At 44.1% G+C, this 143,053-nt stretch overlaps 3 protein-coding genes and 1 long non-coding RNA gene across 5 annotated transcripts in view; 2 read left to right on the top strand and 2 right to left on the bottom strand.

Moving 5' to 3' along the window:
- The window catches only part of NHLH2 (nescient helix-loop-helix 2), a 1,484-nt gene extending 31 nt beyond the window's left edge, over positions 1–1,453 (bottom strand). The window contains exon 1 of the mRNA XM_041410961.1: positions 1–1,453. This exon is cut by the window's left edge and continues 31 nt beyond it. Within this exon, the coding sequence (XP_041266895.1) occupies positions 193–630 (438 nt within the window). The 5' untranslated portion in view covers positions 631–1,453 and the 3' untranslated portion in view covers positions 1–192.
- A 46,903-nt stretch (positions 1,454–48,356) lies between these two features.
- SLC22A15 (solute carrier family 22 member 15) lies at positions 48,357–80,357 on the top strand. The gene is made up of 12 exons (XM_041411051.1): positions 48,357–48,520; positions 61,324–61,536; positions 64,923–65,055; positions 66,042–66,206; positions 67,665–67,794; positions 69,537–69,752; positions 71,106–71,246; positions 71,946–72,031; positions 73,476–73,596; positions 74,461–74,533; positions 77,058–77,246; positions 80,265–80,357. The coding sequence occupies exons 1-12, from the start codon at positions 48,434–48,436 to the stop codon at positions 80,349–80,351; spliced, it is 1,641 nt and encodes a 546-aa protein (XP_041266985.1). The 5' UTR covers positions 48,357–48,433; the 3' UTR covers positions 80,352–80,357.
- An 18-nt stretch (positions 80,358–80,375) lies between these two features.
- MAB21L3 (mab-21 like 3) lies at positions 80,376–115,429 on the top strand. 2 transcript variants are annotated; one of them, XM_041411049.1, is made up of 7 exons: positions 80,376–80,593; positions 97,059–97,167; positions 101,499–101,639; positions 106,153–106,444; positions 108,769–108,950; positions 109,690–109,884; positions 112,612–115,429. In XM_041411049.1, exons 2-7 carry the CDS (start codon positions 97,120–97,122, stop codon positions 112,843–112,845), a joined length of 1,092 nt encoding a protein of 363 aa, XP_041266983.1. In that variant the 5' UTR covers positions 80,376–80,593; positions 97,059–97,119; the 3' UTR covers positions 112,846–115,429. The 2 variants fall into 2 exon arrangements, with proteins under 2 accessions (XP_041266983.1, XP_041266984.1); XM_041411050.1 differs by lacking the exons at positions 80,376–80,593; positions 97,059–97,167 and adding an exon at positions 98,997–100,540.
- Positions 115,430–137,292: 21,863 nt separating this feature from the next.
- Positions 137,293–142,158, bottom strand: LOC121339255. The gene is made up of 2 exons (XR_005953148.1): positions 141,690–142,158; positions 137,293–137,469 (listed from the first exon to the last, which is right to left on the bottom strand). It is a non-coding gene; the product is annotated as an uncharacterized LOC121339255 (long non-coding RNA).
- Positions 142,159–143,053: the final 895 nt, after the last annotated feature.

The following is a 143,053-nucleotide window of genomic DNA, read 5'->3' as shown; positions in this document are numbered from 1 at the left end:
ACTTGACAGCCTGAAGAGACAATCCTGTTTTACGCTTCTCTTCGAAAAGCGGGCTCTCGGCCGGGCGGGAGCCCTCCGGGAGGAGCACAAGCAGCGGGGACCCCCGCCCGCCCCGGGGAAGGCGCTGCCCGCCGCGGCCGGACCCGGGGCGACGGGACCGGGGGTCCCGGGGCTCCGGGCGTCCGCCGGGCGCTACACGTCCAGCACGTGGTTGAGATAGGAGATGTAGCAGATGGCGAGGCGCAGGATCTCGATCTTGGAGAGCTTCTTGTCGGGGGGCAGGGTGGGCAGCAGCTTGCGCAGCTCGGCGAAGGCCAGGTTGAAGGCCTCCACGCGGATCCGCTCACGCGTGGCGTGGGCCGAGCGGTACTTGGCCGTGGCGCGGCGCCGCCGGCGCTTCTCCTCCCGGCTCAGCGGCGGCGGGTGCAGCCCGGGCCGGCCCCCGCCGCGGCTCTCCCCGCCGCCGCCGCCGCCGCCGCCCCGGCCCTCGCCGCCGCCGCCCTCGGCGGGCTCCGGGTCGGAGACGCAGCAGCTGAGCGCCTGGGCGTCCGCGCCGCCCAGGGACTCCGGGTCGGAGGGCGCCGAGGAGGGGTGGTCGGAGTCGGCAGCTTGGTCCGGGCTAAGCATCATCTTGGAGGGGGCGGAGGAGCCTTCCCGAGACAGAGAAGCAGAGAGAGCGGGTCAGGGCCCCGGCCCCGGGATACAGGGGCAAGGCGGGGAGCAGGGACGCGGGCAGGGACACGAGGGACATGCCGGTCCCCGCGCCCTACCCCCGGCGCCGGTACCGCCCGACCGGGGCGGGGGGAGAGCCGGGTGGACGAGTTGCGGCTCCTTCAGGGAGTACTAATGAGAGCAATATCGGGGATAAACGATACCCCGTCATTTAACCATCCCTTCTCTAGCCTTTGACGGCAGCTTCAGTGGAATATCCTTCCTGCCGTTATTCCCTGCGCTTCCTTGGATGTTGAAACAGGCCCAGAGAGCAATAGAAGATTTTAATTTTTTTTAAGCAAGCTAATATCCAGTGTTTCAATAATATGGTGATTCCCCGCCCCCCTTCCCGTCCAGGCCCCCAATTTTAATATTGTCCTTTCTAGCCTGCCAGTTTCTGCTTAACAGTTTCTCTTTCGGAAACGCTCTGTGGGATCCAGGCTACAGACGTGATACTTTTAAATACACAGCTCAAGGCTCCATAAATATAACAAGGCCAGTGGGGAGATTTATTTCCCCAATCCCTACGGGATCCGATGTGTCTGCTAGGCTCTCCCCTCCGCTCTTTTCTCTGTGCTCCTTCTTTTTTTGTTTTTATTTCTTTCCTTTCCTGCTGCTAATCGTGCAGATAGCAATTTGCTAGCGATCAAATGGGAATGTTTGGAGAGTTTCCGTTTTCTAAGCGTCGGATTCAAAAAGAAACAAAACCTCAAAGCAGAGCCCGAACTTTTCCATCCCTTTAAATTTTCCCTCCTCTCCCCTCCCTGCGCGAAAAGAGGGGGAGGCTAAATAAATAAATAAATAAATGCGGACGTGCCTTTCAAAAGAAAATTGAATCGTATCTTCTTGCGGCCTCACAGAGCACCATCTGTCATGTAGACAGCAATACAAATCCGAGCGCGTCCGTGGACATGCCGGCATGTAATAAAACAATACATCAGGCAACTAGTGAATAACCCTGGACACAAATGTATGTGTGTGTGTGTGCGTGCGTGTGTGCAGCTGGGGTGTCGAGCGAGGTGGGGAGCGAGCCCGACGGAGGAGGGAACATCGCATCCTCCCTTCTCCCGAATTAAGATTGCAAAGTATTTCCACATAAAGTTTCCAGGGAAAGTCCCAGATGGGCCTCAGAGCCGGTTGGGAAAAATAAACGATTATTATTGCTGTTGTTAACAATAATAATGATAACAACCACATGAGCAGGAGGAATTCTCCCCAGGCAGGGATAGAACCAAGCCTGTCCCCAACGGGGCGAGACGCGGGGCACGCGTGGCGGGGCAGAGGGGCTCCGCCGGGGGCCGAGGCTCAGCGCTCCCCGGGGTGCGCAGGGAGCCAGGACTGGGCAGTGGGAGAGAAGAGCTCTTCCTTCTCTGGGAAAGGGCCGTCTCTTGCCAGGGCCGTCGGAAACGCTTCCTCTTCGATTTTTAATAAGGAGAGTTAATCAGGCCCACAAGGCAGGGGTAGGGAAAAAAACCCATTAGCGCGCAAGTCAGGTATCAGTGATCTCGTGGGGCAAAAAGATACAGAGGAAGGGTTTACAATCACCTTTCACCTGGCATCCAAGCGAGGGGGCTTATGCAAAAAGCACGTTAGAGAGGCAGGATTTGCAGGGCGATTGTACAAAAATGGGCAATTAAAGCGGTGGTTCCTGAAGAAAGTTGCTTAGAGGTTTCTCTACCGGTGTGTGTTGAATTTTTCGCTTTGATTTGGATTTATCTGTGCGGTGGGGTTTGGCGAGCTGATCTGTAAAGAGGCTCTTTCCCCCCTCCCCCCTCTCTATTAGAAAAAAAGTTATTATTATTATTATTATTATTACTATTACAGTAAACCCTGCCCCCTGCTACCTGCAGAAGGGAAATAGATTGTTAAGGATTGTTAAGGCTGCTTACCTCGGTGGAGTCGTTTGGATAGCCTCTCTCTCCAGGTCCCCTCGCCCCCTCGGCGATTCCTTTACAGTTCAAATGACCCTTCGGGAGCGGAGCATGGAAAAATTAAAAAAATCAAAATCAAATAAAATTAATTACGAGCGAAAAAGTGTCCTGCTCGAATGGGGAAAGGCAGATCTCATCCCTCGCCGCGGCCTCCAGCGCTCCAGAGATGGGAGATGTTATACTGTCGTGTTTGTTTGCGGAGTATAAATAACAACTTAAGTTACTTACGATGCATCAGGGGAGAAAAAGCGTTTCCCCATCAAAGTCCTCCTCCGCCCGCTTGTCCGGGGCAGCGGCTTCAGCGCACCGGCGGCTTCGGCCGGTCGGTTTTAGAGGAGGAAAGTGCCCTCTCGCCCGCTTTTCTTCCTCCTCTTCCCCGACCGCGATAAATAACAAAAGGGATGCGGCGACAGCACCGGCACCGTCCGGGATTATTCCCTCTCTCCCGCCCCCTCAGCCTCTCCTTCCCTGCGGCAGCCCCGCCGCTCCCGGGCCGGGCCGGTGGCGGGGCCCGGGGCGCGGAGCCCGGAGCCCGGGGCGCGGAGCCCGGCGCGGCGCTGCCGGCTTTGTTCCGCCGCGGCCCGGCGCACAGGCACGCCGCGGGTCGGGGTAACAATGCGTCGCTCCCTCCTTTCTTCTCTATGCTTTTTTTTTTTTTTTTTTTTTTTTTTTGGGGGTGGGGGTGGGGGTTGTAACGTGAGGTTTTGTTAATTCACCGGTCCGGCGGAGAGGGGCAGGAGCGGGGGAGACGCCGTCGGAAAATGAATGTTTGGTTTAGTTCTTCTTCTGGTCCTTCAAGAACTGGCGAGGGGAGAAAAAAAAGGATAAACGAAACCCCCATCCGTCCCTGAGCTTCCTAACTCCTCCTGCATCTTTCGAGTGAAAAATAAAGGAAAATATGCGAAGGCTGAAAAAGAAAAACAAAACGAAATAAACGAAAATCTCGGCGCGGGTTCGGAGCGGCTGTGAGAGATAACGGCGGTGCAGGACAAGGTACGCTCACATGCATAAAAAGAAAGTGCAGTTCCTCCTCCCACCCCTCCCGGAGTGGCAAAGAAGCCAAGGAGGGGTGCGGAAGGTGGCAGGGGCGAAACAGACAGACGGAGCGGAGATGCGTGTGGCTCCACTTCTGGTACCAAAGGGTTTCGCCTAGAGATGGTCGGAAGAGATAAAGGCTCGGAGAAAAGGGGGCGGCATTTTTTCCCTCTTAAATTGGTATTTAATGGGAAAGCCTATTGGACAGAAACCTGGACACGAGTCACTTAATTGGACTTGACATCTGTCACAGTGTGGGAGTTTTCACAGCCCAAATATTTTCAGCAGATCAGATTCTCGCTGAATCTGTGCCACAAATTATAACAGTCGAGAGCAGCCCATGATATAAACCCTAGCCTCTGGATATACAGTCTCTAGCCATGCTCGCTCCCACTGCCGTTGTCTCCCCCCGCCCAAATATTGGATACCCACTGATCTAGAAAAACACCGCTGGCATTTTGCATGTAAGCTAATAAATAAGCTTTAAACATCAATTTGCATCATGTATACCAAGCTTGTGGAGAATCATCAGACTGGTTTCTTAGTTCTTTTATTTTGGCAGTCCCCCTGCCCTGTCTCCTACCCACCCCCAATCCCAGTGCATGGCAGGCATGGACCTGTCAGAGCCAGGGGGACAGAAAGGCTCCCTCATTCCCTGTCTCCTGCCCTCCCTGCTCCAGTGCACAGACAATGAGGCGAGGGAGTCAGCCATGAGTCTGTGGCTTTCCTGCTCTCAAGAGACTGCATGGAGCCAGTCCCCTTCGTGCCTGAGTCAGGGGATGCCTGTGACCAAAGTGACTCCTCTTGCTGTCACCCTGCTCCAGCCCCTGCCAGATGGCAGTGCCTTCTCTGCTCTGATCCCCATTACCCTCCCTGCAGATCCCATCAAATGGGAGCCATAGCCACTTTTCTGGGTGTAACCATGTTCTTCCATGGGGACTTTTCTATGCCAGGAGAATAGGCTCCCTTTGGAGCCCCCAAAAAGGGACAGCAGGAGGGGTGGGTGAGACAGAGCAGAACTGATTCTGCTGCTCACCAGCAGCTCAGTAGGTGGTTCCGGGTCCCATCAGTAGGAAGCATGGGGGAGAGGTGGCAGGAAGACATTTGCAGGATCCCTGAGGGTCATCCATATGCAACAGACTGGAAGATCTCTGAAAGGGGAGAGGTTCTGCACTTGATGTGATTTACAGGACCTTAAGAAGAATGAGTAACATACCTGAGTAATTTTGGGTTTTGTCTATTTTTTTTTTGTAATGGTGGATACTGTTGCACAGAATATAACGCCCCTGCATGACACCTGACCCACTAGGGAAAGAAATGCCTGAAACTGGATCCTAATGAGCACTTCTCCCAGGGAAAACTGGGGACTTATCTCTCTTCTCCTACCCATAATAAGTCTCCAAGGCAGCAGGAGGCTATCACTTGCTCTGACCCCACATACTGGCACTGGTTGCATGGATATCCAACATGATCTCAGCAGGGCTTCTGGAGATTCTTGGCTAAGCTATCCTTGCCTGCAGTGGACATGCCAGGAAGATTCAGATGCAAGTCACTGAGGCTGTGGCACATCCCCAGTCAGCCCACCTTGCTGGTAACCTTCACAGGTGCTCTTTGGAAATCAGGATCTGAGCAGTTCAAGGTCACTGTGCTCCACATTCCAAGACCCAAGATCCCATTCCCAGACTTCAGTGAAAAAGCTGTGGAGGAGACCTTCTCCAGCTCTTTTCTGACTGTGGCTCAGTGCTGGGGGCTTTGGCTTGCAGTGCTCCCCAAGGTGTAAGTCTGAGGCCTCAGCCCACAGAAGCTGCAGGTGATGGAATAAGTAGCTGGCTAAGGCTGCCACAGATAACAGCCAGGAAGCTGCTAATTCATGCAAGCCACCCTGCTCTCTGCTACAGATGCTGTCATCATATGGCTTGCTTTTTAGTTTTAATTTTTAGGAAAAGACCACACAGTTGCTTCACAATTCTGTTCTGTTACGATGGACATTTTTGACACCTTGTAAAGCACCGGTTACTGCCCCTGGGATTCCATTACCCCACTGCTCCACTACCAGATGTGTTAAATCTCGAGGATTCCAGTTTGCCCTGGGCATGCCAGGCCTGGGGTGTCTTCCCAAACCTCTCTGCTGGGATACTGCAAATCTTCTCAGATCCACTGCAAGACACAGGGTGTAGTCTGTATCTATAGCCTTAAAAAAGCCAGTCAGAAATGCTGGAGCTGACAGCCTGGCTCTTCTTTGACCAAATAAAGCCCCAAAGCCCAGAAGCAGGGCCAAACTCTCCCAGCAGAGAGCTCTCCTGTCTCTCACCACTCACACCTAGAGCAAGAGGCTGGTTTTGAGAGCTCAACATGCTTGGGGCCAACTGGCCCAGGCATGGAAATCACCAGATACAATCAGAAATTCAGGGACAAAAGTGCATTTGATGGAAACTAAAAGTTTCACTTTGACAAAGGAAGGATGACTATAGCTCTCCTTCAAGCTCTTTTTGTCTTTTCTCTAGGAAATAGCTCACAGCAAGTGGAGACCTGCATGTTGGCAATCAGTATGGTCCCAAAGGAAGCTGCATGGATGCAAAGCCACCTTATGGTTTATATCCCCAAATACACACAGAGCCAGTCACAAGTCTATGCTTGGCCTCTTCACTAAGCAAGCACCTCATTGGCATCAAGGCAAGCTAAGATTCCCACATGGTTTCAAGGATGCCCTCAATGGCATGAACAGAATTGATTTGGCTTCTCCATAAAAGATGGAACTGCAGCCTACAAGCTGCACCTGCTGAAGAGAAAGTGAATAGGAAAAACAGTCTCACAACAAGGGTCTCCAGTCTGTACAATGGGCATCCAGAGGTATTGTATGGCTGTGGCCTTACTGCAGACTAAATCCAGAATAGTGAGCCTTGCAGTACAGGTGGACATTAATCTCCTGAAGGAGAATTCAGGATTTCATTTTGCCATGCTGGAGGTCTGTAAGGGAGTCATGAACATCTCTTCTTCTTTACCTGGCTTAAGATGTTGCCTGGCTGGAGGTACAGGAGAAGGGGAAGTGGTTTCCTGTAGGCAGCACTGCAGCTCACGCTGCTCCTTCCCAGGAACCTCTTAAGTTTAATGGGAATGAGAGGTTTCCAGAGAAAGCCTGAGTATGAACAAAGCCACACCCAGCCTTTGTTGGGGCCATCTCACTGAAAAGCAAGACGGGAATCATTCTATTTTGACTTCCAGGGCTTGCTGACAAGCCAGTAAAATCTTATGAACTAGACTGCTCCCTAGGTAAGTCCTAACACAGAACTAATATTAGTTAATTCATTAATGATAGCAAATAAAAGTTGCCCGCTCCTGTGAGACTAACAGTAAAGGGTCACAGGCCACCAAACAATATCAAGTTATAGGTAGTACTGAATTTGTGACAGAGACTCACAACTCACGGTTTTTCAGGCTTCAGTGGAATCAGACTTTGGAAAGGAAAGATTCAGAAGGGGATTGTCTTCAGGATGTAGTACAAAGAGACAAGACTGAAAACAGTGCTGCCATGTGATGGTATTTTATGAAAAGAGGGCACTTTCTTGTGTGAACATCTCATAATCACATCAGACAATGATTTGAAGGTGATGTCATTTGTGAGAATAGTCTAGGTTAGTGCATAGCCTCTAAAAGGGTGAAGCACTAATACTCCTTGGGCCATATGTCCCAAGGAGATGTCCTTCTGGCCCGGAAAAGTAGAACAATGAAAGAATCCAACTGCTCTCTCCAGCGCTGGGCCAGATATTAGGTAATAATTTTTCACTTTCAGTTTGAGCAAATCTCTCAGGTCTGCCGTGGGGAGACATCAAACATGAGAACCCAGGATGCTGCTTTTATGGTGTTGCTTGTCAGAGCAGAGCTGCGCTTCCATTACCTACATGTCCTCTGTCTGCCGAAAGGACAGCTTTCTAGGATGCTTGAGAACATCCATTCTGTTTTATAGCGTACGCCATTCACGTTGCTGGCATATGCTGCCCATTGAAATAAATGGAGCTTGTCACTCTTGGATGTGTTCCTTGGAAATAAACGGTCAAACAAATTAGAACACTGAGCCATGAAAATCCTTGTCCTTTTGAAAAATCTGTGCTGGATGTAGCTCATGGTTTCCTTAGACATTTGGGTGATATTTTTTGTTTTTCCATTGGTCATGTTTACTTTCTTCGAGGCTGTTTTAATAACAGGTCAGGAGCTTTGAGGCTGCTGGCAGGAAGAGCCTGCAACTGGGGAAGGGGAAAAAAATAGTGTCCCATGAACAAAGGTACTAGGGCCACCAGGTCTGGATGTGAGTTCACCCTGGCTGAGGTCTGCCAGTGTCTGTGGGACAAGCAGGACCCTCAGGTGCTCCATTGCAAACATGAGTGTGACTTCCCTGGGAGTGGCTGCTATGTTTAAATCAGTAGTGTCCAGTTGAGATGTATGGCTTTTGGACAAAATCCTATTCTTTTTTGTCTGATTGCAGCCTTTGGGTTATGTCTCTTGGTCTCCACTTCCAGCCTTTTCCTTTGCTTGTTGGACTAGAGGAGACATGGCATTAAGATCCAGCTGCCACTGTAAAGAGCCAGGTGTGCTCATGAGGGTGGTCATGCCCCTTCACTGCGACATTGTCTTGACCTCTTCAAAGATCATCCTTGTGATATCAGTGAGTATTCACAGCTCTCCTGAGAGAAGGGTATTTTGAGAAATGGAAGATGATGAGGAGTTTTTAAAGGCAGAAGGGACAAGTGTGAGCATCTCCCCGCAGGTTGAAGGCTACAGGACTTCCCTCTTTATTTCCTTCATGAGCATTTTTCAGAAATAATACCCATTCATGGTTTAAACATTGATGGTGGTGGAAGATTCCCAGTGATGCCTGGAAAGTTACTCCACCAGCTGTTTCTCCCCACTGTTGAAAACACTGATATGAAAAATGAGTATGCACACACCTTCAGCATCCAGCTATGGGATTTTATTATATCTTGGCCCCTGGATTAAGAGTTGTCTTTTATTATGTTATCAAGCTTAGGTGGGATTTTGTAAACAGGTACATGCATGTGTGCTGTACTGCTGATATGCCTGCATGCACCAGCTATTAGCGTGGACTTTCTGGTCATGCAGAGCATAGCTACATTTACTGCTGCTGTTCAGGTCAAATGTCTGGGAATTTTGGACAAATGGGAAAAATTCCACCTGGGCAAACATTTCAGACAGAAAGAGAAGACATGCCTGAGTAAACCCAGACATCTGTTGGTCCTTCCTAGGTCATTAGTAGTGGCTATATCAAATCTGCAGTCTTTTTTTTTTTTTTTTTTTTTGTTAAACTGAACAAGATTCAATGCCTTGTCATTATGCAGAAGAGACCAAGTCTGTTCTATTTCTAAGGTTGTTCTGATAATGGGATATTTTTCATTCTTCCTGTCCATCTTCCTGGACCAGAAATGTGATGCTTAGCATGCCGAGCTGTGAATGTAGAACAAGAAATACTTACTGTGCTCTACAGTGTGTCTGTAAGACCCCAATGCAGCCTGGATGCTCCTGGAACAGGTTTATTAGGAAATCATATCACACTAAAGTTACGGAAAACACATGTAAAAACCTAAGAATGTCCACAGTGGCTTAGACCAAAGGTATCTTGTTTTCAGCATTGCCAAAAGGGAAACCTGTAAGAATAACATAAAACTACAGTGATACTGCCCTCAAATAGTGCCCTGACATCCAGTTAATTAAAGTTTAATGCACTGGATGAATTTTCCTTTTCTGAATTTGTCAATATGTGGTTTGAATGCATGTGACTTTTCAGCATCCATAATTTCCCATGGAAAGGACTTCTCTGTGAGCCATGTGATTTAGGTAAATGAATAAAGAGATGCTTGTAAACATGTTTGCAAATAAAGTAGCCAAGTTTGCTGAATTACTGTGGCTTCTACTGCTGATGAGCACATGAAGAGCAGCATGGAGTATGTGGGCAGTAGTGCCTTATGTTTTCAATGAATGAATTTGGTTGGAAGCATAAACAGTGGGTGGATTAAAGCCAGTGAAGAAAAAGAGGAGGAATATCCTGCAGTCTGGGTAAGAGGAAGGAAGCAAGACCAAGACCTGTTCCTTGAAACTGATCATCTTTAATTGACCTGGGCCAGGGTCTGAAAGTGAGACCAGTCATGCACAAGCACACACAATCATTATAAAGGTTGAAGCCACGGAAAGTGTCCACGTGGATCAAGCGCTAAAGGAGTTAACAAAACAAGCCAGAAACAGAGATGTGTTAACCTTTGCAATGAACTCGATAGCAATCCCCACACATAAATGACTAGTGAGGAATTTGTGAATTAAGTAGGACAAATAGGAGGAACTTGGTGATTTTTATACATGCCTGATGCACTAAATGGGAAGTGTGGGTTTATGTGGCTCCCAGACAGACGGCTGGCAGGCAGCAGTCAGTGAATTGAGGGGGAGGCAGACACCGTGTGCTTTGCCACTGAGGACCTTACCTGTGCACATGTGTGCAACTGCTGGCTGCCAGGGTGAGGAAAGAAAAAGTAGATGTCAAGCCTAGCTGGCAGCCAATGCATCTGTCTTCTGTCTTTCACTCACCCACAGTCGAGGTGGAACTTGGCTATTTTTAAATCTGATGTCTGTGTGTGTAGCCATGGGGAATGCTCTTTCCTATGAAAAAGAAAAAAAAAATAGAAAAAGAAAAAAAATTAAGATTTTGCAGCCACCTGCATTCCATAAGCAGATGTTTCTCTCTCTATTGATGCCAAGCACCCCAGCCCACAGGCTTCCTTTCTTCACTTGGAAGCAGAACTTTTAAAACAAAACCCAGTGATCATTACTGGACTGCTTAGGCCAGTTGACCAGGGAAGAAAAGCTGCCATGCTTTTCTTACCTTACATGCAGGGTAAGAATGGCCTCTCAGGAGGTACAGGTATCCTGCCTAGTTCAGTGACTTTTCCCCAGCCATGGCCAGTATCAGCATCTCCTGGAATGAGCAGGAAGGCTTTCACCAGCATGTGGAGTGTTCAAGATCATTTAATTTCTACTTATATAGCTTAGACCAGCTGTAACTGGCTTTATGCTGGCTTCTGTGGGTTGTATGGTCATTCCTGGTAGAGGAGGAAAATTGATTTATTCCAAGAAGTCATTCAGGCCTAACAAATTGTTTTTCCTGTCAAAATGTTTCCAGGGAATACAATCAGGTGTCTGAAAAGCCATTCATTTCCCACAGAGGTGTACACCATATCCTAGGCTCCATCCCTGTGCATGCTTAATGTCCTCCAACAGCTGCTTCTCCCTCAACTTCCAGAGCTCTGGTTCCCTGGTCCTGAGCATGTGGAAGGTGGTGTTGGGTCTTCTGTGTCTTCAGTCATTTCCATCGACCACCTTCTCCATTTCACTGAGGCTGTGTAGCACTGGTGTCCTGATTTTTGAGATTCTCTCTGAACTTAAACCAGCTAGGTCACTAACTGCTGGATGTTCCTCTCCTTCTATTCCCATAATTTTGAATGCTGTCTTTTGGTGTGGGCTCTAGAATTGCTTTTGCATCCTCTTCTTGGACATGTTTCCACGTATCTTTCTCAGTACGAAATTTGTCCATTAGACACTGTTATCCTTCCTACCTGGATGCCCTATTTGCCCTTTTGTTTTCCCATGCTGTTATTTATAATTGTTCACCATAAACTATTCTCAAAACTACCTAGGTGGGTGGTCCCTCGTTTGAAGGGGAGAAGTCTTAACAAGAAGACTGGTTGGTGAGGACTCAGTCCAAGCAAAGAACACAGATCCCTGAAGGATAAAATAACCTTTGTTATCTTTTCAGGATTTCCTCATGAACTCAGACTATTTCTATTTGTATGCATGACTATGCTTGCTGCTTATAGGAGCTCTACTGAAACATCCTAGGGCAGTAACTTGTTATATATATGTATACATACGAATTCAGGTATGCACTTTTGTAAGGCAGCTTCTTTAGATTCTTCTCAGGTTCCAGATTTTCTGCTTGTCTTCTCAAGAAAAGTCCACTTTAGGGCTTCAATTAAAGCTAAAATAAATAAAGCAAAGCAATTGCATGTCTAGGAAATTTCATGTTTTAATTCACATTCTAATTTACTCCTTCTTCTGTGGCCTGTGTGTTCATGCCTGCAGGGTTATTATGAGACATATCTGGTTAGGGAGTCTGGATTTTTTCTGGAGTCATGATTATGTAAAATTACAGCATCCCCTTAGAAAAGTGCTTCTAGCCCTCATGGTGCTGAGATGAATTTGAAACTGTGCCTGGAGAGTGTTAGACACAGAGAAGTATGAATGTGTATGAAGAGTACTGAGGTCAAAATTCTATGAGATATGAACTATCTTGAATCATTTTGATGGAGCACAATTTCATCGTTCACAGTTACTGACAAGGTTTTTAATAAGACTAGAGTTGTAGTAGGATGCTGTAAAGCACTTGAAAGCCCATATGGCTTAGCAAGTGTATGAATTTCTAGGAGGTGAAGAGTGCCTGATGTTGAAGGCTGTGGGATGGAGGATGTTTCCATTTCTGCATGTTGTAGTTAAATGTTCAGCTCTCTGTAGCTCCACTTCAGCAGTCTTTCTTATCCCTGGCACGGCTGTGCCCGTTGCCCCAAGAAACTCTCACTGAATGACTGGAATGGGACTTTTTGCCAGGATGTGTAGTGACAGGACAAGGGGCTTCAAAATGAAAGAGGGTAAGTCTAGATTAGATATCAGGAAGCAATTATTTACTCTGAGAGTGGTGAGGCACTGGCATAGGTTGCCCAGAGATGTTGTGGATGCCTGTAAATGTTCAGGGTCAGGCTGGATGGGGCTTTGAACAGCCTGGTCCAGTGGAAGGTGTTCCTGTCCCTTGTGGGGGGCATTGGAACTAGGAGATCTTTAAGGTCCGTTTGAACCCAAACCATTCTATGATTCTATGAGCCAGTTCAAACCTTTCTTCACCAAGACTCAGATGTCAGGAGCTTTTATACAGAAGAACACTCCCCTGCCTACCTCCATGAAGTGGCTTAGGATAGAGCAGTAACTAATGGTGCTCTGCTATATCAAATAAGCTCACACTATCAGGTCTGCTGGTGCTGTTATTCTCTGATCCCAGTGTTTGGAGAACATTCTCAAGGGAATTATTGCACAGACTGGTGGTAGTTACAGTCTCCATAGGGTCATTTACAAAGCATGGCATCTCTGAGTCCTTGGTTCCAGAAAAAATTAAACCTCTGAGCTGGTTTTAGTGTGTAAACAACCTTGCTTGCTATTGACCATAGTTTGCTTGTATTCAGGGTCCAGGTTTAAAGAAATAAAGTTAAACTTTTGGCTGTCCTGAAGTCCTTTTCTGGTTTTCTCAGGTAAGGTCTCTCCAATTCACTTTCTCCAAGTCTCTTAAAATGAGAACTTAGTTGTGAGTTGTCCGCCTGTGTGTAGTGAGTATGAACTTCCTGACAACTGCTGCTCTGAAGTATTGAGCAGAAGATGATGCAGTTTGATTCACCACTCAGGGTTGACAGATGAACTGGCCACACTTTTTGTGGCAGTTTAGGCTACTTTCATATCCAGCTGTCTGCCTCCTCCACTAGCCACAAATTATTGCCCCTGTGACAGAAAGTCTCCAGTTCATCATCTAGTGTCAGTGCTTTTAAGCTAATGCACCAAACTTCACCATGGCAGAGCCACAGGAGGATGCACGTTCCCATCTGCCAATTCTGCAAAGGGAGTAATGGGAGGAGGGTCTCCAGGAAGTTCTTAAACTGCTACTGTGGGGCTCATCAAAGCTCATCTGTCAGAGCACTAGAGTGAATCAAGTTACTGGTAATTGAGATCAGTATCACTGCTCTGTGCCTGAGCAGACTGCAGCTGGCAGGGTATGGAGGCTCCAGCCCAGCCCTGGGTCCTTGGAGCCTTAGGTCCTAAAAGGAAAAGTCTTTGCTTTTTTTGATGGATTCAAGATTTCATGATCATATCCATATTTTATATGCTATAGCTGGAAAATGAGTATGCTGTTCATTCAGAGCTTGTCATCTCAAGGAAAATTACAAGAAGAGTCACAGAAGGAAGCGAATTATGGACTGCAGCTAATAAATAGCCATTTACTAGGGCTGCAAAGACTTGGGAGATGGAGGGTCTTCCAAGGCTGCAGTTTCATAAGCAAAATTAACATTGCTACATGGAGCTTGACAAGTACATTCAGGCTTTTTATGTAAATCCCTCAAGAGAAAAGAGATCTCCCTTTTTGTGAAATGGGGGAGCATGGGCAGGTAGCTGGGAAGGAGAGAAAGATTAAAAGCTACAGGTTGAGTTAGGCAAGGCTTGGTTTTGTCCCTGCTCAGAAAGTTTGGAGGAAGACTACTTTAAGGAATGTAGCCTGGCTCTGGAAGCATGCCTTCCCAAAAAGCTGGCTCACAGTCCATTTGTAGGAAAGCAGGAGGTGGGTCTGCACCCGCTGTAAGCATCAAGCAGGGCACCAGTGTGGCAGGTGGCTCCAGTCCCTCTTAGGGCTGCTTGGGCATTTCCCTGTGACATATCCCTGTAAAACCCAGAGGCATCCCAGAGCCTCAGCAGACTGAGACTTTGCCATGGTGCAGACATTGGTGCTCGGCTCCCCCTCACCAGCTGGACTGCTGCTCTTCCAGCAGCCAGGAAAAGCAATCATTGGCAAAGGTAATGAGATGGAGTCAGGCACACTATGTAAATACTGTTTGGGCTACATTCATAATCCCACACCATGAGACACATTTCCATGAGAGAGGCAGTCTGGCCCCCTTGGATAATTTTAATCATTTCTGACATGAAGACGACTTCTCCTATTTCATGACTTATTTCCCCAGTATCATTTAAATGTATTAAAACACTGTTAGTGTAGAAAGTAGGCATCATGTTAGCATAATATCTAATCAGAACTAGTCTGCCTGTCCCCGCAGGGTTTATTTATTTATTTATTTAGTGTCTGTTTGTGCTGTTTTCTTGTTAGATTGGAAAGCCCTTCCTTGACATACTCATTTGTTCTGCTGTGTAATAGAATAGGATCCTTCAGAGCTGCTGACATCTGCTTTATTTTTGAGATCTGCAACTCTCAGCCCACAAAGCAACAATGATAATAATAATAGCGATAATAACAATCCTAGTGCTAGGAAGCCTGAAAAGTGAAGTTAAGCATGAAGAGGAGAAGACAAAAAATGGATGAGGAAAAGAATGGTGTGGCAAAGAATGTTTCGATCACTGGGAGTGTATTTTTATCGGTCCTGATTCTCCACTGATTTGCTCATGCTTTATGATTGCACTGCCCTGTGGACTGCAATTAATTTCTTTGTGACTTGCAATATTGCAAGGGAGAGGGGATCAGGCACCGTGGTGTGTGTGATCAGGACACTTGTTCATGGGTATATTCAGCTCTGCTCTCACTCAAGTACATTGCTTTGATTTCTCAATGGCATTGCAGTATTGATTTTGAAGGGAATTAGTTTCTTCAGAGCTCCTGAAGATCTGGCCACTGTGATTTCTCAGGGACTTATTCAGCCTCCTCCCCCACAACTTTATCCTCACATGTCACAGCTGAAATAATTGGCATTGCACTATATCAAACTGGCAGGATGCAGTCCTGAGGCTGGGGGGAATCAAATCCAGAGCAAACCTTGACAAAAAGCTACATGAGAAAGAGAGTTGTTGGGCTACGTCCAAAATAGTGCCTGACTGCCCACTCCAGGTCATCTTGTCTGAATCCTACTCTGTACAAGGCTTTCTACTAAGGAGAGGAGACTGTATTGCAAGGAGGTAAATGGTAAGAAAAAGTACGAAAAGGAAGGAAAGAAGAAAGGAGTTGGAAAAGAGGAAGGAGAAATTACTAAAAAAAAAAAAGGAAAAAATGAAAAAAGAAAAAATATTCTTAGCAGTAAGATCAGGTCATGTTAAGCTTTGAGCATCCTTGAGGGTGGTGAACTTACTTGAGTGTGTTAATCTAAGTGGTTGCCACACCATCCCCTAATATAAATTATTCACAGTTAGGAATTCTGCATGATTCTTGACTTGAGGTGGGAATAAAACTTAGGATTTGTGGTATTGAAAAATTAGGTTCTAATGACAAGTTTCAAGGCTGATCTCAATAGTTGTGGCCAGTCAATAGGCAGACAAACCTCTTGCTTGAAATTGGTGAATTTACCTCATCCTGAGCAGCTGAGAGTGAGTGGCTCCCTTGCTCTTTAGCCTAAGGCCTTCTGTAGTAAAAACAGGGTGGCTGAGCAAGTACAGAGACTTAAAGAAGTCTAAATAGCGTCATTAGCAAAGGCACAAAACTACCTAGGCCCAGAAGAAAAACTCAGGCTTGAACATTTGCTGCCCTCCACCTTTCAGAACGACAGTCTGGGCTGAAGACTCTCACTAATAATGGTTTTACCAAATCCCACTTCTTCTGGCCCAGAGCTGGATTGTCCTCAGAGCCCCCAGTGCACACTATTACCAGCACTGGTGGCATTATTTTTTATACCAGATATAGGTGTGGCATCTTGCAAATATTGGTAGGGTCACCCTTCTGCAGAGTTCCTTATGAATATGACATGCAGGCATAGGGTAAAACAAAATAGGAAATGGGCTTATGAAACTAGAGATGGAAAATATTTATGAGGTCCTGTCTGCTCCCTTTTTCTCCTGTCATATGCTTATAAAGGATCATACTTCTCATACTGTTTTGCCTGGTTTTAAATACTCTACCCACAGGATTTCTCTGTCCCATGGGAGGCTTTTCCTTCTACCTGCAGCTCTCATATGTTCAAAAGGGGCTTCAGGAGACCTTCTCCAGCTCTTCACCCTGTGTCAGACCCACAGAGGGTATGCATGTTTTACAGCTTGTCTGATTTGCCACTATTTGAACTACATCAGTTTGTGGCATCCCTCAGACACTTAGAAGCATTTTAATACCATTCCATTCCATTCCATTCCATTCCATGTGACCATTTTCTTTCAGAAAGCACTAGCAGGAGTGCTTTTCCCAGGAAGCTAATGGACTCTTAACACTTCTCATGAGTGACACTGTGCCACCAAGCTGTATGGGCCAGCAGAGTCCTTCACTGGCATCGGACTGTGCTCACCACTCTTTCACACAGCGTGATTCAGGCCTGTGGGAGTGGCCACAGGCTCGCTGGCAGCCTCTGTCTTTATGGGTCCAGATCCCATTTTCCTTCTGCTGTGTCCTGTGTGCCTTCTTGTTTTGCTCCTTAATGCAGTACCACAATACTTTTCTTGCTCTTGTGAATAATCACTGTCTCTGCTCTCCACTGGTTGCCAAGAGCTGCTTGTCCCATACTCTTTCCTCAAAATAAAACTGTTCTTCCCAAATTCAGGGTTATTTCTATTGTTCTTCAGTTTCTCCTTGTAGTTTGTTCATGTGTTTCTGGAAATCAGGCATATACAATTAGTTCACTAGGCAAAAAGGCCATTTTGGAGATATTTAAATTGTATCTTGTACTCCTTAGTGGGGCAATGCTTTTGAGAGCCAGAGGATGAAGTAATAATACTTTTCTTGCCCTGTTGGTTAAATAAGACTTAGAAAATCTCTGAGAAATTTGAATATGCCAGTGGTTCTTGGCATAGGAGAGGCTGGAGTAGGCCACAGTCTCTTGAGGCAGGTGGGCTAAGTGTGCACACAGAAAATGAGCTGCAAGATCAGGATGAAAATTTATTGCAAATCATTGAGTTCAGCTGAAATGGAAAAAAAAAGAAAAAATAAATAAAAGTGGAAGGTATATTACCTCCACTGAAGGGAGGAGAAGCCTTATGGCTTACAGGCTGGCTCATAGGAGTCTTGGAAATGAGGGCAGGTGATAACGGGCTCTAGGAAAGTACTTTCTTGTGAGAGAAATCTACTACCTTTCCCAGTTTAACCAAATGGGAAAATATTATCTAAAGAGCAAGAACAGAGAGCTCTGTTTGATGAGGGCCATAATGGGTGTCATTTCAAGAACAATCCTCACAAGCACTGTTAATTACCTATCCAAGCACAGTGGCTCATATTTTTATACCTGAGTGAATAAAATTAATCTCAGATCTTAACATCTAAATAAAAGTGTCATTTATCTCCCACAGCAGCTAAGGCTAGAGAATTTATGGATGTACAGGAGCTCTGAAGATAAGGCCCTATTTGTTTCAGTGTGTCTTCATTTTTGGGAACTTAACTATAGTCACCCAAACCAAGATGTTCTGTGCTCTGTTCCTATGGATATGATCATGTAATCCACAGCAATTTAGCCAAAACAGAGAAATCAACTACTCAGAATTTCTCTCAGACACCAGACATGCCAGTTTTCTTGTACTCCTGTGTCACCTCATTATGGGATATTGATTTCCACTACCGTGTATTTCAGAAAATTCCCTGGGTAATGCTCTGGTGATTTGCTCCAAACAGAGCACCTCAGTAATATTTTGGCAGGCAGGAGAAACTGCCAAACAAAACCCTGTCAACCCAACAGACCAAATTCAGTTCACTGCCCAGTTCCTGTTCCTTCTGCAAAATCTCTGAGGTGGAATTGAACCGGTTTTCATATTTGTTCACAAATCAAGTGAGATTCAGGATCATTTGCTTAAAAATGCCATATCACATGTTGCCACCTCTCAGTGTGATAGCCCAGTGAGAAAACACTGCAGTAATAATGTTGCCCTCCAGCCCTGAGGATAACAAATACCCAGTTCTGCTGGGAGATAGATGCATTGGTAATTAGCAAATGTTTGAACATGCTGTGCCCTGCTAGCTTATACCCAACCTGGTGCTAGGCTTCCCATTTACGTTTTACATCTATCCTTGCTGCTGGTGAGGAGCCCTTAAGCATCTCTTACTGTATGATCAATGTCAGTAAAGCCCTGGTACTTCTCTCAAGCTACATCATTATGGGAAAGATAGTGGAGTGAAAGCTAGAAAGTTTGATACGCACTCCAGGTGGACTCTTAACAGAACCAGAACCATCAATTCTGCCACAGGTTTTGGACTTGTTATCCCAGAAAAAAAAATTAATGGGAGCTGGCCATGAGTACCAAACTTGTTTAAACACCAAACACTATTGAAACTCTTACAGGAGAACAGGAAGACTGAAAAGTAGACAGAAACACTGATGTTTAGGGGGGTTGTCATTCTGGTCATATAAGGTCATAGAACATTCTGCTTTTCATTGAGTAAATAGAACAAATTTTATCTACAATACTTGCCTTTAGACATGACACTGCTCTAACAGTCCTGGAACTCAGCTCTTTCTGCATGTGTGATCCAGTTTCTGTTCATTTCAACAATCCCACACATGATAGCTGGACTCTTAGCCTTCTTAGGGCAATTTTGTCCCTCAGCTAGTGACACTAATCCAGTGTCACTGCCTTACACTCAGAGAGATGCAGGATACTCCTGGTGAATGACAAGGTTTCAGAGGAATAACCAGTGTGCTCAGGGGGATTACATTAGACCTGATCAGACTGCCATGAGATGACATGTTTTGTTGCCTTTTCAGTTTCTTCATTGCAAATCAGAGCACCTTTATTGTTGCAGAAATATTCCGTGTGACTTTTTACAGGGGTGGCTGAGAATAGAAGATGACTTTGTGCCTTCATCTTCCTTGAAGGCATCTAGAAAAAAATACTTTCAGAGCTATAGTTCACCATCTCCAACATCTTCTTGGCTTTCTGATTTGCTTCCTTTCTATACTTCCTTGAGGATAGGTAATAAAATAAACCTTTTTTTTTTAAATGACTTATTCAGAGAAGAAACCAGGAAATCTGACATTTCTGAAAATAAGGATTTGGGCTGCAGGCCATCTTCAGGATTTGCAGAACTATTCTCTGAATTTGAAAATGCTCATGGCTATTTTTCTTTGCTGAAGTTTGGATTGTTGTGTCAGCTAGAGCAAAGGTTAATCTATGAAGTAACGTTAGATATCAGTGGGGTCAATATCCTTTTTCCAATGTTCCACAAAACTCCAGGAAAGAGAGATCATGCACATCTTTATGGAGCATGAATACAGATCTGGTCCTCTCTACCCACTCCTTAAAGTAGAGGCAGATTAAGACCTTCTTGAGAGCTGGTCTCAAAGAAGCCCCACTTCAGACAACCATCACTCCCCTGCTCTCTCCTGCCTCCTCTGACATCAGACAGGCACCATATTTAGGAAAGGATGATTGTCATTTTGGTATGTAAACTAGATATGGTTAATTTCAGGCGCTGGCAGTTACCAAATTTTCAAGTTGTCCACTGTTCCTGAGAGCAATTTGCAAGGTCACCTAAGTCCCCATGTTTTGAACATGAGCCATTTTCCTCACCTGACAATGTCCTCACAATGTAGGTATCATCCTCACTATTCTTGACAAGCATCCTGGGAAGGAATCCCTAGGGACCAACTCCCATTTGCTGAGATGTGAATTCATGTGTGTCTGTAAAAGAACAATGGAAGGGATAAAGATGAGCTATTTAGCAGGAGTCTTGGTGCCATTGACACACCTGGAGTGGGGTTTATCTCTGTTAACCTCTTATGTCCCCACTTCATCTGAGATAGTTCCTCCCAGCTCCCTTTACACTCACTGCAGAAAAGACACGATGAGGATGTGACACATTTTGCCTATTTTAGATGTTTAAGGTAGAAGGAGGTGAAATACCAGAAGGACCTGTTTCTCCCCAGTAAGAGTAGTTCAGACTGATCACTGGAGATGCTCAGCACTGATCACATAAATATTACCCCCAGCTTCCAAAAGAGACCCATGCAAGTCACATACATAGATCTGGCTTTCTCCCCAGCTGAGATTCTGACCTTGCACCATGCTAGGCCTATTCATTTTCAAATCAGTTCATACTGGAAAGGAATTTCCATTTCTTCTACAATTGACAGCAGCAGAAAAAAATGGATACCCTTGCTGTTAAGATTTCAGACAGGCTCTAATCTGTCTCATTTTGGTATCTCCCTACCAAAGTGTTGGCACAAACACCAATATTTTTTGAGATGCTGTTGGGATCTTAATCCAATCCTTTGTCCTACAATTCCAAGACCCCTTTGTGATTTCTTTGGTTATTTGGCATTTCCACTGGGGCCTTGGAGAGACCCAGTTTTTTAAGTGTTGTACAGACATAGGAGTTCCTGCTGTGAAGGATTTCAGCAGTTTTGCTTCTGCCAGTCACCTCCAGGCTAGTGAGAATGTCCAGACAATGCAGAGGTCCTCAGAGGTAAGCTGCAGGTGAGGCAGCTCCTCTGGCTCCATCTCACATCTCTCCATCCTCTCCCCATAGGATGTCCAGAGGGTAGCTGCAATGCTCTTGGTGGCATGGAGCTGGTGCTGGAGTTCTCAGATTGTACCCACTCTGGCCTAGGGAGGGCTGAGAAGCTCTGATTTCTGTTTAGAGCCCTTCTCATCTCCTTACAGAGTGACTTTGTTTGGTCTGACGGATTGCAAGGAGGGGTCAGCTGTCACAGGGGCAGAAGTGCACAGAGGCGCATTTACCACACTTCCGTGGGTTTTCCCTTGGATTTGACCTGGGATTTTTATACTTCTATTCCTTGATCTCTCTCAGCCTCATGCTCCATCCTCAGAACAAGACAGACTTGCAGGCAGTGTAAATGATTGCTGCTCCACCCAAGGCAGTCCCCCAGAAATCACAGCAGCTGTGGACCCTCTTCTCACCTCTCCCTCTTTCCTTTCTTTCTCCTGATCTCTTCACTTCTTTGTCTCCCTCCTCCCCACTTTTTCTGTCTTTGTTTTTTTTACCCTGTTCCCTCATGATCTCCCTCTGCCTGTGTCTCAGTCCCTCTCCCCAGCTCGCTCTCTCTGGAGACAGGTCTAGTGGCCTGGTTGCCATCTGCTGCCTGGGTTGTTTTTTGTGTGAGTGCGTGCGCGTATGCGCGCGCGCGGGTGCACGTGGGGCTTTTTTTATGAGGTTGAGATCAGATGGCATCTAATCGATCGTCATGGTCTCCATGGTTACCTGGGTGACAGAGTAGTTGGGAGAGACACATACTCCAGCCTGGGGCTGTCAGACCATTCCTGAGAGAAATAATAAAAATAAAAAATAAAAAAAAAAATTTAAATAAAAGAAAAGAAAAAAGAAAGGGGAAAAAAAAAGAAAAAAAGAAAGAATAAAAATCAAAGCCCTTCCATCACATTTTACGCATTTACATCTTCCTCAGATCCAGGAAAACATAGCCTGTGCTTCTGTTTTACATTGTCACCCTTTGACTTGGCTCGAGGAGGAACAAAGCAGACTTGTTTTTCTTTCTGCATGGCACAGGCACAAAAGTGAACCACATCTTTGGGAGAAGCTTCCCTTTCCCCTTCTGCTTCTCTGAAAGGTTTGATTTTTTACCTTTTTTTATCCCCCCCAGTCACTGTTGTAACCATAATGATTATTTTTATTCTTCTAAATTGGTTAGTCTCTTGAATTGACTAAAGGCAATTTCCCAGGTATTCTGGGAAAAGAATTACAGTTTATTAGTATGAGCAGTATCTGTTTTCTCCCTGGCCTCAGCCCCTAACACTAGACCATCTTCAGCACTTGTTGTAAAAGATCAATCAAACTGTATATTACTTTTTGTTTGGAAGCAAGTGAAGTGTGATCCTAAGGATGAATTATGGAATTAGGTGAGTTTCTTTTGTTTAAAAGCAGATTGAGTTGGGCATGGCACATCTCTGACCAGGGCAATTAGTGTGTCAGGAGCACTAAAACCACACAGTGCAGAATATGAACCTGCATGAATCAGAGGAGGAGAATACTGCTGCGGCATTTCATACAATCTCATTGTGGCAGACACCCCTCAATAATCCAAGAATTTCACCAAGTTTGCCTATAGTGCACCACCCAGGTACACCCTGCCTGGTTCCCTGCTAGCCATATCCTGCCTGGTTCAACAAAAATTTGTGCTTGATTTGACCTCAGTGTGGCCCCCAAAAGGCAATCAGGTTACATCTTCTGTTGTCTGGCTGCAGCCAAGGCATTAGTGCTCATCAAAGCTCACCCATTGCAGTGCTGGGGCAGCTGCTGCCTGGCCATGTTCCTGCTCATGGTAGCACAGGGCTTTGGAAATGGCAAATGTAAACACAGGCAAAGGGAGATAATGCAGCAGTGAGCACGGCTGTGATGGGCTGAGAGGCTGGTGACCCATCAGAGTTCTCCAGAGATCCAGAAGTGCTGACTTAATGCTGCTAACTATGAACTGGATCAGATCAGAGCACCTCTGGACAAACAAAGATTTGAGACCTGGATATGCCTTTACTTTTCTCTTCCCCAGTTTTGAATTAAACTGACTTTTTGTTGAAGCCTGTGGTCTTGCTTTGCTTTTTTGCCTTCCTGGTAGAAGCACAAGGTACCCAGGTTGGGTCGCTCAGTTCAGGCCGCAGATAGGCACTGAGGGTGGTATTAAGTTGTCTAAGGGGTGTCATTGCAGGTGACAAATTATCCAGTGTGCATGCACCACCCCTAAAAGGCACAGGTCTTAAACTGTGCTTATGTGTGATCTGCCAAACTCCTTTGTTTAAAAAAAAAAATCCTTGATCACGCCTATTTGAATTCTGATTCTGCTCCCTCCGAGCAGCATAACATCCCTGCTTATAACCAGCAGGGTGGGAAATCCTCTCCTCTTCAATATTCCCTAATGTTAAATAACACAGGCCTCCTAGATTTTCATACTGTACAAACACAAACTAATTAAAGTCATACAAATACATCCTAAGCAGAGAATGAGAATCTGCTCACTTGAGGGAAGACCGCTGGCTTCCACGTCCCAGGGAAAGCTCCCTCACAGTTTACATTGTTCTTTTTGCAAGGGATAATTTATGGTAAAGCCAGTTTCCACTGAAACGGCAGACGTGCACAGAGAGGGGAAAAAATGTAAACACAACAGCATCTTTGTGAATGCAGCAAGGTGCTGGTGCCTGCCTCTGCATGCTCCATAATATATTAATACACACTGGCTGGCCAATCCCACTGGAGCATTCAATCATGCCACATTATAATAGAATTTAATGGAGTTGACAGCTAAGACCTAGTTGCTGGAGACATGTGAAAGACCTTTGCAATGAGGATAACAATTAATAAAGGAAAGCGCCATAGATTTTTGGAGAACCTCATAAAAAAGTAAAATATCGACATTGATCACGGCATGCAAGGATATTAGACACGTAAATCGAGCTATTGCCTTTATTTATTTATTTGCACATCTTTAATATTATAGGCACAGGTTTCCCCAAGGCCAAAATGCAATTTCTCTCTCCATTTCTCAGCAGGAGCTTTTCATCTCCCTATTCACCAGGTTTTGAATTGCACATTTAATAAGCGATAAAGAATTCCTGTCTCTTTTCCTTGGGCTTTCAGCCCACGGTTTTTCCCTCCCTTCTGTCTTGTGATAGAAACAACAATCCCTTTTACCTGGCAGTAGGTTGCATGGGGATGTTGGGGCAGTGTAAAAGGGGACCTGGAGCCCACAGGGAGTGTCTGGACTTCAGTGTCTGCTGATGTTCTTTATATGCCAGGTTGCACTGGGTATGGTAAAGAGTACATGGGATCAACATAAAAGGAGGGAGAAAGAGTCTACAACACTGTAAACCAGCATTTCCCTGTCTGCCTCACCAGAAATTTTTGGTAGGAGGAACGGCTTATGTCTTCACTGCCTTCATTCCTGTCTGGGGAGAGACACTCTTGACTCTTATGGGATATTGTAGTAATTTTAAAGAATCAATCTTGTGGGTAAACTGCACCTAGCCCAATCCTCTCCCTGATGGAGGTGGCAAAAATTTCATCAGCCTGCAGCTGGGAGCATTGCTGGGCTCCCACAGGCTCAAATCTCACTGGATTTCCTTGGATGTGCTCAGTTAACACACTCCTGAATCAGGGCTGACTCCTTGCCTCAGAGAAGTCCTGAACAGCATTTCCAAGAGTATTTAAGTGTGAATTGGTACCTGGTGGGTTATTTACAAACACACAGGCTCCTCACTGCCCAGAGGTGCTGCCCAAGCCCCTGATGCTCACAGTCCCTGCATCTGTAAATGCCCGTGTAGCACTGGAGAGCTGCCCTCACAGAATGACAGGGTTCAGTTCCTTCTGCCTTCAACTTTACACCACTACAAGCCCGCTCATCTCATTGGGCTTCCTCTTAACCTCCTCTGATGTGCGCTGAGGACAGGATCAGCCCCAAATGAACCCAAGCTTCTGGTAATGTAAAGGTCCAGCTTTCTTAAGTTAGACTCAGTGGGATGCTTGTGGGATCCTTCCAACTCATGATTGCGTCATATGATTCTATGATTCTACGAGTCCAACTGTGCAACCTCAGCTGCTCTGCAGCTTGAGGCATTGAGCTCCATTTGGAGCACTCAGGAAAAAAACTGAGGGGTCAAATCCATCCCTGGTTTAGGACTGTAGAGGCTGATGGTGTTATAAAAGGGATAATTTAGCATCACCTTTAGAAATTAAAAACAACTGAATGGGTACTTGAATAGACATGGTGCAACTGTAAAAAAAGGACTAAATAATTAGATACTTCCATTTTACAACCAGCTGCAGTAGGTTAATTTCTTGTCAGGTAAGTCAACCTTGTTTTTCTTTCACTTACCTATGCACAGATGCATTTCCTCAGGACAGGTGACGTCTTGCTTGGAACAAAAGAGGCCATTTGTCCATATCACAGCAGCAGTGACTGCACCGTGTCATCTCGTGCTCTCCTCCAGCAAATTGAGTTTGTCAGTGCTCAGCCACGCAGCTGAGTGGAGTGCTGCATGATGCCTCACCTCTCCTGGGAGAGAGAAGTTGGCATAAGCCATATCGTAATGGGATCCAGAAACAAAGAAGCGTGAATGAAGTGCTAATTGCATTCATAAAGACATTAACAAAGGAATTAAAATGGCAGAAGCTTCCTTTCCCCCTCAAGGTTCATATAAACAGCCAAAAATATATTAATAATCACTGAGATTTACACTACTTTGAAGGGATTATATCCAGATAGAGCATCAGGGCTTGGAAAGACCATTTCAGTGGTCTTTTCTATGGGATTCTGTATCAGAGATGAGACACTCCACTGCTTCCGTTTATCCAAATTTGTTCTGTTCTTTCTGTCTTTTCTCTTATCATTATGCTCCCTTCAAAGAACAGGAAGACTGCTCATTTTACCCTGAAACTTTTATATGCTGTAAAAATAATGACATCATACTAAAAACTGTAAATTTTTCTAAAAACTCCCCAAAACAAAATGACCTCAGAAGTTTGGCCAATGGCACAATGGAAGTTTTATGTATAAAATGGCCTGAAACATCCTACCTGAGTTTTTAATCTCATTTAATTTTGCTTAATTTTCTATGGAAAACAGAAAAAAAGTCATGTTTTCTGCTTTTTCCTCTGTCAGTTTCTACATGATTTAATCCTTCCATTACCAAACTCTAGCACTCTGTTCTTATTTGCATTGCTACTACTGAGAAAAAAAAATTTCCTGTTAGAATTCTCTCCAATCATTGGGGTCTTTTTCCCCCCATGAGAATAGTACTATTAGCCTTAAACATGGAAAGAGCTCATTTCACAGATCCTAAATTCTGAGGCTACTTTAAATCGCTTGTATCAGCATTTTGATAGCCCTTGTTTTTTCAGCTACTTAGCTGTATTTATCACACCTCTCCAACTCCTCACTTACCTCCTTTCCACCTGCTGATGTGGGTGTTGTGCTAGTGACAGCTACAGCTAAAGTCAGCTAAACAGTTTGTTCTGCTCACTAATCTTCAGTCACTCATAACTTTCTAAAATGTTTGTTCTGGAGGCTGCAGTCTGCAAGTTTCTCATGACCACTCAAAGATGGATATCTCTAGGAAAGATGAGTCCAAGCCATTCAGCAGTTCTGTAGAAGGAAACACTTCTATCACCTCAGTACGGAGGCTGAGGTGCCTGCAGAGAGAGGCGCCATGCATGGAGAAGAGGATCCTGAACCAACACAGGGAGGTTGCCAGCCCTGTGTCTCTATGTTTATTCCATTCCCAGCTGAGCCTCAGGACTTGTGAGTACCAGGACTGGTGTTTCCAGCTCTGGAGGGCAGAAGGTAGAGAGAATTAGGGAGCACATCCAGGGAGATGAGATGGGATATGCCACAAACACCTGGAGGAATGAAGCTCCAACCTTCATGCATGTGGGAGGTGTGTGGGAGCATGGGGATGGGGTCCAGGATGGGGTTATGCACCTGGCTAATACCCCAGCCCCTTTAAAGGATCTGAACCATCCAGGGAAGTGTCCTTGTTTCAAAAGCATACCTCTTTCCATGGTGTGCACAGTTCTTTTCATGAAAGCCAGATTTGGGGTTGTTAGGACAATGAGTACTACTGGAGCTCAAGCACTCAGTGGTGGGGTAGTTGGTATTAAATCCTAATTCTGAGGTGGATTTAAAGCCTGTAGACCCTCCCACACTCACATGACATCTCCCACTCCTCACTTCCTCCTCTTTGCTTTCCTTCTTTACTCCCAGACACAACAAAATCCCTCAGAAATAGACTCATAGCCCATCCTTTCTCCTTTGACCCTATCCTGTCCCCTACAAGGTCCTGCCAACACCTCCATGGAACCTCCATTTGCAGTGCTCTCCTGGCACCTACTGCACTGCATCAAGAGCTCCTGAGGTCACGTGCTAAAAGCATAATGGAAGGAGTGAAAAAGAGTTGGTGCTAGGATGAAAATGAGCAATGCTCCCACATTAAATGCAAAAACTGAAATTAAAGCAATTTTCCGTGTTACAGACAGCTACAGGAAAACTGGTTACCAGTTAGTAGCAGCAGGAATTTTCAGGAGGTGCTGGGAGTCAGGATGGGGCTCAGCTATTCTTCTCATCTCAGTTCAGGAAGGAAACACACCCCTGGCTGTAACTTCAGTGCAGGTAAATGGAGTGAAGGGCAGCCTCAGCCCAAGTCTTGTTTCTGAATAAATGAAATGTGTATCTTCCACATTTTCAGCTGGGAGGGAGAAGCCTATCTCAGGAGTGACGGCAGGTGCTGCTGAGCTATTTCCATTTTCCAGCTCTGCAACCTCAGGAACCTCTTTAATCCAAACCACCCGCCAAGCTCCATTCACTGGCCCTGAAGATCAGCCAGTGGATTTGGATTCATTTTTAAGGCTGTCTTTAATTTTTTTGAAGTATCTTGCTGGCGGATTTTTGGTCTCACCTGTGACTCAAGAAGAGATTTGCAAATCTCATTCTCACATTTTCAGCCATTTAAAGGGGCATATCACACCAAGAATTTAGGTTCTGCTTTCAATAGAGGAAACACAGGGGTAAAGGTATATGAAAAGAAAACTGTGAGGTACAGAAGTGCTTTGACAGATTTGTTAGAGATGAAAATATTCTTTATTTGATTTCTGCATTCCCCAGGGCAGTGAGGGGAACCCATATGCAATTGCATTGAACTGAACTATGAAAATCAGAGAGCTCCACCAAACCCACCCAGAAGCTCAGTGAAGTGCAAAATGTAGAGCTAACAGAGGAAAGAGTGGTGTAGCTCAGGGGCAGGATTTTGGTTACCATGTTCTAAGGTGTAGGTAACAGGAACGGAGATAGGAAAATACACAGAAGGTACAACGCAGTGTGATATTACTTGCGGGTTGTGCTCCACAGTGTTGACAGCTGTTGAGAGATGTCAAAGGTAGACAGTAATTTCTTAGTCACTCATGCAATTTTTTAGTCAATCATGCAACTTTTTATCAATTCTCAGAAGGAAATATTGCACACATGGACATGTGTGTGCTGCTACTGTCCAAGCGCCTTTTGGTGTCTCGCTTGCTGAAATGCTTTCAATTAGGGTTTGGAAGCAGTTGACTCAGTCAGCCTATGTGACACTTGCCAAAGACAAAATTAGTTTCAGTCACTGATGTTTTCCTTCCAAAAAGCATCACTCTCCCCTTCTCTCTTTCCCCTTTATTGTGGGAGATTATTTCTCAGGTAGGTGTTTAGCTGATTTTTAATGTCATGGAAACTTCATCTGCAATTCGTTAGAAACTCTTCAGTAAAGGAGCCTAGTAAAACAGATGATTAATATTGGTAAGCTCCTCATTTGCATATTAATTAGTCTCTGTACTCAACTAATTAAAACAGGCCTGCCTGTTTGTAGACTTTCTGAATTCCAGATTGTTGCTATTGCTCCCATGTAAGTGCATTTAGTGCAGCTAAGGCAGGCCATTGATACTACAAACAAGGCACCCCAAGCAGCAGTAGCAATATTTTAAGGCATTTAAGTCTATAACGGAAGTACTTTCAGTGTTTTCTTTAAAAAATAAACCAAAAACAAGACTGATGCTTGAAATGGCAAGATATAATGACTAAGCAGTGCTTCTACTTCCCCATTATGCTCTCACAGAGCAGGACAATTCCAGAAACCAGACAAATCCAAGGCCAGAGGGAGAACAACACTGCAGGGCACAAAGAAGCCCAGGCTGAGCTGCCTTTAGGCTTTGCAATACTCACTTTTCTTCAGAGATGCAGCCTAAAATTAAGCTCAGGCTGATGACTCAAGACATGAAAATTCAAGGTTAATTCTGACCTGCGTTGCTCTGGCAGAATTCTGTTCAGTCCTCCAAGGCCGGGGGATGGGACTGGCGCTTGGAATCCTTGCATGTCAGCTGGATTTGCCCTTGCAAGCCTAGTTCATGGCCCCACGTGCTCTGCAGAGATGCAGAGGGGGCCAGGCACTGGTTGAACTTTTATAGGTAAAGAGCTGCATTTTCCCCATCCCACATTTTCCTGCTGGCTGTGTGGATGGAACAACAAAGAAATTCCTCTGTTGATTCCTTGCCTTCAAGCTTTAGCACACAAAATGCAGCCCTCCCGTCAGCCACAAAGTCCTCCTCCAACCCAGAGACAGACAGTGCTGCCCTCTCCAACAGGATCCTGCCTCCTCCTCCCTGTGCCTGCCTTGAGTACACACCATTTCCTCCTCTGCCATCCGGGCCAGCAGGCAGCCCCCTCGTGTTTCTCTGCCAACACACCTGCTGGTGGCCATGACACTCCTCTGTCTTCCTACTACCCCTTCTAACTCCTCCTGCTGTTCTTGCTTCTGGACCTTGGCTCTTTGTCTTCTTCACCTTCTTGTGCACCTGCTTTTTGTTCCTCCCAGCTGTTAGCATTCCCCATTTTGCTATCCCCACAGCTGTGCTGGACTCCTATAGAACTTCAGGGACTGAGGATAAAACACCCAGGGCTGAGAGGTGCTTTATGATGTATATTTACTGCCATAAAATATTTTGCATGGCAGTGACAAGTAGGTTTTCTCAAACTGTCTGTGCACTGAGACTTTTCCTCACCCTAGCTGCCAATAGCAGTTTGACAGGTTTTATTATACTCCATTATTCACAACAAGCCAGGTCGCTGTGCCATATGCTGTCCAGTCCTGCTAAAGCTAACCATGTGCCCATGTTGGCTGCAAACCAAGGCTGGTTAAAACCTGCTCCTTTTTTGCATGCTATTTGTTTTGAAAGAATTGGAGACGGGATTCATGTCAGATGTTCCAGTGTGTCTTATCACACACTTTGCTCGCCCTCAGCAGCCTAAACACCAAAACAATTGGAAAGTCAGGGATATTGGTATGGTTTGGACCTGGAGTTCTTCTAGACACATGCGCTATTCTGGAGCTGATGGAGTATAAGGCAGGAAAAGAGCCTTAAATGTCTCTGGGGGCACTGGCAATGTGTTCAGCTTGGACTGTAGCTTTAGTTATGACTTCATGCACTGCTTAGTAGGACCCACAGCAAAGAAAAGTGCAATGTCTCTAAGACTAAACCTGTGCTTCACCAACACCAGCTGTTTTAGAGGCATTGTAGCAACAGCAGTCATTGTGTCTGCATGTGGCTGGACAGACTTCCTAGTGCATTCTCCAAAGCCCAGCCTGCTCGAAGCCTGCACTCACAGCTCCATGGCCCACACAACTTGCTGTTTCTTGCTTTTTAGCTCTTTTGTTGGTCTGTTTGTTTGAATGTTTGCTGTCTTGCCAAACCCTGCAGTTACCAACACACAGACCCATCTAGAATAACATTTATTGCTGCCTTTCAAATCTGCCAGACTTTGGATCCCTCTCCCACTCATTGTTTGCACTGTTCCTGTTCTCAGATGGATGTTTCCTTCCTCTTGCTGCATCCATTTAGCTGATCCTTCTTGCTGTTCCCACGGCCTTTTCTTCCTAACTCCCCATCAAGTAAGCTGGTGGCAGACGCTACTTACAAGTGCATCCATTTCTAGACATGGCTCTTGTCTCTTTGGATGTGCTGTCTGCTGGTTCTCTTGCATTGCCTTTGATGGTGTTTCCTATTTTGGGATATGAGGAAAAAAGGAAAGTTTTTGCAAAGCGGTGCATTCCTTTCACCCTGCTCTATGTCCATCACCAGCCTCTGATTTCTCTGACCACAATTACCAGGGACCCTTGTGGTGTGTGGCACTGGGAGGACCAAACAGAGGTCTTTTCTTTCCAACACTGTTCATGGAGTGTCACTGTGATGGTACATGTGAATCATGGTGGCAGCCTCAGATTGGTAACTGTGTGTCTCCCATTGCCCTCAGTGAAGGCAGACTTAGGTCTGTACTGATGACATGAAGTATGTTTGATTTAGTTATATACCCAGATTTGCACATGAAACATAGTGTGAGGCCTGATTCTTGCATCTACTCATAAGGTTCTTGATTTCCATCTCGGCCTTAATGTATCTCAGTTTCTAAGAGTCCAGCCATTTGCAGAAATTATCACTTTAATGCTGTGTATGATCATGAATTTTAACAGACTGCACACTTCATTTTTGTTATACCGCCAGGGATCTTCTTGCCACTGTCTTTTTCTCTTCATGTTGTCATAAAACATCTATAGATGCTCTTCATTGTTTTCTGGCTTTATAGTCAAGGCCAGCAAAACTCTCAGCTTCATTAGTCTCATAGATGGCACAAAGGGGTTACTATCTAACTTTATCTTAGTCTTGAAGGTTTCACCTTCTTGAAGTATTTTGGTACAGAACTGGATAAGGTCTACAATAACCTCTTCATCCTCACATATGACAAGGATGTTCTGGCATTCACTATTATCCCATACAATAAACTGAGCATCAGCATCTCACACAGCCTTTGTTAGGCTGTCTACCACAGACCCAAGGTAAGCTCAGGACACAGATGCCCAGCTCTAGACTGAGTTGTACCTCTGCCTTATCCTGCCTTACTGGCTGGTTTTCCAGACCTGTGTTGTAGCCAGCTTTATCCTAGCTCTGACCCCATCTCCTACAGCTTCTGATTAAGCTCTCTGACCTCACTTCATCTGACTGTCTAGGACAGTCAGTGGACTGTCATTGCTGTACCCTGCTCCAGAACTGTGAGACCATGTGGGTAAAGGCGCTGTTCTGCCTATGCTGAGGTCACCCCCAGCTTCCTGCCTGCCCTCCTTAGCAGAGCAGCCCTCATCATGCTGCTCCTGGACAGGTATTGTGTTGGTGCTGTCAGGCACATCCTGTTTGGTCACCTCTATAGCAATAAAAAGCAGCCAGCTTTCCAGGAGAATGGAAGGAGCCAACTTATCAGGAGAAATGGCCCAATGTTGTTGTGGTAGATCTAGAGAGACAATTAAATCATCACGTCTATAACCTTCAGGGAAATGTTGGCACCCAGGTAACCTTGCTTTAGTACAGTGCACACATCAATACTGAAATTCTGCCTGCTGTTGTGGGTCTGCTCTTGACTCTTCTAAAGCATGTTGCTTTCTTTGAATCTTTCCTGAGATCAGGATATTTAGCTGTTTCAGGCACATAATAGGTTGCTGTTTCTTGCACAGAATAATGCATTTTCTACTACGAATTGCATTTACCTTCCACTGGCCAATGCATAATCAGCACATGGATTTATTTCTCCCAGCTCATTTTCCTGCTTATCATTTTTCTTAGCATTGCATGGCAGCTGGTCAGCAGAAATCACACTGGTCATTGATCTTGGAGCAGAGTTACTACAATGGTAGCTGAATGGCAGCTTTCAGAGATGTGCCTTGCATATGTGAATCTCCTTGGCTCTGTTGTCACACTACAGAAATCCTTTGCACTGGAAGTCTGTGTCATGTACCTTACCATCCATTATACAGCTGTGCTTTCCTTCTGCAGAAGAGATCCCAATGGGAAGTGAAATGGTGCTGTTTCTCTAGCCATCTTCCACACCTGCTCATGACCTGTATGTTATCCACCTTGTCTCTTGAATTGTTTCTGTGGGATGTGTCCTGGATTATGATTTAATATTTGGCTTTCCTGCTTAATGAAAACTATTAGCTCTGGAAAATACACATATTTTTCTACATCAGCCATTGTTTTGATGCTGCTTTTTGTTCAGTTCAGCAGCCCGTGCTATTCTTTTCCTGAGTTTTCTCTGGATTTGTGTCTTTGGGCAAGCTGGAGTTCTCTCAGTTCACAGGTAGGATCACTTGTAGGATCTTTAGTGAGGCTCACTGAGAGTTTTGTTGTTGACGTTTCTTCCCCTGCCTGTGTTTATTCTGCATGGTATGCTTATATAAGCACCAATAGATTGTAACTTCCCCAAAAGCAGCTCTCTCAGTTCTTATTGCACTGGGGCTACGGTACTCACCAAATATATTGCAGGCTTCCCTATATCATGGGGGTATGGGTGTGTTTAGCCACAACAAGTGTATCCCACTCATTACTTAACTTTTACTTTGGTGCGATGTGAAAGGGATAGCTTTGACTTTTGTGTCCATGTGCCCCATGTAAACGATGATAAAAATGATGATAAAAAAATCAAAGCAGGAACACTTTCTTGCAGGCTAGGGCGCATAATTTTGAGACTTGAAGCAGACTACCCCTGCACCATTTCTGCAAGCTGCTTTCTTTCCATGTAGTCTCATTCTTGCTGTAGATCTCACAGGACTGCAGGCAGTCATCCTCTTCTATATTGCCACATGCTCACTGGGTAAGAACCAGAAAGGTTCCAGCTAGAAAAGAGAAGTATCCTTAGGGATGAAGACGTCTTTTTACAAATAGCATTAAAATACATGTGCAAACTGACTTAGCAGTTCCTCCAATATTTCCTTCCCACTTCAACACAGACTGCAATATCAGAAAAGATGTCTTTTGCTGGATCCTCAAAATCACTCCAAATGCTGCCCAAGGAACTGTGAGCCCTCAGCCCCAAACAACAGATGGATAGGTTTCAAAGGCTGGAGTCTCCACTTTGTCTAGCAGCTATTTTATTAGTGCCAAACAGATGTGTGTGCAAATGCCTCCTGCTGGAAGCAATGCCTTTGATCCCTGATATCTAAACTACTTACTGGTGGAACGAGTCAACAACCCAGGTTTAATAATGAGTTATTGTTATCCATTTCTTTCTTATTCCCTGGATCCTCTCCAAGATGAACCGATGGCTTTGGTAGATCACTTGATAGACAGAAATAAGACATTGGCAGCTTCTACAAAATATCCCAGGCTACAGAAACTGAAATCTTCAACCCCTGCCCTTCATCCCCCAAGGAAGAATGATGCAACTATTGTAAAAGGACGTGAAGATGATCTTGCTTATTAACAGATCACAGAAATGTGCCCTAAAACCTATTGATTTCTGACCTTTATCTGACCATAAATGCTGCCCCTCTTGCCCAGCCCTGGAAAACACCTTGAGGAGCAGCATGATTGACCTTCCCTGCTTATCCACCTGACATGGAGCACTTGCATGAGCTTACAGAGGATTCTCTGCATGTGACATCACTTCCAGGCCAGAAAGAAATGTCTGTTGTGTATTGTGTGACTTCAGAGTGGCAATTCAGACTTGGTAACTCCTACCTCTGTCTTGCTTTGACAAGCAATATTACAGGGTGAACGATCCAAAGAGCTTGCTGAGTCTCACACACAGGTCAGTGCCTTTGTTTAAACATTCAACACACTTCTTCCAACTGCCTGGCAAAAGGAATGTGTTTGGAGGTGTAAATGATTTTGACAATTCAAGTGTTGTGTGTTAATACACTGATCAAAACGCTGAGAATTTTCGGGTCAGGGCACATCTGTTCATCTCGGCGATCTTGTTAAGGAGGTAAACCCTTACAGCCTGAGAGACACCGACGAAGCATTGCAGGGTTTCTCTGTCTGGCGGGATTCCTTTCCAGTATTAACTAGTGCTGGATCTCCACCACAGAAAGATTCCTGTCAGGGCCTTAAGCACTAAACAGAGACCTCAGCAGATCAGTGTTAAACCAAATGGGACCGAAAAGGCCAGAAGCGCCTCCATGCCGTTTCCCAGCCTCAGCACTGATGAATGGCGAAAGTCGACAACCATTCATCAACATGGCTAAATGAATGCAAGGAGTTTAGACAATGCTAAAAGAAGGAGCAGAGTCATGGGGCCAATCTGCAGAGCTATTCTTGCTCATGTGCGCTTTGGGTCAGTTCCCTGCCTGTGCTGCTGATTCATTAGATAAATCTGGGCACTTCTGAGGCTAACAGGAGGTTTCCTGTTGTCTGACAGGAGTTTGGCTTTACACTGTCATTTTCTTCCCTGCTTAGGAAATATGGATACTTCTGCTCACTAGGGAAGCTCCCTTTCTGCTTGCACTGCCTAGGGTGTAACAAAAAGCTAAATCTCCCCGCCTGGGTGCAATGCAGCTTGTCTCTAAAGAAATATCCCTGAGAATAAACACTTCTGTTGAGTTGCTGCACTTCATTCCTAACAAAGCAGAACAATTTGCATTACAACTCAGTTGTTTTAGAAGACAATGGGTGAAATCTGGAGCTTGACACTTGGCTTTCACTCAGTCTGTCTTCTGTGGGACTATTGCCAGCTAAAGAAGGGATGGAAGACAGTGTAAGATGCAGTGGTACCAACAGTGCATTTTTACAATGCTGTTTGTCCAAAGGCTTCAGAGTGAGTATATTTATAAACTAAGGTAAAGCTCAGGGAAATCAGTTGAAATCTTTGCATTGACCTTAAGCAGCTTTTGGATCAGGGACAAAATAAGGAAATATGTGGGCTCTGGAAAATCCTAGCATGTACGCAAGAAGAATACTCTGGTTCCTCTTGAAGGGTATGGGGAGGAATGGAGCCACAGAGGTGAAATAGCTTGTCTGGTGCTGCTTGGATAAACTGAGACTGACACTAGGTAAATGCATAGATCTTATAAGTACTGAGCATGGCATGAGGATGTTCAGTTGATGTGAAATGGTATAAACTTCAAAATGAAAATTCAAATTGCTTCAAGAAACTTTTCAATCTAAAAAATCCCAAAGTCTCATATGGATTTGGTATAGCATCAATTAAGGAAAAACTTTTTTAATTGAATCTAAAAAGCTCTCATGACTATTCTCTCTTCCATTTCTGCCTTTCCCCTCCTTTGGTGTCTTTGTAGCTGTTATGTTTTATTTACAGATAACTAGAAATGGAACATAAATTATCCTAACTGGAACTCTAAAGAAATCAGCAATTTATGAGTGTATTTAAAATAGTCTTGCTTAGAGGCATTAATGATGGATGGATGGATGAATGGATGGATGGATGGATGGATGGAGGGATGGATGGGGTGGCAAAAGGTACATTCTGACACATGGGGTGAAAATACCTTAGATTATCTAGATCTGGCCCCAGATTTTCTTGGTTTAGAGAAAAACTAAGTCGCCAGACCTAAAATCTAGGAACTGACTTCCTCAAGTGTTTTGTAGAAGATTGACCTGCCTCTGATCACAGCTCTCAATTGATTCAATTGACAAGTCTTTATGGACTTTCAAATGACTGAAAATATAGATCCTTGTCTGAATTATGGAGTGTGGTTCCTTCTTTTGGTATTAGAAATATAACTTAACTCATCATATATAATGTAACTGGTAATGTAATTTAAGTGGTCACGATGGGCCAGAAAATGTAAGAGGAAAACATAGGACTCTGGTCAGATGACTAAAGTTACAGCATGTTTTGAAGAAGGGGGTGTTGCATTTTACCTCAAGTGTTGCATTCCCTTTCCTGGGAGGTGTTTCATCTACGCTGGCTGATTGCTAGTTTTAATGTCCTCCCCATGGCAGATCTGTGGTTCTCACCTCTTGACTATTTGCTTGTAGGTTTAGCAGTGCATCGCTGCCAAAAAAACCCCCTCTCAATTTCCATTTTCGCTTTTTCTTTTTCAGTCTACATAGACATAGATGTAACTTTTCTCACTTAGCTTCTTTCTGTTGATTTCTTTATTAGCAAGTATTAAACTATAGAGAAGTTTGTATTGAAGTCCATATGGCACATATGATAAAGTTGTTTCAAGTGGCACTGTGGACTAATCACTTCCCAACTGTTTTCCACTCACGAAGAGCAAAAGCAGCTCTGCCTGTATTCTTAGCAAATCTCTCCTTGCTTTTATTGGCAATGCTTCTGTTTTGGCAGCAACCTGTCAAGTTTAGAGCTGGCAACCACAGTTTTTTCGCATTTTCAGATGGAACGTAGGCAACATGTTTTCTATGAAAACACCCTTCCTTCTCCTCATTAGTGCTTCGAACATTATTGTTCTTGGTACAGAAAGCAAACATTGGTAGCTTTCCCTCTCCCAGCACTGTAACTTGAATGGAACAGGGCTGAACTGACATGAAGTTTTTTACTGAGAAAAAAATGTTCAGTGAAGAAACAACAATCAAAGTCCCGCTTAGCAAGGCCAGAATGGCTGAGTCTGGTATGCAAGTGCATATCAAGTCTAAGAGTTGTAAGCTGGCTCTGAATGAGCTGCCAGGTCCACACTGTGCCATGCAGAGATACTCGATTCAGAGTACTGGAAATGTTACGGTGTGTTAGCTTCACTGGACCATGTTCCACTCATGTCCCGTGCATCTCTTTCAGCTCCACAAACTTATCCTTAGAAACACATCTCACAGGAAGCAAAGGAAGTCAAGTCCAAGAAGTCGGGTTTCTTTTTCTTTGGTATAAAAAATGTGGCACACATCCGAAGCATGAACAGGATCAGGATACTCTTTGATTGAGAAATGAGCTTGTCCCTACAATCTTTGTTTAAAACCCATCTAGCTCCCTGCGCATCTCACAAACAACTTGAACTCAAAATCATTGTAGGGACTTTATTTTATCCTCCTAGATACCTGCTGTCCTAATGTGTCTACCCTTACTGTGGGTTTTTTACCTTTGGTCCCCTTCTTGCAAAAAGATTGCCAGCCCAGTCTTTGCGAAAAGACTTGGGATAGTGGCAGTCCACTTCACAGCTATCTGGAAAAAGATCTCGTAACATCTTCCAGCACTGCTGCTGACTCCCTGTGCATCTCACAGAGCTTACAAAAATCAGCTTTGCTCATGGCCTCCATTTCCCTAAGACTCCTAAAACTGACTTTTGAATTCTTGCTTTACTCTAGCCCCTAGGACATCTGGTAATTTAGGGTGGGATTCAGTTCCCCATATTCACACATGAGGACTTGAAAAATAAACTGGAAGGCAGTGAGGAAGTTTATCTCTTCTGAGAAGCTCAGAGCTGTTTCCCTCGCCCACCCTGGGGTTAGGATGGATATCCCAGCCTCATTGAAGAGTAACGCAGCTGTTCACACTCGTGCTTCCTTTATCCCTCCAAATGGAGCCTTTGCCCCCTCAACACAATGCACTTCAGTGACTGCAATCATTAAAGGCGTTGGAAATAGGGTTTGAGACTTACACAAACTCCTGCCTCAGGTGTCATGACCAACGAACCGATCAAAAATGCCAGCTCCTCTTAGAATGCCATGCCTGAATTCATACCCCACGGCAGATCTGTCACACAGTAGCCAAACATGTTAATACAGCTGAAGCCTTTAGGTACACTTGTACCCTCAAAACTCAGTGGAGTTGCTGTCATTCTCCAACTGTTCAGTGGCCTAGATGAAATTAGTCAGAAGTCTAAATGCAGCAGCTAATAAAGACACTGTGTTTCCACCTCAGAAAAAGCACCACCTCCCTTTGCTACCAGATGTCCTCCTTGGCAGTTTGAGTCAATGAGGAGCTAAGTGATGGAGAATGAACCCAGTCTCCAAGAGGAGGCCTCAGGCCCTGAATGCCAGTAGTGGAAACTGAAGAAGGGAAGTTCTCTATTGCTGCTCCCTACTGGGGCTTGGAGTTGATGTCAGTTCCTACTGATGCTGTTTGTCACCAGAATCTAATATAGTTGCTTGTGTGAACTGTCCCCTGCTCAGGAAACTTCTTTCCTTGGCTCCACACAGGTCTCCTGGAGATCAGTCTGGGGGTGGATCAGCACAGCAATCACATCAAGAATTGCAGTGTCTGAGGCCAACTGATGAGTACAGTTTGTGGATAACCAGATTTTGTATCTGTATAACCAGATACAGAAATGTGTATCCTACCCTATCTGCCTGCTTGCTACTACCAGAAAGAATTAGACTGGGAGATCAAACTCAGCTGGATGGATTGTTCTCACAGTCCAGAGCTCCCACAGAAGGAGGAAATTGAGCAGGAACATTGTCTGCAACCTCCTCTGAGAAGTCTGTAGATACGAAAGCTCTGCATAGCTTGAATTCAGCACCACCACCACCTTCGACAGCAAAAGTGCTCTCCAGCTTTTACTTCATTTATGTCAACAGTCCTAAATCAGATTGTTCCAAATGGCCAGCTCTAGACTGAAAGAAGTACTTTGGGAGCTGGTTACAGAAAATCACATATCTGAGAACCTTTTATGCAATTTCTCCCTGCATTTCCAGCTGAGGAGCTTTTCCAGGTAATCCTTCCTCTGTGCACTGTCCCAGAAGAATAGCAGATGTAACAAAGTAGACAATATCAGAGAGTTGAGGCTGTTCAGCATGGAGAGGAAAACGCTTTGGGGAGACCTCAGAGCACCTACCAGTACCTAATGAAGGGGGCCTAAGAGAGAGCTGGAGAGGGACTTTTCACAAGAGCATGTAGTGAAAAGCCAAGGAAGAATGGCTTTAGACTGAAAGAAAAGAAATTTCGATTGGATATTAGGAAGAAAATCTTTACTCTCAGGATGGTGAGGCACAGGAACAGCTTGCCCAGAGAAGCTGTGGACGCCCCATCCCTGGAAGTTTTCAAGGTCGGGTTGAGTGAAGCTCTGAGCACCCTGGTCTAGTGGAAGACCATGGTGAGGGGTTTGGAACTAGGTGCTCTCCCTAAGAGAGAGCTGGAGAGGGACTTTTCACAAGAGCATGTAGTGAAAAGCCAAGGAAGAATGGCTTTAGACTGAAAGAAAAGAGATTTCGATTGGATATTAGGAAGAAATTCTTTACTCTCAGGATGGTGAGGCACAGGAACAGCTTGCCCAGAGAAGCTGTGGACGCCCCATCCCTGGAAGTTTTCAAGGTCGGGTTGAGTGAAGCTCTGAGCACCCTGGTCTAGTGGAAGACCATGGTGAGGGGTTTGGAACTAGGTGCTCTCTAAGGTCCTTTTCAACCCAAACCATTCTATGATTCTGTGAAAGTGGCATGGAAGATGCAAAATCTCCTCCAATTTCACCAAATGAAGAACAAGGCATTGGCAGGTGGTGGGTGTCAGAAAAACAACAAGAGGTCCTCTTTCAAAGAACATGCAGTTACACGGTGGAAATCTTTGCTACAAGACACAGTGAACAAAAGAGTGGGCAGGACTTTCAAAGGGGACTGGACAATGGAAGAGAACCTATCCAGACCTACTAGGCATGAAGGCATCAGCTGTGGCTGAACCAACCACACATTGCAAGAAGACTGGGAAAGGGGTGTGGGAAATCTTGGGATATACTTTCCACCTTCCCTTTCGTCTTCCCTTGATACCCGCAACTTGTCAGTGGTAGAGACAGGACTGATCTTTGTTGAGACACACTGCAGATACTTCTATATGAGGTGCATACTAATGACACTGGCAAGGGTGAATGGGATTAGTCAGATCTTAGAACAAGCTCATTTCCAAGTCAGACAGCCCACCTTGGCCAGACACTTCCCTGTGGCCATAAGCCACTTACAGGAACTGAAGTGCAGGCATTCATGGCCTCTGACTCGGGACTGAGGAAGGCATCCAAACCCACCCCCACAGAGCCGTGTAACAATGACTGAAATCCATCCAGAACAGCAACATGATGTTTTGGAGAGGCATCCACATTTCCAGCAGACCTACAAGTACAGAAACTGACCTGGAATGAATGCAGCAGAGTCACCAAGTTTGTCCAGGGAATCACCCACAATTTTACATGATAGAAATACTAGTAGAAATAAGATCTCCCTTTCCTTTATCATACATATCCAGAAAGACCAGAAATGTGGTTGCCTTTTGCTGAATGTATTTTGAATTCCTCTAGAACATGTTGATTCAGAAGATCATGTATTTTTAATGTGGAGAAATCCTTCTCTATTTGGAGTACAAGGATGACTCTCAGATTTTAGCATCATCCAGATTTTCTAAAAAGTCTTTAAGTTTGCTTCATAAGACTTGGATTCTACCATTTCAGTTTTCTAAAAGGATTTCTCCCATTCAGCCTACACTAACTCAAGACAAAATTGCTTCTGTGCAGTACCCCAGAGACTTAAAAAATGTATAAAATTGCCACATGAATTTATCTTCAGGAATTCAGCTGTGTCATTTAGACTTGGGAAGGGTCTCATTCTGCCCTTCTCCTAGGTTTTGCCAATATAAACAAATTTTGCAGCTACTCTGTACCTGTTATGGCAATTTAAAGCACCCCAGAAGTCTGGAAAACACGACCATCATGGCCAAGAGACAATATACCGGTAAGACTGGTACTTATCATTGCCATGTTGTGGAAGTCAACCCTTTGTAGAGCAGCTGCTGCTCCCACCTCTGGTAGAAAAATGTTCTTTGGCTTTTGTTGTATATCACAGCTCCATGCTCAAATAGTGTGATGTAGTGATGGGCACAGTGACTAATAGTCATAGCAATTAAAAACTAGATCTTTACAAGTCTGAATGGCAAAATTGCATATCTTTTGCCAGAAACATCCGACGAGACCGCTTTCATATTCTGTCAAAGATTAATCCAGGCTACAGCATCCAACCTCAGATTTCAGCCGTGCCTTATTTAAATAGCACATTTAAGCAGCAAGATGTGCAAGTTGCTGTCATGCCCTATGATTCAGGAGACACGCCAAGAGGGCTGATGCTCGAGTGCCGCCCTGCATAAGCGGCTTGCAGGGAACTCATTAGCAGCGATGCAGAGCCCCGCGCAGCGCACCGCGGCCCCTCCGCGCCCCTCCGCCGCCTCGCCCGGCGCGGCAGCGCTCGGCCGCCCCCTGCAGGCCCCCGCCGGCGCCGCAGCCGCTCTTTGTTCCCGGCGCGCAGGGAACCTCCGCCAGCTGGTCGTTTATTGATGGGTTTTGTCCCGTCCTGAAAAGAGATTTAGGCATCTTCCTCGGCTCCTGCCTTCTGTTGGGTGGAAGGGTTCCGCCCTCCTGTTTGTTCCACCCGCGTCGGGCCAGAGTTGGGGGGAGGGAGGGAGCCTCTGACCACAGAGGGGCTCGTTTTTGCCTCCTTCCCACCCTGCTCTTTTACCCTAAGTGCCAATTGCTGAGGGTGCCAAGAAGAAACATGAGAAACGTGGCACCAGGGTAGGTTTAGATTGGATATTAGGAAAAATTTCTTCACTGGAAGGATGGTCAGGCATTGCAACTGGCTGTGCAGGGACCTGGAAGTGTTCAAAACCATCTAGAAGTGGCACTTGGGGACATGGCCTTGGGGTGAAGGTGGTGCTGCTGGGTTAATGGCTGGACTCAATGATCTTAAAGGTCTTTTCCAACCGTAACAATTCTATGATGCTATGACAGTGTGCCCTGTGTGTATTTTTTTAACCCATAAATGAACTGCAATATCAGAACACATGGATGACTTGAAACCTTCTTTTTCCTTGGGTAGCAAGGGAAGCATCTGGGATTATCTTCTTCCACTGCCTAGCTACATAAGTTTCAAAAGAGTTCTTTGCTGCAAAACCCATATTGTGTTAGTGTCCCTTCCTGGTATTATTGAGTGAAGGTCTTCTCTTGCCGACATCTTTTGTAGATGCTCTACAAGATCACTTTGAGAACTACAGCTCTTTGGAGAAACAAAGTCCACAAGACCTTTGTGACTTTGGAACTCTCCCAGTGTGCAAATCTTTTTGCTGGAGAAATGTCCTACTACTACCTATAAGAAACCTCTTTGTGGATTTCTGTTTATTCACATGAGTATCCCCCACCTCCCACATCTAGAACTAAATATACAGACTCCCATCATCCATGGATGCTTCCTTTGTTTCATGCAGAAGCCCAAGGTACATCTACATGGTTCCTTAGATCATACTTTGGATAGCTCTGAGCTAGTGCCAGGCAGAGCCTGGCAGTCCATGTGACACACTCTGTGCCTGCCCATCAGGTCCAACAAGCAGGTCCTCATCAGACTTTCCATGGTGCTGCCACAATGCTCCTAGGTCTCAAAATTGTCTTTACACCTTCCTTTTTAAGGGGTGTTCCTAGATTATCACACTTTCGTAAGAGCAGGACAGCAACAAAAGCCTTATTTTTTCAGCTTGAAGTTGCTGTTGAAAGATAAGTTACTCCTGTGATAACTTGCAGCAGAGATGATTAAGAAATTTAATGGGGGGCTCAAACATACTGAGCAGAATACCAGTACTGCACTACATGGCACCCTGAGATAGAAATAGCTGCTGAAATCTATGAGGTTATCCTTACTTTTTGCATTTTGAGGGAATTGTGAAAAAGCAATCACTTGCTGAATGCCCTCTCTGCCTCCAAATCCAGAGTGCTGTTGCCTCTGCCAGACAAACCACCTGTAAGTGCTTCTTCTTACTTCTGTGGGATCTTCATCAGTCTCCAGAGCGAGGCATGGTTCAAACAAGACTTTTGCATGCTGGTGATATGGCAGAGAATGAATGGTGTAAATGTCAAGATTATGAGCAGCACTGCAGCCAAATGATGACTGCTTGGAAAGAAAAGAACCTACAGAGAACACATGGGTTCTCTCAAAGGCAGTGTGGCTCAACTGTTCAAGACAGCCATTTAGAGGTACAAGCATTCACCTTTATGTTCAACATTGTTATCTCTGTCCCAGTCAGTGCTGGGAGGCCACAGAGGCCAATCCTGCTTCTTAAGACTACCTGGTTATTTATTTTTTAAATTTTTTTAATGTCTAAGATTTTACTATGTTTAAGCACAGAGGTGTGCTTCATAAACTCCTTTGCTCAACCTGAAACCCCTGTCAAACCTGAAACCCCCTTTTGTGATGAAAGCAGAGCTCCCACCCCAGGATGGACACTGTGGGCAATGTCTAACTGATGGGAAACTGAGCAGGATTGAGAGGATTACAGAGGCTGCTGGCCAAGAAGGTGTTGGTCACACATGTGCACTTTGGGGTGTGACCAGGGGAGACATCCTGAGAACAACTATCCACTGCCAGAGATACATGATATGTGAACAAGCTCAGATTTATCAGGAACCTGAACTGGATCTGTTTTGCAACAGACAACTGTCCATCTAGGAAGGGACAGGGAATCTGCTTTTAACATCGTTCGCAGTTCAGACAGAAATTCAGTATCCCCAAGCTTCCTCTAAAATTGAATAGTGCCTCCAAAGGAATTGTTTGTTGCTTTGTTTGCAAAAAGTGCAAACAACACATCAGAGAAGCAAAAATGCCTTGGTGGATTGTTTGGCTGCACACTTAGTCAGGGTATATTGTAATGAGCCATATGCTAGCTTTGCATAGTATTATGGGGTAAGCCAGCTGCAACGAGCAGCTGATTAGTCTGGTTGGAAAAAAATCTTCATTTTCTGTAACAAGGGGCCAGCAAAGGCAAGCATTCTGGCAGATACTCTCAACCCTCTGACTGCTCCTGTCACTGTGCTGTGGACCAGATGAAGTTAAGAGATCAAGAGAACCTCTGCTTTATTTTCATCCTAAAGGAGGGACCCCTTCTTAGCCTTGGACTTGTTTAATAGTAACAGGTTTAATGAAGCACAACCCTTTTATATTATTGTGGAAGACATTTCCACCACTCCTCCCACAGCTGCCATTCTCACTGCCGCAGTCAGACCTCAGTCTTTTGCCATTCAGTGTCCACCATTCAGCACAGCTGATGTGGTGGAAACCTCCTGTGAGGTGGGGGTGGAGGCCATGAGGAGATGGGAACCTGATGAAGTGCAAGATCACAAAAGTGGCAACAGGACTGCAAATGTCCTTTCTGGCCCAAATGCCATCTCCTGCTGTGGGCAAAAGCTAATGCTACACAGGAGTATCACAAGAGAAGGTAAATATTTCCTTCAGATACCAGCTTTGAACAATTTGTCTCTTGGGGACTTTTCAGAGTCAGAGGCGTTTCCTTTTTTAGATAAACCTCAGTGGAATTTTGTACTGTTTAGTACTTGTTGATCCTTCACTTAAACCCACTTATCTTCATCTACAGCAGCTTGACTACAGAGTTTCATATCTAACTCACACTCTCCACTCATGGATGAGTGAAACTTCCTCCATCAGGAACAGAACTTCTTTAGATCCCATTTGTGCCAACTGCTGAATGAACAATTTGTGTGGACACCTTTGAATGGGTAAGCAATCCCCAGCCAGAAGGTGGGAACATCAAAAGTTCTTTTAAGGTCTTTTTAAAAACTACTATTCCTTGTGTTTCCAAAGAAAAATTACTGGCCATTATCATAATCTACTACAAATGAATATAGCAAATCTGGAAACACAACATCATTGAACCAGAATGAGGTTTTATCTCTTTGATATCTGAAAGATATCAAATTTCACTTTTTTCTTTTTTTTTTTTTTTTTTTGTTGTTGTTGTTGTTGTTTGTTTGTTTGTTTGTTTCCCAGAGGAGAACATTAGTTTAGGGTTATCCCTTTGCATTTGCATATATCTCGTACTTTGAATGCTCTGGGTTATCATTACATAGAGACAGAAAAGGGCAGAATGTATCTGGAACAATTATTTCAGAAAGGCTGAAAAAGAAGCCACGCAGCTGTCTCAGTTTTGGGTTGCCCAGGCGAATTTGATGTGTAAGCCTCTAATGGCAACAAACCTGTGAAGCAGTAGTAACAGAGAGAGGGTTGGGAGCAATGTGGAAAAACCTACAGGGCACCATATTTATGGTTGAGTAAGAAGCCTGATTTGCTCTCATTAAAAGAAAAATTCCCCTCAGACAGGATTATTAAGAGTATTCTTATTTGACATGGTTATTAATGAGGAGGAGGAGGGAGCAAATTGTACATTAATGAACTTCACAGACAGTAATTCTCTGGGAAGATCTGAGGGCTCCAGCAAGAACAGATCATTGGCTAAGTAGAGTGCAGTACTATTTTTGGCTGAAACCACTAAACATTTGGCTGAAACCTCTAAACATCCAATCCTCTCAAAACCACTGGACTCATGGGACATTGGCCTTTCATTGCAGTGAGTTCTTTTTTTTAACTTGTCCCCATTGCCTCTTGTCCTGCTGGAAGCCAGCACTGAGAAGAACCTGGGCTCCTCCTCTTCATTCCTTTCCATCAGGTTATTTACACACATTGTGAAGTTCTTCCCTGAGCCTTCTTGGCTTCAGGCTAGACAGTCCCAGCTCTTAGCTTTTCCTCTCATGACAGATACTCCAGTCCCTTAATCACCGTCATGGCTCTTTGCTGGACTCAGTTTGGGAAGCAGCAGCACAAGAGGAGACAGCTCCCTGACAGCTGTTTTCCCCAGGCACGGGGCATTGCTGCATGGTATTGATGCTGTAAGGCCAAGGCTGTAACTTCACTATGGTCAGGACTGGAAGCTGTGGGAGTCAGAGATGTTATCTCAGCAGAGGTGTGGTAGGAGCAGAGCAGAAGCATCATCTGGAAGGCAGCACGCCATGGAGGTGAATAGAGAAAGCTGACAGTTCTCAGCTGCTGCCCCTATAGCAGGCAGAGCCTGGAGCTGGGGTGGCTGTAAGCAAGCAGGAGCATAGGGAGGAAAACCCCCAGGCAGGAGTGCTGGAGGTCCCAAGTGAGGCAGAGATGAAAAGTGCCTGGGGAATGCAGGGTGCACAAAACAATTTGGGGCACAGTACAATCCTGACAGGGAGACACGTACCACCTCCTTCCCTAGGGTCTGTTCACCTTGGCTCAAGAGTCAGGGAGGAGCTGGGTGATGATGCTAAAGCTCTCTGTTACTGGGCAAGCTGGAAGAAAGCTGTGGTTGCCACAAAAGTGTGGCTGAGCTGGCGAGAGCGGGAAGGGTGCAGGGGACATGAGTGCAGAGCTCCCAAACACAAGGACATGTCCTCCACATCTTAGCTGAGCAATAAAATGAGACAAGTGCAGTTGGGTGAACAGCAGAAAGGTCCTGACATTTCAGAAATCCTTTGCTGTTTTGCCTTTAATCAATCTGTACTAAGCCTCAAATATGAAAAGAAGTGCTTAGGGCAAAGGTGAATTTCATTTTAAGAGTAAATTGCTTTGATGATTGTCGATTTGCCAAGATTTTTTCAGCACACAAACGGTATTATTTCCCAGACTCCTGGCATGGTCCTAAAGGTCACAGCTCATGACAACTCTCTTCCTTTCCATTGTTCATACAATAAAAGCTACAAGCATAAAGATGTTGCTGCTGCTTCTCAGTACCACTAGATAAAAAAACGTCTCAACAATGTAAGTTGTTTTGTGTTCCTGGAGCTTTATTGTAAAGGTGTAATGAAAATGGACCATGAAAAGATCATTGCCATTTTGCAAGATGCCGATTTCACTTGCATTTATCTCTCTTCCCTTCTCTATGCAGTGGAGTTCATGCTCCTTCCCAAACCAGTCCCTTTACTTCTAAATGAAAAGTTCTACCCCATGTTCACAATGAAGGCTCTCAAAACTATTTTCAGAAAATACATTGCAACTATAGTTTTGTGGAAAGTGGTGTAATGGAGAGAGGAATGTCTTTGCCAGGCATTACATCAAGAACAGTAAGACTTGTGTGGGTGCAGAACTGACCTCTAGTGGCACCTACACAATAGCCCTGTCAGATTCGTCTCTTTCTTTTTTTTTTTTTTTTTTTTTTTTTTTTTTTTTTTTTTTTTTCTCCACTATCGGCAGGTAGGCTATGAAGTACCATTACAGAATATTCCACAGCTGAGGTGTGGCAGCATTTTGGGGTCCGCTGTGAACTGACAGAACCGAAGCAGCTCTGTGGGTACTCTGTGGGTACAGCCTCCCACGGTGCAAACCCGCTGAGCGCACCCTGTGACTCCGCTGTGCTTTTCTGGATGAAACTGGACGGCGGCAGCCCAGCTGCTGCATGGACAATGCCACAAAACCGGGAACACCTCGCCAGCATGGACCCAGCGCAGCCTTCTCGCCCAGCCCACAGGACCAGCGTACTGCCCTGGTCTAACCAAGGGTGCAGAGGCTACACCTCTGTGCCCTTTCCCTTTCCCTTTCCCAAGAGCTGTGCCCAGGTGTGACTGCAGGAGGTACATCCCCCCAGTGCCGAGGTCACGGTGAGGGCCCCGGCCCCAGGCCCCTCGACGCTTCCCCCCTCACGGCGCTCCCGTCCAGCCGCTGCCCCCGCCCGCCCCCCTCACGCCCCGGCCCAAACCCAAACCCAAACCACGGAACCGCGGCCCGCGCGCCTGCGCTGAGCCCGCGCGCGTTTCCGCTTCCCCGCCGGGCGCCCGGGAAGGAGGGAGGCGGCCGCATCCCGGCTGCTCTCCCCGGAGCCTGCGCATGAGCACCGCATCGCGCCTCCCGCCCTTCCCTCCTTTCCCTCCTCCTCCCCGTTCTTCTGCTCCAGCTCCGCGAGGGCCCGGCCGCCGCTCCGCGCCCCGCCCCGCCCCGGGAATGCGCTGCTCGGCGGCCGCTCGTAGGAGCTGCGCGGCGGGCGGGGAGCGGGATGGAGGTGGAGGAGGCGTTCCCGCTGGTGGGGCAGATGGGCCCCTATCAGGTGTACCTCTGCGTCCTGCTGGCCGTGCTCCTCCAGGTGAGAGGCCGCCCTTCCCGCCCGCTCTTGTCCCGAGGGGGAAGCAGTGCCGGGAGGGGGATGCTCTGGCTGCGGTGGACAGCTGTTCCCAAAGTGTTGGGTGGATGTCCCTGCGGGGAGTGCTGCCCGGTGCGAAGGCTGGTGTGGGAGGGCTTCTGCTGAGGGCTGCTGGTGGCACTAACACGGCTTCCCCTCTGGGTCTGTCCCGCAGCAGCGTGCTGCGCTCCTGGGACACAGGTGACCTCTGCCCAAAGGCAGCGCTCAGTTCTGCAGAGTGAATTTGGGGCAGGCAGCTGATGCTCTCTGTGCCGCAGTTCCTGGGCGGTCACACCTTGTGCCGCTCGTGGAGCACATTAGGAGCTGGTCAGGTGAAGGGCTGGCTGAGGTTAAACGGAGGTTTCTGTGACCTGGACTGGAAGACGTGGACTTCTGTAAGAGGCTCTCCTGGGAATCCTGCACAACCTGGAGTTAATGGGCTAGATGGCAATTTCTAGGTTGTGTGTGGCTTGATTGTCACTGAGAAAGTGACAGGTGGCCACTGATACCTCTGTGTGCAGAAGCTCTCCTGTAAACAGTTGACAGGTGATGGTTGCTTATGGTGTTTTGATTTGCCCCGACTTAACTCTTAGAGTACAGGGGCAGTGTCTGTCCATTAGGTATTGGATGAGGCCCTGCATTTTGGGTAGTCAGGTTTGTGAGATACAAAGCTGGAACGCTCTTAAGTTTCGTGATAAAAGTGGAGTCCAAAATAACAGTAGAGTGCTAGAAGAGAACACTTTTCTAGTGCTCTAGAAGAGACAGGCTCTCTGGAGAGAGTTTCAGAGACTCCATGTACAAGTGATGTGTAGCCTTGTTTGTAGCCTTTCAATTTCGCTTCATCTTTGTGCATGTTCCTGTGAGGACGGAGATGGAAGACAAGAATCATAAGTGTACTGTCACAGTCAGGCGTAGGACTGAAGTATGGTTTGAATCTGACAGAAGTCTGGTTTAGCCCAGGTTAGCATCAAAAACTTCATTGTCATGAATTCAGCTAGGCTGACAAGTGCTGGGTTACTTCCACTGTAGAAATGTAATAGTTGCAGGAAGGAAGAAGGGAATGTAAATGTCCTCCCTCCTCTGCTGACCCATATTTTGTACTAATCAAGAACTTCGGTCATGAGCTGTGAGTCTGAAGATGTCTTTTCGTGGCAACCCCTACTTCTCCTAAACTGACCAAAATACTAAGAAGTTTTATGAGATGACCGAAGAAGATTAAGATGCCCAGTCCTGTTGGATGGGAGCTCTACACTTGGTTGCAAAGTTATGATGATAAACAGCAAAAGCTTTGTAGGTTTCTATTTCCTTCTACTGTTTTTTTTTCTTTCTTTCATTTATAGTGATTTAGCTGATTAATTCCTTAAAATTTGACATTGCTTATTCTGCTGGCCACCAAGCTAGAAAATGTATATGTTCACAGAAGATTAGGAATTAAGGAAGCAATAGTTACTGCTTCTTCCAGTGCTGGTCATGTTCTGGAATGAACTACAAACCATGACAAGTGCTCTGTGTTTCCAGAATTTTTAGTATGGGTCATCTGTTCCGTAATGTTTGTGTTTGTTTGTTTTCTTTTTAATGGATTAACTTGCATTTCTCATGGGAGAAGTAAACAGAAGAATCTTTGTAAATCCCGGAACTAATTCAGAATAAATAAAGAACGATAGCAGGTTTGCAGGTCTGCTTTTTTTCTCCTCGTGTTATCTTCAATTCTTGAACTGTACCAATGATTATCATCCCCTGACTTGCAGGCTTTCTTTACTTCAGATCGTGTAGGCACAGGAGTCTGTAAGGAGTTCAGATATGAAGCTTGTTGCCTTTCAGTTCATGAGTAGATTTGGACTTACTCATCTGGTTCCTGCTTGGGTGGTTGATTGCTCTTCGTGTTCCTTTATTGATGCCAAGTTACATAATGTGTCACTGGGAAGTGTGAGAGCAAGACTGAAGGCAGGTTCCACGACTGGTGTTAATCTTTTGTCTGGTCTATCATCAGCCTTTGGAGGATGGACCCAAAGGTAAGTAATGTATCTTGTGTGTGTGATGTAGAATGTAGATGTAGGTAATTGAGGACTCCTGTAGTGGATTAGGTGCAGCATATGGCAGCAGAATGAGAATTCCTGATAGTCTATATCACTGGCTGTGCCATGATTATTCCATTTTGTTGCTAGTTTCCCTGTCCCTTTCCATGTGCTCCCTCAGCTGGCCTATATTTTTATGTTGGCCTGTTGGTATAAAAAATATTTCTACATTCTTAAAGGTAAGAATACCCAACGTGTGAAAATGTTGTCTGCTGTGTCAAGTCCCGTCATCTTTGTAGCCAGTATCCAGAGCTTAGACTCTGTGCTTTCCCTTCCCAGCAAGATTCCAAGCAGGTGCCCTTGCTTTCCTTGTAGGCTTTTATGCTTTTTCATCTCTGCATGTTATTAATATATTTGAGTTTCATACTTTCTAAGTATATTCCTTCATTTTAGTGGTTCTTTTATAATACAAATTTCTATAGTAAGCTATTTCCACCAGGTAGCCTTAGTGATATATCAGTGTATCTGGTCTCTGAATTCTAATTACAGACATAGTTGAGTTCACAGAACTTCTTTGAGTCAAGCTCTACCAAACGCTTCTGTCTGTAGGGATGACACTTTCCATATGAGTCAATTTTCAGGTGAGCTTGAGTGAACTGGTACTTGATATGTGGAATGAGCTTTCTGACATTCTGGCAAAAACCTCCAGGTTGCTTCTAATTAGAAAAATGTTTTTCTATGTTATCAGTGAGTCTTGTGTGCTCCTTCTTTCATCTTCCCTGATTTCTATTATTCCTCTGCCACCTGCTGCTGTTGCTCATTAACCTGCTGAGCTTTTACTATATCAGGGTATGCCTGGCTTAATCACTACCAAGTTAATAGGAATTTGGAAGATTTTTAGGCGTATTCTGTAGCAATAGTTGCTAACTTTATAATGGACCGACAACAGCTGACTGACAATAGAGAAATGTTTTTCCAAATGACATGGAATTACAGAAAGACCAGACTTAGCTGAAGAATGTGGAGATTGACTAATGATGTGAATTAAGGCTGGATTAGTCTTGCATTTCTAGTATATCTTTAAGAAAGTGAGGAAGAAACAAAGGGAGCTGATAACTCTTAAAATACTTACGACTTTATTTTGAGCTTAAAGTAAGTACTTGATACCTGTTGATTACTGGAAAGGTTGTCACAACATTTAGAAGAAATTATACTGAAGTATTATTAAAGAATAGTCTTTTGGTGTTTGTTTAGTGTGTGTAGCAATGCGAGACAAAATCCCACACCATGATCAGATGCTTCAGAGCACACAAACATACTTAAAAAGTTTTTGTCTCTTGTGGTTCAACATATCTGGTTGAATGAGTCTGGCCTGTGCCAGTGGAGCTACAAGGATTGCCCAAGCCCAAACAGAATGGAAATGTGCTCTTACTGTATCTCTACTAAAAGGCTTTAAAAAACATGTTAAAATTCAGAAGGGAGTTCTTATTTGCACAGCTGAAAATGGCTTTGCCTTAAGTTGAGTAATGTGCTTAGCACAGTAATATGGATCATTACCAAGGGTGGTTTTTCCTATCCATCTCGGGAACTCCTTACTAACTGAAGGGAGGATGTAAAAACAGTTAAGATAAGTTACATCAAGTTGCTTGAATTATACCTTTGCCTTAAACTGTTCGTGGTGCAGTGCACCGGTAATGAGTGGTGTTGCTAACGTCACTTTACTGTTGACAACAATATCATGTATGACTTATGTCATTACAACATCCCAGTGCAGAAAGATGGTCTTTAATCATCCCATCTGCACAAATGTTTTGAGGGAAAGCGCGTTCTGGGGCATGTGGCTTAAGTACATTCCAAATCTCTGGAAATAATTCAGAAGAAATGGTGTCTGTCTTCAGACAGGATGCAGATGTGATCCCCTATGTAGCCTTGCTTAACTGTTCCTTGACATTTCTTATCTATGCCCTGTATGTACTCTACCTCTTTTAATGGCATGAGACATCACTCTGTAGTTGCAATGACAGTAATAAACTACTTGGTCAGGGAATCTTCTTTCAATACTTACATTTGCTTGAATCTTTTAAACTTTTCTTTGAACCAGCCAGAATTGATTGTTCATTGAACAATTTATTCCCAGTCCTTGATGATGTGTGCTCTTTTGACTTTATTTAAATAGGAAGAGCAAAACAAATTGGAAATGTAATGAACAATTTAAAATTAAGAAAGGAGAGGGATTTTACAAATTGCATTACAACTCTGGTATAGTGTGCTGCAGTTGTTCCAGGGGCATCATAACAGGTACAGTGTTTACCCAAACTTACTTGCATTGTAACTTAGACACAGTTCAGTACAAGTGTCTGTAGGGTAAGTGAGCAAGGTGGCAGATATAAAGAGGATTTTCAGAATTTCTGTGTAATCTTTTTTGATCTTGATTTCCTCAATGTTTGTTTTGTTTTCTGTATGTGGGAGAAGTATGAGTTTGAAGTCTCTCTGATTCTCAATGAAGCAGTTGCCAAATGCGTGTCAGACGTGTGCAGTCACTTCCGTGGAGGAAAGGTTTCAAATGTGGCATGAATACAAACATAAAATCTAGGGACACAAATGTTTTTTTCTTGAGAAAAGCTTTGTATTCCCACATCTTTTTGTGTATTGTATCCTACTCAGAACATGCTGAAGGATAGTGTTGCTTTCCATGTAAATATGAAGGCTTTTAGAGTACTTGCGTCACTGAATATAAATCCTTGTTCTGGTATAGCAGAAACTCCTCCTATTTGGGAGGACAAGTAAATGAGGTGGGTGTGAGTATGTAAGCTATTGATGTGTAAAGATGTGCTGCTACTCATTTAGCTAAGAATATTTCCATCTGAAAGCTGATGGAACTGCTAAGTGAAGACAAATCCTACCATTTACTTCTATTGGGTGGGGGAAGTCTTTCAAGAGAAAAAGGTAGTTCTTAGTTCACACGTGACATTTGATTTCTGTGGTGCTAACCAACAATCCTTGGTCTCTTTGTCCTTCTTTCAGATCCATAACTAACTTCCTTAAGAGAGACAATCACCTACCTTTAATGTTATTACATTTATAACCTTAAAAATATTAATGCAGCTGATGCAGACATTGTAGTATTTTCTGCAGAAAACCTGAAATAACAATGCTGGGCTGTGACATGCCTTATTAGCAGTGGGATCCCTAACTCTCAGAGTGCAGAAGTCTGAATGCTAACAGTTGCCTCCTTACTGATTAATTTCAAAAAGCTAACTTGCTTCTGTTTGTTTTTTTAAAAAAGAATCCCTAGTGGAGGGAACTTAGGAATATGTAATCAGCTGCCTACGCCTTCATCTTCCCTTAAAGTTATGTTGTGTCTTAATCAAACCAGTGCATCGTTCACATACATTTATCTGCAAGAGTATGGTCAGAGCAAGCTTGAGGCAGAGAAGAAATGTGAGGTATAACTTCAAGACCTTCCCATCTTTAGCTGAACCTGAACTGCAAAGCACATGCAATTGAGCTCGTATTTAGGTGTTTTTAAATGCCAGTTAATAAACACCTTTTAATGCCAGTTTTTAGTGCCAGTATAAACACCTCTACTCAGCTTCTGCAATTTAATTTACAAGGCTGACTTCAGCTTCTGTGCAGTTCAGTCCAAGAAAAGATGCCTGTTCAATGTGCTGCTGTAAAGACCTTAACAGAACTACTGCTGGTGGGCATAGCAAGAAGCATGAGTTTTGGGAGAGGCACAGAGCAGACATTCTGAAGGCTTACCAACAGAGGCAATATAGTAGAGTATTCTGCCTGCTAAAAAAAAAAAAGGCAACCCTAAAAGCAAACCAAAATCCAACTTTCTTTTTTTAAAAAAAGAAGAAAGGTGGCTACACGATGTGTAGAGTGAAGTTGTCAGAAGGAACTTGCACTAGAGCTGTGGCTGAATGCCTTGATTTTTGCAAAGTCTTTTTAACAACAGGGAATGGAAGGTGCCTGCAGGCACAGTGTCAGTAGTGATTGTCATCTTTCTATGGGCTATGGGTAAAATATTTGAGGAGATGTTTTCAGATTATTAATAATAAAGTTGTTATTACATAGAATGTTTGGTGCACTGGGAATGTGTTTGGACTCAGTGGGAGCTGAAGCAATCCCATCTTCTGCTATTTGTCTTTTAGTCTGGCAAGCTATAATCCATCCAGCCAGTCTGTCCTCTAAGCACCCTTGGAAGGGCAGCCTGGGAGTTAACAGGCATAATTCTACTGGGTAGCAAACACTATGAGTTAAAAGTATTTGTATTATGACACATTATCTCCCCTTCCTTCTTTTCTGCCCCTGCGTACACACAGTCTCTAACTTCCCATGTTTTGTAGGCAATAAATTACCTGTGTTTTTCCACTAGCAATATCAAGGCACTCCTCACTGACACGTCTCCATTTTAGAGGCTCTAAATTCCTTTCCTCTTGGATGAGTTAGTAGGTGTTAGTAGTAATTTAATTCAGAATAGTTGTTTCCCACTTGCATGAGATAGTTGCTCTTTATTTCTGATAAAGTTTTGTGTTCTCAGATGTCTTTGTTGTTTTAACTGAAGTAGTTAATAGAACTACTTCTTTAAGACATTGCTTCTTGTGTATTGTTTACATTAAGCAAAACCTGTTTGCTTTTTCCAAGTGTTAGCCCAGTGGGACTGGAGTCCCTCTGGAGCAATAACATCTGTTTTCTAGGTCTTGTCTGTTTACAATGTGATCTCTGACGAAGTTTGCAGTTTAACCTGGTTTAATGTTGTGTTCCCCTGGTCGTTTTCCCAGTCGTGGTGGGCTCAGGGTGAAGGGGTGTTAAGAATTTGCCTTGGAAGGCTGGATTAAGATTTTGAGATCCTCATATAAGGAAAGATGGAGCGAGTTGTGTGTATAGTTTATGAGACTTTGTGGTGTGATGTTTAGTTACTGGTGTCTTTAAAATAAATAAATAAATACCTTTCATTAAGTCCTGTAATATCTTTGAATTTGTAGACCCTTGACAGACTTCTTCCTGAAGAGGTTATGCCCTTTACAGTAAATGTAAGAGTGCTGAAACAGTTTTGTAATTCTTAATTTTTTTTTTTCTGAACACTTTTAAGAAGTAATTCAGGGAATTCTGAGGCCTGTAGGCTGTAAGCTGAAAATCAGTGGTTTAACAAGTTTCACAATAAAACTGGAAAAACATATTTTTTCAGTTCTGGAGCATCATACTGCTCTGAAATAGTAGTAAACAGAAGACATTTTTCAGTTTAAACCCGTAAACAAAACACAAGTAGATCTAATTGCTTATCCTCAGATAGGTCCTTAAAATGAATAAATAAATGAAAGTAGCTTACACAAATGTCAGCATTGTCTTTTAGTCTGGATACTTAAACAAAAACTTTGGAAGTAATCACTAAATTTCCAAGTTAAATGCTTTAGCCAATATTATGCTTCTCTTATAGTCTTAGCTGAACTGCCTCTCTGAGACCAGGATGCTCACCCAATATTCCTTGGCAGTGTCCCAAAATGTCATGAAAAGGTGAGGACTTTGATCTCTTAAAATACTGCCTGTGACTCAGATAAGTTTGTAGCCAACACAGGCTGGAAAGCACAGAGAGAAAGAGGGGCAAACATGAAATGCAGCCAAAAGAATAATCATTCATGTGGAAGCAGGACTAAACCCTGCCCGATACTTGTTAGCCCACAGTTCCTGCTTTTTTTTGCCAGCAGTTGCTGACTTTTTTTCATGTTACCCTGTAATAATACCATTGGGATGGTCCACTCCTGGGCTGCTTTGCATTATATTCATAAACTGGAATAGGAACTTAGAGCACTTCTTTGCTTTATTCTTTTCTAAGTCCTTTTCCTCATAAGAAGAGTGGAGTGACACTTTTGATGTGATATTGGTGAAACCATTTAACTGGTAATTAACTGAGGAGTTGTGGCACTTGATTGCACATTAATGTAGTTTGCCTGCCTTGAATATTCCTGTTGAAGCAGAGGTAGTATTGATAGTGCTTTCTGTAATTTTGGTTCATGTATATTGCCTTGGTTCTTTAACTTACCAGTCCATGAGATTTCTTTTTGCCTTGTGTTTCTAAAGGCAGAAAAATAGCACTTTGAACTTCATTATTCATGCTCAGAGATGTGTCAACCTGTGATGTGAGTGGGGTGCTGTGTTCCCGTGGCCCTGTCAGACAGAGGTGTGTACACAGGAAATGTTGCAGAAGGCTTGTACAATGAAGATATTTGCTCCTCAGACACCAATGATTGCCCTTGAAAAGTAAAGCAACCCTTGTCTGCGTATGGCAGCAGTCACCTGGCTCATGGGCATCCAGGCTGAGCAGGAGCAACAAACCCCTGCTGCTGCCACTGCCCACCCAAATAACACTGAGAATGAAACAGAGCTGAGAGGGCTTGGGCTGGGTATTTGGAACAGGAGGGGGAAGCTACAGGGGCATTTTCCACAAACCTGTAGGAGGTGAGGCTCTAAGAGTTGTGGTCTGCTGTGCAGCGTTTGTCTCCATTGCGGATGTTAAAGAATTTCTAGGATGAAGTTGTGTAAGGTTTTGGACAGACTTTGGACTTCTTGCTGTGGATTCTGGAGGCCAGCAGTTTCAGGCTTAAAAACTCTACACTGTGTAGGTTTTCTCTGTTTGTCTGCAGAAACCCTAAGTTCTTTCAAAATATGTGTCCACTCTGTCGTTGGTAAGTCGCAGGTAATAACCAACAATGGTTACATTCTGCATGGGAAGTATTTCCTGGCAGACTGGGTCTGGCCTTAGTGAGGAACTGAGATGTCACGTTCTTCTGCACATGGTGATTCTTCACTTTAACTACCAGAGCTTTTCCTTCTGTCTTACGGTGTTCTCCCTCTTACTGTGCCACCACGAAGGGAAGGATACTTTCATAGAGGAATGTGTTGCCAGCAGCAAAGAATAATTTTGCAGAAAGAAGATGCTGTAGGGCTTTTCTACATAGGAGTTGTTGAGGAGAAAAAAACCCGTGGATTTAAAGCCACATCACCCTTCGGAAATGACTTGGAGCAGATGAGATCATCAGATTTTCAAAAATTAGGTTGCCCTCCAGCTTTTCAGCTGCTTGTCATGGGTTCAGAAGAAATTACTCTAATCTTGAACTGTAACCATCTCTTTATCAAAAGCTTCTGCCAGAGCAAGGTCAGTCATTGTTCTTCCTTAATTTCTGTCTTTCCTCAGGGCACAGTTTTAATGTTTCTGTATTCAAAAGGTCAGAAATTACTGTCTTACTCATTATTTTGTTCAGCAATGAATGCTTCAGCTGATACTTGTCTAGAATGATCAGGCTAGTTGAGAATTGCTGATGAGCTGACTAAAAAACGTTGAAAGCTCCTCTTCCTAGAATTGAAGTCTTGCTTTTCTTTTTTCATTTGTGTTTCATAATGGGTAAATTATGAGGTCTAAAAGAGTTTCTTAAATTATTTTTGTGTTCATTTTCACTGTTCACAAATTTAACTTTAAATTCATCTCCCCCTTCCTTGCTAGTCTTACTAGAGATTCTCCATCTTGGATGTAATTTACTATGAAAACAAACATCTCAAAAACTGGTCAAGACATGGCAGACACTTCTGTTAATATTAACTTCAAGTTAATTTCAAAATCTTTTAGTGAAATAGCTTTAACTGGCTGACTCAAATCCCTTCTACTTAGCTAGGAACGTGAAAGTTTACAGGTTATTAGGGTATTGCCTTTTAATAAATTCCCTTATACCACAGTTTTCTCATTTCAGCAGACTATAAAATTTTTACTTAAAGAGAATATTAACAAATAGGAGAAACCTCAACTAACAAAACTCTGAGCATCTCATGACCAGTGACTGGGCACTGGTGCTTTGTCCCCCTGTACTTGGTATACATCTTGATTAATACAGATCAGTGCAGGGAATTTCATAGGGATCTGTTAATATCCATATAGAGCCAATTAAAATGTTTTATAAGCAGGAACTGTACACTAAATGACATGTATTTGACTTGATTTGGGTTATAGAACAAATGAAAAATGAAGGGTTTTGTTTGCCACAGTACATATAATGTAGTAATTTTATATTTTATACAGTTGTTATATAACATTTCTATTTGATTTGTTACTGTTTTGTGTTGTTCATCAGTCTGCACAAGTATGTTACTGTTAAGTGCAAGCATTTAGAATTCTTAAGGGAGAAATCTTCAGATTCATTAACACAATTCTTACTTAAATGAAAACTTAATTACAAAATAAAGTCTAGAGTTTCATTCACCATGTTTTTAAAATCGCTTCTAGAAAATGTTTCTGACCTTCAGAATTGTCAGTGAATTTTGGGGGGTGTTTTGTGGGCTTTGTTTTGTTTCTACAATGAAATTAATAGGGTTTACTGTACCTCTTACCCAGAATACAAGGCCGGTGCCCACTAGGAAGGAGAGTTTTGTGTCAGCAGTGACTCAGTGAACTTGAGTATAGAACAATACTATTTGATAATATCAAAACACATCTCCATCTTCGTAGGTTTGCTGATTGCGCAAATCAATTGAAAGTGTTTCTGTCTTTGTGATATCCTTAGTTGCAGCACCCACTAGGATGTCAAAGGCTGATTGTTGCGGGTTTTTTTATTGAAAAAACCCTGTAGTGTTTCTGCATGTGCCTGCAATCACTAATTTTTCTATTCAGTTTTCTGTAGCTGGTTTCACCTTGTGCAAAAATGAAAAGTGTTATGTTTTCCTTCTTGAAACCAAACGCCTTGAGGATTTCATTTCTTGATCTACTTCAAAAATATGCTTATTATTTCACAAGACAAAAGCAAGGATGTTATCACTTAGTCCTGGCACATAATTGTCTGAGTGAGTCTGTGTACGGGGATGCACCACACATCATGACCTGTAATTCTCATTTCTCAGTAATTTCAAGCTGTTCTTGAGAGTACTGTATCCACACATCCCTAGCAACGTGGTCACTCAGCTTTTTAAAACCTCTTTTCCATGTGATCTTAGTCATTGCCTTCTTTCCCAGATGAGTTATTTTGCTTTTCATTGTTGTTGATCTAGAAGTTGTTCTTAAACTTAAATATTAACAGTTAACTGGGTTTTTTTTTCCAAATTTCTTCTGATATGTAATAATTTTAATGGAAAATTGAAAGGCAATTATTTTAAAAAATATTTATCTACCTCCTGCCACTAAAGTAGCAGTTTGTCATGTAGAATACAAAGAAGAGCTGATGGGAAAAATTGCTTTCAGGGAATAACTTGGGGCTTTGTTTTAGTTGAGTAATAATTTTCACTTAGATCTGGGTGTGACTCCAGCTGCTCAGCTGTTGTACAGAGCAGAGCAGTATTATCTGATGGTGCTTGCATCAGAATTCAGAGGTCCCCAGGCTGCTTTTTTTGTACCGTTCTCCCAGTTCTGTGAGTTATTTGTGAAGCAGCCTTCTGAGAGAGCACACTTCCTGTGGGTACGTTGTTCCCAAGAACATGGGGAGGAGATGATGGGAGCAGAGTAAGGACTGTTCAGGAGGTACCTAAGTAGGATTTTGAGAATGGAGAGGCATGAATGATTTCTGTATGGTTCTCCCAGTTCTGTGAGTTATTTGTGAAGCAGCCTTCTGGGAGAGCACACTTCCTGTGGGTACGTTCTTCCCAAGAACATGGGGAGGAGATGCTAGGGGCAGAGCAAGGACTGTTCAGGAGGTTACCTAAGTAGGGTTTTAAGAATGGAGAGGCATGAATGAGGGGTTTTTTATGGAGGAAGGGGTTTGTTTGTTTTGTCAGGAACCACTGTGCCGAGTACAGTTCCTCAATGAAGGCTTGAGATGAAGCAGTTTTATTTGGAGAGCATGTGGGACTGTTACTGGCAATGCCTTTCGTCTCTCTGATGACTTTATGATCTGTTGCAGAATTTGTGCCTCTTCTATGTTCAAACAGGTCTCAAACCATGGGGGTTTAAGCTGTAGTTGTAATGTGACCTATGAATGTTCTCAGCAAGCAGCAGCAGCAGCATCCCAGCTCTAGACCAGGCTTGAAATGTCTGGGTTTCGAGCAGTTTTTTTTTATTCTTTCCATCAGGTTTTTTTTATTCTTTCCTAGTGACTGTTGATCACTATTTAGACTTTGTGTGTGTCTGTAAATATGTAGGTATATTAAAAATGCACGTGTGTTGTTTCTGTCTCTTCTAAAGGTAAAACAGGTCCACAGAAGGTAGAAAGCCAGCAAAGAATTAATCTTGTCGGAACTGGGAAGGATTAAATATGAAACCATGAGGATGAGATCTAGTCCAAATACCAAATAAGAGGAGTGAACAACACAGATGGAAGGAGAGGATACAAGAGTAATATATTTAAAGAATATATTACTCTTGAATAAAGAGTAAGAATAAAGAATAAAAAATATATAAATTTAAGAGTAATATATATTAAAGAATAGGAGTTTTCTCCTCCTCAGCACATCTAATAGCTTTTCCTCCATCCATGGTCTGTACCTGCTGTGGGTGGAAGTTTGGGGCCGTCTGACTGAGGGAAAGGTATCAGGAGGGAAACTTCTTTTCTCTCAAATGTCCCTCACATAAAAAGTGCGAGAACCACTTTGTTAAAGCTGTGGTTCTTCAGTGTGTGCTGTTTGGTAGACAGGGGCTATACACAACATCTCATAGTGGTAGAAGGCAAATTCAAAAATAGGAATATTTTTAATACTGATTCGATCTGGCTGCGGAGGAGACATTGCTTGGATTCAAGCTGAGCATCTCTGATGTTTTTTTGTCTTTCATGCCAGCTCTATGTGGCCACTGAGGCCATCCTCATCGCCTTGGTGGGTGCAACTCCTCCCTACCACTGGGATCTCCAGGGACTCTCAGCTAATCAGAGCCATGGCAACCATTCAGTGAGCGAGCAGGGAGCTTTTGGGGAATGGCTTCTGACTGCCAACAGCAGCGAGGTGCGTAAGCATGTGCACTTCGGCAGCAGCTTCACATCCATAGTCTCTGAGGTAAGTCTGAGGTGTGTTTTGCAGCCTCGTGTGTGAGTAGTAAATCTTACTGAGATGGTTTTGGGGGTCTCCTTGTACTGCTTCTTTCTTCCATACTTATGCATGTTTTGATTAGCAAATGAAATGTGCTACCTCCAGTTAGAGCCCAGGTAATGTGTTCATGTCTTTAGATCAGAGCCATGGCAACCATTCAGTGAGCGAGCAGGGAGCTTTTGGGGAATGGCTTCTGACTGCCAACAGCAGCGAGGTGCGTAAGCATGTGCACTTCGGCAGCAGCTTCACATCCATAGTCTCTGAGGTAAGTCTGAGGTGTGTTTTGCAGCCTCGTGTGTGAGTAGTAAATCTTACTGAGATGGTTTTGGGGGTCTCCTTGTACTGCTTCTTTCTTCCATACTTATGCATGTTTTGATTAGCAAATGAGACATGCTACCTCCCAGGTAATGTATTCATGTCTTTACTGGCAACAAAAGCTAGCTTTATATTGCTATGCAGCTATGTTCTGCTCTAAAACTTCCCACCTTTTCTGTGTGGAGGTTACATATTGCATCCTGCAGCCTGGTTCCACATTTGAGCTGGAATCATGACATTCATTTTACTAATTTGCCCAAAATCCTTTGTGGACTCTGAGCTCTTTCTGGCCATCCCCTTGCTGAGCTCCAGTGCATGTAGTGCATCCATCATGCAGTTAGCAAGCACTGGAGGAACTGGAGAGGAAGTGGCTCCTGCAGTTTTTGTGGCTCCACATGCAAGAACATGGGCAGTGGGGAGTCAGGTGGACAAAGCAGCTCCCTCACATTCTATTCCAAAATAAGCTTTGGCTTTGTTGGCACGTCTGTGTTTTTTAAGTGATTTCTTTCATGGTCTAGCCACAATCCCTACAGGAATGATTCCAGACTCTTCATTGATGTGCAACACCTGCCCTTCCTGGGTCTGTCAGTATCTGTTAATGTCAAATTTCTCTTTACAAGAGCCCTGAGTGCACTGGTTGCAAGGCTTGAATGTAGAGGTGAAATGTGGAGTCAAGTGTAGTACCATTTCATAGTTTGTGGCTATTGTCCTGAGGTATTAATGCTATCCAAATTACTCCTGTAAAACAGTTTATTGGTTAGGAACATATTAGTAAAAATGGCCAGCTTTGGAATAGTACCAAGCCTTTGTGTACAAACGGCATTGCTTCTTACTCTTGCAGTAAAGAGGATATGAGTACTTATGATACCATTTAAATTAAAATTTTAATGGATGGTGGATTTCTTAAGCATTATTTAAAACTCAGTAAAGCTTTTGAATTTTATCTGGGGTTTTTCTTTTTTATTTTTTTAACTTGCTCAAGAATCTTTTACTCTCTTAAACTTCACAAGTCAGACATGCTTGTAGATCATGACACAGGTGTTTTACAGATATTTATACATTTTGGTTGTATAAATTAGAAATGCAGGTAAAGAACAAAGCCCGCTTGAGCAATAAAAAATCCTAAAAAAACTCCCCAACCAAAAAACCCCAAAGCCAAGTCAGCTTCTGTAGTGTGCTTTCTAATTCTTTAACATATGTTTCAGCAGAGGCCCATTTGAATAAAATATTTGTACCTCTTCTCTTTCCCTCTATTAAAGTACAGTTTTTATGAATTTGTTAGCTGAATATTTGGTATATTTGGAAGTTATGTGCTAAGCACAAACATTTTGAGAGAGAACATACATATCTGGAAAATATTTCACCACTAATTCATTATTAATCTAATTTCGTGATTGATTGTAAAGAAGATTTTTCCTACATTTAACGAGGGTGTGTCAATGCTTAACCTTGTGGCATCATTGATAACATGACCATTACAAATTTACACTGAAAAATATTCTGATGTAAAAAGCTTGATTTGTGAATAAGCATATACGTAGCATGTTTTTATTTAGAAGAGAAAAGGCTTGAGCTCTCTAAAGGGCTTAGACATTGGGATAAATATCTTCTTTAAAAAAAGGAAAATTTGCTTTGCAACCAAATTATCCCTTAATCCCTGAATGATTCAGAAAGCGTCTCATGTCAACAATTTTCATGTTGGCAGCTTTTTTAATTTTTATACCAAAAGTTAGGGCATGATTCTTGAAACTGTTATAAAACAAACTGACCATGTTATTCCAGGATAAAATTAATCTCATATGCAATTGTTTTACAAATGCGTTTTTCTGGCAATTGTTTTTGAAGTCTGCAGAAGCTTCAAAAGCTGATTTATGGTCATGTGGTTGGTTTCAGTTGAATTTTCAGTCAGTCTTGTTACTTTATGGATGCATTTCCAACTATTATCAATAACTACCTTCCTGTTAAAGTAACAACTCAAAATGAAGCAGATATAAAAAGTAAGCAAGTTATTTTCTTGGAGCTTATGAATGATGTTTTGTTAGCATCCTAATCTTTGTGAGGTTTAATTGCATGGCTCTGTTCTCATGATGAGGTAGTTTATAACTGAGCTTTGAAATAATATAAGCTTTGCTAGAGAGGATATTTAATGAGATTTTGGTAGAGGAAGAGGAGATTATGAGGAGAAGATTAGAGAGTTATTGCAGGGATAATGACATAATCACCAGCTTACCAGCACAGGAAGAAGAGTTGGTTGTCACTAAAAGGAAACATTATCTCAAGGTGCAAGAGGAATAGTAAAAGAAGAGAACAGAAGATGTGGCATGTTTAGAATACAAAAGGAAATAACTTTTGAACGTTGAGAGCTTGGCGTATTTTCATTGTGCACTTCTGTAGGGCAAAGAATTTTGTCAGGTTCAACTTGAGACATTAAGTCTGTAAGAATCAAACATTTCAAGATGTATTTGTATTGGATTTGAAGAACTGGAAATTATGAAGTACACTGTAAAAAAGATGAGTGTGCACAGAAAACCAGACTAGCCTGTCTAATGCTACCAAAGTATTGCTCAGGGACAAGAGAGTTCATAAAGAGGAGCGTGTACAGAAGTATCTTCAGACATAAACCACAACTATTTTTTCACTATGTGTGTTCTACACACTGCAATGACACATGTCAGTAGGTAGAGCTGAATCAATTTAGGTAAACCACTTGATGTAAAAGAAGGCAGAAGAAGGGAAAGTGGGAGAAAGCTGCAAAAATTGGAGTGTCGTGAGGAATCTGTTCTTGATTTCAGAACCAAAGACTGCATTTGATTTGGGAGAACTGTGATTGCTAGTCTCCTACGAGAAGTTTGGGAGACAGCCATGGGGACTGGTGATTTACTGAATATGATGCTTAGGAGATTTATGAAGAGTTTGATCTTCTTTAAAATTTGTAACATCCCCTCCAGCTATTAGCTGTTGGTGAACTGTTCGGATTCTGATTAATTTGCCTTTTTGCTGGTTTGTTGTTTCTGTTTTTTCCTTCCCCCTCTATCCAGTGGTTTTTAATTGGCAATGCATCGTACAAAGTCAGTGCTGCCAGTTCTTTCTACTTCAGTGGTGTGTTTGTTGGAGCCATCTCCTTTGGGCAGCTGTCCGATCGCTTCGGGAGGAAGAAAGTCTATCTCACAGGTAACCAACCCCTCGACAAAATGAATGACATGAAGGTGTCATGTCCCTGAAGATCAGTAGCAGCAGCCCAGTTTCTGCTGAGAGCTTGATATGCAGCTGTAAATCGTGTGCTGTAATTTTGTTTGTTTTGGCATTCCAATATGCTTGTGCCATAGAAGTTCAGACGACAAATCAGTATTTCACTGTTAAGTCACCATTTGGATTTCTGCAAGGTGCTCTGGGTTTGTGAGTCACACCATAAAATGCTTTCATTCATGCAATGTTGTGCTCGTGGGATCTCTGCAAGTTGCAGTTAGTATTTTTAGTAGTTTTGTAACAGCATTCTTACCTATATAACCTGTTAGGAATTTGTTGCATGTTTTATCCCATCTGCATGATTTAATTTGTATCTATTTGTGATCCTTGTACTGTTTTGAAGCTCATAAGATTTCTAACTGTCCCTGGATCAAACAACATTTGAAACTGCATGTTTTGTGTATGTATAAAGTTGTGTGTCAATGCTTTATGCTTTTTGTTTTTCTTTGAAGGGGCAGCACTCATTTAAAGCACAAAAAGGTGGACCTGCTCTGCATGCAAACCCATCATGTATTGTCCCCGGCGATGTTTCTCTTCTCTGGTTTCTATACACTGCTGTCTAAAAATGAGGAGAGATATTTGGTCATATATTTAACCTGTGGCTTGTATATCAGGGATAAATATAAAGCCATCTTTAGCAGGAGTCAGACAATGGTTCTGACTGTATAAAAAAACTGACTGCTATGAACTGAATTTAAAGGTTCAAACTGCAAACTGTGTATCAGAAATCCACTCCTTCTGTGTCCCCTCCTTTTTGATATTGACTCTAGTTATTTAAATTTCTTTCCAAACCTGTGGTGTTGGTGTTTACTGTGATGGCTTAAGACAGATGCCAGTGGGCATCAAGTAAAGATACCAGTAAGCGCTTCTGTTTCTTTAGGTACCTTCTAAAATGATACTTTATTTTCCAGGTTTTGCACTTGACATCCTGTTTGCCATTGCAAATGGATTCTCACCCTCGTATGAGTTCTTTGCCGTTTCCCGATTCTTGGTAGGGGTGATGAATGGTGGGATGTCACTGGTAGCCTTTGTTCTACTGAATGAGTGTGTGGGCACAGCCTACTGGGCCTTAGCAGGTAAACTGCCTTTATTGTCAGAATTCATGGATTTCAATCTCACACACCACTTGAGGCACACAAAGCAGTTGCAAATTTAGCTCCACTTGAGCATATCTATGATCACAGCCGTTGAACACTGCTTGTTTAATATGAACCTTGGACAAGCAGGGTAGATGACTTGGGGCCATTCAGATCTCTGCATCACTCGAGTTGACAAAGATCCAGCTGAAACATCTCCCATGAATGTTACCAGCTAAATACTCATCCAAGGTTTGTCACAACTGAGCTCTACTAATCAGAATGTTGGACTCTGCTAAACAGAGCCAAGTGTTTGTATGCTAAATATAAATTCTTTCCTTCCTGGCAGTTCTTAAAATGAAATCAAAAAGGTTTTTATATCATAGGAGGATGAGAAAACTGTTGCTTATATGTTACTAAAAAAAAGTTGTACCATGTAGTAATTATCCTTAGAATTTAGAAGATAAGACACCCTTAACTGTCTTCATTGCTAGTGTTGAACCTGTCCTTCAGAAATGTGTGTAACCTGTACTGCTACTGATGCCTTGTGAAAGCTGACCTAGAACAGAGGCTAGATGGAGTTAAAGAATAAAGTAGGTATTTATTAAAAGGCCTCAATGGATCCACCTTGGGTAGTACAAGAACCCAGCCAGGGCTACACCCAAGATGAAGCAAAGTGGTCACAAAAATGGACAACTGGTCATGGGGTCTCACACTTCTATAAGTTCTGGTTCATTTGCATATTGGCGTTAATTGTCCAACTATAGCTTTAGGTTATAAGTCCCGTCCTTCTTGTTTTTCTCTCTTCAGTCCACCATTGTTTATGCTCTTGGATCGGTTGTCCTTGGTCCCAAGCTAGAAAAGGAATTGTTTTGTTTAGCTATTCTGTGAAGAGAGCTTACCATCCCTTAGTATGAAGTTCAGAACAACACATTAAAGCAGTACAGAATCTGAAAAATATGAAAGCTAAAACCTAAGGCATCACTAGAGCTCCAGGGCCTGACTTACAAAACCCAAGAAGTGCTATGCTGAGGCAGTTTTAAAACAGGGTGTCTTATGAATCATGAAATCTATAAATGAATACTACATATTCTGAAAACTACCAGTTTTTCAATGTTTTGTAGTATTTATTTTTGCATACAGAAAGGTACCTACTTATGCTGCATACATACACATACTTATATTTGGAATTATAAGACTTCATTGTTCACAGGGCTTTGTTGGGTGTGGGGTATGTAGAAGGGGCTTTTATTGATCTTTGCAATTAGATGTAATACTTCTGCTCTGCATGAATGAAGGACAGGGTGTTCTTTGGTCAAAGAGCTGTGGTTCTGCGTGACTTGCTAAATGAATTTTTGCTATTGAAGAGTTAGTTCTTGTCTGATCCCATTTGTTGAGATTTACTAGTGTTTCTTACAGAAGTGATAATGTTTTGTTTTGTTTTTAATTGTGTGTTAGGTTCTATTGGTGGCTTGTTCTTTGCTGTTGGAATTGCCCAGTATGCTTTATTAGGGTATTTCATTCGTTCCTGGAGGACTCTGGCTGTTGTGGTTAATCTGGAAGGAACAGTCGTCTTTCTCCTCTCTCTGTAAGTTGTTCAAACTGAGTTTCATAAAGAAAGGTTTCAAAACAAACCAAAAAAAAAAAAAAAAAAAAAAAAAAAGAAAAAAACCCAAAACCAATCAAACAGAGTACCCAAACTATTAAGTCAAGTTGTCTTTCTAGGATGGCATGAAATGGTGTAAATAAGGTATTTATCTCAACTTGTACACACCCCCTCCCCCCGACATGGTCTGTGATTTCTTCAAATAGTAGTGCTGCAATATCTGCAGCCTATAAGTCTACATTGTGCTGTGTGTGCAATATTACTGTAGATGGGAACAGTGACTAGGGTGGAAGAGAAGCACATTCTGTTCTTTAGCTGGTGCATGTAGGTGACCTAAACTGGTGTGCCACGAGGCACTATAAATACATGTTAAAAGATACAGAAATTGTTTCATATTTATGTGATAACATGATGCTTCTCCTGTGTTTACACAAAGGGAACAGCATCAAAATTGCTTGCTTGTCCAGTCTTAAAAGTGACATGCAAAAATAAAAATGGGCAGCTCCCTTTAATTTTTCAAATGTGATCTTTTTGGAGATAGTAGGGGCTTTGTGAATTGCAGCACTGAAAGCTCTGTGATGCAGTGTGGTCTTCTTTTCTTACATGCTTTCTGACATCTAAATCTCAGTAACTAAAAGAGCAAAATTACTTTAGCTGCTGTTTAAACTAGAGGTCTTTTCCTTTCCAACGTCTATTTCACTTCAGTAACTCTTTGACTAAAGCTTTTGCTCCTCAAAAAATCCACACAACCCTTTCAAAGGAAGTATCAGCACTCAGGGAAGGGTCCTTGAGGCTGTTCATGAGGTGAAAGGCAGAGATGACCCTTTGGATATTTCAAAACCTTATGGTGATAAACACCCTTGGGGAAAAAAAATTAACTTTCAGATTGATAGGTACAACTTTTTGAAGTGAGTTGTGCTTGTGACTTCAGAGCTGTGCTCAGAAGCCTATCTTTCCTGTAAGAAAAGGGGTTTTTTTAAATTCCAGATTTCGCACTGCCTTCTGCCACATTGCTTAAAAATTACTTAATGTAGAAAATACTATCAGATTTTTATCCTTTCTAAGCTGGTTTTTTTTTGGTGAAAACACAGAATCACATTCTTTTAAACTTAGAGGAAAAATAGAATTTTTGGTCTGAGGCAAAAATCTTAAAAAGCTTCTGGCCAAAGGCTAAAGTTTAAATTAGTTCTGGAAGCCTGAAAATAACAGAAGATGTGTGTAGTAGACATTGTTGGAGTTACAGACCTGTCAAGTGACGAGTGCACGTCAGGAGCATGACCTTTGCACAGTTTCTGCTTTCTTGTCTGCGGGACAGAATTTGGCAAAAAGCTGAAAACTGGGAAGTGGAATTAGTCTTGTGGAAAATGAGAAATGCAACTAGTGGGTCTTACAAAAGCATCCTGTGTTACTTGTCGTAATGTGTGCCTCCTTAATTCTGAATTCTCCAAAGACAGGATCCTAGTCCTACTGTAACTTGTAATGTTGTTCTGTCTATGTGTATGTATGTATACACGCCATGTAATTTCTTGGTATCTAAATTATGTACGGCTTATGTTTCCTTTCAGCATGCTTTGTTGCTGTTTCAGTACATGAATTTAATACCTGAAGGGTTGTTTGAAAACTCTTTATTATCCTGAAGTGCATTTCATCCTTATTCCTTTAGACAAGTTCAGCCTCATAGAGAAGAAAACCCCTAAAGGTGTCTGTGTGTGTGTGTGTTTCAGATTCATTCCCGAGTCCCCGCGCTGGCTCTATTCCCAGGGCCGTCTGAACGAGGCGGAAGATGCCCTCTACCTCATTGCAAAGAGGAACCGCAAGCAGAAATGCACTTTTTCATTAAAACTCCCAGCAGAGAGGAGCTCCAGAGAGGCTGGCAGCTTTCTGGACCTGTTCCGATACAGGATTCTCCTGGGACGCACCTTGATCATGATGTTCACCTGGTACTACTGGAAGTACTTTGTAGGCCCAGCTGTCCTACTGCGACCTCTTTAGGTCTTTGAGAGAATGTGGTGCTGAGAATTGCCTTGTCCTACAGATTGTTAGGGACACCGTAGCTAAAAAGGATCCTTTATAGTATTTAAGTATCTGTTACAGTATTTCCTTAGTGCATTTCTAGCACAAAGCCATTTTTACAGTCCACTTCTGAGATCTTTCATCTCTGCATTTCTATCTTGTGTTTACGGTCTCAAAATAGTTGAGAACTACTCCTTCTGTTCTGACCCACAAGGCTGCTGAGATTAGTCACAGTGTCCTCTTCTTAGGCCCAGAGCTGTCAGTATCTCTTCACACGGATTATTCCTTGTTTTATGTGTAAGGAGTCCATTAGCAGGATTGGCCTGCCTTGTCTGATGAGTAGACATCATAGGCAACAGTTCTTAAGTGAAAGTGCTTGCTGTTGCTGCAGTGAGGCACAGGAGCCTGTAATGCTCCCTCCAGTTACTAGCAGAAATTTAACTCCAAAAGTGCCTGGTTTTTTCAGGTATCTCGCTAGCCCTGAGGTCTTTTGCTGCTTCTTTAAAATAACCTTATGTTTGACATAGTATGCAGGTCCTTGGGCATGACTGCTCGTATAGCTGCTTTTATAATATATGCATTATAAAGATGTAAAGATGTATCAATTAAGAATAAAACAAATGGTTTTGTCAGCATACAGCACTGAGCCATTTTCGTGTTGCTTTTCCAAGTGCTTACTGCAGAATAAATACTTGATTATTCTGTTCTTTAAATGAGAGTTGCTGATTTGCTGCAGAATGAATTCATGACCAGTTTCTTTCCTCTCTGTAAAGACAACTCTCTTTACAGGGGTTACATGACAGTAGGGTTACAAAAGAAAAGTTAAACAGAGTTGAAGAATGAATGAGTAAAACTGGACCAGGGTGTAGAAATTAAAAGAAGGTTGAAGTGTTGTTTGAACTGCTTGAGAAATTTGGTTTACGCACAATTGGAAAAAGTGTAGATGAACGTGTAATCTGATAAAAACAAAAGGGACAAAGACATTTCTGAAGTTAAATAATACAGTAGTGATTGTATTTTAACTTTATACTGGTTTATGCACTTTGTTTGTAAGTGTAGTCTTAAGTTTTACTCAGTAGTAAGTCAGGAATTGGGTCTTTGCTGGGACAGAATGGTTTATTTCCCTAGTAGGCATCCTGCACTTACAGAGAGACATTTTAGACCTATCTGCAGAAACACTAGATATAGTTTATAGTGTATTGTGCCAGACCAGTGCTTCGATTTGGCAGGCAAAGTGTCAGCTCTGATTTCACTTTTTTTTCCCCTCCTGTCTTTTGCAGGTTTGTGTGCAGCTTGGTTTACTACGGTCTTACCCTCAATGTGGGTGACTTAGGCGGAAATATTTATGCCAATTTAGCCCTCTCAGGCTTGATAGAAATCCCAGCGTACCCAATCTGTATTTACTTGATTAACCAAAAATGGTAAGCATGGAATTTATTAACCCATTCAGGATTTCCTAAACCTAACTTTTCTCAAAGATAGGTTTTCTATGTATCACACCTCCTAGCTTGTACCCGTTGTGTGGGGCTTTCTGCTTCGATGTGAAAGTGCCATTGATTCATGAGCCATCCCTGTGGCTTGGGTGGGGTCGATGTAGCTCGGAGGAACCTGCGCTGCCTGCCGGCTAACACTAGATAGCGTCCTTCCCACCGCTGCCCCGTGATCCCATCCATCCTCGCCGCTGGGACAGAGCTATCCCGACTCCGCTCTGCTCGGGCTGGCCTCTGGTCTCGTGCAATAGCAGTACCTCTGCGAGCTACTCTGAAAGCAGAGCGGATATTCTGCCTTTTCCTGAACCACTCTGGACAATGTCTCTCAGTTTTTGTAGAATTTCCTCCCAGTCTCTGCTCTCTGTCTCCTGAGGAGGTTTACAAATGTCACACACAGCAGGAAGCAGCCCAAATCCTAGAAATTGTCAGTCGCTGTATAAAGTTGGCTCTCATTTTGTTAAGTGTGCAGCAGAAGCTTGTTTAAAAACGGTGTGAGAGGAAGTGTTGGTGGAAGATGGTATTCAGAATTCCCGACTTCAAAGAAAAATCAGTGTGAATTCAGAGGATTCATTACTCTGCGACACACAAACCTAATGCAGAATATAAACCTTTGTTATCTTTGCGTATCAGGTTTGGTCGGAAACGAACGTTGAGTGCATTTCTGTTCCTGGGAGGATTGGCTTGTCTTATTGTCATGTTTCTGCCTAAGAAGAGAGGTAAGTAGTTCTTGTTTCTGAACTATGTGATAAGAACTGGTAAAAGCAGAATCCTACAGCACAACAATCTGATGGCTGCTGGAAGATTAGGCTCATACCACATGTGAGTCTCAGTTTTTGAAGGTGGAGAAGCCAACTCATTAGAAAAAAAGAATGAGCGTTAACCTCCCTAAGACCTTAGAAAAAACTTCTTAGTAAGGTTTGGATTTGAATTTTTGCCTTTGGATTCTGCCCTTTACCTCTCTTCACATCAGTTGCTCCTTTCCTGTGTTTTTGACGTAATCCTAATGAATGATATTTCTTGTGGTATCTCCGATAGCTAGATGAGAGGTTAGTGTAAGTCGTACCCATGCAACTTGGATATATCTCTCCAAGTGGAAGATCAGTATCAGAAAATCTGAAGAACTGAGTGATGGAGCAAGCTTCCATCTTTGCCACACTGCTCAGTAATATTCAAAAGTAGTGTGCTTGTGGTAATAATAATGCGGCCACATAACTGACAGCTCAGGAGAGCATTCTGATAAACTTCTGAATTAGGAAGTCTTTAAGACATGTGAAATTAAACATCTTTTGTGTAAAGATGCACTAATGTTAATTTTGAGATTATATAGCAGTTTTTCTTTTTAAAACCAGATAGATAAATTCACCTTGCTCGTAACATCTATGGATGTATATTACCTTTCATAAAGCAACAGAATGTTTCAAACAGTTGAAGAATGATTCAAGAAATCAAACATCTATGACAGAGTACAGAATTTGCTCTAGGTGCCAATGGGTCTAATAGGTAAAGCTTTTTTAAAGGGATGCAACTCAAGTTTTCAGAATTATTCCAGGTGATTGAGCATGGACACTTGGAAATATTCTGGTTTCGCTGGTATCAGTAACCAAGTATTTTTTTCATATCATTCCAAACACAAGATGTGAAAAGAGAGGACAGAACTGTGAGACCCCAGGAAATCCGCTGTGTACTGAACTGCCCAAGTCAGGAAAGGGTGGCGTGCCTTGGGAAGTGAAAGGGGCTCACTGGCCAGAAGCAAGAGCCTGTCTTCACTGGGCATAAGCTCTCATTTGCCTTTTATAAGCAAATAAGCACTGGCTGTTCTGACAAACTAAGATGGATGGGAAATTTAGTGTGATTCTTCACAGCATCTTCCTTTCAAAGTAATAATGTTAGAAGAGTATTAGCATACTATAGAAATGACAATGAATAGGACTCTTGTTAAAAAAAAAATGTGCTCACTTTTGGAAAATGTATCTGTTATACTCTTCTTCAGCTTTCTGATGGAACTAATTTGGCATTTAATTAGCGGTAGACCGAAAATACTGAGTTGTAGCTTCAGCTTTTGTATTCTTCACTAGATTCCTTTTCACACCATACCATTGTGTGATTGAAATTATTAGAGATGTATTAGAGTTCTCAAAAGCCTTACATTTTCTCTCTCAGATACTGGAGTGTTTGCAGTGGTGAATAGTCGCTCTCTGTCTTTGCTGGGAAAACTGACAATCAGTGCTGCTTTTAATATTGTCTACATCTACACATCAGAACTTTATCCCACGGTCATAAGGTAACACAAATTAATTTTAAGTCTTCATTTTTCTGGTTCTCTTACATGATCATCTTTTATTTCTCTTAATTTTTTTCTGTTAAAATCAAATTAAAAACTATAGTTTTCAGTTACATGTAATGGTTAGATGTCATTTTACATCTGAAATTTCTTCCCTTATCATCTTCTCACTCCCGCTTCCATCAAGTTTGCTGTGTTCTCTTCAGACTAACTGTATTTTTATGTAACAGTAAAATAGACCCTTAGCTTCTTGGCCTGCTTAAACTCCCCTTCTACTCATGAGGATAGCTGTAGGACTGCAGATATTTCTTTTAATGAGTGCTTTTTAAACCAGACTCTGGTATGAAACTGTCATCATACATGCTTAACCAGGAACATTGAAGATGGCTGGTCAGTAAACTTTGTAAAAGTAACTTGTTGCTTCACAGGCAGTGTGTGAGCAACAGTAGGGGCAAAAGCACCCCCTGCTTGTGCTGACAGAGAAGGCAGAAACTTATGCTATGTGGGTGCATATGGTGTTCAGCCCCCAGTGAAACTATACTGTGGTGTTTTTCATGAGTGGGTAAATCTGCTGATAAGTAGGATTTGAATAAATGAATTCAGCCAGAGTTTTAGATGGAGGCAAGATGCATTAACTGAATCACACTTGTTTTGCATGTGTGTGTATGTAAAAATTCTGTATGTAAAGGGGATTTTTGCTTCATTTTAATCACAAAAAACATGATTCATTCCTGTCTTGGGATTCTTTCAGTTACATTCGACTTTTCTTTGCCAGTTAATGTGCTCAGGGTCACAACTGATGAGTCTTTTTCCTTGCTCAATAACACTTCCCAAAAGATGAATTATTTTTGGTTTTTTTCATAGGAATGTTGGAATGGGTGCCTGCTCCATGTTTTCCCGCGTTGGTGGAATCATTGCGCCTTTTGTCCCTTCATTGGTTTGTGTGAACTTCTGTTACATATATTTTTGTTTTGTGGTTCTGGTGTATCAGAGGCTTACAGAGATGGGAGTGTTTGGGATATATTTCATTTATAAATTAAGATAAATTGACTATCTTAACGGTCTCATGGTAGGCCAAAGGCATTGTAGTATCTTCTGTGTGATTAGACAAAACCTCAGCATTATTTAGTTTAAAAGGTATTTTAGCTCTGTAGGAATTTTGGGACCTATCTAGTGGACCTTAAAATATAATAATTTCAAATCACCAAGATGGTGATACCAAATTTTAAACCCTGCACAAGCAATAGCAAAAGACCCACGTGGCGAAAAGAATTACTGCATCAAAATTAAGCATATGGGCTCAATAACTCATATTTTTGAGAAAAAGTTCATTTTACTGTCAGTGCACTTCATTAAATATCCATGGGTTATAAATATCAGCAAAGCAGTTTGTCTTTTAATAAATGAAGGTGATGTGGAGATCTCATATACCCTCAAGGCGAAGAAAGATTCTAAAGATCAAAACATGGGGTTGATACCATTACTTTCCTGTGCTTAGTGTGTTATGTGTAAGCAGGTAAAAAGTGTGCCAGTTTTTCCCAGCTGTTTGCTGAGGCCAGTGACAATTCCTTTAATGTGACAGATTTAATCTCAGGTAATTTTCTTCTCTGCCATTTGCCATTTTACATGTCAGGCAGAAGGTTAGCAAAAGGGCAGGTGAGCACAGGGAGCTTTTTAATCTGCAGAACGAAGCACTGGGCAGGTGGGAGCATGAGCACCTCTGGGGAGCAACAGGCAAAGCCAAGACTGCTGCCAGTCTACCAGGTGGATTTAATAGGCAGCTTTTATGTAGCAGTTGGGGCATTCATTATAATGTGTCTGCCAGAGATTTGATACCGCATGAGAACAAATCTTGGATCATCCAGTGTTTGAGGGGGTTCCATGAAAATGAAAGTAGTTCTGGTTAAATAACAAATGAACCCTGGTTTGAGAAAATAATAATTTTTGTGTTGCATAATTTCCTCCAGTATTTTAAAGAATTTTCAGTGTCTTTTTTTTGAAGATCTCATAATAGTAAAAATAGGATAAGTTAACTGCTAAGATAGGAGATGAAATATGGGTCTTTTATTTGATCACAGCCTGTTATTTTCATAAATTTAGAATTTCTCTCTACAATGTGAGTTTTTGAAACAAACAGCTAAACTCTTTCCCTGTTTTAAAATAAGCCTTCTTTACTGTGAAAACAGGGACAGGCATCACAAGAGGAGCAAACATTGCTTGGGCTGCCACAGGTGGTGCCAGGAATGCCAAAGCTCAGTTGAAGCTAAAACTAGCAAGAGGCATAGATAGGGATTCTGTCAGCTAAAGGAAATATGCCTGTTGATGAATGGGAGGGGCATCCATTGGTGGGTGACATGGAATAAGCTGAAATACTTGTGCTTCAGTCTTGAGAGACAAAGCTTCTCTCCAGTACTCTGGCTGTCAGCGCAGTTGAGGAAGCAGAAGGCTAGCAAACAGCAGGAGGAGCAATAGGTTCAAGAACACTTACAGCTGAAAGCTTTCCATTCCATGGGGTAAGATTCCATGTTTGTGATAGTGAAGCAAGTGTTCATCGTCTGTGATAAACCACTACTGTAGTGGAGGATCACTGGTAGCTGTGGGAGGAAAAAGGCTCATCCTGTCTGTGTTTTCAATATCAGAAAGTGGAACCCAGGTATTACAGGCTGAGCACCTCAAACTCTGTGGGAGGATTGAGACATGAATCTCAGAATCTGTTTATAAGCATGTGAAGGCAAGGAAGGTAATTGGGATTAGTGAACATGGATTTATTAAGGACAATTCCTTCTCAGCCAGCTTGATTTGGTGGTCAGCCATTTCATCATGGATGGCAATATGGATCAGGAAAGGGAAGAGAGCAGGGAAGGCTTTTGACACTATCCCACACTGGTAGCTTGTTTCACGAGTTTTGGAACTTGGGGGTTAGATAAGAAATTTGGAAAATAATGTTTTTGAGAGGCTTAATGCAGCCTGGAACAATCTACTTGGAGAGGAAATCTCCATCCTTGGACATTTTTCACTATTTGATTATGTGAAGCAGTGATTTGCCTTATCTAATTGAGGCTATAATTGTGCTTAGAGTAGGTGGCCTAGATGACCTCAAGAGATCTCCAAGCAGCATGTCTATGTTTCTGGGTATCTATTCCCTTCTACAAAGGGATGTTTCATTTGTTAAAAAGTACTTATGTTAGAGGCAAGAATTGAGTTCCAATTCAGCAGGTGTTTCTTTTAAAGTTCATGACCAAATCTGTGGGGTTCTAATCGTATTGACAAGATACAATTGACAATACTGGTAAAAAACCCAACCAAACAAACAAAAAACCCACAGCAGAAGGACTGGTGACTTTTGTGCTAAATAGGGGCACAAACACTGCCAGAGGGAATGGTTGCAAAGGCTAGGTGTTTTAATATGCAACATGAACTACAAGGAGCCAATCTCAACCTAACTCTGTTATTTTTTCCAGAAATCTGTACAGTGGTCTCTGCCTTACATTGTGTTTGGAGCAACTGGTCTGTTGTCTGGGCTCTTAAGCTTGTTGTTGCCAGAGACCTTAAACAGCCCTTTGCTAGAAACTATTTCAGACCTGCAGGTGTGCTCCTACTGGAGGCTGGGTGATGAAGCCATGTCACTGCAAGCCCTAGATGGCTCACAGGTATACTAATTTTTTTCCTAGTACTTTTCTGTTATGTTTATTTCAGCTGTCAGCTTGAATCTGCCACTCTAAATAGATTAGGGTAGTGATTCTTGGCCTGTGGAGGATAGACCCCAAGGAGAAGGTAGGGTAGCAGCCCTACCATCATGTCTGAAATGTTTTCTGGAAATGCAGCCTGAAATATAGCTGGATTAATTCATCCCTTCAAGGCCACAAGTTTACGACATTTCCCTTTGGGATGAAGTGATGTCTGTGCATCTCTAATCTCTAAGACTGATTGCTACAGTGTGCTTCAGCCAAAGCTGGACACTGAAGCTTGAGAAGCCTTAGATGTTAACAAAACCAGAAGCCTGTTTGTGAAGGGTTGCTCTCAAAGGCAGCACACTACTTCTGACCTGCCCCAGCTGTTTTGCAGTGTCATTTACCAGGTCTGTCCTAGACAGGCTCTGAATGGGTTAAAGCCAGACTAACCTCTGAGATCTCTCCCACTATTGACTCCGTGAAATGAGATTCATTGAAAACACTGGGACTACAAAACTCTCAGGTATAAGCATAAATAAATGTGGCAGCAGGATGTTTTTCAATGAGGGTTCCATGGATTGTGATTTTCAGATCACTTCATTTTGTTAAACTTCTGGACACCTCTCTGGGTGTCTGTATCTTCCACTCACCTGGAGGTTTATTGACCTGGTTAATTCTCTGTGAATGAAGTGGGATTAGAAAGAAGTAGCTAGAGAGCTGGAAGTGGGTGTTTGAATCTGGATAAAGTTTTAAAGCTCAAATCCTGGTCCCAAAACTTTAAGTATGGAGGGGCTTTCAGAAATAGAATAAGTGGTCAGAAGACTTGAAGGGAAACTCGTAACAAACAATTTTAGTTGCCCTGTTAGGCTGAGATGAGACAGGATCCTTTTAACGCCTTTACTTTCATTTGAATAGTTGTTGGTCAAACACTCTGGCATTCAAAGGTAGTCATACTTATTTCCAGAGAAATCACATACTTCTAGAGTAGGGACATTGACTTCCTACCAGAAGCTTCAGTACATTGCCTTGTTTACCAAGTTTAGCTGTAATAGTTCTTGATTGGACAGCACAGTCTATTGACAAAAGCACCCTTGAAGAAAGGCTGAAAAAGGCAGCCCTGTAACCATTAATTTTATACTTTAGCTGCTTTACATGCTTATTTTATAAACATTTTCAACCGTACTGGATAATGTGTTATGGCACCACATTCTTGCTGACTACACAAATCCATTATATACATTTACATCAGCTGTTATTTTGGTAATTACATGATTATTACGTCTTAATTGTGCAGATGGTTCACCAACGAAAGCAATTTTTGTAAGCAGTGCAGGTGTTCCAGCTTACAGGTGGAAAGTCACATTTTTCATTTCTTCTTTAACCAACTACAGTCAGTATTACCCTTTGAGGTGACAAATATTGTGTGTTAGTATTCCGACAAATTGGTTAGCTTATGTCAGTCAGTCCTCTCAGGTTTAAATCTTCTTTGCTTGTCCTTCTGTAGGCTTAAAAATCCCAACCTGAACACAACCCACGAAAGGGGGTGTTGTTCTGAGTGGTTTTCAGGAGCATTTTGCCCAGATGGATTAAAATGACTGAATCTGAATGAAAAAGTCATTGGTTCAGGCCTTAACTAATCCTGTGACTTCAGTGAAGTTATATCTAGAATGCATTAGGGATTTATTTTAAAGCTCACAAAGAAAGTGCTGATAAAATAGAGAGCTGTTAAAGATTAACCCTATTTGACAAGGCCATGAGAGGTCTTATGAAGCTGTTGTGAGAAAGATTTAGAATTTATGTGGCATACCCTGAATTCCCCCTGTGGAATCCATTGTCCTTTTGTACCATTTTCAAAATAACATGTGTTCTGATTGCCCAGAACAGAGGTTTTGTTCCTGTTAACATATATGGATGTGATATTCAAGTTGGACAGCATCCAGTGATAGCCTGACTTTCCTCAAATAGTTTTAGAAGTCTAGGGAAAAAAAAGCCTAACATGATTCCCTTTACATCTTCTGACAGGTCGTAGTGCTCAAACTGTTTGAAATTCCTTTGCAGTTAACGCACATTGCTGTAGCAAAGCTCCTCTGAAGAGAGATCTAAAGCTACAGATTTTGCTTGCATGGTACTGTCAGTCATAATTGCACTATTTCCATTTCTCTATTTTTCACACTCTCTCTCACCCTTCTGAGCATATGACTAGACAGGCAGAGGTCTTCGGATGGGTGCAAGCATATTGGGGAAAAAATCCTAAATAATCAAATTAGATGGAGTTTATACTGGCAGGAGAACCTTTTTAACTGGAATAATTTGTGTCAGTTCCATGGAAAAATGCTTCACTGGCCAAATAAAAATCAATTAGCTGTAATAGCTGACTTTATTTTGGGTATGTCGTATAAATTATGTTGTGGAAAGGACTCTGACTGGAGTATGTATGCCTATAATAGGGATTTTACCTTTTGAACATACAGCATGGTAATGATTTTCCCTTTTCCATAACACTTTCATTTAGTGTTGCAGGGGGATCTTTTTAATTCAGCTTGCACAGTAAAATGTCTGTGCTACCCAAGTAAAAATATGAATTGTGGATGGAGAAGCTTTACCTAAATAAGTAATACATGTGTTCTGAGCTGTGGTGAGCTACTATGTTTCCAGTAGCTCTCCACAGAGTAGGCACCTTAGACTAAATTTAAGAAAGCTTAGTTAGTAGATTACCCCTCTAGCCAGTCTCTCCTGCATATATTCTCTAGCATACTGGTGGAGCAGAGAAAGTCCATCCACTACAACCCCCATGTCTTTTAAAGAGACTTTGAAGAACCAAGGATTTGAATCTGAATTCACATAATGTCTTTTATAAAGTTTAAATGCAGTGGTTTGACCTGTGTTTTCTTACTTTTTCTATACCAGCATTCCACAGAAGTGTGATGGTTCATGCTCTTTATATTGAGACTGATCTAGTGGCTTCAGTCTAACTAACGACTTCATTTTTGCTTCTAGTCTGGAGACAAAGACAGCTCTACAGGGAGTGGAAGTGAAGATGAGGAGTTCTATGATGCTGATGAAGAGACTCACATGATCAAGTAATGAAAAGAAGAAACACTGGCTCATTTTATGCCTCTTCTTGCCCAGTCAGTCCAGCTGTATGACAAGCACTGGGGACCTTGCTTGCCAGGCAATGCAATTGGGCAAGTGCCTGTGTTTTTCCTTACTTGGAGAGGGATTTGAGGACTGTTCAGACTGATGACATCACTGATGCTCTCCATACGAGGCAGCCATTCCAATTCTTGTGGTTCAGAGTACAGTGCATGGACTGCATTTGAAGCCAGGTGAGACAGCAGGAGTGAGATGGTGTATGTCAGAAGCCCAGGGAATAACCTAGGCTTAGACAGATTTGGACAGATCATCAGTGCATGTGTTAGTATTTTATTTTCAAGGTGGTGGATTTTATTTTAGTACAAATTGGTAAACTTGGAAACAACCACTGTATTTTCCATAAGGGTGAAAGTGGTCAGAGCATGTGCTGTGTGCTACTCCAATGGGAAAAATTGCTGAAATTGTATGTTAAAATGGCTTTTGCATATTCAGTAGAGGAGAGGCAGCTGCAAACAAAAGGTTTCTCAGTGTGCACACCTGTGCAGAGTTACAGGTGCAGGTGGTTAGTCATGAGCTGGGCTTTAACTTAGTGATAATGGAAGGCTGGGAGGAAGGACTACACAAAAGAGCAGCCACAAAGCCTGTGAACATAAGGAACATCACTGACTTTTTTCCTTCTTTTCATACACAAAGCTTTTTCTTGGTCTTCTGCATATGTTTGCCACATGTTCCCCACATCTCAGCATGGCTGTTTATAGCTTTGCCAATTGTTACCTTGTCCTCACTTTGCCATAACTGTTGAAGCTCAGCAACTTCTCTGTGGAGTGAAATCATTCTGTGATGGATATAGTTTCCTGGGTGCGACAAAGGTGAGGTGTTTGTCAGATACCGTGTGTGTGGTGTGATAGAATATATAGCTCACTTTTGTGGGCCTATGTGGGTCTTTATTTCTGGTAAAGGCTTAAGTCTGAAGTGGTAAGAGGAACTTGTGGGGTGCTGTTATATTTTGGGTCCTATTATCAGGAAGCTGCTAGTGTTTATTTTAAAATCTTGTGTGTAGCTAAGGTTTTCATTTAAAAAGACAGCAGATCTCTTTGGACCTATTTCGTTACTTGATGTTTTTTCACCAGTGCTTACTCAAGCACTTGGTTACTTGACCTTGTTAGGGAAAACAACTTCAGTTTCCTGTTTCACTGAACTTTCTGTAAGTGCTTCAATAGAGGGATATGGAATCCTAAAATGCGAAACATGAACACGTGGAATGTTCCAACTACAAAAATTATTCAGTTTTCTTGATGACATTGTCATCTTCATCCTCTAACCTGTGGCTTTCTCTTTGTTAAGATTGGTTTCCATAAAATGTTAATCTTCCTACTTTGAGTTCCTAGCAAAGTAGCACACAATGGCAGCAAATATATTTTCAGGCTCACGAGTCATTTTTGCAGATCTTAGAATTAAAAAAGGTGGGTCTAAAAATATCAAAAAGTTGTCTGCTGAATATTTCCTGGTTAAAGTGGGAAGTTCCTTTACTCTGCAAGGAAGTGAAAGTAACCACATCTGAAGTTTGCAGCTGGCTGCTTGAACTTTGTTCGCTGGAAACTGTGACACAGAGCAAAGTGCAACTGCCCTGGTTGGTGCAGAGAGCAGCCCAGAGTCTGCAGTTTGACACATGCAGCATTCCACTTGGCTCTGAACTTGATCCGGTGTTGACTGTGAGCAAAGCTGGGAACTTCAGTCCCTATGAACAGTCTATCATTATTGTTGTGATTTTTGCCTGTATTATTCTTCACTGGAAGAATTCTCACTCGTGGTCTTCACTTCCCCCCCCCCCCCCCCCCCCCGACTGTTGAGTAGCTGTTGTAGATGAGACACTTTTTAACCCAGGTTGGTAGTCTTTCTGCCTTATTTGGCCCTTTTGTGTTTAAGAAAATTTCACCAAATAAGGTACTCAGAAATAACTGGAAAAGTTGGAGCTATTCAAATAGTTTTAAATTTTTTACTCACACTTTAATTTATAGACAGCTGGGAAAAATGACTTTTTGTTGCTGGTGACAAACAGCAGTAAGCCTGGTAGTAATAACATGTTGCCAAAAACTGACAATTGTTTTTAGGTGTTTGTTACCTCTTTCCCTCTCTGGGTATTAGGTGGAATAAGTCAGGAACTGTCATTATCTGCTCCTGGCAACCCTGTGCAATGCCACAAGACCCTCAATAGGATTTTCATGAACAGTAGGATGCTGTAATGTTTCAGGTGGAGAAGATTACTCTTTGCAGGACCTGAGCTAGATTTTGTGAATCTTCAGATAAAAATTAAATTTACCTCTCCACTCATGCGCTTTTATATCGTTGGTATACATATGTAAAATTGCAAAAACAAGAGTGAAGACAAAATTAGCAATTTTTTTGCATAGGAATTACTGCTCTTTTTTAACCTTAAATCTGTCCCATGGTTTCATATTTGGAATTTTAAAGGGAATATTTGAAAAGGAATTCTAAATCTTCCATTGTTAGTTTCCCATATCAGTTAATTCAGGTTTAGAGGAGAGAAATCCTGCAGGAGGAGCTCAGCAATGTAGCATCAGACTTTGCTGTCCAGCTTTGTGTTCTGAAGTTCAAATCCATTAGGTGCATTGAGTTTCTTTTCTGAGGCTGTTCATTTTTAGTATGAGCTGGCCTTCTGGTACAGAAACCTGTAGGATCACTTTTCTTCTTATCCATGATGTGTAATGCTTTACAGTATTGAGATAGTTGTATCTCAGTGTCTGGGTAGTAAGTTTGCCATGAGGAGCTACTGGAAAGTAGAACACTGGGTACATCAGTTTATTACATGTTGTAGTGCTAGGAGTCTGAGAACCTTGGTTTCAGTTTACTGCAGTATGATAATCTTCTGCCATGTTTTTTGCTAGAGTAGCCAGTACTGTTAGCTGTTTTCATTTGTGCAGGCACTAAGATAGCACTTTTCCCAAGGTGGAATTTCTTCTCTGGATTCCTTTGGCTGTGATTTTTTTTTCTTTTTTTTTTTCTTTTCTTTTTTTTTTTTTCTTTTTTCTTTTTTTCTCTTTCTTTTTTCTTCTTTTTTTGCTTTTTTTTTTCTTTTTTTTTTTTTCAGGTAGCTCACTTAGTGGGATTATGCTAGAGAGAAGAAAACTTTTCCCATGGTGCTGATTAGTCAGGTCTCAGAAGAATCCCAAACGTACCTCACCTGCCTGGGGAGCTCACAAGTGATAAGTGAATACACCTAGAGTGAAGGAGAGTGACAGGTCATGTGAGGCAGCATGGAGGAGAATGAGCTAGAAGAAGTGGAAAAAAAAATTGGAGGATTCCACTGAAACACTTTAGGGCATGGGTAAGTGAAAACACAAAATAGCAACTGTTGGGTGGAAATACCCTTTAGCACAATACAATTTTATATTTCTCCTGAAAACAAAGCTAGTGCTCTCTATTTAGGAATTGGAAAAGTGCTGTTCAGAGGCCCCTGACATACCAGACACTTAGCTCTGTGTTAAAGGAGAGCCAGAGATGACTCTGTGTTCAGGTCAGGATGCTAAGTGAAGAACCTCTCCAGACACCTAGCTAACATGGAGCAGGTTGCAGCTTGTTTGTCCATGCTTTAAGGATGGGAGCCACATGCTCATCAGCTCAAAGTGTGCATCCGTGCCAGCTTTTCCAAACTGTGTGGATGTTCTGAGGTTAGTGGGATGTCATTTACAGAACCATGGGGAATGCAGTTGATCCGTACATTTTACCGTGTATTTCACCTAAGCATATAAAAGCAGTTTGCAAGAGAATGTTTTTCTTGTACTCAGGAAAAGGGGAAAGTGAGGAATTTTTTTCTGGAGTATGTTAAAGGGAACACTGAAGCTAAAACTCTTGTTCTTGAGTCTTCTGAGTGCAGATTGGGTGAGCAGTATTTTGTTTTAGCTGAAGGTTGCATGCTATTTATCCCTTTTCCCACCCCGTGAGCGCTTCTCTGGTCATGCTCTTTGGCACAGCTGAATCTGTGACTGCAAACTGTGAGCCTTGCAGTAAAGATGTCAGAAAAGCCCAAGAGCAGTGCTGTCATTTGACGGTAGAAGTTTGTCTGGCCTGACACACAATGCTTGTATCAGAAATGTCTATATTCAGCTGTTTACCAAACAGGAGACTTAGGGTATAGCTGTATCTTGAGTCTCATTTGTTGTATCTTACTGTAAGGTATGTGGTGGAAGGCACCTATGTAAGAAAACCTCTCTAGCAGATCTAAATGTGGAATTGGAGGGGAACAAATGTATACATCATTTTTCCATGCTGTATATTTTAATGTATTTTAATTTTGTCTAGTCTCTTGTAGCCTTCAGATTTTCCAGGTGCTACTGTTATTTAAGGCTACTAGATCTGGGTAAAATTTTACCCAGGTAGTCTGAATTTACTGAACTTTCTCATCCTAATTTTGGTACTGTTCTCTGTTTCTGTCATTCTGAAAAATGCTTCTGTATTGCCTAATAGGGAATAGATTTTTTTTGTTCTAATTTGAAGTGCCTGTTTTGTGAAAGTATTTGTTAATTTCCTCCATCAGTTTTATATGGGACTATGTGTAAAGTAGCATCATAGAATTGGATTATATGAGTGCCAAAGACAGTTTTTGCTGGAAAGCAATAGTCCAAAACTAGTTCTAGCTGCCTTTATTTAGACTTTATCCATGCAGAACTGGTCCGCAGAACTGGTATTTACAAGCATCCCTGAAACTATAGGGACAGAGAGTTACCTTTGTTTGCTTGTCTTTCATTGTTTAGTACACTTAAGTAGCTTTTGTTTCTGAGAAACCAAAGAAATTAAATGAAGGATTAAAGTGTTTTTTGTAGAACATTCAGAGTTTATACCATGTAGCCATTACAGAGAAATCTGCAGAACCTGTTTTGATTCTGAGTTGCAAGTGTCAAAGTTTACTCTCTAAGACTGATAAAACCTGGTTAAAAACTGCACACTGGAATTTGTTAGTTCATTCATCAATCTTACAAGTTAGCATTGCCAGTATACAGTTTGCCTGGAGCTTCATGGGATCTAGCAGGTTTTTATAAAATGCACACTCTGTTTGAGGCATTGCTAAATAATAATGTATGGTTTTTAAATCCCTACTACAACTAATATTCACTGCACATCTGCCATGTCATAGCTGCATGTTTGTCAGCAAAAAAGCAGGTGGATAAAACTTCCTGCAGCGAGGGCTGATTAGGCCCAGAAGAAAGATTATCTCTTTTGAGCCATTCTCTGCTATGTGTACAGAATAAAGGGGGACCATGGGGTGTATACAGTAAGATTGTAGGATGGAGTATGTTTCAATACTTACCTGCCCTCACTAAAGGTTTCTAGAGGAAATCTGTCTTTATCGTGCATGTTTCTGCTTCCCACCAACATGAGGTGCTCATTTTGTACCTACTTTGTTAGGAGCCAGGCAAAAAGTATGGTGGTAAGAAAACCTTTGCAAGTATTGGAAGTTGTATTTACTTAAAAGTACATCTGTTTTCAAACAAAATGTTTTTAAGCTATGGAAGCCTGATTGGGAGACAGGCATTTCTGATGTTAGTCTGTAGGAAAAATCAGTTTTGCAGATACTGGTGAAAACTGTTACAGGGCAAACAACTGCTAGGCGATTTATGGTGAGAGTTGTGTATGCTTTGATTTTAAGTATGCCTCTAAAATACTGGTTTCTGGTATTTGATCCCTTTCATTCCTCAAAATCCAACCCAGATTTTATTTTGTTCTTCTTAAAATTTGGGTAATGTGGAAATGGGAACATATGGATACTTTTAATGCACTACCTTTGCTTCCTGAGTCAAATAGTATTTTGATTTTTTAAGCTACCTCTTTTATGTTGAGCATTTTGTTGTCACTTTTGTATTTCATTGATTTGGGAAACTACAAAATATTTCCTTTTTTTATTTGTGTGGGAATCTATGACTAAGTCCTCAAGTCATTCTTCCCTTTTAAAGGTTTTGTCAAAGGCCTTTTAAGTTTAGTTAAAAGACTTAAAATTTCCAAGGAGCATCATAATTCCACAGTTAGAACATGGCTTTTCTGTATATATTATTTGCCTTTAAAAGGGACAGAAAGCCCTTAAATTTATACTAATATAGCTGAAGGCATGACTTTTCAGGGGCAGTAAGTTTTGAGTTGGGCGCCTTTAATCAATTTAACTTATTGCCAATTAGAGGGTTTTGTTACTGCTTTGGTATTGGAATTAAAAATAATGAAAACACTTAAGGAAAATACTGCTGCTTTTCTCCAGACGCTGGTCTTCCTTCTCTCTACCTATGCCATCCACCAATTCCTTGGCTGCTTGTCATGCTCGGTCCCTTCAGCAAGGCAACAGGCAGCGCAGGAGACTAGGATCAGTTTGTTGTTTGTTGCTTCTGTTTGTTCAGTGCTCTTTGTTTCTTGTTCGCTGCTCTCTTGTGGGTTCCATCACCAGCCACGAGCCTTTTAGAGTTGTAGCTCCTGTTCAGTCTACTCTAAGCCTCTGCTCAGGCTGATTTTCCTTTGATGTTTCTGCTTAGCTGTTTTTGAGTTTCTCTTGTGCTGGTGTGGGCTTATTCTTTTTCCTTGTCCAGTTGTAGCACTGTAATCTCTTTTTCTTGGCGTTTACAGCCCTGTCTTAAACATGCTTTTGTCCAAGTGCCATCAGCTCCTCTGGCAGTGTTGGAGTGCAGTGGGTCAGTGCTTACTGGGCCTGAGAGGCAGTGGCCACTACCTGAAACACAGGAGGATCCATAGGGAAGCACCTTTCTAATGTCAGGAAGATGGAGCACTGGCACAGGTTGCCTGGAGAAGTTGTGGAGCCTCCATGTGTGCAGACACTCAGGAGTCATGGGGACATGGTCCTAGGCAGTCTGCTTTAGCAGTTGGCTCTGCTTGAGCAGGGAGGTTGGGCCAGGTGACCTCCAGAGAAGGTGCCTTCCATCCTCAGCCATTCTGTGATTGCTGTGCTGGCTGTTGCTGAGCTGTCTGGGACCAGCACAGGCAGTCCCTGGCATCTCACAGGACGCCCTGCACCCTCTCGCTGCCCGAGCCCTGACAGCCGTGCTCATACACCACTCCACAGGGTTTTCTTGCACATCAGATCCTTGGCCTGGGCTGACAGGTGGCTGGTACTGTGTTGCCTTTCTGTGTTGCTGTTGTCTTAGGTCAAGTAACTGAAACTCCTAAGGACATAAACAGACATTTATAGCCAAGCTCTGTCTGTGTGCATTTACATCCTTGCTGATTTCAGAAAACAGAAGTTAGACCTCCTCTTGACCAGAGGGGTAAACTACAATTTTTCTGCTCCACCTTTCATCATCATGAAAACAAATCTTTGTGTATTCTCTGTATGCTGTAGACTTTTGCATTGTTTTCTCATTCCTCTTTAATTTGAACTAACAATCAGAAGTTCTTGCCAGTTGAGAGCTGAGTAACGGGAAATTAGTAACAGGGGCAGGGGGAGCAGATCCAGTTCAAAACTGAAGTTGTATATAGTCGATGTGTGTACTGTTAAATATTTAATTTGGATTAATGGAATACTGAGTGTTACAAGCCTTCCCATATTAAAATGAAGACTGATATATTTCAGAAGTACTTTCTCTTCTTTAACTGTATTAGTGTGCTGTTGTTAACTTAGAGCTGTACTGCTGGAAAGTCTGTTTGTAGAATACTTCATCTGAGAAGTCACAACTGAAGACAGCATAAGCTTTTCCACAGTAGACCTTTTATGGTGATATATTCATATGTTCTGTGAACAGCTGTTGGATCCATCTTTTTAAGATGTTCTTTGCCATAGGTGAGGGGCCATAACAAATGTTGAAATATTCAGAATAATTGCACTTATCTATTCTGTTTTCTTATTGTATTTCCTATGCATACTGCCTTACCTGTATGTATTGTACTTCACTGGAGGTACAAAAATCACTATTAGGTTCTTAATTTACAATGTGTTAATGAGTTTTTAAAATAATTCTGTAATACTAAATATTTTCCAGTGATCTCTGTCGACTAAGAGAGGGTGATGATGGGTAAGCCCAGGTGAATTTAGTCAGAAAGTTAATATTGGTTTCTTTCTCTTTCTTTCTCTTTTAATTTCTGAATTATTTCAATAATTTTAAATACATCTTTTCTTTTAAGAATTTTGTAGAGGCTAACCTATGTTAGTAAGCCAACTTTTAGGTGATTTGTAACAGCTCTGATACTGCCTCTGACTCGTACAGTTCATCCAATGTCTTTGTAACTTATTTTGTGCCTTTACTTCCCCTGACACAAAATGTCTCAATAAAACAAGTTCTTTTGCAACACCACAACCTATTTTATTGTACTGATTTTTTTACTTGCCTGACCCTTTTGTTTTGTTTTCTGGAGGGACGTGAAGCTCTCAGAATAGAATAGATATTTCTAATGGACTCTGCAGAAGAAAATTGACAAGGTGGAAAGCAGGTCATTTTGGAAAGGCAGTGCTACAAAGCGCCTGGGAAACTGGGACTGTCAGTACTAATCAATATATTCCACCATATCTATCACAAATCATTTCTAACAAAAACTGGCACCAGTGGGATGTGAGAATCAATTTACTACTGGCTTCAGTTGTGCTGATTGATGTTGAAAGACTGGAAACACTTTGGGGGGTTTAGCATAGCGAAACGTCTGTGGTGGTGTTACTAACATGTACTGGGGGAGTTCCCATGAGCTCTAGTTGTCTCTTAAACACCCCTTCTTAAAGTGGATGCAAATGCACAAGGCCATAGTCCCTGTCCTCAGTGCTCCTGCCAAAACATCTTGTCAGGGAATGGCAAAATTTGAACATTTGTCTTCATTACCTGGCAATGAGGTGATAAATAGCTTGACTGCATTTCCTGTCCCCTGTCCAGTGGCAAAGAAAATATTGTCAGAATCTGGAAAAAGTGACTGTGGGGAATAGGGATCAGTGCTCTGTTCTAAACTGCCATTTGATTGTTTTCTCTGCCAGCCTTTGCTTTGTTACAGAGCAGTTCATGGTGTCCCTGGTAGCAGAACTGAATAGCTCTGTGCTCCTGTGAATGCTGTTCTTCCCTTCTGCCCCAAACTGTCCCTCTCCCACCAGACGACTGGTAGCATTATTCACCTCATTTTCCATTTGAAGCACATCTGCTTGTTTCCCTCCCTCCATGAGAATCCAAGGAGCAGAAAGATGGCTTTCTCCTTCATGCACAAGCCTGGCCAAGCAACTTGCTCTGCATATTCCCAGTGCTTTTATTCCACTGTTGCTTTTCCTCCCCTGCTCCCATTTTCAGTGCCCTTAATCTGCATTTAACTAGTTCTAGCCCTGAATATCTGTCCCGTGGCCTGTCACTGCCTGGAGCAGATACAGCACAAACAACTGACCCGCTCCCTTTGGCAGTTTGGCTTTGACTGCACAAAACAGCCAATAAAGGGGAAAGGGCTGGGCAGCTGATTATGGGAATTAGCTTGATGCTGTATAGTTTTATAGGTCTGAGATAAAGGAGGAAGTGTTTACTTGAGAATTAAATTGCTTGCTTTCTCCTGCTACCTGCTCTTCAGATGACAGATTTTCAGAAGTTATAAACTAAAAGAAAAGCATATGTATTAGCCAGACATAGCTTGGACTGGAGGCTGTTAGCTCATCTTCCAGTGACTGAATCTGGAGTGTGTAGCTATGCAGGTCATTATCTGATCTGTCTAGAAATTCTCTGAAAAGACTTGACTGAAGCCTCTGTAGAGATTCTGACAAGTCTTGTTCTCACTAGTTTGCTGATTATCTTGGTCTGCTTTGTGGTACATACATCATACTTCTAATAAAAAGCAAATTATTTCTCACTTCTGCTGGTGCTCTCATTGCACAGTAATTGTTCCCTTGTGGCAGTTGTTTCCCTCTGGGCCCATCCATTGCAGAGTCCCAGTGACTCTCCTCCCCTGCTTTCTTCCCACACAAAGCATGTAGTTGTCTGGGCCTCCCTCTGTGCTTTTCTTGAGACACTTCTACAGGTATATTGGCAAAATCTTTAATCCTGACTGCTTCTTCAGCTTCTCCTTTTTATCCTCTCCACAGTGCCACATTAGTTCTGGGACACAACAGAGTGTCCAAGTTGACATATCCTAAGGATCACCTGGGAAGTTTAGTACCTTTGACCTTGTGTATAGGGTGGCAAGCTGAAGACTTTGATCAGACATATTTTATAGTAGATTGGCAATACTGCTCACCAAGATCATACAAAACCACATCTGCTTTTCATGTGGTTCAGACAGAATGTGGCTGTCAGCTGTCTTCACTCAGTTGGGGGCTTTTTGTGGTTTTTTGTTTGTTTTGGGTGGGAGAGAATGGGGTTTTTTTGCTTCGTTGTTGTTGGGGCTTTTTTTGTTGTTTTGTTTGGTTGGTTTAGCTTTTTTTTTTTTTAGTCTCACTTTCCTCCCACACAAGTATTTCTTCCAGCACTCTAAAATAGCTCCCGAGGACCAGGCTTTTTTGGCCTGGAGACCCTTCTCAGTTTCCTTGCTCAAGCTGAACTGTTTGTTCTGCAGTAATTGTATTTTGATCAAGAGAAGGCAATAGATCTTACAGGTGTGTAGCTGTTATTGGCCTGTGATACATGAGACCTAGTTTCTAGCTCTGGCTCCAGTGAACTCTTGTACGTTTTTTATTAGTCAGTGACTGGATGAAGCACATCAACAGGGATGCCAGTCTGAGTCTTCTCTCTCCGAAGTGAGTTTGTGTTGGAGTGACTGTTCTCACTTAGCACTGGTAATTTACTCAATTTACTTCAAACTGCTGTGGACTCAAGCAATAAGTTCTGAATCGGGTCAATTTGGACACAACAGCAAAATGTAAAAATAATACAAGCTAACATTGCACTCTGAGAGCAGTCATGAAAAAGAAATACCAGCTCCTGGAAATGCAGTGATCCAGCCTCATTCAGCCCCTCTTGTTGACAGAGCATCATTGCAAGCATGCTTCTTGGTTTGGCTCTTTTAAATCTTGGACTTGGTCTCTCTGTCCCAAGTTACTGTACCTCTAAATTTAAAATCCTTTTCTTGACACCTGAAAATAACCAGCAAACCTATGCTGACATCAAAAGTCAGGCAGCTTTTTCTCACCTGGAAAGACTTCTGCTATTAAAGGTTTTCCCAGTTGCACTGTGCTCTGCCAAACATGTTTTTTCCAGATGCTGTTTTTCTAACCATGTGTGGTACCATCAGTTCTATCAAGTATTTCCTTTTTGGCATGCAGACTATTTACCTAGGCGTATAAATAAAAGTGCTGGAAGGCTCTCATTTGTGTGGATGTTGGGTGCAGGTAGGTTTTCAAGATGGTGGGACATCCTGATTGAAACAGCAGAACAGTAGTTGTAGTTTAGTGATGGATAAAACAGAGGAAAAATATCCACAGAAATGGTCTAGTGGAATATTTTATGTTTAAATTATCATGCACTGAACTTGCACTATTTCAGTGAACTTTCGGAGGACAGTACATGGAGTTAGAACTCAAAATGCCAGTTTTCCTGTCCCACATCTCAGTAAACTCTCCTGGAAGCCTCAGAGCTGATGCAGCCAGGACTCCCAGCTTTCTGCCTCTCCTGCCATCTTCTGAGCTGACCATTTTAAACTTGGAAATTTCCAGGCCCTGGACACATCACCACACATGGTCCCAGTGATGTTGGCAATACTAGAAGCACTGCTGTTTGATTTATATTTGTTGCCCAGTGGCTTGATGCTTAACAGCAGCTGCAAAATGGACTGGATTCTGATGAATTTCCTAGCTGAGGCTGGTCAGTGGTGGGTAGCAGCATTATAATCTCAGCATTTTTCAGAATTTCCCACATCCTCAGCTGGTGATCCTGCAGTGATCACGTTCTTTGGAAATACTACACTGCAGCCTGAAAACATTCAGGTTGTAAATAATTTGGGGTTGAAAATCTCTTCCCAGATTATGAGAACTCATTTCTAGCAAAAGCTGTCTGCCTTTTTCTGATGTGTCTGGTAAGACCACGAATGGAAAAAAGATACCAGGTTTTATAAATGACTGGACTTGATCCAATCCTGTTCTTAGTTTGGAAAGGATATAAACCTTTAACTTGCTTGATATGAAGTGCAGGCCCAAGGCTAATGTGAGAATGTGAGGCAGTGAGAACAAGCAGCATAAGCATTTGGAGCATTTTTGAGCCTGCCAAGTATTGATTGGTAATGGGAGAGAATGAGTGGAGAAGCATTTCAATTTGGCACCCATGTGTGATTCTGGTGCTGTCACAGTGAATTAGCAGGACTTTCTTTTCCCTCTAGTCCATCCCAGGCATTTGTCATTGAAGTATCCCCTTTGCTCATATCAACTTGTTAAAAGACAAAGTGGAAGAAAACCCAAATAAATTCCCAGAACTTTTGCCCCCAAAAAGCCCGATTATGTTATGCTGCTATCCTCTGAATGGAGACTGAACAGTTCTAACGACTGTCACAGCATAAATGTTATAGGGGATTCGAGCTACAATTACTCATTTTGCACAGTCACTTAATCCACTAATGGGGAGAAATGGGACAACAGTTTAAGAAGGCAAGAGAACTGTCAGAGATTATTAAATCTGTTGGGATCATTTGGTTTAGTAGTCTGTCTTGACCCAAGTACGTGCTTCAGCTAATGCAACAGACTTAATGCCTCCGGTAATTAGAGCAAGAGGAGATGGGTCATCATTAGCAACTAGAATTTCAGGGTTGTATTTCATCTGGAAGGCAGCATCTTCAACAGGGCATATTTGTTGCCACTGCAGATCATCTGTGAGTCACAAGTGGTACATTGGTCTGACTCATTTGTGTGATTTAGCAGAGGCTTTTTAATACATGCTCACTGTTCCGTATGAATAGTTTTTCTAAATAGTTGCCCAACAGAAAAAGGCACAATATTGGACAACCCTGTGCAGTTAATACTGCTGCTCTTATTTACAAGATGTTGGTGATTTCTTTATTGTTGTGCAGTTCACAGTTCATATTACTTTTGATTGTAGGTTTGAAATGTCTTTGTCATATCTGTGAAACTGAAAAGTGAAGAAAGGAGAGCCAAGCAAGCATGGAAAGCATCAGTAATTGGCATCTTCAGAGCATACAAGAGCCAATCTAATACCATTCAAGGCATATATTCACAGAATACTTTCACAAGGGTTTCACAGATCCAAAATCATATTCAGTCCTGCACATTGCCAACAGCATGAATGAAAATTATATACCACAGATTCAGTGTTTTTGCAGATACTAGGAAATTCTAAGTCCTCTTAAAAGAGTACTGCTAAGTAAATGAAGATGCAGGTACAAAGGAAATTAGCCACCATCTGAACTCCATTACGAGGTACTATGAAATGGGAACTGAAATAATATAAGTGGGGTGATGTAATATAGCTGAGTCATTCCATATGATCTTACACAGATCAGCAGGCAGGGAACTGGGACTTGAGAAAAGCAAAGTATTGATGTGTGGCTTGAAAATATTTGAAAGTTTATAAATCAATGGATGCTCCTCAAGCAGAATTTGGGTGTGTGTGATGCTGAAAACCTTCTCAGAAACACCACCAAAGAGGGAAGGAAAATTGCAGTGCTTCAGCAAGAACTGTCTGGAGAAACTCTCTCAAAAATATGCCCAGACCCTAGCAGGGGCTTAAGGCACTTCTAACAATCACTAGAAAAGAAAGGGATTCAGAGGTGTCAAAAGATAGCCATTCTCAGTGTGGATGAGAATCTCCTTAGAAACAAGTATACTTGGGAGTTCAATTTGCCAAATTTATCAAGTCCAAAAGCTCTCAATAGTGCTCATGTCCATGATATCTGATGGATTGTGAGCTAACTGGGACTGGAGAGACCTTTTGTGGTTTTGTCTTCACATGGTTGCCTGGCTTCAGCAGAGTGCTTTTTATCTCCATGAAGCCATTGTGAGCTTTTCACAAAAGAACGGGTCATCTGGTCCAACCTCCCTGCTCAAGCAAGGTCATTCCAAAGCACATGGCACAGGATTGCATACAGACAGTTCTGGAATATTTCCAGTGAGGGAGACTCCACAACCTCTCTGGGCAACCTGTTCCACTGCTTGATCAGCCCCACATTCATGAAGTTCTTTCTCATATTCAGGTGGAACTTCCTGTGCATCAGTTTCTGCCCATTGTCTCTTGTCCTGATGCTTGAAACCACTGAGAAGAGCCTGGCTTCATCCTCTTGATGCTCTCCTTCTTTCCTTCCGTGCTTCTTGAAGAGCGAGGAAAAAGAAATAGCCATTCTTCACTCCCTCTTGCTGGTGTGCCTGGGGAATTAAGTTGTTGTAGGCTCAGAGGAAATATTTTCTCAGGAGACTGTGTTTATCAGCCTTTGGAGCTTGGATCCATCTCAGATTTTCTCCACCTTAGCCTTACTGTATACAAGCACTGTCATGGTAGAAGGTTCCTGAGAAGGACCCATCCGATGGAGGTTTCTCGGCAGTACCACTATATCAGCTCAGTAGGCCTCACTGGAGAAGCCTGGATTCTTCCCAATTTGTGTCTACATCCTCTTTTATCTACGCAGATGTTCTGATTTCTGCTCTGTCCTTTCTCTTTACTCTTTCCTTCTGATGCAGGCTTTTCCCACAGTAACATTCCCTCTTCACACATGGCCATCTGCCTCTACTTTTCTGCTGCATTCTATGCTATTTGGTCCTCATGTGATGAACACAAGTTCTTGTGAGGTCAAGACTGGCTGCTGCCTCCCATACCACTCTAACCTGTATTTTGCTGATTGCTGGTGGTGTAAAGGCCTGTATCAGTTGTAGTATTTACTGTCAGCCAAATAGTAGCATAATATGTGCTACTTATAGGATGGAAATAATGGATAGATTATAATAATAAGGATAATAATAATAAGGATAATAATGATAATAATGATAATAATAATAATATATTATTATATGTTATTATATAAGATACGTTACTATATAAAAGATATGTTATTAATATATGTTATTATATAGAAGAAAAATTACCAAAACCAGTTCATCTCTCTGCCAGCACCATGTCTCTGGACAGCTGTCACAAGGAGAGACCTTATAGGAGAGAGAGACCCTTGAATCTCTCCTTGCTTCATAATACACATCTGAGGTTCTGAGTATTAATGTGTGGTGGTGTCAAGAGTGTTAAGGAAGTTATCTGCTGTATGTGCAGCTGGCTATCTGAGGGGGTGCAAGGGACCTAATGTTTTAGGGGCATGCTAATAATGGCATCTGACCATTTAAAAGGCTAATTCTCCTCTCTTGTACACTCTGCTTGGATATAATCCCATCCAACCAGCCCCTACAAGTTCTGTTCCAGCCTATTATTCCACTTACCTTCTTTCAGACCCTGCCTTTTATCTGGTTTCCCTAGCAGAGCTCACATAAACTGCTGGCCCCTCAGAGGAAAGATATCCAGTAAGTCTTGAAGTGAGCAAAAATGTGGTATGAGTCCCTAAACTTTAGGGAACCAAGAAAATCTTTTTCAGTGCCCAATCTAGTGGAACCTGGTTTGGGAAGTAAATGCCTACATGTCTTTGTGAAGGAGTGCTCAAGTTCCTCAGCAGAAAGACAATGGCAGCTGTCTCACAGAGAAAGGTTTGCTTTGTAGGGGCTGGGGAAGCAGATGTCCTGCAGGTATTTGTGCTCCAATTATTTAGTTAAATTAATATACTTCATATTTGACTTAATGAAGGACGTAATGAAGGATAACTAGCAACAACAGTGCCTCTCCTGAAGTAGCACCCTGTGCTCACCCAGGTGCTGCCTTTTGCCAGCTGCTGCAGAGGCAGTAAATTGGTCAAGCGATGTCAAAGTTCGTTTTCCAGGGGGAAATAGTGATTTTACCCAAAAGTGGAGTGTGCCTTCCTTAATAAGGAATGCTTAGCAGCATGGGATCTCATCTCTATACTCTGTCACTCCCTTCCATGTGCTGATGTACCCTTCTTTCTAAAAGCCACCAAGCTTCACTGGATCAATGAGGCCTGATCAATTGTTTTTGCCTCTGAATCATCCATATGGGGTTGTTAGCTGAGCTGCTGGCAGAAAACGAGAGGCAGCTTTCTGTCTGTTTACTGTAAAGAAAGCGAAGCAAGCTGCAGGAGGGGACAGGCTGTATAATATTTACTGTCAATACAGCCAGAGAGAGAGAGGAGATATAAGGAGAGGGGAGGAGAGGGGAACAGGGGTTGCAGACTGCAACCCCAGTGAATGATCTGAGTGTAAAAATACCCCTGCATTTTCAGATGGAAAGAGAGTGGATTAGTCAACAAGGAATAACTGAGAGCATTTAGGAAAGGATGCAGTGAAGGTCTAGCGAGGCAGGGACGTACAAGTGGCATGCAGAGTGATAATGCTGTGCATGAATGTACTGGGGCTGCACTGCAATCTGAAAAGCACTTCCAGATCTGCCCTGACACAGAGCAGTTGCTGGGATATTTTTGTGTATGCCTGCATGCAAGATCCACCATTTAAAAGCAGTAAGATGAATAATAATAATTGAGCTTAGAGAATAATATTTGGAGATAGTTTTCTGAATGATCTGGATGCCACCATTGTAGCTCAGACCACAAAAAGAAAATTATTAAAAATAGGCATGCTTCCTTGCTTCTATCTTCTCTTACTCATCCACAGCACAGAGATATTAGGTGATCTGAGCTTCACAGGGCAAGAAGGCTCTGAGCAGCTCTCTCTGAGTGTTCCTCTACTTCCAGAGGCAGGTGAACAAGTGAAGAGTGAATTCACACTTTAAAGAGCAGCGAAGACCATCTTGCCATGAAACCATTCACAGATGAAGATGTAGAAATCTACATCCAGAGCAAGGTAAGACTTTATCTGACCAGATTTTCTGTCTCCCACACTAGGTGTTGGTTCTGAAGGGTGCCAAATTTAACAGTTAGTTGCTCGCCTCCTGTCTTCATTTCAGAGACAAGATTGGGTGATGTTTCATGAGAGCTGTATTTCTAATGAGATTTCTAGGTTTCTGTTGCAGAATTTTATCTCCTGGTAGCCTAATTTTCAAGGTGCTTGTCCTCTTCTCCTAGGTATCCTGAATTTTTGTTCCTGATCTGGAATTCCAGATGTGAGGCTAGCTGTAATTGCCAGCATTTCAATCTAAGGAAGTGTCCTTGCCTCTCTCCCTGTCTGGTGGTCTTGGCTTGACCAAAACAAGACCGACACCAGGCGTTGCCTCTAAGAAAGATTCATGTAGGAACTGCAGAGACAGACCAATATTGTTAGAATTCAGTCATCAGTCTGTCACCTCAGCTTAGGATACTTCTCTATATATCATGATTAAAATAACATGTCTCATTAGCACATGCAGACTGGAATCTCATTTTCTATTTTATAAGATATTCCAACACTCAATTTTTCCCCCATTATGAAATGAAATAAAACAGAATAAAATCTTCTGTGAAACAATACTGTTTAATAAAAGTTCTAAGTGAGCCATAACATTTTTTAAAGCTGACATGTTTCGTGGCAGTACTTAGCTAGATCCTGTTTTATAGTCTGCTTTCCCCAACAAAATGCAAGATACCAAAGTGACAAATAATTTCAAAATGAGAAAGTGTGAGGCTTTATTTTCTGTAAAGGATCACATATTCTAGTACAATGAAGAGGCTGGTAAGAAAGGTTTGTTTTCTCTGTGGCAAGTATAAAAGAGGTCCCAGAAATACACCTTCTTCAGGCATGCGGTGTTGAGCACAGGAAAATCATTCCATGTGAATCTCTTCAGTGAGCTATAACAGTGAATGTTTCTCTGAAGATTTAAAAAGAAGAGCTACAAAGGAGGGAACAGAGGGAAGCCATGCTCAGGAAAATGCTCATATGACAGCGATAAGTACAAGGAACAGAAGCAGACTGTAGTTAAATGAGGCTCATAGTTGCCAATATTTTAGGTTATACTGGAAGTCTGTTTTCTAGCAGCCCTCCAGCTCTGATGGATTCTTAGTTTCTGCCTGCTCCTGAGTCTCTTGTCCAGCTTCAGGCAGTTCAGCTTATCAAATGCTGCCTGTTTTTGGAAACAGGTCAACCACCTGGTGCAATAATCTCTATAATACCAGAGATTTCATCCTTAAGCCACTCATCAAAGGAAAAATTCGAATGCCTATGGAGTGGATGTGGCTGGGTAAATAAGAGAAAACCCAAATGATCTTAATAGTTCCTAATGAATCCCAATCCTGCTTCCTTTCTCCTTAATAAAACCTTAATTGACTTGGTTATTCAGGTTTTGTGCATTTGTTTTAGCACAATTCCCTAAGACCTGGTAAGGGGAAGGCCAGTGAGTCACAGAAGTGACTGTCCAGCAAAGACCTTACAATGTCTTTTCTCCCAGTGTGTCTGTGCTGGTACTAGAAGTACCTAAGATAAATGCCTTGGCTCTTCAGACTCACTTTCTGTTTTCTGATTTTTTTGCCCTCCCTTCTGTAGGAAGGTTATATTTTCCAACAGGATGATTAGGGAGCTACTTATGGTTAGCTAATTATAGTGAGCACCCTCTGTCAGTCACATGCCCATTGTTCTTTAATCCCTGCTCCAGTGATGGGGAGCACCCATGGAAAGTGGAGTTCAGTGGTACTCCCTCAACTGTTTTTTTGAGTGCATACTCTTATAAAGAATTCATAACAACTGCTGTAGCCTAGCCAGTAGGTGATGAAGGCAGAATTAAATGAGGCCGGGCTGGATTGAATGGATTCTCCCTGGATACTGGAGGTGGCAAGAAATGTTTCCAGCAGGTGCCCCTTAGAGAGAGCAGAGCATGAGCACTGCATACAGAGGGCACTCTAGTCTCCGTTTGAGCTGACCCACTGTGAGACTGTATCCTTTTTATACTTTTCAGTTTAAAAAAAGTCTACTTTTTGTCTGAAAGGTCTTAGACATGGACAACTTTCTCTGGAACTCACCATTCACTGGCTGAAGAAACCATTAGGTATCCTGTCAAGCTTATTGGACTGTTCTAAGGAGTTGTTCTGGATGAACAAAAATAAGGTGGAGAAAATAGATACAGTAGAGATACAGATGGAGAAGTGCCATAAATGAAAGCTGAGATGAGGAGGTGAAAATGAACATGGGCTAAAATTTTTCAGTAGGTTTGGTTGTTTTTTTTTTAGTACATGTAAGTAGCTAAAACTGCTCTTAGAGAAAAGGATGAATTGGAATGAGGAGGACGGTGAATTACTAGGGAAATTAAAGGACATTGTATAAAAGTAAAGGACTACATGGTGTTAAGGTAGCAAAGAAACAGGATGTCAAGTGTGGATGAGTCAAGGGATTATGGTGCTGTTGTCTGACATATTTCTCTCTTCCAAAAGCTATTCAGGCTTAGTAAAAGTACTGTTAACTTTGTTGTCTGAGGGAGGAAGGTATTCAAACTCTGCTCATCTTCAAGTTCAGTATTAGTCAATTGCTGTTCATGGGTTAATGGATGTAAGGCAAGCACTAGTCCACTTTAGTCCATTGAATAGTCCCTTTGTGTGAAGAAGTGAATCTATTTATCCCCTTCCAGGCTCTGGGGACACATTTCAACACACTTGAGTGTTTTTGGCTGTTAGTTCAACATTTGACATAAAGGTGTCCAAAAGGACTTTTAAAGAAATGCTTGTCAATGATATTTTTTAAAAGAGGAAAGAGAGTTGTTCAAGTGCTGAAGAAGATGCTGAGTGAATAGGACACAGGAATTTTAGAAAGCCATAGGCTGGTTTGGGTTGGAAGGCAGCTTTAAAGATCATATAGTGCAATTTCCATGCCGTGGACTGTGACAACTTCCACTGGACCAGGGCTCAAAGCCCTGTCCATTCTGGCCTTGAACACTTCCAGGGATGGGGCATCAACAGCTTCTCTGGGCAACCTGTGCTAGGGCCTCACCACCCTCACAATACAGAATTTTTAATTTAGGCTTTTGCTTCCTTTTGGTCTTTGATACTAACAAAAGACTGTAGCAATTATGTTTGACTGGCAAATGCTTTATCATTATTAATTAATAATTATCATTATTAATTATTATCATTTATTTCATTATAATTGCTTTATGCTTTATCTTTCACTTTAGCCAAGTGATGAACTCCGTTTCTGATTTTTTTTTCTTGCCTGCAAACAATGATGTTCAGTAGAATATGGTGAGGAAAAAGAAGAATCAAGAAGAAAGCAAAAGCTGCAACCAAATGAGATGAAGCATAGGATCCAAAAAAGAACAGTAAACAGTCTTAATATTTCACTCTGCATAAGTAATTCTGCATTGCATGAGTAATGACAAATATGTTCATGAACTTCATTAACAGTAGCTGAATCTCCTCACTTTGGTAAATGTGTAAGGATATTTGGGAAATATTAAATGTCCTTTACTAACATGTTTCCTTCATATTCCTCTTGTTGAATCTCCTTGTTCAGATTGTGACAGTCCCCCTATGCTCCCTTCATTTTTAGTCATTAGTGAAGGTTCAGGTTCATCTTATATTTTTCTGAGTTGTCCACCCTTCACCTCAGTTCTCCCAAGACTCAGACATTTCACTGAAATAATTTTCAATAATTCATTATGCTACTACTTCCTGAATTGAAGAACTACCCTTTAAGCAACACAAACACCTAGCTCCCAACGGGACCAGCTTTGGAAAGATGCTTTCACGCTGTCTAGGAGTAGAGTCTCATCTGAACTTCAGCCATAAAGACAGTGTGGATACTTTCAGTGTATAAGGTAGGCATCTAAATTATACCACATATATCTACCACCTGACTATGGACAGATCTGTAACTCTTGATGTCCTGTCAACTCTTGGAATGGAACATATCCTGACTTTGAGAATGGCTACCATATTCAGGGGAGTAACGGGTATTCTGGATCAAATGGATGAAGAATTGAGACTGTAGCTGTAGTTGATAACAAATTTGTCTGTGTAATGAACTCCTTTCCTTCCATCCAGTGGTGTTGGCATGGAAATATCAATTAATGCTTAATAGTCTTGAATATTGACCCTTTGGTGTTCACAGCTCTGTCTCACAGTAAATTGGTTCCAATACACAGGGGGACAGTTTTTATTCCCAGTGCAGCACAAGCACAAATGTTTCAGGATGCCTTAAGCTGATTTGTCTGCTTCCCACTGGAGACAAAAACTGCAATTACCTGTAACATGAAGTGTCTTTTCTGGAACTGACAGGTGGAAAGACGGCATTATCTGGTTTCCAAAGCGGTGGAGGAGGTGCAGAAAATCATCCAGCAGCTGACCGCAGAAATCAGCTACAAGGCTGTGCGATTCCAGGCTATCTCCAACTCTGGCATTCACAATGAGAACATTAAGGTATGAACAAGAGCTCTAATGCACTCTCTGGCAGCCTGTAGGCAACCAGAAAGTGATCTCTCCATTATGTAAGTGTTTGTATGGGCAGGTACCTCACCCAAAACACCACAGACACTTCACTGTGGAGTTCTAGTGACTGGATCATTGGCACTCACTCATGGACTTCTCACAGCCAGAGGAGCACTGAACAGAGATGGGTAAATCAGGCAGAGCCTCTTACAGCTGCTGTGTTTACAAACAGCATCTATTGCCAGAGCTGTCAATCCACAAACAGAAGCCAAAGCTCTTTGGGAGACAGAAAGAAAAAACTTATGCAGCAATAACATAAGAAAACATGCTCATGCCTTAATGAGTTATGACCCATATTTTTCACAGGTGGAAAAGCTGTCAACTCACTAAAAAAAAAATGAAAGAAAAATTAAAAATCCTTCTTCTGCTATAAACATTAGAAAGCTCCTTCTGAAAAATACAGTTTTTCCTTGTCGTGGATCAGAATTTCTTTTTTATTAGGAAAAAAAATTCTTAGTGGGAGAAGTGAAATGCCTCCCTGTTTTAGACCTTCAGACGTGAAAATAATAATGCCCTGTCCCAGCTGTGACAGAAGAAGGCTGCTTATTACTTATGACTCCATTACACAAAAGTAACTAGTAAAGACACAAGAACAATCACAGCAATGGCAACTTCAGATGAAAACAATTTTTGTCATCTGAACTAGTTGAAATACTAATGTCAATACCATTATACTGAACCACAGCCATTTACAGATCAAAACACAGCAAATACATAAAAGCACGAGGCAACTTTTGCAGCTCTCTGGGACTGAAAGGGAAGAAGTCTTTGTATGAAGGTTCTGGAAGGGTATGGAGGTGGAGGCAAAATATAATCACCCAGTCTGAAATGTGGCTGTTGTCCTGGGAGAAAGACATTCAGATTCATAGCTTTTCTGGGATTTCGTGTATCCCAGAGCATGTGGTCTTGTCAATAAGTATGGCCACAGTGACGTAAAACAGTGCCACATCCTGGTCCACAAGTTCCTTAGTGCCAGACTCTGCCAGCTACCTCTTGTGCTGGAACAAACCTGCCTGGCTAATAAGGACTGACAGGATCAGGGTCAGGGTAAAATTGTTGCTCTGGAAAGCAAAGCAGAACAAAACCACCAGGGCAATCTATTGAGCATCAATATAGTATGCAGATCTGAACAAATTCTGCTTGAAAGAAATCCTCAAAATCTATTTCCTTAAAAGTGCAGATTTGTTGTTCATGCTTAACTGAACCCAGTGTTACAAATCTGTGGAAGTAACACTAGGAGGACCTACCTGTCCTGTATGTGTGGGGCACCAAACAATGGGTTGATGAGAAATTATTTTGGTTTGGACTGTCTACTTCCAAAAATTGGAAACTTTAATACTGTTGCTGACATACTTCAACACAGAGGAGACTTGTGTCCTGAGAAAGGCAATGTATTCATTATTCCATGTCTAATTTCACATGTTTTTTTCTGTCGGGTAAATCTACAGGATTTTTCAGAACTTTCAGCTTCTGGCTAAAAGGAATCAATTTAACATGATGAGAGATCTATATTTGTTGAGAAGCTTCAAGATCCCTTCTTAATATGAAGGGCTGAGTGGAGAATAGTTAAGAAAAATCTTTAGATATTCAGTGTTTTCCTGTGACCCACATAACAAAAAGTCATGCTTTAATGAAAAACCTGAATGAAAATTCAGAAGAACAAAACAGATTATTTCATTTTTAAAAGTTCTAAGTGTTTGTTTTTGTTCTGGCCCACCATTTTTGGAGCTGTCAACTGTGCAGGGCTGATACAAAAGCTGTGGAGGCTTCAGTAAAATTATAATAAAGAGGTCCAGACTAATCACTGGTAGTGCACTGCCCAGTGGCATTGCCAAGTGTTTAATCAAGGTGGGGGCAATGGGGGGATTTTCTTTTAACAAACTCCAAGAATCCAGGGAAGCTTGCAGCTTTGCTCTGTGAATGAATGACCTAGCACATGCTTTCTCTCTATTCTGTGTGCTTGTCTTCCTTTCTGCTTCTCTCAGGATCAGCCAGCTCTACTGGCCAAGTGGTCAGCTATGCTTCGGAGGAAGCGCCCATTCCACCCATCCATCCAGGTACAAAGCCTTCCTGGTGCCTGACAATCCCTGTGCTTGCTTCCTCCTCACACACCCCCTTCTCCAGACAACTTCACCCACCAAACTGATCCTTCCATGACTTTTTTGTCCTCTGCACAAGAGACTTGATTTTTTTTTTTCCTCAAAGCATAATTATTTTCTTTCTAACCTAATGTTTCTGTCTCCCTGGAACAGCCTGGCCGGGTTCACAAGAATGAGGTTGCATTTTATTTGCCCAGCATACTCTAGACAGGATTTTACTACAGCAGAACTGGCCACAAGTTACATGCTCCAGTATTGGAGACCCTTGCTCGAGTCTGTGACTTTCTGGGGCCCATGGCCTACACATAGTGTGTGAGACCACTGTGTGACAGAGCATAGGTGGGGGACTGGGATTTGTTTAGGCCAAGAAGACACCAACTGCCCAGTTTTACAGTGTTAATCCCAGCCTTGTGCATTCTGTTGTTTTCTGGCAAGCCCCAGGTGGAGAACGCTTGTGACTCGCATTTGTAGGCACTCACATAACATGTGCAGCTCTTCCCTTTGCAATCTATTGGGTGCCAGTGCACACAAGACAGCATTTTGGGTTGGGTTGGGTTGGTTGTTTACCTGTAAATGTGGCTGAGGCTGTGAGAGGAGCAGTAACTGCATGACAGCCGTTGTATTTTTTCCTTATGGAGCCTACTACCCTGTTTCTGAGCTTCCCACAGGATTTCTCAGCCCCACCAAACCTGAAGTATGCAGGTTAGCTTGATCTTCAGTGTCATCCTCTCAGCATCCTCCTGCCTTTATGGTTTATATTTGATAAAAGAGCAGCATCCTGGTGTTTTCCTTGCTATTTCTGTGCTTCTGGCTGGCCATCTTTTATTTTCTAAATCTCTTGCCAGCGAGCCGAGAAGACCAGCTGCTCCCTGTGAGAGAGAGAGAGAGAGAGGCAGGAGGGGAGCATAGCAAGGCAGCTCCTGCCCTATGGTCCCTAAGTGAGACAGACACAAGGAGGGCAGCTGGGTCAGCCAAGACTCTGGATCATCAGGGAATTCTGCTGGTAAGTCAGGTCTGAGGTCACGCCACTCCCCCACTCACTGGAGCCCAGGGCTAACCTGAAATGGGGGTCTCAGACCCATGGGCAGAAGGTGTGGATAGAAGTCCCAGAAAGGCTGCTTAGGGACAATAAAGCTTGTTAGTGCCCTCAGGGCCCTGGCACCTCTGTGCTAATACTTTAAATCAGCTGAGCTGAGGAAGGGTACCAGAGTGTTTTGGATAATTACAGGAGAGTGACAAGCGTGTTTTGTTCACCACGGGTGTAACCACCTCGCAGCAGTGGCTGTCACTTCACATCATGCTCATGCAGCAGCTTCACCTTACTTATGCCACTGTAAGTTAGGCTTGGTAGCAAGAGGACTTGAAAAGCTCCTAAGACCAACATGGTAAAAATCTGAAGGACTTTTAACACCCCTTCTGGAACCACAAGTGCCAGATGCTTCCAAAGTAGCACTTGGACATGTCTGTCTATGCCCTGGGCCAGACAGATGATGTTTTGTGGTATTTGAATTACCTCATTCTTTCCTTGCAAATACTGTCTCAGAACTGTTTTTTATTGGAAAATGGTTGTTCCCCAAGTGAGGCAAATGAACTGGCTTGCAAACAAGCCTGTTTAAGGCTTCCTTGTCTATTGATTGCTGCCTCCATCCTTACACTGTTTCTGTCATGCTCATCAGGAGATGCAGTTCCATACATTACAGCTGGCCAATACCTTGACTTGATTCTGGGAGTGACACTGCCTCTGTAGGCTCAGGCATGTCACTTGCCTTATGTCTCTGTCCCTTTAAATGTCAGTCAAACAGAGTGAAACACTTGTAAAATTAACAGGCCATAGCCTTATTTTGCTACTGTCTGTAGTGGAATTTGAAAGAGATCAGAAAGGTGCACTTTTTGCCATAGTTATTACTGGTATTGGACTCTGGGCTTATCTCAAGTAACAATTCTGAGATAATAGCTAGCACTATTTGGGTTTCCCTTGGCTGGATATCAAAGCATCTTCTCTCATGCCTTTCTGCTCCTTGGAAGCTGCTGGTTATTACATCTCATGGCATTACAGAGTAGAAATAACAAGAGAAGGGGGAAAGCATTGCAGTTGTGGTGGCAAATCAGCCAGTGAGCTCTTATCTTCTAAGAGCTTCACATCAGACACCTTCTGAGACAATTTCCTTTTAGTCTGCATGCCTCCAAGGTAACCCTGGCTGTGTTCAGTTAGTCCCATCATACCATGGTTTGTCCTTCTTTTCCAAGCCCCCAGTTTTACCTAGTACTTCCTCTACCCTGTTTTCCTTACTTTAGTTCATGGATCTGCCCTTGTCTCCTCTCTCAATCTCTCTGAACTCTCCCAGGTCCTAGCACCCAGCCAGTTCCTCATCACAGTTCCTCTGCGTGGCCTGACCGGTTACAGGGAATGCCAGGTGCGGCACTGGCGCTATTACACCGTGCATGGAGCCAAGCTCCTCTCCTCCGTGCGCGACCCTGAGGAATTGCATCAGTGGCTGGAGGTGGAGCAGTTCTCAAAAAGCCTTCAGCAGTGGCATGAAGAGGATGTGAACATCGAAGGTGATCTGGTTCCAGCTAAAGTCCTTATCGTCTTCCGGGAGCTGGTGGAGAAGTCGATTGTCTCCTGTAACCTCTCCAGTGAGTTTGGTGGGGACAGGTGTGAGGGAAACCAGACACACACAGAGTGTTTGCCTTGCGTGGTCAGAAGCTGAGCAAAACTCTCCCAAACCAGGAAGCCTTCAAGTGATTGTAGTGCCAGACACAGACCTACATTGAAGGTAGAATTCAGTAGTTCTTGGGCTCTTTGTACCCAAGATGTTACTCCTTTCTTAGGAATTTGGGTAGGGTCTCCAGCAACATCACCCTTGCAATTCAGCTAAGAGGCAGCCCAGATTTTTAGAACATTTAGGAGTTTGTTTGGGAAAAACAATCCTTCTCTACTACAGCACGTGCAATATATTTAAATTATTAAGGAAGGTGTATAGGAAAATTGGATACTGGAAAGATGTGTACGTCTGAGAAGAACGTGTTTGAAGATATTTATAGGGCGGATAATGCTCTGGGCTGCCCAGCTAAAGCTGCCCACAGCTTTCCAGCATGGAATGGTGGGAACTAAGTAGAAGGGCTTCTACTGAAGCAAATGTTGGACAAGTGCTCTTTTCCCCAGTGTCCAAGCTACTCCTGTGGTACCTCTTCCCACAGCATGTTTCCAGGAATGACTTTATTAATCAGTAGCATAATGAGTCTTCTGTATTTCAGAGCAATAGAAGGTATTTCCACTCATCACACTCTTAATTGTAGTCACAGGGAAAAAAAAATGTTAAAGTCAACTCTGCTAGACAATGGCATTTTTTTCAGGAAATACTTGTTATCATAGGAATGGAAAGGTGGATAGGAATGATATTTCACCATTGAGGCTGGAAAGAGCAGCTGAAACAGGCTTGCTTCTGAGGCTTTACTTATGTGAAAGTTTTTGTGTTGGGCAGCAGTCATATCAAGTTCTTGAGTAAAAGTTGAGTGTTGCAGGAAAGGTACTTGCAGAGACCCCAGAGAGTGGTGTTTATGTTGATGATTCTGGTGCCTTTTTTGTAAGGTCTTCTGGGAGGAGATAAGCTAAGATGAAGTCAGGAGAAGCAATTACCATTTTTGTTTGTTTCTGTGAAAAATGGACTTCCTTCATCCCACAGTATGGCTAAAGTTACAGAAAAACTTCACTGATTTCTTCACTTCTCTGTTTTTTTCATTCTTTCAGCACCAGCAAAATAATTTTTTGAAGTGTCTCACTTTTCATTAGTGGAAAAATAGGAATAAGCATTGCAATGCTTTTGGAAATGACATGAACATATTTACATGCTGACACGGTGGTTGCTCTAACACTTTTCAGCTGCTAGGGACCCTTGTCGGGAGCTTGGGAATAGACCAGTTCCTGTTTTGATGCCAGGCTTGGCTCAGCAAGGAAATAGCACATAGATTTTCTGAGGTTTATAAAGTTCTGGTTGTGATGGACTCTACTCTTTGCAAGGTCATTCAGCTCATGAGTTGCTCCTTAGCCCATGCCAGTCAAAATGAGGTGGGATAACACACTGCTCTTTAAACTGCTTATCTTCATCTGCTCAGGCTTTCACTTCACTGAGTTGGAGGATGAACATGCAATTGGCTCAGATGGCAGAGCTTAAGGGACAATGATCCTGCCACAGTCACTGGGACAGAAACTTCTTCCATGAACTCAACTGGACCAACAGGAAACATCCCACAAAGTCCATTAGTTGCAGCTTGCTTTCCTTTCTGTACTCTTAGATCATGTTGTTCCTGGAGATGAGCCACTCTTCTTTCACACTGAGGAAACTTCTTTCTTCCAAATCACCTTGGAACTAACTCTTCTTAACACTCAGCACTCGCAGTGATGTAGCAGTTAGCCTTTTCTGTGTGACTGCTCTGCACAACAGACCATAAATTCTGGTATTCTGTGCAAGTGCATCTCTAGAAACAAACTTTACAGATACCCCACAAAACATTCTGAATGACTGGCAGTGGTGAGTGTGATCTGGCAAGGGTCTGATCTCAGGTTCTCTGAAGGAGGAAGAACATCCTTAGATAGGAAGTGTTCATCTGGTCCTCTCCAATCTGCAGTGATCTCCTTGTAGTGTACCATTAGAAATGTGAGGTTGCACCACTTGTTTAGCTTTAAGAACCTGATCCTAGGGTTTAAGAGGATCCACAAAGGAAAAAAAAAAGGCATGATAATTGAGTGTAAAGTTAAGAACATTGTTCTTTCACCTTCCTGTTCTCATTCCCCAGGATAGACTTACATAGATTTAGGTTTTTCTTACATTCTTCATGTATTATTGAAGAGAAAGTGTTAAGAGAGACCAATAGAGCTGCAAGGTCTAGACAGCCTCTTGCTTGGCTTGTGGAAAAAGACCTTTTTATCTATATTTTCTTCTCTTGTTGTTCTTTCACAGGTAAAGTGACAGTGCTGGAGAGCTTCAGCTCAGTGGTCCGGCTGGCTGTGGAGACATCAGAATCCCAGGTTGAGGTGGAGCTGGTCCCTGCTGTGGAGATTCCAACGTGCTGGCCCGAGAAAGCCCGGTGGCCTCGTTGCCTTAAGCGTTGGCCTTCTCAGGAAAAAGTGCAATGCATCAAGGTAAACACTGTAAAAAACACCCTTAACTCTGGAATGGAATCTATCTCTCAGGTGTCTGATAGTGTTTTACCAAAGGAAGAACTGCATGGTGATGCCAGTAGGGTTAGAATATATATTCTCTAAAGAGAGAAGCAATGTCTCGAAATATTCTGTTGGAATTTATTTGGATTTTGTTTTCCCCCCTTACAGTGGTGAATTCTATAGAAAAAATCTGAGTTAACTTTTTATTGCATGAGTCTCTAGCAAACAGTTCTGCCTGCATCACACAGCTCTGACGTGCATCATTCTTGCTCTGCCTCATGCAAGACTTCAGCAAATGGGCTTCTGTCTTGCAGTTTTCCCTCCAGCTCAATCCCATCTTTCCATACAACACTCATGGCTGGATTCTGGCACTTCAGCTCAGCCCATCTGCCAAGTTCCTACAGGTCCCGTTTCACCTTCCAGTCCTGCTCCCCTCTTATGCGCCTCTGCTTCAGTGGCACTGCTGGTACTGTGCCTGATGGCTCTAGAACAGGATCTCCCTGCACTAACCAATACCAGCACACAAGGAAACAATGCAAAATGCATGTTTACTCAACTAAGAATTAAGATGGGAGCGCACCTCATGTTTGCTGCCTCTGCTAACCCTGTTTAGAGTAGGCTTTGAGAGGTGTCACACATGCTTTTGTTAACCTCAGTCTACATTGCTGGAAGAAGTTTGCCTCTGATCTGCTGTCACACTTCCCCTGTTGTTCCACAGTCGCTGGGTTTCGACCTCCTAGCCCGCTCTAATTACCACTGGCAGCTGTGCTTCTCCCGTGCTGAGCACATCCTCATGGAGGGACTTGATGAAGATGGTGGTTGTCGCAGGAAGTGCTTCAGGGTCATGAGGCAGATGAAGGAAGATGTCTGGTGTGCTGGGAATAAGCCTGTCATCACAGCTTATCACCTTCAGGTAGGCATCACCCTGATACCTACACAGAGTCACAGGATCTGTTGCAGTGGCTTCCATCCAGTAATGTCAGAATGTTGTGGTGTAAGCCAATGTAGCATCTGTCTAACTTCTGAGGTAACTCTCAAAACTGCTGTACCTTTTCATTGCTTTGTGGTGGCAAGGAGTTCACTAAATATGTGTTCCAAACTTCAATAAGAAACCAGGGCCTTTAGGAACATTATGATTGCAGCAACATAAATAGAGTCGAGGCCCCTGCTGTGTTTTGACTTCCCATTGTACTGTTGTCTGTAATTGCACACTTACTTCCTGCTTCTTGACTATCCCAGCCATCTATATCCATCTCTGGCTCTGGTGGAAGACAGTGATTTTTTTCTTTGTGGATATGCACCAAACAAAACTGTCTTAGTTGAGCATTATTAATGAATTAGATGCAAACTACAATTCTGGTGGTGTTTCACTTGGGGTAAAAAGGAGAGAAAGAGTTAAAGGCATGGTGGCAGCCTCCTCACACCTATTTCAGGGTTCAAGATGGCTTCAAACAAGATTTGTGAAGAAGAGAGAGAGGACTCTGCTATGACTGTGTCCCCACATCTGACAGCTGCAGACACCAATGGGCAGCACCATTTGATAGACTTCATCCTCCTGGAGTTGCCAGGGAGAGGCTGTATTTTTCCCACCTTGAAGCTTCAAGCCATTAGGTTCCTACAGTAGTTACTGATCTTATGGTGTCCAAAACCAGATGCAATGCTAAGATTTCTCCTAAAGAAAAAGCTGGTGACCATCAAATGCTGTTACAGTCATGGCACTACTCTAAGTCAAGATGGAGTGAAAAAAAAAAATGATGAGGCTGGTTATAGCTTAGCTGAATGCAAAACTCCTCAGTGCCTGTAAGAACAACCTGGTGGGAAAACTGTCATATGTAAGACAAAATGGAAAACCATTTAACCATTAGGAACAACATTTTTCCCTGGCTGAGGGAGCAGATGTGCAGGAAGTGCTGTTGCATGGACTCTTGATTAAAGTAAGAAACTATTCAGAAGCTCTTCAGTTCTTTACTGTAACTATAGTTCCGGCTTTTATAGCAAGAGAGAATTGGTTTACCAGACAGAAAAAATTTTCAAAATTATTCACATTAAAAACAAAAATAGGAAAAAAAGAAAAGAAAAATGAGAGAAACAGTCAGTGGTTGAACCAGCAGTTGAACAGAGGCTTAGTGTTAAGTTTCTTCACATTCTCAGGTTCCCCCTGTCAGAGGTATCCGACAATTAGGATTAAACAAGATCCTCTGTGACAAAGGAAATCTGTATCCCAGAAGCTCTGAAAGCCAGAGAGGACCATGTAACTGCCCTTCTTTTGCTTACCTGCATAGGAATGAAGTTTGAGATCTGGAATTTCAAAAAGATCTAGGTGCATTCTGAAAGCCAACTCTGTGCTGTTGGTAGAGAGCTGGCAGTTAGGGACATAAGTGCTGGGGATAAATCACTTGTTTGGGCACCTGACTGAAAAAGGAGCACTGTTTTCCTTGCCTCGGGAAACTTCATTGTAACTGCTGCCTGCTGAAGTAGTTTTAGTGTGTCAGAAGGTAACTGCTCTGCAAGTCTTCAAGGAGCAGCTCTCAGAAGAGTTACAGCTTGAATTCCTCACTATGTCTTTGTTCCCTGGTGACATTCAAGAAAAGGCTTTGTGGTTTTTGCAGCTGTGAACAAAAATTTTTCACATTTGAAAAACTGTTTGAGAATAAATTTGTCAGCAGTACAACCATAGATGAAATTCTACCTCTGTAGAAATAGACAAGTTTAAGTCTGTGGTTCTGCCACTCTCAAAATGTCTCTGAGTCTCTTTTTGGGTAGCCGAATTCGCAAAAAAAAATTGGGATTCAGAGGACAGTTAAGGGACTCAGCAGAATTATTGAACACCAAATAGGTGATTTTGTATTTTAAAAAGTTATTTCAGGCTGACCAAGGCAGTCAGTATGGCTTTTTTGGCACAGTAAGTCTAAGTTCCTTGAGAAAATTCTTGTCAGTCATGGGAAAGTCTGAGAAAATGCAACATAGGCAGTGTAAAAATAATACTATAAGAGCAACAATCATATGCATTTTGTTATTTCAACTATGTATTTCTCAAATGTCAAACTGCATAAAGTAATTTCGGAGGAATAGAACATAAGACATGAAGTATCACATGTCAGAAAAAAACAGGCAGCATTTGACCAGAAGACAAGCCTTGCACCTGCAATAGCTTCTTGGAATCTCAGTCTGTTTAGGATGCAGATCTTTGTGTATCTACAGCACAAATACAGCTGAAGCTAACAAATAATTATGTTGATCTCATTATGCTCTGTCCCTCCTTGCATCTACTGGCTTCTACCCTTGCATAGTAGGTCATTTTCTACAGCTTAAAATGCCTGGCATTTCTACAGAGCCTCCTGCTGGAGGATGGCAAATAGGCCAAGGTTATTTTAGTGAGATCATTTTCCTTGGGCTCCTGGCTCAGTCAGTGGAGAGTGGCACTTCTGGAGAGAGATCCTAACCAGGCACCTGCAAGCTTTTCTTCCTGGTCAGTTGGGATCCCTCCATTGCAGAAACGTTAACACAGGGAGGTAGCAGCGTGAGTCTCTGTGATTTCCAAGGCTGTCAGCCACTTACCAGCACTAAAAGTGCCTTAGTAAGCTGTGTGAGCCCTCAACAGAACCTCTAACACATCTTCTCTCCCATCTGCTTCTTGCAGACAGTGCTATTCTGGACGTGTGAAAAATACCCACGCACCAAGGATTGGCGCTGCTTCCCTGAAGCCTTTCTGAGGCTGGTACAGAAGCTGCACAAGTGTGTAAGCCAGCACTTCCTCAAGCATTACTTTCTCAAGAACACCAATCTGCTCAAATATGCCAACACCAGTGACCTGGACCTGATGGCCAGCAAGCTGGCAGTCTTCTTGGAGAACCCTGTCTTCTGCCTGGACTAAGGCAGGCAAAGGTCTCACCCCAGCCCCGAGTGGATCCCCCAGCTCCTCTCCCCACCTGTGGTTGCTCCCCGTGTCCTTCCAGTAGATGTTGCAGCTGGCTCTGTGAGACAGTTGGCACATGCAGCGCTAAAGAGAAGTGTGGAGCTGGCAGCGGTGGGCGGTGAAAACTGATGGGAGGTATCACTTGATGCCCAGCTGATCTAATTTGCTTTCAACAGTGACAGCCTGCCTGGAAGCTACAGCCAGTGAAACCCAACTTTGTGTGTCAGTCAGAGCAGGCAACTGCCTTGTTCTGTGTCTCCAGTCTTGTGGCACCTAAGCTGAAAGGCAGCACAAAGGAGTCTCGCTCTGCTGCCTCTGTAACCTAGCACATGTATTGTTGCCGCAGTCGCCTTTCTCACAAGGACAGCGGGTTTAATTGCCTGCTTACCTCACAGGCCAGCTCTGCAGAGGGGCAGAGGGGCAGAGGAACATTTCCAAGGTGTTCTGGAAGCTGGAAGCTTTCTCAGAGGAAATTCAGTTCAGTGAGATCTTATTCCAGTAGGAATCCAGTAGGAATTTAACCATGCTGCTAGTGTTGAAGAGCTCAGTGGAAGCAAGAAGAGGAACAGTGGGTTTTGCCTCTTCATTTTTCTCTCCTCCACTTACATTTTTCTTCCAATTGCTTCAAATATGTCTTTTTCATGTTTGCCTTTGCCAGTTGTGTTAGTGCCATACAATCAGGGGGCTTTGACAGAGCAGATTTCACTCCTATCCCAGGCTCTATCCAGCAGACTGGACTAGGAGCAGGTCCTTCCCTAGTTATTTACACCAACATATTTTTGGGTGCAGTGCAGAAGGAGAGTATTTTTCAAAGGCTCTTAGCTCCAAGACCCCCAGTGCTTTTAATTTTGTGGATATTTCAAAACAAAATTAATTTTAGTATTTCAAAACAGAGCTTTAGAATTAATATAAAGAATGTTGGGTTTAATGTTACTAAATCGCTGAAACTAAACCAAGATAGGGGGGATTTTGGATTTGGTTTGGTGGGGTTTTTTTGTCACATCTGTGCAGGAAAGTAAACAAGTCCTTTGCCAAGGGGGCTGGCAGAGATGGGATTTGCATCCCATGCTCCAGGGAGCTGCATGAGGCGCATCCGTGGCGTGGCATCTCCCCATCGTGGCAGACTGTGGTACTCCAGCACAGCCTCTGCCTCTGGAGCAGGCTGTCTTCTACAGTCTTTTGAGCAGAGCAGATATGGGTCAGAAAAGATCCCAGCTGTGTGGTCCTGGTCTGGTCGTGGTCCTGTGTCTCCTGCATCAGATCTCACCACGTGCAGACCTGATCCCACCATGTAAATGGCACCGCATTGCTCCGATCCTCGGAATACCTTCCAGGTCTCCTTTCCACGTGGGTAACTGCATTGTGTGGAGCTGTTTCAAACAGTTAACTTCTCTTGCTAAGCCTTTGTACTCCAGGCTCCCTAAATGGGACACAAGTGTCAGTTTCATGATGACACCTCCTGTTCAAGTGTGGCTTTCCTGTTTCCTGTGAGCTGAGCTGTTCCAGTAAAGCGCAAGGAGATGCCAATCTGCCAGGCAGAGTCAGACAGCTGTGGCAATGAAGTAATGTCTCCTGTTTCATCTTGATTTTGTCTTATGGTTGAAGGGCTGGCTTCTGAAGTTAGAGGAGGGCAAAAACAATTCAAACTGTTCAAGGACAGTGCAAAACATTCAGAGCTGTTAATCCCAAATTTGATATTTGATATTTTACTGTTCTGATATATGGTCCTTTAGGGATTTAGTTGTTGCTGTTGAAGAATTTCTCTCTTTATAGCTGGGTGAAAAAGAAATGTTTCGGTGGTGACATCTTAACTTGGATGCAGCTGTGTACCAGAGTCCTCAGCTCCTGAGGTTCACAGCCTGCTGTGAAGCAAAGCCATGGGCATGCACCGTGTGCTGCACTGCCGTGACATGGAATGTTCCGCTGCTCTGCCAAAGTGGCAGCCTCTTACAGCCAGGAATGACTCAGCAAAGCCAGGAAATAACCACAGAACGATGAACCCCTTCTTTGAGCCAAGTCTGATCAGTTTTTACTCTATTTTCTTCTTGTTTACACAAGCAAATGCATCAGCTAGCATAAGCTGCTGCAGAAAGTATCCTTACCACCACTGAAACATGGAAGCTACATTACTACTGACCACAGACATAGGAACAGTCCTGCAGCTTTTGCTCCAGAACAGCAAGATGTGATACAGCTGGACGCTGGCAAAGGGAAAAGGCTTTGAGGAAAGGACTAATGTGTTCATGGAAGCAGTTGAATACAAGAATTAATTCCTTTCAGAGACATCTTTGAGATACTATCTTACATCATCTCGCGCAGGTCTGCTTGGGTGCGTGGGGTTTTGTTGTGAGGCAGTTTTTTGTGCTTGTGGGAGAGTTGTGCAGGAGGCCTCTTATTAAAAAAACCAAACTTGCCAAATATATTTGTCACATTTCTTACCACAGTAAACTTTCTGCAAATAGCTTTTCACTTATACACCAAGCCTGACTGCAAAATCATGGCCTCATCCCAAGATTTTCCTCCAAAAAGAGATACCACATTGTGTTTTGGCTACAGAAGAAGTTTTATGTTTCATATTTATAATTTTTCTTTTTAAAAAGCGAGCATCTGGACAAATACAGGCTTTCTTGAAGTAAGTTTAATCAAAAGTTCTTTGTTCAGAATGTCTGGAAGGAATGTGATGACCATTTTCTCTCCATCTCTTTTTCATTGCTTTCCATAAGTATTTGCTGTATTCTCAGCCCTTGCCACAGTCAGCATTGCTCCGTCTGTCAGAAATTTCAATTGAATGTGTTGCTCTGGCATATAAAACTGTACAAAACTCGTGATGTTTTGTCTTTTTACACAGCCTGCCTTCTAGTCACTAGAGGGCAATGTCTCTCTGAAGCACAAACACCGATCCAGGATCTTGCTCTTGAAATCAGCATCTTGTTGTTATCATCGAGCTGAGACAAATGAGCTCGATTGATTTAATGCTCAATTCTCTTGCCAAAAAGGAGAGAAGAGACCATGGGGGAGCTTTCTAATAAATAGCAAAACTTGGGTAAAAAGTCTCTCAATTCTGGAAGCTACTCTAAGAGCCAGAATATGGATTTATTGTTCCTGATGATCTTACAGTAATTCCCAACAGCCTTCGACTGGGAAAGCACCAACAAGCAAAGTGCAGACAGGGTTCTGGGAAGGAGGGAACTTGCAGGAGTAGCCACTGCCCTGCTCCATTAGCATCCTGCCCTCTCTCCATGGGGCAAGGCCATGACTCCCATGTGTGCCTACCCCTTAGACTCCTCTGCCTCCCTCTTGTTTTCTCCCTCCTCCAGAAAAAAAAACTGAAAAAAAAAAAATCTCGGAACAAGTTTTCTGATGCCACCCCTTTGGCTCTGTTGGGAGTGGTTATTTTTCAGTGCGCATCAAAGCTCTTTTAGTTCATGGGACCCAGGTGTACACAGGGGCCATTACAGCATTACAGACCATCTACTCACCCTCACAGTCCATCTTTAGTTTGAAATGGTGCCCAGCAATGAAGTTAGATCACCTTGCAAGCTGTGTTCCCAGGGAGAGCAGCCTGGCCTCTCTAAGCAGAGCTGGGACATGGGCAATGATAGGCAGGATAATTCTGCCTTCACACTAAATATTTTTCTGCTTAACAATGCTAGGATTTCTGGCTTTGAGGAGAAACATATTTTTAATTATTATACCCCACCCCCAACACTCATCTGAGGGCCTTGCAATGTCACATGAGATAGTGACACAGCAGCCAGTGCTCAAATCATGGTAAGAGATCCCACTCATCCTATCAGGCCAACTTGTGCCATTACTGTAGGAGGCTGTGGTGCCCTTGACCTCCTTGGCATCTGACTTCCCTGGCTGGAATAATATGCACAATTCAAAGGAAATGAAACAGCTCCAGGTAGCAAATGTGTTTCAGTCTGTTCTGACCCAAACCATTGCAGCACAGAGAAATGGACAACACTTTTGTCCATTGTACCTGTGTTACAGGTACTTGTCAGTTCTGCTTCAAGCAACATCTTTGAACTGAAAGAAAGGACAGGATCAGCACCTGGCTTTGAAAGCATCTCCTGGATGGGTGATGAAGAATGCACAGATGCCACCAGAGACTAAGCTTATAGAGAGAACAGAATGTATTTTTCACAGGAAAGATTGTCTAATTTACCATTAGCATCTTCACAAATACAAATTACAAGGAAATGCATTAAGGAAAGAATTAATCAAATTGAAAGGCTTTGTAGTAATTAGAAAAAAGAAAGGCATCTTCCTAGGCTCCCCTGGGTGGTGGTAATTACCAGCTGCACAACTTTGGCTTATGCCACTTAAAGACTTCTGGACTAAAAATCTTAATATCTTTTTGTTTCATTCTTAGAAAAGTCACTCTTGGAATCAGGCAGCAACACAAGCCAGCAGCTCTGAGAAGCATGAACTGAGCCTGCTTCAGCCTGGGAGGGCACCACTTTACGGGAAGGGTGGTCCAGAGCCTGATCCCAAGCCATGGCTCAGTTGCATCTGGCCCAGCACATTTTTCCTGTTCCCTTGGAGGAGATGGGTACTATTTGTTATCCAGCACCTTGAACAGCCAAACCTCTTCTGCCCCAACTGCAGGCAGCCTTACACCCATCTGCTCTTGTAGCACATCCCAGCAGCAGAGGGCAGGCCATAGCTCCTTCTGGTGACAGTATTGTCACCCAACACAGCTGGGGGCCCTGAAGACAAGGCTGCAGGCACTCCAGGGAAACTAAGGCTAGCTAATGCATTCCAGGGGAAAACTTTGGTTACTTCAGGAGAGCTTAAGAAAGTCCAGTTTCAAGCTAGTAGTGAACCAAAACATAAATGTAGCTCAGAGGAAACTTATAAAAATCCATAGTAAAAATTACTAAGGAAATGAACATCAATGTTGCATTCCTGGGATCCCATTTTAAAAAGGTGAGGACTGGGAGGAATGTCATCAGCCACCAAATTAATCTGCTGCTCTTCCTGGTCCTTTCCCCCAGATCAACCAAGAGTAGTTTCAAAGGTAGGTAGATACTTTGCCCCTGGCTCCTGAGGCAGGCAGATTATTTCAGACCCACACAGATCATTAGGAGCTTTCTTTGAACTTTCAGCCTAGATGTGTTCACAGCCAGTGTAGTCTGGTTTGTACCAGTACAGATCAAGCTGCTACTCACCCTCCATGGGGTTTGCTGTCTGTGCAACCATCACAAGGGTAATCATAACCTCCCTTGCCTTCAGCTGAGCATGACTAGATGTGCCAGACTCTGTGATCTTTTTCTCTCTGATCAACCTCTGTTCTAGTCTTGCTCTACACTGAGTGTAATTCATCTCTGCACAGATAACCAGGCTGGTTTGCAGCCTTCCAGATGGAGTCTCATCAGTATCTCCTGTAATGGCACATCACATTGATAATATAATCCATGTAGTATAACCCCTGTGCTGAAGAGGAAAGAACACACAGAGGTCAAGTTAAACAACTTAAAAAACAACTGCAACTTCAAAGGAAAAGCAACTATCATCAATGATTTCCTTGGCAAACCAGGTTAGGCTGGTTGAAAGGCTTGCAGTGGTCTGGTTGTCTTGGAAGTGAACCCTGTTCCCGAGGCCACGGGCCAACAGCTTCATCATTTCCATAAGACCTGAGCTCAGGCCAGAATCAATGAGTCTGTTCCAGCCTGTTCCCCTCTGCCTTCCCCAGGCAACAAACAGCTCTGGCCTGTAGTTCTCCCACACTCTTCCCCTTGAGTTGCTGGTAGACACCATTCCTCTTTGTAGCACATATCCAGCTTTTACCACTAAGCTGAAGAGTTTGGCTGTTTTCTAGCTGTGTCATTAAAATGCCATAGACTGGAGAGGTAACAAATCAGTGACCAGAGCTAATAGCAGCAAAAAGGATTAAATGAACAATGGATCTTGAGCGTAATTTATGAATGCCATTAGCCACTGAGAGGGAATTATGTTTTGGCTGCAGTTCTGAGGGGAAAGGGTGGCTCTTATCTAGGCAGGAAGAAAAAAAAGGTGTCTGATTGCATTTGGATTAACAAAAAACTGTATTGATTTGCCATGTGATACATCTTGGGCTTTTATGTTTGGATCAGATGTAATAACATCTGACTAAAGACAGACAAACTGTATTTTCTCTATCTTGTATTCAGACCCTCATGGCCAGACAACAATTGTGGTCACATCTCACAGCTGCCAGTCACGGAGCATCTGCCACCCTGCCTGATAGAGCATGGTTCCCCATCAAAACTCTTAGAAGGGCAGGTCTTCTCCTCTTACAGAAGAGACACAACATTAGTTGCATGAGTGCTTCCTTGTAGCCCATGCCCAGCATCCTGGGGATGGGACTGAGCAAGCAATGCCTTTTTCTGCAGTATCTCTTCTGCCTTTCGTTTGATAACTGACACAGTATCTCATTAAACCACTTAGCCTGGCAGCTGGGGCCATTTGTTAGAGTGTGATATGAAGGATCATAATCAGATTAAACCTCAGATCTTATTGTGGAGACAGAGATTAGACTGGAGAATGAAGAGAAAGTTTAATTTTGTGTGACAGTGCAGAGTTGCCTCTGCTTGAGGTAGTAAGGAGGTTAAAACTGGTTGTGGGGGCTCCAGCCTAAGGAGATTTCTTTTGACATGTCCCTGCTCAGCTTTGAGCAGAAGGGTTTTAGCACCCACTTTGAAATAGGGGGTAGCTCTGCAGCCACCAGCCCCTCACTGCTTTCCTTTCCCAAATGAGGGCCTGAAGAGGGGGCTTGCATGGGGAAGGAAAGCTCAGCAGGTGTAAATGATGCCAGAAGCCAAAGCTGCATGTGCACTGAAGCATGGTACTTCTGGGAGGGGGCTGCCCTTGGCAATAGCCACTCAGTTATCATTGTCTCTGTGCTGGAGGCCCAGGTCCTTGACTTGAACTGCTGTTCCCTGAGTCCTTCTGTTCCAGTGCATTTAGCACAGCATCCTATGAGTCCTCCAGCAATCTGGGGACAGGAGGCACCCTCCAAAAGTCAGCAGAAGCCCCACAGTGAGAATATACATCTAGGAGATCTTCTTGTCATCACCTCGGAGTTGGTTTGGCTAGTATTAGAAGTAGCAGTAAGAGAAAAGTTGGCATGTTGACAAAGGCAGCATACAGATGGATTTCTGGCGTCTGTGCCACCAGAGAGAAATGACTGCAGGTCAGAGCAGCTCAGTCTCTGTTGTGAGACCATTTAACAGACAAGTCTCAGGAAAGACCCCAGCTACCACCAGCTCTCTCCATGGACATTATCTACTCACATGATCACATGCACATCCCATCATGGACAGTGAAAACAGTGGGAACACATAAATACACTAATTTTCAAAAATGATGGCTAGGCCTAGTCCTATCCCAAATGAAGTAAATAGATGTCAAAAAAAGAGAGATAAAAATGGGTATATAAATTTTTTACAGCTGTACCTAAGACCATTGTAAGTTCTGTTCCCGCACTCCCTCTGTTACTTGTTCTGGAGATATACTTAATGAATAATATATTCTCTCACTGGCTTGATCTTTTGCTCTGATATTGTACCCTCTTTCTTCTCTTTTGTCTGCCCTCTAGTCCCTGGAGACTTAAGTACTTCAGGGCAGGAGCCTGGCATACAAAGATCTTCGGTTTCTTTGTGCTTTCTGAAACTTAACACAATGCAAACCCTAAGCAAAACCTCAGAGTAACAAAGGAGATGCTGATCTGAACAGCTGGAAAGACAACAGAGCCTTTCCAGCCACCCAAGATAACTCCTGGAGTGATAAGGAGGTACTTGGGGAAGAGCAGATGGATGAGTGCTCCTTCCAGTGCCACAGCCATGCAGATTGCTAATGACATCCCCTGGTTTAGGATGATGAAGTGGCAACATTCAGGGGATGGCACTGCCAGATGTTCGGTGTATGGCTTCAGGGAACTCACACCCGATATTAACAACCAAAAAAAGATGGCAGTCTTTCCCTCCTGGTGCCTGACAGAGACTGCAGAAGGTCCCTTGCACAGAGGGAAAGCACACACCTAGCTGTGACACTCCTCAGCCTTGCAGCAGGGTGGAGTGACTCTCTCTGCTTCCTCCAGGCCAGACATAGTCCTGGGCTGTTCCCAGGACTTCTGCACAGCATGGTGACTTTGGACAAGGGCCTGGACCCATGACGAGCCAGGGAAGCTGCTCAGGAGGCAGAGCCTTTTGACAACAATTGAAGGATTTCTGCTCAGCCTACAGCCATGGTGGGAGTGGGGCAGGGGCAGAAATCCTACCCTGGTTGGCCAAGCCCACCTTAAGTGTAGTGGCATCTTGAGACAGTGTTGTACAGGATGGCAGCATCTGTGCGCCCCCAGAAGCTGCTCCCCCTCTGGCTCCACACACTCCCAAAAGCATCCCTGATGATGACAGAGGCTGCTTCCAGCAATGACATCTCGAGTCTTGATGAAGATTTTAATAAGTGGTGATGATCATATGCAATATGCATACAACAGATATTCTATGATATATGTACCAATCTAGCCAGACCTGGGCTCTATTTTCCTTCATCACTCTCTAGAGGTACATGCACACCATCAATTTGGGGCAGAGCCCAAGCTCTCCAGCCTCCAGCTGGAACTGAAGGCAGCTGCCTCTGTAAGTACAGTGCAAAATGAGCTGCCCAGAGGAGCAGACTGGTCAAATGTTGTCCTCCTGTCACCCTGGTGACTCTGCCAGCTAAGGTAGCCTGTGCTCAGGCACTGTCCTTGTGCTAAAGGCTCCTAAATGCAGCAATCCTGCTCGAGCCCCCATGCTGGAAGGCCCTGGTCCTTATTGTGCCTCTTGGAGCTGCTGTAACATAAGAACTGATTTGGAAGTGTTTTCAATTAGGTTTCTCCAGGCACTGAGAGAGGGGAATCTGAAGCATGATGGTGAGACATCAGAGCTGATAAAGTCAAACCATGTGATACACATGGATTTGGGACCTCTAGCAAGGGAACACCTAAAAACATGGGTACCAACCCTCTGGCAAAATGAAATACTTCAAGAGCTGTTAAAGAAACCTCAAAACATGATCAAAGACCTATGTTCACTGTTCTTCCCACTGCATGTGAAACACCACATGGCAAACTGAACTGATGGAGGTTGGGATGTGACAGAGGTCAGGATCTGGGGATGGCTGGGATTTGGAGGTGGCAGCAGCTTCATCATGCAGCCTGGGCAAAACCCCTTAATGTGATCCCAGCAATGAGAGGCTGTAGCAACTGATTGCTTTCATTTAAGAGGAAAGTTCTTCTTTTCAGGGTGGAGGACCATTTCCCTATTTGTGTTCCAGTACTTAACATTCCCCTTTTGCTTAGGAAACCACAGCAAAGGCTACCTTTGGTGTTCTAAAATTTAATCTCTTTGAACCTTCAACCTACAGTCAAAACAAGAAAACAGAAAATGATGTTTCAACAAATAGTCACTGTTTACATCCAAAACATATGTGATTTATTAAAAACATGCTAGCATCCAAACCTAGTGCTTGTTTCCTGAGCTCTGTGTAGCACCTGGTTAGTGAATAGGATGGCACTGGGGGCTTGGGTGTTTTTCTAAACAGGAAACATATTAGAAAGCAAATAGAAGCCTTGGCAGTATTCAGTAGTTGTTGAAATACAGGCTAAGTCAGTCTGTGAGAGCCCTAATACTCATTTCTGTTTTACCCAGGGCACTTCAAGCATAGCTCCTTGGGAGGCTGGTCAGATACCCACAAACTTGCTGTGCTAAACCTTCACTGAAATTTCACACAAAACTCGTGGGTGTGAACAGGGGCATCCCTTCACTCACACAGAGACTGATCTGATCTGATCTGTGACCAATAATAAAGGGAAAATATAATATGTGCCCCAGTCTAGGGCTTAGCAGGGAGAAGCACCAATGTCAGCCCAGCAAGCTTCTTGTAATGCTGACAGCAGGGCTGTGTGGGAACAATACAATGGTTCTTACCTGTGTACACTGGACAACAGCTCAATCTAAACCTCATTCTATTAGAGGCTGCAGTTCAAGCTTAGCTTTTATTGATTTTTTTTTTTCCAGTGGTCTGTTCTTACAAGCTGGGAAAGCCTGGTCAAATGAAGTGCAGGTGCTGGGGTCTCATTTGATACACTTGTAAAACAGACACATGGTAGTGCTTTGAAAGAGGACCATTAAAATCGACAGGACTCCCTCTTTTTCTTCCTTCAATTTATCCCTACAACACCCTCAAAAGTATCTTCAGACCCTCTCCCTGGCCTAGGCAAGACATGAGCCCACATCAGCCCATCCTGAGAACCTGGAAGAACTGGGTAAAACTTGAGCTGGATTTAGCAGGATTTTTAAAGTGAGGGATCTGAAGTTTTTCCCTCCAAGTACGACATTTGGCACAGGTAGAACTGTGCACCATTTTGGGAAGATGGAGGGAGGTGTGATTGTGGTGCTGCATATTCCAGGCTTCTCCTTACTTGTATTGGTGCATAGGACAAAAGGATGACTTGTCCAAGATGATGCAGGTACACAGACCTGCACCCAGCTCTCCCAGCCTTCTGGCCTGACTCCTTAACTTGTACTGAGCTGTGAAAGTCATCTGTGGTTGCCTGGTTGCTCTGTAGGTGGAAAAGCTGCTTCTGCTAGTGAGGCTGTGTTGTTTTTCCCTCTGTTGATATTTCATATCATTAATGGTATGGTTTCCTTTCTGTTTGTTTGCTTGTTTAAATCCTTCTTGGTGATTACAGAGCCATCTCTTGCCAAATTGCAGTGCTCCGTCTGCACATTTTTTGTGCCTTGGATGTAAATATTATTTAGAATAGTTTCTGGCTGTAAATGCAGGATTTGTCATGAGGAGAGCATGTTTTTATGCCACTGCCTTGGCCTCTGTTTCTCTGTTTCAAAAATGGTCCCTGCAACAGGGCAGGACTGACTGCAAGGTCGTATTCCTCAGACTGCCCAGAAATAGCAGTATTTGCAGTAATTCTGTTCCTCTGGCTGGGGCAGGAAGCTGTACGAGTATCTGCACTACTGTCAGCGTCTGCCCAGAAACACAGGGGCCGGGTGTGAGTGGATGCTCTTGCACTATCCTGCTCCAGGGAGGCAACACTTCTCCACCCTCCCTTCTGCTGCCAGATCTAGCCAGCTCATGTGGGAGCCCTGCCATAGGTTGTCTGTGCCTCAGCTCCACAAAAGCTCCAGCTGTATTTGGGAACAGTTTCTGCACTGCGGCTGCACCTCCGGGTCAAGGGGGCGTTTATTTCACCCCCCACGGGGGCAGGGCATCGCTCCAGCCCTGCTGCTGGCAGCTGGGTGCTCTGGTGCCCATCAGGGTGACAGTGGGAGCTCAGCTTCTAGCTCTGTTCACAGCCTTCCAGGGAGAGCCCTTCTTGCTCTCCTTCCCTGCTCCTGAACTTGTAGGGTCTGGTGTGTGCGAGCTGGCGAGGGCACAGCTCATGCCCTACATCCAGTGCATGCCAGCTGGTCCCTTCTGGAGTGTCACAGTGCCACCCCCCTGCTTCTTCCCCTGGAAGAGCTGCGAGCACTGGGGAGAAGGGGCTGGGAGGCTCCAGGTTGCCTTGCTTGTGTTTCCCCTTGTGTTCCGTGTCTCTTTGGTGTGTTAGGGAAGAAGGTGCTGCCGAGGGTCCTGCTCTGTTTACTCATTTTACTCGTGTGTTCCTGTACCTGCTGCAAACAGCCCCCCAGCTCCCCGAACCCCGTGCCGCAGTCCTTGTGCAAGATTCTCCTCTGGCAGCAGTGTTGCTGGAGGAAGACTGGGACCGAGGGGAAGCAGGATAACAGGAGGCCGTAGAGTGGTCGTAATACTAAAATCGTCTTTGAGACAGAGAGCGCTGGGGAGGGCTAGGAGCTGTCGCAGCGCGAAGGCTGAGGATGGTGTGAGAGATGTAGAGGGAGCCCGAGGGATGCTTTTCCCCTCCAGGCATTCTGCTTCGGGAGCTCGGCTGCCGCTGGAGTGCAGTGCAGCCCCGCCATCCGACACCCGCCTGGGTCCCCACTCTGAAGCCATCGAGGTGACCGAGGGCTGATTGAGAATAGCAGTCCGGGCATGTATAAGCCTCCTCCCTTCGCCCCAAAACCTGATGTGGGGAGCGTGGTCCTCTGTGAAGCGTGCCTTAGGAACAAGCCCCACTGGTGGGGAGTGGCACAAGGAACTGGGGCAGGTAGAGCTAACCCTCCAAGCTCTTTTAAGTAGGGGGCTCCTGGATTTGGGACAGTCCAGCGCCAGAGCCATCCCTGGCAAGGCAGTAGGTACTTGCCCTTCCTAGGCAGAAGCCAGGGGTGATCATGTCTGCACCCCTGGGCAGAGTTTGTTCTCACAGTCAGGCAGAGCATTGCTTCAGACATGGGCACCTCCTTTTAAATTTTCCTAAAAAGTTTCTCATGCAATTTAATTTCATCTGAAGGTGTACAGATTTAGGGTTTTAGTTCTCACCTGCTCTGATCCAAGCCTAAATTTTTCTCTGCATTATCTATGCCAGCATGACTGAGCAGGCCTTCCCTGGGCAGCAAATGTGCCCATTGCTCCATGCCTGCCCTGTGTCCTTCCTTGGCCTTAGCCTGGCCAAGAACATTATGTACCTGATAGTGGGTGGTGCTTGTCTGTGACTGCTGCATTGTTATGTTCCTCAAGCCAACACCAAAAGTTGTCCATTTTAATTTCTTCTTTTTTTTTTTTTTTCCTTTTAAATGAATACACTAGATTTATTGAGTAAAGGAAACTTTCCATTCCAAATGACTCAAGTTACACTGGGAACTGAAATATTTAAATATTTCTCATCAGCCCTTTACACAGCTACACAGCTCCCTCATGTCCTTTCTCTCTGGAAGGGCTTTTAAACCCACAGATGAACTGAGACCACTCACTGCCCTCTGCTGCCCCAGACCACGGTGCAGACTCCAGGCTGCGGAGCAAAGCAACCCCCCTTGATGGGATCAAGGTGCCCTCGGGCAGCATGGGGTCCAGATGTAGCCAGGCACTTGGGATGCAGTTGCTAGTCCTTAAACCAGACTTTCAGCCTGTGAAGACTGCATGTGCCTCCTTAACAGTGCTGCAATCAGATCCACTGGGTCCAAATTCCTTCCCACCTGCTGAGATACCAGCTCAGGAAGGCAGTGGGTGCTGTGCCAGACTGAAGGAAAGTCCAGGCACGTGGGTAGCTGGTGTGGGGGGATGGGGGTGTCCTTTAATTGCTTAGCATGATGCTTCTACCCTCCCGCTCTGATTTGGGGCATCTCATGGCTCCCCTGATCACACACAGCAGCCCGAGAAAGTCAGGATGATGCTCTGTGGAAACTGTGGGCAGTACCTTGGATCTGCTTTGCGCTTCATCTCAAAAATCTTGTTTCTAGATTAAGTTATTGCACAGTAGAGGAAAAGCACTCGGACTTCATACCACACATGATGTTACTTAGGCAGAGTAAGTAACTACAGTCTGCTAACTGTAACAGCTAACTGGAAATGAAGGGAGCAGTCCTGACTGCCAATACCCAGCTCCTCCTGAAATTCTGCATGTGATGTAGGATCAGAGCCTGAACCTCCCAGGACAGGGACAGCAGACACTTGCCCATCCTGCCTTTTTCTAGTTATCATGCAAATACTACTTGCATCCGAATTAATTGCTGGGCAAGGGCATGCCCTGTGTCAGCAAGTCAGCCCTACCCCGGGTTATGTGATTTTTCAAGCAGCGCTTCCTGGGACAGGCAGCCAGGGCACAAAGAGCATTGGGCTGCTGGTGTGACTCCCTGCTGGCGCTCAGCACAGCTTGGCTCAGCCCTGGGGACAGCACCTGTGCCCTGTCAGCTCTCTCCCTCCCTGCCACCATCCCCAAACCTGCAGCATCCCTAATCACAGCTCCGCAGCCAGCTCTGCCCAGTGTGTTAGGGGATGGGTGTGGGAAATAGGATGCCAAGGGGGCCTGGCCCCTCCATGTGCCTCCCAGACAAGAGTCACAGTAAAAATCATGCTCCCCTGCTTTGGAGAGGACCTCTTGTGAGCTTGACAGCGTGCCCCTGGTACACATCTTCTGTCCCACAAGGCAGATTTGCAGTACCTAAAGGGAGCCTACAGGAAAGAGAACTATTTGCAAGGGCACATACAGACAGGACAAGGGAGAACAGCTTCAAACTGAAACAGGGTAGGTTGAGATTAGATATTAGAAAAAATTCTTTACTCTGATGATGGTGGGGCACGGCACAGGTTGCCCAGAAAAATTGTGGATGCCCCATCCCTGGAAATGTTCAAGGCTGGACAGGGTTTTGAGCAAACTGGTCTAGTGGAAGGTGTCCCTGGCCATGGCAGGGAGCTTGGAACAAGATGACCTTCAGGGTTCCTTCCAGCCCAAACCATTCCATGATTCTGTGTGTCCCCATGTCATGGACAGGTGCTTTCAGCTGCAGCCCTGAGGACTACAGAGGATAAGCATGGCCCATTGCAGCCAGCGGGCTGAGGATGGTCCTGCAGCTGAGACAGATGTGGGGAGCCCAAAGCCTGGCCTTGTCCTGGTGTGACCAGATGACTCATGTCACCCTGGTTTTCTGAGGAATAACAGGCAGCATTGGGCAGCCGGGGTGAGGCTGAATCATTGTGGGCAGAGCAGCTGCATGCAAAGTGCAGCAGGCCACCTCGGGTTCCATGGCAGCAGGAGCGCTGCTGCAGTCAAATCCCTCTGGCCGGCCGTGGGCTGGCTGGGAGCGGGAGCAGGGGCTGGAGCTGTGCCGCAGCAGGAACAGCATCAGAGCAGCGTGCTGCTTGTTGCAGCGCAGCTGGAGACTTGGCTCTGCCCGAGAGGTTAAAACAATCCCTCCCTGTCCTTCGGGGGGGTTGGATTTCCACTGTGAGAAACGTCGGCTTGGACAGGAGATTTCTGACCGAAGCGCTGCTGTGCCGCAGTTCCATAGCGATGGAGACAGCGAGGCACGGTGATTTATTTCCTAGCCCCCCTTCTGAGCCCAGGCTCTGTGCATGCCACTTCCTCTTACTCTGCACCCAGACCTCCTTCTGCATCCTGCTGGGATTTTATTTGCATTGCGTACAGGGCAGCATTTAAATCTGGGTAGTTTCGCTCTTGACAGTAATAGTTAAAAAAGACAAAACAACCCAAAACTCTTCAATTTCAGCTGTTTAGTACATCAAACAGGTATCAACCATCAGTTATTTGTAAATCACTTCTAGGGCTTTCATAATAAATATTACCTCTCAAAACCTGAAAGAGAGGATGAGAGATCCTGCTCTTCATCTCAAATGTAATAGAAACCTTGATTTTTCTGCGCAGGTGGCTGCACTGGGCAGCACTGAAGAACACCCACAGTTACTAGTTATTCCAGTAAAGCTCCATATTTTCATTTAAAAATAATAAAGTAACTTTCCAGGCCTGGGCTGTGTGTGGGGGAGAGTGTGAAAAATGAGCCTACAAGCCTCACATTTTTCATACTAAGCAGCAAATAAACCCCCTACAGATTAATTTTAAAATAAAATCTCAGCTTTTTTTTTTTTTTTTTAATCCACCTTCATGACACTTCAAAACTTCACATATGGGGTTTTTTTATTAGTTATTTTTCTCCTTCCCACCTCCACCCCACCCTGAAAGCTGGGGAGCTGGCAATAAAAAGGCAGCCATTAATCCACCCATCAAGTGGTTCTGAAAATGGGACCTGTGGCCATGTAGCTGAGATGGATGGTGGTGCCTGGCTGGCTGTGTACATAGCCAGGGAGGAGCCTTCTATATTTAAAAGGCTCATATGGTGGTCAGAGCAGAAAACAAGACAAGTGAGTCTGTTAATTAGGAATAGAAAGCCTCAGTCCCTGCAGCTCTGGTACACATCACACTTTCCTCTAGCCCTTGACTTCCTCTCCACCCTGGTTATTCCACCTTTCTTGTTTGTCTTATATTTGATTATGAGGTCTTGGAGTAAGGGCTTCTTTGTTGCAGCAGAGCAGAGTAGTCAGCTGTAATGGCCTTTTCTACTCCTCAAGTTACCTAAAGAATTACTCAGGGCTTGATTCCTGACTCACACGGATGGAGAACTAAGAACAGAACAGTGTTCTGAAAGCTCTGGTCAGCTCCTCTGTCCCTAAGGGCGTCTTCCCAGGGGATCTCATCCGCTAATTTTTTAAACAGATAGAAATTCACTCTTCTCCCCACAAGACCCATCTTCCTCAAGATCATGGACTCATCCAGGGCCTGGCTGCTACAGTCCAGACAGCCTCCACTAAACTTCTCTGATAAGCTCATTGGCACATGTGAGCACCAGGTCCAGCAACACTTCTCTGGCAGGTTTGTCCAATACCTGGACCAGTAGGTTGTCCTTTAGGCACTCCAGGAGTCTCCTGGATTGCTCTCAGCCAGCTGTACTGCTTTCCCAGCAGATGTCTGGATGGTTGAAAGCCTCCATCTGGATGAAAACATGTGGGTGTGAGCTGAAGCAAGAAGCCTTATCAACTAGACAGGTACCTGGAGCAGACCCCACCCACAAGCTGTCCTTTGGTGGTCCCATCCTCGACTTTCATGCACGAGTTCTCAACCTGTCTGTTGCTGTTTCTCAGGGGCAATTCTCCACAATCCGTCCATTCCTTAACCTAGAGCACAACAACCCTCCCTCCTTCCCAGCCTGTCTCTTCTGGAAAACTTGTAGCTCTCAGTTGTAGTGTTCCAGTTGTGCTACTCATCCCACCATGTTTCTGGGATAGCAATTAGGTAATGGTTTTCTAACTGCACCATGGTTTCCAGCTCCTCTTGCTTGTTTCTGTGCTGTGTGCATTGGTGTAGAGACAATTCAGCTGGGCTATCACCCTCCTTACCTTATGGGAAGAACCATGTCTAACTCCTTTGGGATGACTGACAGCTATTTCCATGCTGCTTCCTAAAGTATTGGTGTTTCATGGTTCCTCTCTGACACTCCGATAAATGAATTTTCTAATTTGTGGCTCCATGTGAGACTTTTTAAAAGAGCCCTATTAAAATTTGGGACAGCAAGCATTCCTTTGTTGTGTTTGGTCTGCTACTCAGAGCAGGGAGTGCCCGAGGTCTCGGGAACCCAGTTTCCACAAATCCAGCCTAATTTTGGCAAATTTGAGATGCTTGGAAACAACAGCCAGCTCTTATATGACCTTAATCACGTGTAAGTGCTGGTGAGACAGGGAAAGGCTGTTTTGGGCTCATCCAGAAAAAGCAAAGGCTGGATTGGGAATATTCTCAGAGGATGGGGTGAGAGCTAGTACCTCTCCATCATAGGCTCACTGTAATACTCCAAAATGCTGCAAAGGACTACTGAATCCAGTCATTCCCTGGGGCACTAATGGGCTGTACCACACTCACTCCAGCTGCTGGGTTTTGCTCCACAGCTGACAAACCATTCTGTGGCAATCAGGTGGTATCCCATTAGAGGTCCATTATGTTTAATATCATCCATCTATAAAGCTCTCTGCTTCACCTGCAGCCTTAAGAGATCTCCTTAATAATTCAGTGGTTTTAGATACACATAGTAACAATTTGGCTCCTTTCAGTGGGGATTTTACCTCCCATGCAGCAAGCAGGTCTCTCAGTGTGGTAATGCTGCCCTTTTCCCTCCAGGATTGGCTTCCCTCAGCAGATACTGGCAGCAGAAATGCAGCTTTCCCTTGGTGCTGGAGAGCTGCCATGCCCATCTGCCTTCCTGGAAAAGCCAATTTTAGAAAAGCTGTAGCCCTCCAAAATTGCTGTCCTGCTGTGATTGTCGGTGGAATCCAATGTGGGACATCCCAGGGTTTCCCAACAGCAGCTGATGTGGGGCTTGGTATGGCTGGTGGTGCTGAGCTGATTTATCAGCTGTTGTTCCCTCTGTCCCACAGTTGCTCCTGGCTGTGCCAGGGCCTGCAGTGAAAGAGCCTGTTGTTCCCCACAAGGGGTACAATCTTGCCAGGTATATCATGTCCTCATTAAAGGAGGGCTGCTTATCTCCTAACCTGCTGTGGCGATTGCAGTGTTCCCTTTGTTACATCTCCATTACAAAGCAGCCAGGGACAGAGCCTGGACACAGGGAGAATGAGCATGCACACACCCCCACTGCTTCCCTGCAGCTGACCAAGGACTGGGAGACCTGCACACCCCCCACCAGCCTTCTGCCCTGAAACATGGTCATCTGAGGAAATCTAATTAGATAGCAAGGAACAAGCGGAAGGCATGGGGAGTTAAATGGGTAGTTGAAGGAAAAAAAAGTAATGAGATTTATTTTTTTTTTTAGCTCTCTGCCATGGGCAGTGAAGATGTCCCCTCCTGCTGCTGTACCTGAGAGCACTGGCAGCTGCAGGCATTCCTCTAGACCTTTAGCTGTGGCTGCACTGATTTTTTAAAAAGTTTCTCTTAAATTAACTGTTATCCACATGCCCTGCCCCAGCAGAAGGAATCCAAGAGGATGAGAGGGAGTAGAGTTATCTCTGCCCAAGGGCTCATAGCTCTCTTTGCAAAGTAACTTGGGGTCAGACCACCTGGCCCAGAAAACATCACACCCCTATGTCAGGAACATCCACCTGCAGTCCCCATTTTCATTTCAATTACTGTTTTGGAGAGGAGTCTCTTTGTCAAGAGCATTCCTGGGAGCTTGCTCCTGCAGGGGGGGTTTGCTCTTGGTGTGGTGGCCAGGCCTCGCTGAGCTGGGGGGTGGGGACGGAGCCTGGGCTTGCTGGCTGGGTGATGTGGCTCTGGTGACTGTGACATCATGGAGGATGTCTCACAGTGGGAGAAGTCACCAGGGGCATCAGTGGGCAGCCCCAGCTCCACCACAGCTGCACTCATGTAGGACTTAGGTGTTGGTGAGTGCTCGTGCAGGGAGACGGCTGGGCTGGATGGACCATAGGGGGTTCGGAAACAGAGAGAGAGCCGAGCCCCTCAGGACAGGGCTGAGAGGCCACCCTTGGGTCTGGGGGCAGTGAGGCTTGGGGCTCCCACAGATGGCAGGTGCCTAGAGAGGCTTTGGGAATGTGCTGGGTGCCCTCAGCACCCTACTCTCTCCCACACAGACCTGATGAGCCCCCTTTCCTCCCACCTCCTCCAGGCCATGGCTGCAGCAAATGCTCTCCTCCTAGCTTCGGTGGCCAGAGAGATCATCCAGCCTGGCCAGAAGAAGTGTCACCACATCAGCAGAGCCACGGCCAAACAGATGCTGGAGCGTGAGGTGTATCTGCACCAGGAGTTGATTAATTTGCTGCAGGAGATTGAGAATAGCAAGACTGCAGAGGAAGGCCAGTTCTTTTCTGGGTGGCTCATTTGGACTGCTGTAGTTGCCCTGGTCCTGCTTGCTGTCATCTGCTGGCTGGTCAGGCGCAAAAGGAAGCGTCAGGCATCTCCTCAATCGATTAGAGTCTTCTGTCCTGATCTCCCAGAAGAGATTGATGAGATTGAAATTGGATTAAGTGTTTATGACCACAATCCCACCAGGCGCAACAACTTGACCTTGGATGTGCCCAGATCTTAAGTTTGTCCAGGTTGTCTGGGTGACATCCCTTGCTTCCATCGTGTCAACTGCTTCATTAAGGTTTCTTTGGTTCCATATAGGACTAAAGGAGTTATATTAAAATTTGGGAAAGCAAGCATTGCTGTGTTGGTTTTGGCCCGGTATTCAAAGCAGGACTTGTGCTGGTAACTTCTGCTGCAGTAGTTTTCCATTGAGGCTGGGTATTTCCAGAAAGTGAGACAGAAATGTTGACAGCTTCCAGGACCCCCCCTAGTCATCAGCTGGTACAGCTGACTCATCCTGTGCCTGCCTCTGTGCCTCTTCCTGTCTCCCCACCCCTGCATCTATCTCCCTGCACATGTGTATGCTGCCGGCATTGCCGGTGCTCCAGGGTGGCTCTGACCACTTGTGTGGCATGTGCCATGCAAGAAGCAAGAGCCAACTTGCTCCATCCATCCTCCCAGCTATGTCTCCAGAAACCTTGCCAGTCCTTCCTCTTCCAGGGCTTCTCACCTGACCTCTCTGCTTCTTGTAATTTTGGCCCATCAGGGTCCTCTGCACTCTTCAAAGCCCACAGCAGCCACAGATCGCCTGCCCTTTGCAAACTCTTTTGGAAAGTTTCAACATGCCCTTGCTGCAGCATCCTCCCCCTGCACCACCACACCTGTGGGCACAGCACAGAAGCTCCTCATGCAAGTGGCAGTTCATCTGGTGTGTGATGTGGTTGCCAGTGTGTAGGGAACAAATTTTTAAGCAAGGCTCTGAGCAAGTATTTCCAAGCTATGTCATGCAGGGCCAGCTGCCCTTTCTCTGAGGGAGGGGTGCATTGTTACTCCTTAACAGCCTTAATTGCACAACCTGCATTTTTCTGAAATTGGAGGATTTTTGCCTTGAGTCTGCCTTTTCGAAATGCCTTGCAGCCCTTCCCTTTTGCCTGAGCTCTGATGTGCATCTGTGCCCCCCACCCTTGACCCCCATTAGCCCAAGAGGCAGCTGCCTTGGTTCATACTCGTCCTTTCTTGTCTTGGAGGATGAAGGAGAGCTTCTCTTCACCTCCAGCTTGGTGGCTTGCAGGCACTAGGTCATTATCATAGTCAGCAGGCTTATCTGAGGATCTTTTCCATGAGAGCAATGCAAAGGCAACAAGAACCTGGGTTGTCCCCTAGGCCTTTTCCAATAGCCTTTTCGCTCCCCTTCACTTCCCCCCATCCCTCCTCCTCTTCCCTATCCTTTGTCTTGGCTCTGAGCCAGTGCAATTCCAGCCAACTTGGGCGCACGGGGCTTGGATGCACGTGCCTGTCCTGTTTACCGGGATAAAAAGGGCCGGTGGAGGGAGATGCAAGCAGAGACACAGGCAGGAGCTGGAAGGAGGACGCAGGGAGAAGCACACAAGCATAACTGAGCAGAAAAAACACAGATGGACTTGGATGTGCAGGCAGCCCCGGGCAACCTGAGCCTTTACTGAGAGCAAGACACGCAGACAGGGCTGCACGTGCAGGCAGGCACATGGGGACAGGACACTGGCACACACCGAGGGGAGGCAGATGAGCAGATGAGCAGAGAAATACCAGGCAGGTAATGAGGGACCAGGAGAGGAGAAGCTGCAGAGACCTGTGGTGAAGGGAAGCAGCAGGAGCTGCTGTGCAGGGCATGTGCCCTGGTGTGTGCCACAGCCCCTCCTCCCAGGAGAAGGGGTGAGCAGCTGGATGAGTCTGGCCTTCTCTCTCGTGTCTCGCCTCTGGCTGGATCTAGACCGTAGATATCAGCTGCTTTCAGTGCCTGGACCCCACCCGGAGCAGTTGCCCTCATTTATAGACAGTTTCCTGCTCTTGGCTGCCTCACAGACTTGTAGGGAAAAATACAGTGAAGGAAGTTTCTTGAATGTTGAATGCTGACCTGCACAAGGCCAAACCCAACAGCTCAGAAATGTGGGCTCATTAATGCCACCATGCATAATGAGCAGAGAAAGTAAAATCCTTTCTCAGTCAGGAAATTTTGAGACTGTCTCCTGGCTGGAATACTTGTTTGGCAGCTCCAGCCTCTTGCTATAGACTTGACATGAATAATCCTTTTCCTCTTGGCTCCTTGATCTCCCTGAGCTGTCTCCCCTCCCTCCACCAAGGAGAACAATAAAGTCCCAGTCTTCAACAAGACTGTTTATTGAGCCCCCTTGTAGCAGAGGCTCCAGACCATGTGAGAAGTTCAAGGGGAGCTGCCCACAGGTGCACTGCCCTGAACCTTCCTCACACACCTCCTCCTCCTCCTCCTCTTGTGGCTCTGGCACTGCAGATGGGAAACCAAACCCCCATCACTCTCTCTGAGCCACCAGAGTCTGCTGCAGGTCACTTCCTGGAGACAATGGCTTTATTCCTTGGACCACTGGACGGCTTTTGGCACGGGAGCCAAATCAGTGAATGGAAATCTCCTCCCTGTGAGCTGCAGTGACATCCTGCTATTGTTGGCACCCCTTGGCAGGTTTGTTCAGCTGCTTTGTACCAGTTGACATCTCCGGGCTTTCATCAGTGCGTCAGCATCACCCTAAGGCACATGGGCTTCCTGACCTAGTGCCCAAGGAAAACCCTCTTCTTCTGTTTACGGTCAGGATGCGAAAGTAAAGGAAGCTGAAATGCTACTCAGGAATCCACTCCAGGCTTTAATCACCACTGTCACTGCTAGAAGACGTGGGGAATGTTGAAAAATAATCACCATGCTGTGTAATAGGATGCAGATGTTCAGGTTGTGATCTGTGCAGACACTGTGACCTCCTGGCTACTGGAAGACAAGCCCTAATCAAAACTCTGGAACTGAAAAAATTTTTTCCTGCGAGCTTCCAAGAAATCTGGAAGCCCTTTGTGTGTGATCAGTAGATGTACAATGGCTCTGAACACAACTTTGGTTATGCGAGGACAGGTCTCTCTGTTGACAGCACAAGAGAGCCGAATGGGGCAGACAGGGTTACCTGTGTCTGGAGCTGGTTTGGAAAGACCCTTGCTGGACAAGAATATTAAAATTATGAGTGTCTTTAAGCTGTAGGGTATTAAGGTACATACACACGTGTATGCATACAATATGCATGCACTCACACCTCCCTGGGAAGGACTGTGGGCTGATGAAGTCCTTTCCTTTCTGTTCCTGGCTGGCCACGTTTGGCCCGTGCTACTCTTTCCCACACAGGAGCTGGCTGTCTGGGAGTTGCCAGGGCAGTTTTGGGAAAAGCAGAGGAAGTAAACTGCCTTCCCTTATGGAGCATCACAGTCCCACCATGCCCTAGGGAGGCAAAATTGTGCAGACTTCCTTCATGTCATGATGAATTTTCCTGGAGCTACAAGAGTGCTGGCATGAGAGAAGAGGTCCCACTGCAGCCAGTTGTGCCATCCATCCCAGTCTCCTTCTCCCTTCTCCTCCATCCCTCCACACAGCCAGAGACATCTATGCTGGGGACTGCTGAGCCACTGTGGGCATCAATGCTCTCAGAAGAGGAAGAGGAGGCAGAGAGATTAGGAGGGGATCAGAACTGCATCTTCCCGAGGTACCAAGGTTCCCAGAAATGAGCTTTGCACTGGCCAAAAATATCAGCCAAGCAGCACAGACGCTCTCCCTTCCACACACACCTCATTGGTGCAGACAGTTACGGCAAATCCCAAAATAGCAGAGTTAGATAAATACAGAGAAAAGGGTTTACAAATTTCCGAGATGGTGACAAACAGCAGTGCTCGCTAAGGAGGGGAGCTCTTTTTAGCTCAAAGGCTTTTTCTTTCTGAAGATCCTTTTCCCACATAGAATAAAAGATAAGGTACTTTTCAAGCAAAATGCCCTGTAACTTGAAGACTGAGTGATAGGAGGTGATGCTGGGGGCTGCACTGAAGAAGAGAGAAAGTATTCTCTGCCTGCAAGACAGAGAATAGTCTGAGCTTCAAGTTTACTTTTTCACAGCTCCAATGTTTTCTGCCTGCTTAAAGCCTGAGAGAGTAGCTGTTTAGGAAGCATGTAGGAAAATAAGTATGTAGCTGGATCTGGGAACCAAGTTGCCTGCTTTTTCACCCAGCTCTGCTGAATGCTTCCTCTATTGCCTAGCGTCTATGTATGGATACACATCATGCTACCAATTTCACTGTAGTCAGTGAAGCATGTTCACCTGCCGTTTAAAGGCATCAGCTCATGGAAAGCCTTCCCACACTGCAAATGACCTACTTTAAAATCAGAATTTTTCATTATATCTGCTTGTCATGCCATACCTGTTGAGGATGAGGAGAACCTACAGCCAGCTGTATGTTGCCTGCTGGGGATGCACCATCCTCTGCCAGCGCTCCCAGAAGGCACAGGGGTGCTGCTGAGGTTGGGGTAAGGGGTGAAATGGACTGGACACCATCCTCATTTTACTGTCAAATAGGCACTGGGAGAGAATGGTGCCTATATGAACACCCCAGCAGAGCAACCAACACTTCTTCCTGAGCTCCGGCACTTCCCGTGGCAGGGGCACTGGGACAGCGGCTGCTGCACCGTGTAGAGGGCAGCCCAGGGGATGCTCGCCCGGCTGAACTGCAGCTGGGCTTTCAAACCAGACTGGGAGCACTGGGAGTAACGGAGACCCTGCCGGTGCCCCTTTCTCAAAGGAGCATTGTTATTGCACGGAAATGACCTTTGGAGTCCAAATGTCTTTATTTAAAATGAAACAAAACCAACCCTAACTGCTCTTCAGGCAAAAACAAATTAGCTGTTATTGCTGCACAGCTTTAAATACACTGTGGTGATCTTCCACACTTCTCTGTGCCTGCCTGGTCAGTGAATACACGGTGCTGCCTTAACTCCCAGCTCCTGCCACTCCCACGCAGGTGAGAATGACAGGAAAACCGGCAGGTCTCCTCCCGCGCCTCGTATTTAATTTCACCTCGGTGAAAAGACCTTAAAATGACCAGAAAAAGAGGAAAGCAGTTGGGTTGGCTTAAAACTGTTGATCAGGAAGCAAAAACCACTGCAAGTCTGAAGTATATTATTTTATATTTTAAAAAACCACCGTTGGTTCACCAGGGCTCTCCTCTTTCTTCTGTCCCTGCCAGGAGTTGATGGCTTTTTTCAAGCATCTTCCTTTACTGTCACTTCAGCAGAAGTTTGCAGGAGCTCTGCTTCATCTGTCTCTTGGCTGGGTGGTGAAAATGAGCTGTAAAAAGCAAATTTGGAAATCAGTTCCTCTGGCTGCATGACTCGTTTTTTTCTTTTAAAAGCACCAAACTCTTTTCTTGGACCTTTATGTCCAGAGCGCAAAGAGTTTCCTGGCCAAGTTTGCGGTAGCAAAAATGGTGTGTACTCATATTCCTCCTATTCCTCCTCCAGCTCCCTCCTCTTTTACAGCCCCAGCCAAACATGGCTTGTGCTAAAAGTTTGTGACCCTTGCATGGTATTTTCTGAGCCTTTTCAAGCCAAACCCAGAGACTGTTTCCAAACAAACTTAAATTTTCCATTGGGAGCTAGATAATCGCAGTGCAGAGGAGGACACTAAAACCAGAGCCTGTGCTCTGGAGTTGCATATTTCCATAGCATCCTTCATCCAGGAAAATTCCAAAAGCCTACTGAAGGGTGCTTCTAGCTGTGAGAGGTGAGCAGTCAAGCAACCTGCTTGCCCGAAGGACGTTGGTATTTGATCAGCTGGTTTAGGAGGCAGGAGGGGGCTGCCCAGGGCAGCCAGGGGAGGAGGGCTGGGACTGGCCCAGGGAAGGGGGCCTGGTATGACCATGCCGCTGCAGTGCAAGCACAGAGCAAGCCAGACATCTTGTGCCTGCGCTGGGGAACAAAGCCCCTGCACCTTGGAGCCACAGGTAATGCCAGTGTGTGCCCCTGGGGCTTCTGCCCCGCTCGGGGTGCCAGTCGAAGGGGAGCTGTGTGCAGGGGCACAGAGCGGGCAGGGGCTTTCTGCCCCAGCCCCTGCACGACCCTGCGTCCATGGCAGGAGACTTCCCAGCCTGAGCAGACACACTGTCTCCTCTCTCTAATTGCAGCCTTGTGCCTGTTCCAGAGTGGGAGCTGGCTCCTTCCCCTCCATTGCATTGTCTCTTCCCACAGCCCAGCTCCCACGGGGCTCACGGCTTTTCCTCTCCGGCTTGCAGCCCAGCTCTGTCTCACTGGCTCTGTCTTGCCCCTCACATCTCAGCGTCATCTGCTCTCCCTTCCTCCTCCTATTAATCTAGATTTTCCTTTTTTTAGCCACCACTTTACTGTTGTATAATCTTTTGCTTAGAAGTCCAAAAAGCAGTGGGGCTGCCCTGTGGAGACACAAAGGTGGGCTGCCTGCTCCACAGGCTTCCATCCATCCCCTTCACCTTGTCTGTGTGCTGGGCTGCAGAGATCCTGGCTGTGCCCGCATCCTGGTGGGGATGAGAGGGCCCAGAGCCCAGCTGGACAATGGCAGCACTGTGCTGGAGAAAGCAGCTCTGTCCGGCTGCCACCGCGGTCCGCATCCGCTGAGCGCAGGGCAGGGGAAGGGTGTCCCTCCGTGCCCCGGCATGCCCCTCCCTGGGCAAAATCAGGGAGAAGATGGAGGGATTGATGCCTGAGAGCAGCATCATCCCACTCCCCCATGCACTGTGAAGGCTGATGCAGGGACTAGGGTGGCTCTGCTTCCACCAGGCATTGGCTGGGTCACACAGAGCTTGGTCATTTCCTCTGCTGCAGACTCCCAGGGGAACCTTGGGCAGGTCCCTTGGGCCACGCTGGTGCTTTGTGATCCCTGCAAGGCATGGAGGCTGCCTGGGCCAGCTGCACAGTTGGCTCGCTGCACCTCCACACTGGAGGTGTGGGCTGGGAGTCTAGGTATGGAGCCACACCAGTGTGCCCCCAGCCCCAGACCAGCACTGCACTCAGGGCCATGGGATGCACCAGCTCAGGGGTCTCTGAGGCAGCCCCGTGCTGCGTGGGTTCGGAAAACCCACGGACTCTCCCTGTGTCCCTTGCCCAGGTGGCACTGGGGGGGACAGTAGCACAGCTCTGCTTATGGGGGCCATCAGACCGACCTTCTTCAGATCCTGAAAGCACTTCTGGCATCACTGCTGGGCTGCTGTAAAAAGTGCCTTTCTCATTCCTGTCCATCAGCAGCACCTCTCAAAGCAATGAGTTACCAAAAGGAGTGGCTGCAGCATCAAAGTAATATTGCTGCCACTGGCAAAGCTGTGGTGGCACACAGCACCCCTGAAGAGGGCAGAAAGAGGGAGCTCTGGCTGCAAGCCAGAGAGGAAAGCTTCCAGTCACAATGTGGTGGCAGTAGGGGCTGGCTGCTTTGCTCTGGGGCCTTCCTAAAGCCCTGAGTGGGACAGGAGTGGGGAGAAATGCCCACATGAAGGCATTGCTGCATGCCTCACCCAGAGAAAGAAAAGGCAGCTCTTTCCAAGCTTACCAGTGCACTGCCTGCCAGCATCAGTGGGGAAGAAGTCACAGCTTGCTTCCTTCTGAGCTGTCTCTAAAGTGTAGTTTGTGCTGAGAGAGATGCAACCTTGAACAGAGACTTTCCCATCAGAGCTATAAACCCGCTTTGAACCCTGGCTTGGAAAACACATATTTCTGTTTCTTCCTCTAAGGTTGTCATCATAAAAAGAACCAGAAAGGGCTCTGCACACCCATGGCAAGAATGAAGGGCCTGTTTGGGCTTCCCTCCATGCCACAATTCCTTCCGTGCACACTTGTGCACATACAAGCCATGGGCAACATCTCGATTAGAAAGCATCCCTGCAAGACTTCTTTTAGTTCTTAGAGAAAGGGCACAATTCCTTTGCTCCAGCTCATGTACTGAATTGAAACTGAGCCTTCCTGCTTCTGCCCTGCAGGGATTAGAAGATCAGGCTTGGAGTTAGGGACCAGGAGGAAGTTGGGGGTCCTGGGTGTTCCATCCTATCCATGGGGGCTGTAGTGGAGCCATCCCCTTGCAGCCACAGGTATGTGGGGAAGCTCCCTCATGCAGGGTGAGCACAGCTCATACTGGGACATCCCAGAGCCACTCCTTCCTTCGGCCTCACCAAAATGGGTCCAAATCCAGCCCCACCAGCACAGCCAGGAAAGGCCCAAGCAAGTTCCACGCTGCAAGCCAGTCACTTTGTGGTGGGGACACCTAAAAAGCCTGGCTCCTCAGCTCCTCTGTCTGGGACAAAAGCCCTCAAACAATAGTCTGGCTCCCCAGCAGCCGCTGACCCAAAGGATGCCGTGCGCTGAGGCCGCCAAGCCCACAAGGATTAATGACAGCTAGAGGAAACCGCTCTCCGCACGCCTTGCCGTGGGATTTGGCAGTACAATAGCCAGAAGGAGCATGCAGGCTCCTCCACTTTTTCTCAGGGCCTAGGTAAATAATCCCCTGCCATGGGAGCTGTATAGATTCCCATAAAGCTGCATAATAGAAGCAGTTCCCAAGCGTATGGTTAACAATAATTTTTTCCAGGCCACATAATTATTATTATTTTGAGAGTCAGGAACCTGGGAGAGAGTGCACAGACAGTATTTCCCCAATAAGCTCGCAGTGAGCAATTTGATTTCACTTAGAAAGACTGTGGAATGGTAAGTACCCTTTGACCCTCAGGAAAGGAGCACAGTGCCCTCATGCTTGTGGACCCACCGCCCCTGCCCTAGCCAGGACTCAGAGCTGAGAGCACATGACAGAAACCGCATCTCCACAGCTCATGAATTTGTCTACGGGTCTCGGATGCCACAAAAATGCTTTGGAAATTGCTGCAGGGCAGAGCAAAGAAGGGAGAGAGGAAGGAATGTGCTTAATCAGGCAGGGGAAAGCAAGGCAGCTTCTCGCAAGGGTTAGAAAGGAGCAGGGTGCAAGACCTTCTGCAGCCAAAATCCAAATATTTTGCATGGCTCATGCAGGACAATGCAGCGAGGAACTGGTGGACATTTGTTCCCAGCTGAACTGGCAGCATTGGAAGCCAGGTCCCTCTGGCTGAGGGTGGCAGGGCAGCTCCATGGCGCTGGCAACCTGGGGGCTTTCAGCAGGAAGAAAAGGAGGAGAGGAGTACCAGCAACTCCAACACAGGTAGGTGGTGCAGAGCACTGGTGAGATCCCACTTCTTGGTTAACTCCACATTAATTTGCATGGCTGGAGAAAAACATGCTGTGGGCAAAATCCTGCCTTTACAGGTTGGAGCAGCTGCCCCGGCAGCAGGGGTGGGATCAGCCTCAGACTTCACCTGAGGAGACAGGACAGCTCAAGCCTGTACAGCCCCACCACACAGTGCAGCACATGCCAGCGCAAGGAAACAGGATCCATGCCCTGCCGCTCACACGTGCCAAAGCCAGTCTGCCTCAGCCAAACCCTGCCCTTGGGAGCAGCAGGGCCTGGCTGGTGGAGGAGCCAGGCATGGCATGGCATGGCATGGCATGGCACAGCACACTTACCAGGGCAACAGATGGCAGGCTGCGCCCTGTGGGGGTGCCCAGCACCTTCCCAGCTATGCTTCAGGAGCCTCCTGTGTTTGCATGCTCCGGGGTAGCACGGAGAGACAGAAGAGGAGATACAACTCAGTGAACATGTGGCTGACTTGATGGCTTTGAACACAAAAAGGTGGTACTTGAAACATGTTCACAAGAGTGAAGAGCATCTGCGCAGGCCTCCTGTCTTGGCTTTTCAGATTCAGACTGTTGATTTTTCCAGCAGTGTCTCCACCATCTCTAGATTTGTCCACTCTTTGTGGCAGAGATGGGCTGGGAGAACAACAGCAAGGAGGGAGACAGTCCAGAGTGGGGGCTGGAACTAGATGATCTTCAAGGTCCCTTCCAATCCAAACCATTCTCTGATTGTATGACATGTATATCTCTCCTCTCCCTGTCTCCTCGTGGGACATGGTGTTCACCTCAGCAACTGGAGCCTCCCACTTGTATCTCCTTTCACGTGCCCCTGCCGGGAGGGTTTTACCTCCTGCATATTGCATAACTGCTTTCCAGTGCCAGCACCAATTTTGTCTGCTCAGGTTACAGGAGGTTTGCAAGAGCCATCTGAAATACAGGAGCAGCAATTAAAGGGCCCAGGCCGCAGAGCCAGAGGGTCTACTTGGCCAGCTAAATGTGGAGTGATATGTACTGGGCTTGCAGAGGAATTCATGTTCTTGGAGGGTTAAAACAAGACCAGGAAAGGTTCCTTTTTGCAGGTTTGAGGTGCAAATCAGTGGCTTGCCTGAGGCTATACTCAGAGGCAGGGTGTACACACAGCCTCCTCCCTGGCATTCAGAAGAATGTCCTAACTTTGGGAGCCTGCTTTTGGCTGCTACCTGGTTTCAAGGCATTTCATGGTACCTATGGTTCTCAGAGACATGCTATGGAATGAAGAAATGTTGGCTTTTTTGTTTCCAGGCCTGAGTAAAGGGTCCTCAAGCTTCAAAACTTTTCTTACAAACAAGCACATGATTGCTCTGAGGCTTTGGGAGCGGTGATTCCCTCAGCCACTGCAGTTCTACCAGTGAATGGAGACCCAAGTCCAGGGGTCCACCTTGTACTCATTACCAGTCAAATGCATAAAAATATAGACCTTTTCCCTGTATTCAGTTCTAGGACAGGTCAATTGTCATGGGTGCTGTGGGCAAGACTGTGATTTGAAAGGGAATTTTCTCTACGTAGATCTTCTCCAGGGACTTTCCTGGCATTGTGCCCTCTGTAAACCTTTCTCTGCAGCCCGTGATGCTGTCATGGAAATGGGCAATTGAAGTTGCCAGAGTGTTGGTGTGGAGCACGGATAACCCCTGTCCTCTGGCTCTGCTGCTGCCCGG

Source organism: Onychostruthus taczanowskii, unplaced genomic scaffold (genome assembly GCF_017590055.1).
Source record: "Onychostruthus taczanowskii isolate IOZ18803 unplaced genomic scaffold, ASM1759005v1 scaffold34, whole genome shotgun sequence".
Lineage (NCBI taxonomy): Eukaryota > Metazoa > Chordata > Aves > Passeriformes > Passeridae > Onychostruthus > Onychostruthus taczanowskii.
Note: the sequence above shows the minus strand (reverse complement) of the source record. Positions and strands in the feature narration are given on the sequence as shown.

Bases quoted from the DNA above. Each gene is read 5' to 3' on its own strand.
- MAB21L3 (XM_041411049.1), top strand. From the start codon at position 97,120: ATGAAACCATTCACAGATGAAGATGTAGAAATCTACATCCAGAGCAAG. The intron at 97,168-101,498 runs GTAAGACTTTAT...TGGAACTGACAG, and splicing joins AAATCTACATCCAGAGCAAG to GTGGAAAGACGGCATTATCT. The intron at 106,445-108,768 runs GTGAGTTTGGTG...GTTCTTTCACAG, and splicing joins TGTCTCCTGTAACCTCTCCA to GTAAAGTGACAGTGCTGGAG.
- SLC22A15 (XM_041411051.1), top strand. From the start codon at position 48,434: ATGGAGGTGGAGGAGGCGTTCCCGCTGGTGGGGCAGATGGGCCCCTAT. The intron at 65,056-66,041 runs GTAACCAACCCC...TTTATTTTCCAG, and splicing joins GAAGAAAGTCTATCTCACAG to GTTTTGCACTTGACATCCTG. The intron at 66,207-67,664 runs GTAAACTGCCTT...ATTGTGTGTTAG, and splicing joins AGCCTACTGGGCCTTAGCAG to GTTCTATTGGTGGCTTGTTC.